Source organism: Gracilinanus agilis, chromosome 4, assembly GCF_016433145.1.
Source record: "Gracilinanus agilis isolate LMUSP501 chromosome 4, AgileGrace, whole genome shotgun sequence".
Lineage (NCBI taxonomy): Eukaryota > Metazoa > Chordata > Mammalia > Didelphimorphia > Didelphidae > Gracilinanus > Gracilinanus agilis.
In genome coordinates, this window is record NC_058133.1 from 447,425,657 (window position 1) to 447,544,628 (window position 118,972).

The following is a 118,972-nucleotide window of genomic DNA, read 5'->3' on the forward strand; positions in this document are numbered from 1 at the left end:
TTTTATTATGGACTAAAAGGAATCTTAACTATGGTTGGTAGATAGATTTCAGGGGTGTTTGGAAATTTTTAAAGATATATTTTATAACTATATTTGAATATAATTAATTTTCTTTGTAATCCTATATGTTTTATTTTATGCATTTCAAAAGTATGATCCTAGACTTGACTGCCAAAGAGATCTGAGACAGAAAAGGTTAGTACATTTAACACTAAGGAAAAAATAACATGGTAGGTAGAATAAGAATTATATATAATACTAGGGCTTTGAGGTTCATATCACATTTTACACATATTATCTAATTTGAGTCTCCAACAATTCTCTGTGAGGTAACTATACTACTGATATTGTTTCCATTTTACAGATGAGAAAAACAGTCTCAGAAAGTGTTTTGACCACTGATTACATTACTAGTAATAATCAATTAACCAGTGTTTATTAAGCATGTACTATGTTAGGTAAGGGCAACTGGGTGGCTAAGTGGTAAGACCAGAGTTCAAATCCAACCTTAGACACTTATTAGCTCTGTGACCCTGGTAAAGTCACTTAAACTTGTTTGCCTCACTTTCCTCATGTTAAATGAGCTGGAGGAGAAAATGACAAACCACCCCAGTATCTTTGCCAAGAAAATCCCATAGAGATCACAGGAAAGTTGGACACAACTGAAATAACTCAACAATGTCAGGCACTGTGCTCAGTAACCATTGAATCTGGTAGGCACACTGTATCCCACTGGGATGGGAGACAAAAAATGAGAAATCTTTACCTTCAGAAGAGCTTACATCAGCAGTGGCAACATTTATATAGGTTCTACTATGTGTCAAGAATGGTATTTTTAAAAAATAATTTTATAATATTTTATTTTATTACTTTTATTTATTTCATTCATAAATTTCATTTAATTTTATAATAATCTCATTTGATTTTCACAACTGGGGTAAACGAGGTTAAATCACTTGCCTAGGGCCACATAGTTAAGTGTTTCTCTGGTTAAATTGGAACTCAGATCTTCCTGACGCTAGGTCCACTTCTCTAACCAATATTCTACCTAGCTGCCCTTGGCATCAAAGTGACACAGGAGGGATTTTATTCCATCTTCCTAAAACCAAGTCCCACAGCTAGTGTCCAGACTGCAGATATTTTTAACTCCATGGCCAAGCCCCTGCCCAGCCTCTCACTCAATTACCCAGGACAAAAACTGGGTATGAGATGCCATCAAGGAGGTATTTTTCTACAAACCTCTTTTTATTAATCACACTTGAGCCTTTAAGTGTGTTGCAGTAGGAGCGGGGGAGCGGGGGGGGGGGGGAGTAAGAGGGGGGAGATACGAAGGTTCTACATACCACGGAGGTCAATAAGCCCACAACCTCAAGATTTTAACTACCCAAACACAATGAGAGGAGGGAATGAGAGGTAAAAAATTCTCTCCTCCCCTTAGGAGGTTCCCGGATTTCTTTCTCGCGGGGAGGGGCAGGAAAGTTCTTGGTCCTCTCCCTCTTTCCGTTCTACTATGGTGCGACCCGTCTCGGACTGGTCCAGTGCCTCAGCTAGCCAGAGACAGAGAAGATTGGGGGAGTGGAGGGAGAGAAGGTTCCCCACTCTCGCGAGACTGCGGCTCTAACGAATGGGTCCAGTCCCTCCCGGATATCGACCGTGAGACTAGCGGTGTTCGGGAAAGAGAGGGTGGCCGCAGCTACAGCGCCCGCCCCTATCCCCTTGGCCTCCCCAGCGACAGTTCCCGCCCCCTCCCCGGGTGCGTGTGTCAGCGCGCGACTCCGGGATTCTAGGAGCAAGCGGGTTTGGGCTGCCGGGGCGGGGAGAGAGAGGATCTGCCACTACCGCTACCACCACCGCCGCCGCCTCCCTCCTCTGCACCCTAGGGGGGCTGGGCCAGCTCTCCCCGTGCCCTTCGCCGCTTCCCTGAGCGTCCTTCAGAACTGTCCCCCGCCCCCCTGCTGCCCGCAGCCCCGCCTCCCCCTGCTTCCCTCCCGCGGTGTGCCGGCGGCTGCACGTACCCCTGGCTCCCTGTAAGTGCTGACCTCTCAGGGATATAATGCCTTTCTATCTATATCTCTCTCTGTACATTTTCTATCTATGGAAAGCATTCCGAGGGCTACAGCTGTTTCCCCTGCCCCCAAGCCCCTCCCCAGCTTCCCACCCCTCGGCGGCCTTCTGCCCGAATTTGGAGTCGGAGGGGCCATCTCCCACCTGGCATCCCTGGGCAGATTGATAGAGAGTCGCAGGCACAGGTGTCACTCAGAGGCGACCAGATTATTTGTCCCCCAACCCGGGTCTCTGAAGCGGATTCCTCTTCGTGCAAATTCTTAAGTCTGCATTAGTAAAACCTGCGGGCTTCTTATTGCTCTGCCCCATAGGCAATAATTTTTGCAAGGATCTTCGGGTCCTCTGTGCAGGAATTGTTGTCTTTAACGTCTGTGTGTCTACTAGGGTTTTTGAAAATATGTAAGTGCAGCCATCAACTCTGCTTAGATTAAGGTAGCCGTGATATTTCCCCATGCTTTAATATTTTTTTTATTTGTTTTGTAGGGACAACTTACTCGTTTTTGAAGTGATTCTCTCCAAATCATTTGGAAGCCAAAATGAGTCACAGTAAGCAGGTTCGAATATTACTTTTAAACGACATGGAAAAGCTAGAAAAGACTCTCTTCAGGCTGGAACAAGGTGGGTAAGAAGTTATTTGCTAAACTGTTTTCTTAATTCTCTATAATTATCAATGAAATGAATAGAATTCCAAAATATCAAATGAACTACACTACTGCATGATATTCTTTGTATTAAATGATTGCTGCTGAGTGTTATAAAGTTACTATTAAAATTATTACAATTTTTTAGTTTGCTTTAAAGAAGGCAAGATCTAGAAGAGCAGTGTAATGTCATTAAACCATTTCATCTGTCTGCATGCCCATACTCATTAACGTTTGTTAAGGGTTACTGAGCACCAAGTGTTCTATTGCTGACCTTAAAAAATGATACTGATGCAAACTAAATGATTCAACTCCTAGCCCATATTTGGGGCTATAAATGTTCATAATTTTATTCAAAGACATTTAATTTTCCCAATTACATAGAATAACAATTTTCAACATATGTTTTCCAAAATTGTAAGATCCAAATTGTCACCCTCCCTCCTCCTCCCTGGGAAATAGTAAACAATTTGATTGAAGCAAAACATATTTCCATATTGGTTATTGTTGTAAGAGAATATATAGTTTTTAAATATTTTTTTCTTTCAGTTCCCCTCTTTTTATCTCTAAAACTAATACGTAAAAGAACAAATCAAACTAATAACATCTTTGGAAGACTCAGAAAGCTAGTTATGGATAAAGTAAAATTTAGTTGCTCTCCTAGTTAAATGACATTCTTTCCCAAATAATATTGGAACTTATATTTGATGCATGATTTTTAAAAATCAAATATTTCTCTGTGAATAATTATATGATTTTATTATCTGGACTGAGGGCCATTTAAAAATATTTTTAGGATGGGTTTTTCCAAAATTTTACAAACTTTTGATACTCTTTGCCAGTTTAACTTCTAAAATTTAAATTTAGTTGAATGAAAAAAATCTGTATCTCTTTATAATTGAACCAATTAGCTGTCAGATATATCTTGAAATTTTGTGAAAGTACACTGAAAGAATTTCAGCTGTTAAATCAGTAGTATTGAATATGTGAATACCCACTGGCCAGATTTTAAGTTGATTTTTTTTCATTCCTTTGCTTAAAAGCTCTTTGGTGGCTCATAATTGCCTAGACCAACTGCCTTAGCCTGTTAGAGGAGTTTGAGAACCCTCTACATTTTGGTACTACTCACTTTCTAGGCTTATCACATGTTACTCCTTTCTGTAAACCTTATGCTATAGCCAAACCGATCTCTTTGCTGTTTCTTACACTTGTCTTCTGCAGTGCTCTGGGTCAATCTTGTAAATACTAATCTTCCCTCATCCTGCCCACACCCCTTGAAATCCTTCCTAGTCTTTAAGAGCCAACTCAAATGTTACCTTCTTCATTTTCCCAGATTTCCTCTAGTCATAAGTGATCCTTCTTCCTCAAATCACTCAGCACTTTGTACCTCTCATGCAGTTATATATCATTTTACATTTTAGTTATATGTATGTGTTCTGTGTTGTATCTATACCTTTAGATTATAAGATCCTTGAGAGTAAGGACCATGTCTTAATTAATCTTTATGTTACACTCAGTAAGTGCTTATTAATTAGCTCCTGATTTGAATTCAGCTTTTGATGGTGTTGAACAACTATCTCCTACTGTAAACCCCTCTCCCTTCAGCTTCTACGACAGCTAGTTTTTCTATTTTCTATCACATCTCTCTTTTTTATTCTTCTCTACCTTTGTCTGGTCTCTGTGATTTGTGCTCCAGTCCTTAAATTAGTCTGTTCAAAGCCATAATATTGCTCCTTTCTTCCAACTTTTCCTATTCCAATCTCACTTGGTTTGCTTTCTAGCTGCTGCCCTCAGTATTATCGTTTTTCAGTCTTCTGGACTAGAAATCTTAAGAGTTCTCTTTGACTTAGCACCTTCATGTAACTAAATCCAGGTAGTATTTCCTTTAGAACAGTGGTTCCCAAACTTTTTTGGCCTACCACCCCCTTTCCAGAAAAAATATTACTTAGTCCCCTGGAAATTATTATTATTTTTTAAATTTTAATAGCAATTAATAGGAAAGATAAATACACCTGTGGCCATCACTGCTTCCCTGGATCACTGCAGCACTCACCAGGGGGCGGTAACGCCCACTTTGGGAATCACTGCTTTAGAATGTCTCTGCTCACTCAAAACATCCTTGTGTGTTACTACAGAAACCTTTCAAGATAGTAAATAGTTCTTTTCCCTTGTCTTTCCAATCAGTCTTACATATACTGCCACAATGATGTTTCTGAAATACTGCTTTTAGTTTGTTCCTTGAATAAGAAATTACAGTGGCTCCTTACTGTTCACTATATAAGTCTAATTTCCTCTGCCTAGATCTTAAGACTCTCAATAATTTGACTTTACCTTCGATATCCAACATGATAATCCATTGTTCTTAAACACATACCCTCCACACCATTCATATTGGCCTGTTTATTGTCCTCTTTTTATTTATCCTCACTTTGCTCATACTGTATTTTCCCATATTTCTATCTATCTTGTTTCTCTGTCTGTCCAGATCCTGTGTATCCTTAAGTAGCTCAAGTTCTACCATTTTTTGTATACCTTTCTTTTTATTGTACTTATTATTACAATATATATTATACTTATTACTAGTTTGGCCTTTTCATTGTTCTATAGTTATTTCTTGTGAATTAACTCTTCTTTCTGGATTGTAACTTCTTTGTATTCCCACAGTAACTATGCTTATCACAATAATAGTCATTTAGTAAAAACTTACTTCTTGACACCAGAAATCAATTAAAATTATTTTTGATGTACTAATTGCTGTAGAATACAGTACTGGTCACAATAGGAGATATTTACTCTCACCTTGTTCTCTATTTGAACAGGGCGTTTTAAGGGAGAGGGAAGCAATTGAGTCACAGACTCATTTTAAGATTTCGTGTACACTCTGAAATAAGGGACTACTATAATGCAAGTTATACCATACTTTATGGAAACATCCCAAAATTGGGTCTAATTGATATTCTACCCTTTTGCCGAATCTGCTCCATACTTCCACTTTAGGGTTTAACTTGTGGTATTCACTTTACTTTCAATAAATTAAATTATAGAATTTCAGACTTTAAAGGTACCATTTAAATCTAACCTGTAATTCAAGAAATAACATAGAATCACAGAATTTGAGACTATCTGACAAATGGCTATCCAACTTGTTTGAAGACCTCCAAGAAGGGAGAATCTTCCATCTCTCATTAGCCTATTCCACCCTTAGTCAGCTTGAATTATTAGGAAGTTTTTCCAATCAATCTTAAATTACAACTTCTGTCTATTACTTCTGATTCTCCCTAATGGGGACAGTTAAGTTTACTCTCTCAATTATAGTACAACCCTTCACATCTTTTTTTAAAAAACCCTTACCTTCCATTTTAGAATCAATACTGTGTATTTTTACCAAGGCAGAAGAGTGGTAAGGGCTAGGCATTGGGGGTTAAGTGACTTGCACAGAATCACACAGTTAGCAAGTGTCTGGGATCAGACTTGAACCCAAGACCTCCAGTCTCTAGGCTTGACTCACAGTCCACTAAGCTGCTTCCTTAAAATCTTCAAGTCAGCTATCATGCTCTACACATTTTTTCTCCACACTAAATTTGCATAATATCTTCAGTGAAATCTCATATGATTTGGCTTCAAGCCCCTTCACCATCCTGTTTGTCTTTCTCTGGACACTTTCTAGATTATCACTGTCCTCCTTAAACCATAGTGCCCACAAATGAACATAGTATTACAGATGACATCTTATCATGAGCAGAGTTATAGTGTAACTACCCCCTCCATTCCTGTAAACTAAGCCTCTACTAATTTAGCAAAGATTAATAAGCTTTATTGGCTGCTGCATCACACTGATAATTCCTCACTAGTTTGTAGACCAGCAAAACCCCAAGATCTTCAAGATCAGCTGCTATGTAACCATCCCAGACCTTTTCCATTTCATACTTTTTTCATACCCAAGTATAAGATTTTAGAAGAACAATTTTTCCTAAGCACCCTCAGTGAGTTATCATCTAGATTCATCCAGGGATGAAGACCTTGCCAAAGGAATCCATTCTATTTTTGGATGATCTTGATTGTTAGGAACTTCATTCTTATATCAAGCTTTTTTCTTTTTACTATAAAACCGTGGCTTCTACTCGTGTATCATAGGATCAAGCAAAGCAGTCTAATCTTTCTTCTACCTTTCAGCCTTTTAATATTTGATGACAGCTATCGTGCCTCATCTAAGCATTATCTTAGCTAAATATCCCTACCTCCTTCAACTAATTCTTATATGGCATGGTTGCAGGGTTCTTGATCCTTTTTTTCTTCCACCTATGGCTTACTAGCTTATCAGTGTTATTCCTAAAATATAGTACCCAAATAAACCCAGTACTTCTGATATGGTATGACAAAGAACAGTACAATGGTACTACTATCACCTCTAGTCCTGGAAGCTTTCTTAGATAGCCTAATCAACTGGTGGTAGTAATTTTCCTTCCTATCAAATGTTTCTTCTAAATTTAATACAAAAATGTAAGTTTCTATAAAATATAAATGCATACTTCTATTTCTGATGAGTTGTTCCTGATGAGTTATTTCCTAATTGCTGTTATATATTTTCTCCTTTTATACCCTTTAAAAATGTTAATTCTTTTAGAGGGATCAAATATGAATATAGACAGAGCACCTTGTTAAACATAAAGCCCTATATAAATGTGAGCTATAATTAATAACTCCTGTCAATCTGGACAGCATAATTCATTAGAAAAAGCACTTACCTTGGAGTCACAATGGCCTGGGTTCAGGTAATGCCTACCTTTATCTGTTATTAGCTATGTGACTTCCAACCTTTCTTTGAGTCTATATTTTACTTTGTGGTAGAGTAGTCCATAGATTGTCACATGAATAATAGTGTTTAATATAACTGGTATAGTAGGAAATACTGACCGTGGAGTCAAGAAAAACCTGGGTTTCAATTTCTTCTTCAGTTTTTCTTAGCTATATGACCATAAGCAATTCACTAAGTTACTCTTTCCTCAGTTACCAAATGAAGGTAACAACCACTTCACAGAGTTTTTGTGAGGATCGAACAAGATAATGTCTATAAAGTGCTTTATGAGACTCAAAGCACAAAATAAATTTAAGTTCTTGTTATTAGCTTAAAATGTTAAAACTAAAAAAGATCCTTCAGGTCACCACTTTTTTATCTGTAAGAAAACTAACAGGGGACAACTGGGTAGCTCAGTGGAGAGCCAGGCCTAGAGAGGGGAGGTCCTAGGTTCAAATCTGGCCTCAGACACTTCCCAGCTGTGTGACCCTGGGCAAGTCACTTAACCCTCATTGCCTAGCCCTTACCACTCTTCTGCCTTGGAACCAGCATGCAGTATTGGTTCCAAGGCAGAAGGTAAGGGTTTAGAAAAAAAAGAAAAAAAAAAGAAAACTAACAACTAAGGTGTATCCCAAGTTACAAGTCAGTGACAAAGTTGAGACTAGAACCTAATTATCTTGACTCATCATTAAGCATTTTCATCAAGAGTAGATTTGTATCTCACATATTTATTAATAAAAAAGAAAAACTTTAATGAAGTAATATAATCAGAAGTTGAGCAGCAAGGTGTTACTATGTATTGAGTGCCATACCTGGAGTCATGAAGACTCATATATGGCAAACCTCTCTAGTATCTTTGCCAAGAAAACCCCAAATTGTTGAACATGACTGAAAAATAACTAAACAACACAATGAACAGTTACATTAATTTGCCCTTTCTTTACCAAATTCCTACTACAATGCTTTAGCAGTCAGCATTTGTTAAACACCATGTGCTAGACACAGTGCTAATCACTGAGAATGCAGAGACAAAAATGAAACTAGCCTTTCCCTCAACGAACTTATATTCTAAGGGGTATAGCAAACATTACTTTAGTTTCTCATAGCTTCTGCCAGCAAACACGCGATTTCATTTAGGTTCTGCTAAATTGTAAAGGCGTCAATTATGAGCTCAACAACAAATTGTTTCTTATTTTGAACTAGTCTTCTTCAGTGTGGAGAAGGCAAAGTTGTGGCTACCATGTGATTCATTTTTGGCCACAAAAATTCGTGAAAATGTAAGATTTAAAGAGTTTCAGATCTGCTTCACTGGAAAGAATACACACATTGATGAAGCAGTGAAAGTGATTACAGAGTCAGCATGACTTCATCATAAACAAGTTATGACAGACTTCATTTCCTTTTTTTTTAAATGAGAATTACTAAATTAGTGGGTAAGGGAAATGCATGCAAACAAATATGGTTTACCTAAATTTTAACTAAACTTTTTATAAAATATCTCATAGAGTCATGGATAATACAATTACATTAAATAATTCAAAACTGTTAATAGTTAATAATTCTAGTTTGTCTCCTGAACTCCAGTCCTATATCATTAATTTCATATTGGACATTTTGAACTTCATATTCCAGAGGCATTTCAAAGTAAAAATGTCCAATCAGAGCTAATTATCTTTTCTCCCAGATCTTCCCCTCTTCAAACTTCTCTATTAGTCTAAAGCAGGGGTCAGCAACCTTTTTGGCTATGAGAGCCATAAACACCACATTTTTTAAAATGTAATTTCGTGAGAGCCCTACAGTGCTCACAGTGTGCGCTCCTGTAACAGCGCCTGAAAAAAAATTGACTTTATGGCTCCTGCAGAAAAAGCCATATCTGGCCCTCAAAAGAGCCAGATATGGCTCAAGAGCCATACGTTGCCAACCCCTTGTCTAAAGGGTATCACTGGCCTCCCATATCACCTAGATTCATAACTTTGGTATCTTTCTGGATTCCTCTCTCATTTAACATTTTCAGTCAGTTGTCAGATTTTGTGATTTCTTTCTATAAAATGTCTCTCAAATATTTCTCTCCCTTCACACAGTCTCCACTCTAGTTCAGGCCTTTATCATCTTTCATCTTGAACACCTTCTAATTAGTCTCTGTACATCTCCCTGCCTCAAATTTCTGCCTACTCTAGTCATTTTTCCAAGTGTGCATGGGATTTTCCTAAAACACATGATCTGAGGATATCACACGCTACTCTAGTGGCTCATAATTTTATGATTTCATATTAATTCATCACTGTTATTTAAAATCACCTATAATGTGATTCCCCTCAACATTTCCAGTATTCTTACATATTGCTACTCTCCATAAACTCTAAAGTATAGCTAACAGAAGTCAACAAGCATTTATTAAGAACTTACTCTGTTCTTAGGACCACGCTTAGCACTGGGTATAGAAAGAAAAGAAAAAATAGTTGCTGCCCTTAAGGAGATAAAATGAAATAAAGGAGGCTAAATGCAAATAAATTACATACAGGATAAACTGGAGATTATCTTAGAGGAAAGACACCAGCTTTGAGAGACACTGGGAAAAACTTTGCAGAAATGGGATTTGAGCTGAGATTGGATTTTTAAAGAAGCCAGAAAAGTCAGAAGATGAGGGTGAAGATGGGCAGTTTTTCATGTATTAAGGACAGCCAGTGAAAATGCTCCATTAGGAATTGAAATTTTTTTTTTCAGGGAATAGCTAGGAGGCCAGTGTTACTGGATCAAAGATGATGTTGAGAAAGAATAAGATGTAAGAAGAATTTTTAAGTAGAAATTAACCCTTAACAGTTGGAGTTTTATCCTTATCTCAATATCCTGAGGGGTAAATGGTATTTGATATATTAACTAGCTTTTGGGGGATTAAAGGTTGGTAATTCTCTTATGAAGAGGAGGCTTGTATCTTCTTTTTTTGTGTGTTTTTGCTATAGCTGCCTTGGTGGAATAAGTAGAAATAGTAGGAGAGGCAGTTTGGGTAAAGTGATAGTTTCATTCTGTTGAAAAATAGTTTTGGCCATTTGAGAGATAACCATCTTCAAGGTATGCAACTCTAGTCTCCATTAAGCTATCTTTCAGGTGTTTCCTTTTCTTAGAGAGAATTAGACCAAATATTTGATAAAATTGATATCCTTGAAGTAATCCTGACAGAACGAAAAATCCCAGAAACAGTAATAATTGGAGACAATCTAAAATTGTGAGAAGTAACAACTCAGTAAAGTTCCTGGTAGTGGGAGTTGTTTGAGATAGATTGACACCTCCTCCTTCACTACTTGTACCAGGATATCTAGCACCATGGTTACACTTCTACCTTTTTGTCTATTTTTGAAAAGTAGGAATAGTAAGAAGTGAGGAACAGAAGATTAACAGATTGATCAAACTCCTACCTGGCTCGCCAGGCTGTTAAGGGTTAATTTTGTAGGAGTTTGACAAAAGTGAGGAGAACAGTTTGATAAAACAGTTTAATTTGAGAAGTACAGATAGAAAAATAGAAAGAAAGAAAGAAAGAGATTATTACTCTAATACCTTATAACTATATCTAAATTCCTAATCCTACCTAAAATTTCTAAAAAACCTTCTCTTACTATCTTTGAGGACAGGTTCTTTTGCCTGGGCAAACCAGGCCTAACTACCTACACTGCCTACCTAGAAATTTATTCACTATGTACCTACCTATCCTAATAACTAAACATTCATCACCTACTAACTCCTTAAATCCGTTTCTCTATGCTGTCAGTAATAAAAACTGCCAACAGTGGCTCTTGACTCAGAGAGACCTAGATTGACCTCCTTTTCTCTCCAGGTCCTGAGGAAAAATCCCCAACTGCCAACTGAATCCTCTCCTTATATATCTCATTTCTTAGGTAACTGGAATCTTCAGCTCTGGCTAACTCACAGAAGCCTGTCAGTTCTCTTCTACTTAGAAATTCTTCTACTCTCTTTCCTATCTCTTAAAGAGACAGAGGGAGAGATTAAGAAAATCCCTTTAACAGATCCTTTGGGGGAACCCATCTCCCCAAAGGATCTTTCAAACAAAACTATCTCATGATAGATGTTATACAAAGATATAAATAATTGGACAACTGATTAGACACACAGGCAGTGAACAAGAGAGGGGAGTAAAGGATTATACCACCAGCCTATGTAACTGGGAAAGTGTTGGTGCCCTTGACAGCACTCTCAGCCCTTTGAAATTTTGTGTCCAATTCAGGCTGGACATTGATAAGCTACAAAAGTTTAGAGGAGGGCAGTCATAATGAAGGGCCTTGAATCTATGCTGTCTGATGGAAAGTTGAAAGAATTGGGCATGTTTAATATGGAGAAAAGAAGATTCAGGAGGGATATCATAAATATCTTTATGTATTTGAAGAGTTGTCATGTGAAGGAGAGATTAGACTTGATTATTTGTTCCTAAAAAGTAGAATCAGGTTCAAAGAACAGAAATTATAAAGTAGTCAATTTAGGTTTGATATAAGAAACAGTTCCTTAAATTTGAGTTGTCCAAAAATGGGTGAGCTGCTTTGATTTCTCTTTCTTGGAGTTCTTTGGATAGAGGCCAAACAACAACTTGTAGGATGTGTTATAGTGGAAATCCCTTTTGTGTATAGTTGGACTAGATTGCTAATTAGATCCCTTCTAATCCAAACTCTGCAATTCTATGAAGTACTCATTAATGGTAATGAAAGGAGAAGAAAATTATCACACATCAAGCATGGTTAAAAATCAAATTTCATAGTACTTTGATATGGAACATTCCAGTTGAAAGAAAACTATAATATTAAACCTTTTTGATTACTAATACTCAAGAGTTCTTTTATCTTTCTTAAATACCTGTCTAGAACTAGAATGTTTATTATGAAATATTAAAGATTCTCTTTACCTGAGCCTACATAATTTTAGGAAGATAAAATTCAAATAAATTTAAGAGATGATAGCTTTGAAATATCTTATTTGTTGTTGACTGAGAGAAACTATAGCTAATTTGAGAGAAATATTCCTAATATAACTATGAGGAATAAGATGGCCTACTGTGGCCTCTGCTAATTTTAGCAGAGTGATTTGTTGACTATGGAGATTGGTGTAGGTAAATTAATTTACTATTTAATAGTTTTACCTACTATATATAAAGCACAGATAACTAGAGTGGTTCTCATAGGAAACTTCAGCTATTTGAATGGCTGTTAACCTTTGTATTCTAACTTCTTTGAACTCATGGATGATCGTAGAAGCATTATTTGTATAAACTGAGCAAGGGACAGGTTATTTAAATATGCTCAGGCAGCTGAACTCTGATACTTGTATTTGTTCAAAATGGTACCTTTTTCTCCAGTGAGAAAAGCATCCTTGTATTGATATAAAGGAAGTTTTACAATCCTCCTGATCACACAAATATTTTACTTGTTTGTTTAAAAATTTTTTTAATTTAATTATTCTAGTAAATTCACGTTTTCCCCTTTATCTTTCATAAATTTAACTCCTTTGGAGATTAACAGATGATAAATTTTGAGCTGAAAAAGGACCATAGAGGCCATTTTATCTCACTACTTTATTTTATATATAAGAATATATGCCTAGAGAGGTTAAATTTCTTTTTCCAAGTTCACCCACAATAAACAAGAAGCAGAGCTGGCCTTTAAACTCAGATCTTTCAAGGTGTTATACAGAGCAAGAGATGTGATATAGGCCCTATGTTTCCAACTAGCTGATCATTAACCATACATAGTTAGATTTTTCTTCTTTGGAAAATTGTGCATATTTCCATTAAATTGAGAGATATAGCTAGTCCATTGATTTTCTTCATATTAATTATTTCCTTTTATGTAAAATAAAATTAACTGTTTCATTGAGCAAATCTAAAAATGCCTAAATAACTTTTGAACTCTCCAAAATAAACTCTGAGGTTTTCTGTAAAGCTGGGTTTAGGGTAGGCATTTCCCTACTTAATATTAGACAAAAAAAATACTCTGTATTTGGACAAAAGCCCATGCCAGAAATAATTGTATTAGTTTAAATTATGTGTGTGTTCTTTAAATATCTGAATTTTATTATTGCTAAAATTTACAATGACTTACTTTAAAAACAACTGACTTTTTCAGGCTTTGAACTACAGTTCCGCTTAGGCCCAACTTTACAAGGGAAGACAGTTACTGTCTACACAAATTATCCACTTCCTGGAGAAGAATTTAGTCGACAAAAATTCCGACCCCTTTCTTGGGAAAATCCAACAGAAAGGGAAGATGATTCTGACAAATATTGTAAACTTAATCTTCAAAAAGCTGGATCATTTCAATATTATTTTAATCAGGAGTAAGTAAAGCCTTGGATATATTAAAAATATGGATTTAAGATTTTTATGCCCTCAAGTTGCCCCCCAAAATAAATAATGGCAATGAGATTTTTTTTTATGCTTTCTATGTCATCTTGTCATGTTGATGAAAGTCATATCATCTAATTTCTAATAAGCAGTAGAGTAGGGGGCAGCAGTGGATTGAGAGCCAGGCCTAGAGACAGGAGGTCCTGGGTTCAAATGTGGATTCATCTACTTCCTAGCTGTGTGACCCTAGGCAAGTCACTTAACCCCCATCTGCCTAGCCCTTACCATTCTTCTGCCTTAGAACTAATACATGGTATCGTATTAAGGCAGAAGGTAAGGGTTTTTTTAAAAAAGCAATAGAGTATTTTCTTCAAAGTATAAAGTGTTACATAGAAAATGTTTACTGAATGTTAGACAAGACATTTAAAATTTTTATATCTTACACTGTCACTTGATAGTGTAAATGATCAAGAAATTTTTTTTTGTGGAAATAGATATTTGGAGGATTATTTTAGTAGTATTTTTTTAGTATAGCTATAAAATGATTTTAATTTTTTCACTCAGCTATAAATTCTGGTTCAATTTGTGAACCTTTCATAGAACTTACCTCATTTAATAGAAAGAAAAAATATATGTGTGTGTAATCAAATTTAAACTTGTATTCTTATATTATGCTTTTTTTAAAAAGATATTATAAAGTACTCTTACTCATTGCTATTAAGCCAGTTATATACACAAAACTGTTATTCAAAATAAGGCCTGACACAGTACAAAATGAGATTAATAACTTTTTTTGGAATTAAAACTTGAATAAATAAAAAAGAAATATAAACTATAATAACTGGGCATAGATTAGGAAACAGAAAAAAGTTTATTTGATGATATGCTTACAATTATATAAGTGTAGGGTTTGATAAAAGAACATTTAAACCTGTTAACTAAAAAAAAGAATATTTAATATAAATTATGTTCTCATCTTTTTTTTTTTTTTTAGAAATGAAAAAAGTGGTGGAGGTTACATAGTTGTGGACCCTATTTTACACATTGGAACCAATAATCAAGAATTACACTTGGATTGTGTTACTCTCCAGACATATCTAGCCAAGTGTTTGGGACCTTTTGATGAATGGGAAAGCAGACTCAGAGTTGCAAAAGAATCAGGTAATAGTAAAAATTTCTTTAAATGTCAATAAAATAACACATATTATTGTTATCTCTTGAGAAAAATAAATGAATTTCAGTTTTGGATACTCAATTTCAGTTCAGATCTTAGTGTATGCTATAAATATTATTAGGTGACAAGTAATAAAAGTAAATCAGCCACTTCTCAGCTGTGTGACCCTGGGCAAGCCACTTGACCCCCCATTGCCCACCCTTACCACTCTTCCACCTATGAGACAATACACCGAAGTACAAGGGTTAAAAAAAAAAAAAGTAAATCATTGTCATTTCCTAAGAATTTACCTTAAAACATTTTTTAAAAGTACCAACCTGAAAGCTGCATCTTATTGATAAATATTTAGTTCTATTTTTAAAATAAATTTTTATATATAAAATATATTCTTATATGTGCTTTAATTATCTACAGGATACATTTAGATTTATATAAGTTTTTATTTTTATTACAAACTTGTTTAATTTCTTCTTAAATTCAAAAAATATTTTTCAGGTTACAACATGATTCATTTTACCCCACTTCAGACTTTGGGGCTATCTAGGTCATGTTATTCATTGGCTAATCAACTGGAACTAAATCCTGACTTTTCTACACCTAACAAGCAGTATACTTGGAGTGATGTTGGACAGCTAGTAGAAAAAATGAAAAAAGAGTGGAGCATTCTTTGCATTACTGATGTTGTCTACAACCATACTGGTATGAATGTCATTAAATTGATTTTAGTGATTTTTACAAATAATTCAAACATTCATTTTATTATTGTGAGAGAACATAGCTCTTGAGGGAGTTTTTTCAGAATTATTATCAGTTATTCAAAATATTGTCTGATTTTCAAAGACGACACTGCCAGTAGTGATTGCAAGCTATAGAGTATAAGAAAGTAATGAGTTTAATTTTTTGAGGGAATTTGAAGGAAGGGAAGAGTTAGTAAGGACGTATTGCTACATTATTTCAATCTGAAATATGATACTTTTCGGCATAGTCTATTGACATTTGTTTTGAACAGGAAATGTATTATGAACAAGCATTACTTAAAGCAGAATATCAATTTTTGTTTACAAGCATGGAGATGCAGTAATTTGAACTCATAGAATCTGTTTACTCATAGGTAAACTGGATGTTTTTGCTATTTTTTATTTCATTATTTTTAAGCATAATATAATTTCCCTCTTTATTTCTTTATGCCTATGTTCTAGAGGTCATAAATACTATACCAGCTTTATTGTTCACCCTAAGCATAGTAGATTTTGCTTTTGCTCCTTATATTAACTCTGTAAATCTTAGTTTCAAGTTTATTTTATTTAAACAACATATTGGATTCTGCCTTTAATTCATTCTGCTTTCTTCTTCCATTTTATGGATGAGTTAATTTCATTCCTTTTCATTGTTATGACTAATTGTATATTTTCCGCTCCCCTATCTCTTATTTTTTCCTCTCTTTGCCCCATATTCCCTTCTTTACAAAGAAGATGGCAAAAGTAGAGTATACTTGCTACTAATGATCTGTTACTGATGCAGGCTATTTCTGTTCCACTGCCCTTCATCTCTGACTTTTGGCTTGCCCCTTTCATGGGTGTTTATTCTTTCTGTCCATATATTTCCTGGTTGATTTTTTTTCTGGGTTCCCTTATAGACCTTGTGGCCAGTTATTTTTTTTCTCTGAATCTTATTTGCACTTGTGTTAATTTTTTTCTTCTGACTTTATCTCTTGGACTGATACATTTCTACATTCAGTCCATAATATTTTTTAAATTTTGTGTGGCATATTCTGTTTGTTTATATATATATAGCCTCACTTTTGGAATTGGTTTTTTGCGTTCAGGACATAATCTGCCTTCTCTCATACTCTTGGTTGATATGATCAGGACATACATGGCCCAGGACACAGTGACTAAGGCGTGGCTCATCATCCTTTAAGAATTCCTGGGTTTTGGTTTAGTTTCTTGGTGGTTCAATCCCCTTCTGTTTCTTTCCTCTTGCACAGACAGAAGCATGGAGTTGATTTGCTTTGACCAATGCACAGACAAAATGTTGTCATTTGTGTTGGTAACAGACTTCCTGCAAGATTCAGGGTGCTTTTATATTGGCTTGCGTGTGGGCTTCCTGAGCACCATGGTCTGGTTTTGTCTCCTGCTTTGAGTCTGGATTTTTTACATACAGTGCCTTCTATATACCTTGTATACCTTATCTTCACTCAGAACCTTCACAGGCTTCTGGAAGTTTTCTTGTATAGTCCTATACTGAATCCAGTGGGGTCAGGGTGGGTAACTAGATGGCAAAATATATAGTCCTGGGCCTGGAGTTAGGAAGACCTGAGTTCAGATGTGACCTCAGACACTTATTAGCTGTGTGACTCTGAGCAAGTCACTCAACCCTGTTGTCCTCAGTCTCCTAATCTGTAAAATGAGCTGGAGAAAAGAATGGCAAAAACTTCAGTATACCTTTGCCAAGAAATCCCCAAATGAGATCACCAACATTTGGATATGGCTGAAACAACTAACCAGCATACTGAATGGAGAAGTTTATAGCCATTTCTCCTTGATTTTCTTTATCATTATCCCTTCTCAAGCATGTTTAGAACTTACTGGGTGTTTATATGGTGGACCTAGATTTTAGGTATCTCATAGCAATTGATGTTGAAAACAGTTTGAAGAAAAAAAAAATTGAGATTCATTGGATAACCTGAAAGTCATGTCCAAAAAGAGAATCTAGACATCATGATTCAAGAAATCTTAAAAGAAAACTGCCCAATTTTCTTATGGCCAGAAAGCCAAGTGGAAATAGAAAGGATCCACTAGTGACTTCCTAAAAAAAAACCAAACCAAAATCAAAATTCCCAGGAACATAAGAGCTAAAATCCATAGCTTCCAGATCAAAGGTAGTGGGCAGAAACACTTTAAGCAGCCAGAAAAAATTCAAATTCTTAGAAGCCACAACCAGGATCACATATGACTTAGCAGTTACCCCTTTAAAGAAGCTTGGAATATGATATTCTAGGAGGCAGAGGATAAATAAGCTTATATCCAAGAATAACTTACCCAGCAAAAGAGAATATAGGAATTAAGAGAAAGGAACTGGGAGTGGAGGGAGGTTAAGGGTGAAGAAAGATGGAAAGGAAGGTTAGGGAAAATATTTCACATAAGAAGATATAAGTAGAAGACTATACAAACACACAGGTGGAGATCAATTAATAACTGAACCTCTCTCATCTGAATTGATCAAAGGAGGGAGGAATACATTTCACTTAACAGGAGAGAGGGAATTAAAGGGAGAAAATAGATTTAAAACAGTTCTAAGCAGAACAAATTCTAAATATATATAAAAATATAGCTCTTTTTGAGGTGGGAAAGAATGGAAATCTGAAAGTGTGTCCCTTACTTAGGGACATGCTGAACAAGTTATGATATATAAATAGAATACTATTGTGTGGTAAGAAATGTGAAGGGGATACTTTTAAGAGAAAGCTGGAAACCAAGAGAACAGCTTATATGACAATATCATTAAAGACAAACAACTTTGCAAGACTTAGAAACTCTGATGAATAATTCTAAGCATGATTGCAGAGTACTAATGATGAAAAATGATCCCTTCTCTTGATACAGAGTTAAATGACAAAGTACAGAATGAAACATAATACATATATGAATACATACATGCAGAATTGTATATTCTTTTGGAAATGGCCAAAGCAGATATTTGTTTTGTTTGACATGTAGCAGGTACTTTGCTTTTATCATTCTCAGTTGTAGAGAAGGTGAATCTTTGAAAAAACAATTTATAATATATTAAAAAAAAATAATTGGCAGATATTAAGCCATTTTCAGTTATCTTTGAAAGATTATTAAAAAAGGGAATATGTACCACAGAACTGGTAAAGGGTACATGTTCTGATTTTCCAGTGAACTTAATTTCAGTTTCTAGCAAAAAAAAAAAAAAAAAGAGGAGGGGGTGATTAATGAATAGAGACAAAAGAAGGGGCAATGACTTCATCAAAAACAAGTTATGTTAGACCAACCTAATTTTTGTTTGTTTTTAGAATGTAAACTAAAAGGAATAAATTATTTTTGTCTTTAAATCCTCAGTACTCAACACAATTCTTTAGCCATAAAAGATGCTTAATCTCGATTGAATGAAATGGAATTAAAATATTAGACTGCTAGATTAAGAATGATGAACATATAATTTACCTAGATTTTATCAAAGCATTTAAAATAATCTCTAATGATATTCTTGTGGACAGAACAAAGGGATGTGTGAGCTAGACAACAATATAGTTTGAAGGGATTCAGGACTGATCATAGACAGATGTAAAGAACCAATTATAGTTTAATATTTACTGGGAAGAACATTTCCATTGCAGTGCCCTAGGGATCTTTGCTTAGCCTTGTGCTAATTAATAGTTTTATCAGTGACTTTATTAAAGGTATATTTGGCAAGTTTATTACAACTGCCAAGAGTAGCTAATACATTGAATGATATAGTAAGGATCCTGAAAAATCTGACTAAACTATTAGGTTAAACCTAGTAAGTTGAATTTTAAAAAAAATTTATATATAATATATCTTTACCTTCTGTCTTAGAATCAATACTGTGTATTAGTTCCAAGGCTGAAGAGTGGTAAGGGTAGGCAATGGGGATCAAGTGACTTGCCTAGGGTCACATAGCTGGGAAGTATCTGAGGTCAAATTTGAATCTAGGACTTCCCATCTCTAGGACTGGCTCTCAATTCACTGAGCTACCCAGCTGGCCCCCAATTAGAGGTATTTCTAAATGGATTGAGCTTCATTATGAGCTAATGGGTTCCCTTTCACTTAGTATCTTCATACATAGGCTTCTTGAATACATGTATTCTTTAGGTGTGTTGCAAAGTAGGTTTGGCTAAACTTATGATTTTTTAATGGAAGAGGTCCTTGGTCAGTCTTGTGCTTTAAGAAGGTTATTTTGGGGTTACTTGAAGAGAGAAGAGATTAGAAGTAGAGAAAGCAAATTAAGATTAATTGTGGCAACCCCTTTATAACACTTGTTGAGAGTGCTGAGAGACTTGTTCTGAGAGTGACTTGTGCTGAGAGTGAATTGTACTCTGTTCTTAACCATATTTGGTTATGTTTCAGGATGCATAATTTGATTTTATATAAAAATTATTATAAAAAGTTATGTTGAAAATGTTTCTTTGCTCACTTCAAAGTTATTATTTTATAATGTCTGGTTCAGGAAATATCATTTTCATCCTTGTTTTTCTGATTTCTTTTAATTAGCCCTTTGCCAGTCTTATTGTTGTCCATCTTCCTTAAGTACTCTTTCAGTATTAGCTAGTAAAATCATGTGCTGTTGCACTAAATATACAAATGAATTTATTGTTACAAAAACATTTTTATCATGGGAGATCCTCTAGGCAGTCTTGTGAAAAATAGTTGATTTCATGGGCAATACTAAAATTCAACATATTTTTTTAAAGGGTAGTAGTAGTTTATCTAACTCTAAAGTTAATGGAGGAACAACAGAAAAAGCTAATTTTGTTATAAGCTTTCCCTTTTTTGTTTTCGTTTTCTATAAGCTACTAATAGTAAATGGATCCAGGAGCATCCAGAATGTGCATACAATCTAGTGAATTCTCCACATCTGAAACCAGCTTGGGTCCTGGACAGGGCACTTTGGCATTTAACATGTGATGTTTCAGAAGGAATATACAAAGAAAAAGGACTACCTGCTTTGATTGAAAATGACCAGCAAATGAATGTTAGTATATCTGATGACAAACCTAACTGAAAACAGTGACACAATTTATAATAGAATAAAGCAAATTATCTGTTTTAATGTAGTTTAAGAATCCATACTACAAAAATATATTTGCTTTCTTTTTTTTTAATGCCCCTTGAAAATATTTCTAAAATCTTTTTCTTTGTGCTTTTTTAGTGCATTCGAAAAATAGTTTGGGAGGATATATATCCAAAGATTCAGCTCTGGGAATTTTTTCAAGTGGATGTTAACAAATCAGTGCAACAATTCAGAGCCCTTCTTACACAAGGTAAACTATTCTCCAGTCACAAACTTAAAGAAATTGCACAAATAAACCTCTATAAGATTATCAATCAATATTATTTCAAGGAGATTTGAAACCCTGGATATGTGTTTTTGTAACTAAGAATTGTGAAATGAGAAAGAAATAATTCATGACTTATTTGTATAGTTATGGATTTTTACCTTTTACATATGTTATTTTCTTGTTCTTTCAGAAAACAGGAAAACGATAACAAAATCTGATCCAAAGCAGCTTCTTAAGATTATTCAGGACCCTGAATACAAACGACTTGGTTGTACTGTAGATATGAACATTGCTTTAGCTACTTTCATACCACATAAGTATGTAGCTCTATTTTTCCTGTGAAATAACTATTTTAGTCTATATTTTTGAATTTTCAGAAACCATCAAATTATTGTTGAGTAATAAAATTAATGGGACTTCATTGATTTCATACCTCCCAGGGGACTTGAGTCCTAGTTAGACTCATCTTGGACTCATAGAGCTATGCTCATCTGAACACCCTACCATGGTTGTTTTACACATCCTCATTTTACCTATAAGTTCTTGCTTCTACCTTGAATTCCTTGTAACTCTGGGCATCTCATTGCACTTTTCCTTTTAGACTTAAAATTTATAGTCAAGGATTTAGTTAAACTCTTTAGTAAGAATTTGATGATTACAAGGGAAATAAGTTTAAAACATGTACAAGAATTCAAAGTATTCTAAAAGTTAATTCACCAATAAAGTCAATTTTAACTAAATTAATTAATAAATTAATATCTAAAAAAATCTTAATTAAATAATCCCTATTCATTTAGATAAGCCATCATTTTGGCCAGGACAAGTTTGTCATATATGTGTTCCCCTCATAAACATGTTGCCAGTTTATCACTTTCTCAGGCTATATAAATTCTGCCTTAGAATCCTTGACCCCATCCCTCTTCTCAGGGAAGCCACCTCATCTATGTGTGAATCATCAAGGATCTGTTATACAAATCCAAAGGGATCACAGGTTATACTTATGTATTATTAATGTCAGAAATAGTTTGATCATGTGTTTATTTCAGAAATATATAGTTATCTCATAACCTAATAATTGTTCATTATTTTATTGTTTCATCTCATTTAGCAGTGGACCAGCTGCAATTGATGAGTGCTGCAACTGGTTCCGTAAGAGAATTGAGGAATTAAATGCAGAGAAGCTTCGTCAAATGAACTATCATCAAGAGCAGGTTTTATTCATCTTACTGTGGTTTTGTGTCTTTCTTTGAATTTTATTATTGTTTCTTTTCTTTGCTGAAGTAACATACAATTTAATGACTTTCAGGCTGTCAATTGTATTTTGGGAAATGTGTTTTATGAACGACTGGCTGGCCATGGTCCTAAACTAGGTCCTATTACTAGAAAACATCCTTTAGTTACCAGGTATTCATTGTTTTTTTTTTTTTTTTGTCTTCTTTGAATTATACTTAAGAAATTTATGGTCTTATTTATTTTTCAAATGTACTTAAAATATTTGAAATATAAATTTTAGTAATTGAACTGAAAATAGTTAAGAAAACATTTAATACTGGCTTCTGTGTGTTAAGTTTGGTAACTTACATTATATAATTCCTTAATTGAAACTAGATCATGAATACTATTTATATTGTAGTATCCAGGGGGCAGCTGAGTAACTCAATGGATTGAGAGGCCTAGAGACAGGAGGTTCTAGGTTCAAATCCAGCCTCAGACACTTCCCAGCTGTGTGACCTTGGGCAAGTCACTTGACCCCCATTGCCCACCCTTACCACTCTTCCACCTAGAAGCCAACACAGAAGTTAAGGCCTAAAAAATAAATAAATAAATAAATAAATCGTAGTATCCAAAAACTATAAAACTACTAAATAATTTTTAATAAATAGCAGTATTTAGCACAGATGTATATTATTAGTACTTACCTACTCACCAGTGGTGGGTAATACACGGATAGTTCCAAAACTTGTTGCTAGTGCTAAAAAATGACATTTTCCTGTTTTCTGGGTTTTATTACTTTGTGGTTTTGTGTGTTTTTATGGATTTGTATGTGTGTGCATGCACATGGAACTTCTACTAGACTCTTTAACAGTTAATGTGATGGTAAAAGTGGTACAAAATATTAGAAATCTGAGCTGAGTTTGTAGAAGTTGGTTAACAATCTTTCTTTTTTCTTCATTCTAAACTGAGCATAGTTAAGCTAAGTGAATCCATACAGTCAAATCTCTGTCAAAAGCTGTCTGGGGATTTGGTTGGTCATAGTCGAATTGCTCAGGATTCTTAAAAAGTCTTTCACAATTGTTTTTCTTTACCACATTGCTATAATTCTATAAAATCTTCTACATAATTACAAAATACATAAAATATTGGAGATCGATCTACCAAAGTACACAAAAGACACTTGTATAGATATAGTTACAAGTTTAAGAAATAAAGGACAACTTAAATAGCTGGAGGATATTCAGTGCCCATAGTTAGAGTGGGACATAACAAAAAATGACAATTCTATCAGTTAACCTACAGTTTAATCCTGTGCCAGTCAAACTATCAAAAGGATGCTATTTTATAGAACTCAATAAAATGATGATAATCATCTGGAGAAATAAAAGATCTAAGACATCAAAAGAAAGAATGAAGAAAGTTGGGAACAGAGGGAGAAGAGCAATTCCAGATTTCAAACTAAATTATAAAGAAGCAGTCATCAAAGCCATTTGGGATTAGTTGTTGAAAAATAGAGAAGTAGATTATTGGAACAAATTATACAAGGGAGACAGAAATGATAGAACTCAAATTACTCAGAAGATAAATTACTTAGGAAAGGATTTGTTGGCTTCAGCCAATTGTACTAGCTAATTTTTTTGGATCTCAATTCCATTATTACATTAATTATTCCTCCTTTTTTTCCATTGACAAATTTAACAATCATGCTATCAATACCTTCATCTAAGTTATAGATTAAAAATATTGAGCAAAATAATACTAAAATGGCTGTAGAAACAAATTAACTACAGTCGCCTCCAAGTAATTGATCTATCAGTGTGCTGTCCAAGCATGTAATCTAGGACTCTATCTTGTTCATATGAATATCACAGGAGATTTTGTCAAATGTCTTACTGAAATACAAATATATCATGTCCATTATCATTACCCTGATCTACTGGTCCAATATGCTCGTGTCATAAAAGCAACATATATCCCACACATGCTGGACCAGTTTTTTCCTTAAAAGGTAATGAAACTATCCCCAAAATAATTGGTGCAAGAGACTGAGGTTCAGATCATTAACATAGCTTCCTGGTTACCCAAATACAAATGTCAGTGTTAAGGGAAGTCTCATGGTTCTTTGAGATCAATACATATTTCTTTTTGTTTCCTAATCAGTCTAGTAAGCATTGATTAAAAAGCTACTGTATGCTTCCAGTCACCTTTATTTGTGGAGAACCTTCCTTCAACTCTTGACCTTTCTCATTCCACATATTCAGTTATTTGCCAATTCTTGACAGTTCTACTTCCACAGCTTCTCAAGTCTGTTTGTACTGCTGCCATCAAGTGACCTTTTGAAATAGTCTCCTAAATGATTTCCCTGTCTCAGGTCTCTGTCCTCACTCTAGTATAGCCTCCATATAATTGTCAGTCATATTCCTAAAGCATAATTCTAACCATGTCACTTATATCCATAATAAACTCCAACGGTGCTCTGTTATCTCGATAAGAGGAAATGTAAACTCTTTTTGGGCTTTTAAAACCAGTCCTTCACAAATTAGTTCTAATATATCTTTCATCCGCATACATTAATTCTCTTTGTTATACCTTACAGTCCAGCTCTATGAGTCATCTTATTGTTCCTCATATGTAACATCAATCACCTTCTTGTGTCCTTATCCAGATTCATGCCTGTAATGCATTCTCTCCTCATCACTGTCCCTTAGAATACCTTTGTTGTTGTTGTTGTTGTTGTTGTTGCTGTTGTTGTTGTTGTTGTTGTTGTTGTTGTTGTTAACCCTGTTAGGATTTTCTTGGCAAAGATATAGGAGTGATCTGCCATTTTCTTCTCCAGCTCATTTTACAGATGAGGAAACTGAGGCAAACAGGGTTAAGTGACTTGCTTGGGGTCACGTAGCTAGTAAGTGTTTGAAGCCAGATTTTAATTCATGAAAATGAATCTTTCTCATTCCATGCCTGGCACTCTACCAGGCCACCTAGCTGCCATAGAATCCCTAGTTATCTTCAAAGCTCATTTTAAAGAGCCACCTTCTCCATATGTTCTTTCCTGATTCCCCTTCAGCCACTAGAGCCTCTGCACAAAATTGTCTTATATTTATTTTGTATATGCTTATTTATGTGGATGTTATCTGGCACACACACACCCCCCCCCCCCCTTTCCCTCCTAACCATGAAATAATGAAAGCCCCTTGAGTGTAGAGGCTTTCACTTTTTTGCCTTGGAATCTTCAGTGCCTATCCCATGCCTGGTGCATGGCAGATGCTTCATAAGTGTTTATTAGTTTGCTTCATAAATATTTGGAAAAGTCCATTGAATTTAGCAATGAAGATATCATTAGTGATATTGGAGAGAGTACTTTGAGCTGGATGATATTTCAAAGGGTCAAGAAATGAATGGAAAGTGATAATTTGGTAAGCAGTTAGTGGATAGATTTTGGGGAAATTTTTGGCCAGGAAAGGAGAATAAGACAACTTGAGGAGGTGGTAGGGTCAAATGAAAGTTTCTAAGAATAAGACATGTTTTTCATCAGAAAAAGAGTTGGTAGGTAAGGAGAAATTCATAATTAGGAAAAGAGGAGATTGTCAAAGGAGCAAGCTCATAGAGGTGACAGAAGGATATTAAATGGTGCAAGTAGAGGATTTGGAATTGGTAGGGGGAAATACCTGCTTTATTAATACTCTGAAACTGGAGGAAAAAGAGAGGGTAATGTGGAAACTGAGAAGATGTGACTGAACAAGAAAGTAAGTTAGTGCTGGCCTCAATTTTTTTCAGTGAAGTATGAGTTGAGGACATCCTTTGAGAGAATAGGAAGAGGTGGTGTTACAGGTTATGTAATTAGAAAGTGAGTGGTTTGGGATATAGGAAAAATATATTTATTATTAAACACCTACTAGGTACCAGGCACGATAAGGGGGGCGAAAGCATGCAACCTTGTTTCACTCCGGTCTTCACTGTGAAGGGAGCCGTCTGTTTCCCATTATGGATGACCTGGCAGGTAAAGTCTTCGTATAACCGCTGGATGATGTTGATGAGTTTCAGGGGAATCCCGTAATGCTGCATCAATCTCCAGATGATGTTCCTGTCCACGCTGTCAAATGCCTTCTCGAAATCCACGAAAGTCATATAGAGGGGAGACTGCCACTCGATGGACTGTTCAATGGTGATTCTTAGGGTGACGATGTGGTCGGTGCACGATCTGTGCTGACGAAACCCTGCTTGTTCTATTCTCAGTTTCTTGTCCAAGGCCTCCTTCAGTCTTTCTAAGATTACTCTGGTCAGGATTTTGCTGGGAGCGGATAAAAGCATGATTCCTCGCCAGTTGCTGCTTTGGGATAGGTCACCTTTCTTGGGTAGCTTCACCAGGTAGCCTAGTTTCCAGTCTGTCGGGACTTGTTTCTGTTCCCAGATCTTCTGTAGGAGGGGCTGTAGCATCTCCGCTGACATTTCTGGGTCTGCCTTGAGTGCTTGATGGTCATAGATTGGATCATGAGGAGAATTACCAAGGACAACAATGTGGGCATTCAATGGACTCATACCAAGCAGCTTGAGGACCTTGACTTCGTGGATGACATCTGTCTCCTTTCTTACAAGCAGCAGGATGCGCAAGCCAAACTTGCATGTCTCTCTGAAGAGGCGGAGAAGACAGGTCTGAAGATCAACAAGAAGAAGACCAGGTGATCCCAGTCAACAGCAGACAGGACCTGCCAATCCAACTACAGGGAGGAAACATCAAGGAGACGGACCACTTCACCTATTTGGGTAGCATAGTCAGTAAGGACTGTGGAGCAGATGAGGACATCAGAAACCAAATCAACAAAGCCAGACAGGCATTTAACACCCTGCGGTCTGTCTGGACCTCCAAAGCACTGTCCCTTGTCACTAAGCTCTGAATCTTCAATACCAACGTAAAGGCCGTCCTCCTATATGGATCAGAAAGCTGGAGAGTGACGAAAGTCAACACCAACAAACTCCAAGTCTTTGTTAACAGATGCCTACGCTACATCTTGAACATCAGATGGCCTGAAAAGATCTCCAATGCTAGTCTCTGGGAAAGAACAATCCGGTATCCCATTAGTCAGGACATAAAGAAACGTAAGTGGAGATGGATAGGACATACGCCACGAAAACCAGAAGACAACGTAGCCAGACAAGCATTGAGCTGGAACCCTTCAGGGAGGAGGAAAGTCGGAAGACCAAAACAGACCTGGCGAAGATCTGCCAAAAATGAAACAAAAACAGTCGGAATGACATGGGCCCAGCTGGGGGAAGTTGCCTAGAACAGAGTCTGCTGGCGTGAGATGGTTGCGGCCCTATGCTCCTAAAGGAGTCAACAGGAATAATAAAAAAAATAAAAGGTACCAGGCACTATATAAGCACTTTCTAAATATTATCTCATTTGACAGTTGACACTATGGGGAGGTGATAGAATCAATCATATAAGAGTAAAAAGAAAAGGTCTAATGAGGACCTAAATAAGACTGGAGAGCATAAATTTGTAGTGGACCGAGTAAGCATGGTGTTATGACTTATTCTAGTGGCATTTAGTAAAATAGAAGCAAAAATGAAGATGCTAGGTGACAAAAGTAATCTGAAGAAATATTTAGTGAAAAAAACTTATTTCATTACTCATCTGTAATTAGATGGCTACTTTTTGAGCTACTTAAAACTTTCTCTGCATAATTTTTCAGTAGTTACATGATCATTAACTAAAAGTATTATGGAGAAAAATAGTGAAAGCATTGAATTTAGAGTCAGAGTTTAGAGTTCAAACAACAGTTGTGACCCTTAATAAGTATAGGAGCCTGGGAAAGCCATTGAACTCTGAACTTGAATTCATGTTCTCATCTGCAAAATGATGACAATACTCTTGCTACCTTCACAGAATTATCTCACAGTGAGGTAATTACTAACGTGTTTTGTTAGCCACAGGATGTTCTAGAAAAGTCAGCTTCTGTTAAAAAGAGATCCAGCCTTACAGTGAGGAAGTTTTTGCCTCAGAAATAACTTGTGACCATGGGTGAATCATGTCACTTCTTTGTGCTCCAAACTTCTCCAAGACTGTAAAGTTTCAGGTTTACCATCTTTTTTTTTTTTTTTTTTTTAAACCCTTGTACTTCGGTGTATTGTCTCATAGGTGGAAGAGTGGTAAGGGTGGGCAATGGGGGTCAAGTGACTTGCCCAGGGTCACACAGCTGGGAAGTGGCTGAGGCCAGGTTTGAACCTAGGACCTCCTGTCTCTAGGCCTGACTCTCACTCCACTGAGCTACCCAGCTGCCCCAGGTTTACCATCTTCATGTCATCCACAGCCTAAGAATTCCTTATGCTGATGAAAGTACAAATCAAAAAAAGAAAAGTTTTTCCTGGTCTTTTTTATTCTGAATTACAATACAAAATGCTAAAAGTCACATCAGTTACTGAACAGTTTATATTGAAATTTATTTCCTGTAAATAATATAAAAGCTAATTTTATTCTTTCTGCGGGCCGAAAAGTTTAATTTTCACAATGATCACTTAAAATTCTATCCTATGTTCTTTTTCACATTGCCTGAATATTGAATTATATGTTCACAGATATTTTACTTTCCCATTTGGAGAAATGACGCTTGCAGAAGAAGAAACATTGATTAATCGTCCAGATAAAAGTTGTTTCTTCATGGCACATAATGGCTGGGTAATGGGTGATGATCCTCTTCGAAATTTTGCTGAACCAGGTACATATTTGTTATAAATGCATGGTTGGAACCCAAAACAGTTTATTTCAGGCCAATGATATGTTTCATTTATTTTTCTTTGGATTATAGTACTGTTGCAAGGGTGGTTAGCATTAATATTTTTACTCTTTGACAAAAACACCATATATATGTGAATATAATTTTTCTCTAATAAGTTGATTTTACATCCAATTTAACTAGTTTCAGCTGAGACAGTATTTTCCTTTACATTTATGTGATATGTTGGACATTGAAAGTCTCTAGCACATACTAATTGCTAGCATTTACATCAGCTTTAAAATTTGCAAAGCACTTTATATGTTATCTCACAACAACTATGTGAGGTAGGTATTATTGTTATTCCCATTTTATAGATATAAGGAAACTGAATTTGATAGAAGTGACTAGACCCACAAATTTTCTATCTGAGTAAAGATTGAAACAAAAATCTTTCTGACTAAAGTCCGACACTGTGTCTGTTTCACCACCAAATTACTTAAGCTAGATATGCCAAATTTCCGCTAGTAGTTGATACATAATGGGCCCTAAACAAAATTTTGAAATAGAATTTGTCCTTGGTACACTCAATTTGGATATTCTCAATACCATGCTCTTGCATATTCAATTATCTCCAGTTTGAATTAGTGCCTTTTCCTTAACTGTATCTTTTTTGTTCTTTTTCTGTCTCTTATTAGTTGGGATTCTGATTCTCCACTAATATGCAATTATTAAACAATTAGATGTTCTTATCTTTCAAAGAAAAAGTGCTACACACATTCAGATGTATTTTTCATCATTTCATTCTCTGACCTTTTTTCTCCCAAAGGATACTCATGTAGCATAATAATATATTCAAAACTCACTGTGACGCCAGCTTATCTTTCAGCCTCATTGGACATTCCTCCTCTTTCTATACACTGTGATTCAGCCAAACTGACCTTCTCTAATTTTCTCATATTTCCCTTATCTTCGTCTCATAGGATCCCTCTCTTCCTTTAAGATGCAGCTTAAGCACCATTTTCTATATGAAACCTTTCTGTTTGAGATCCTCCTACCCCAAACTTATATAATTCTTCCTAAGAGACTTTTATTTAACTACTCTTTATGCATGTATTCATACATGTATTATTCATTGTCTCTCATTATAATGTGAGTTACTTGTGAGTAAAATGGTTTCATCCTTCGTACTTTTATCCTTAGCATGGTGCCTGGAACACAGTGGGCATTTAATGTTTATTGATTGATTCAGAATGTACAAGACTGTATTAAGTGCTTAGAAAGATAATTTCAGATAAGAAATAATCTCTACCTTCATAGAGGTTACATTTAAGTGGGGAATAAGACAAAATACACAGTATTATTTGTTAAACACATTAAAGAATGGCAAAACAAAATGTTTTGTGTTACATACAGTCAGTGAGGAAAAATTACCACTTATAGAAGGAGGTCTGAGAAGTTTCATGGAGGGGGAAGCCTTTGATTTGGGTGTTAAAGGATTGAGTGGAATTTAGCAGGCAAGAAGGAACTAGGTCAGGGTGGTTGGAGTATAGACTGTGAAAAGTAAAGCAATATGAGTTGAGATGGAACTAGAGAGGTACCTAGGTGACCTTGAATGACAGGGAAATGAAGTTTAACTTGCTCAGTAGACAATAAGAACCCCCTGAAGATTTTTAAATTAAGGAGTAACATAACATGCATAAGAATTAAATTGAGGCCTTATATTTTCTTTCTTAGAGGCAGGTTAGTAGTTTACTGGAGAGAGTGCTGGACTTAGAGTCAGAAAGATCTGAGTTCAAATCTAGCATCAGACACTTATCAGCTGGGTGACCATTAAATTTATAACTACCTTGATTTTTCCATCTGTAAAATGGGAATAATAATATTTCCCTCCCAGAGTTGTTTTGAGGAACAAATAAGATAATATTTGTAAAGTACTTAGCATAGAGCCTGATACATGGGTATTATTATTTCATTACTTATCATTATTATTATTATTTCTTTTCCCTCCCCTCTCTTTCCAAATCTTCCTGTCTTCTAAATTTTTTTTCATTACTGTCAAGGACAACACCATCCATTCAGTCACTCACGTTCTCAAATTTGGTGTCATCCTTAACCTCATTCACCTAACATATCCAATTTGTTATTAGACCTTATGATTTCTGTCATTTCAGTATCTTTCCTATTAGCTTCTTCACCATCTGGATAGCCACCACCCAAATTCTGCCCTATCACCTCTTACGTATACTATTGTAATAGTCTCCTATTTAGTCTTTTTTTTTTTTTTTAAACCTTAACTTCTGTGTATTGGCTCCTAGTTAGAAGAGTGGTAAGGGTAGGCAATGGGGGTCAAGTGACTTGCCCAGGGTCACACAGCTGGGAAGTGTTTGAGGCCAGATTTGAACCTAGGGCCTCCCATCTCTAGGCCTGGTTCTCAATCCACTGAGCCACCCATCTGACCCCTGTATGTTTCTTATTTATACCTTTTAAGTTCACATTATCTCCCTTATTAGAATATAAAGTCCTTCAGGATAAGAACCTGCTTTGCTTTTTTTTTTTTTTTTTTTTTTGTATCACCAACATTTAACATAGTGTCCAGCACATTGTAAATGCCATGTAAATTATTGTTAATTGATTCATCTTTTTGAACTATTGGAAAAAATTATCTTCTTTACAGGTTCAGAAGTTTATCTGAGGAGAGAGCTCGTTTGCTGGGGTGACAGCGTTAAGTTACGCTATGGAAATAAACCAGAAGACTGTCCATACCTTTGGGCTCACATGAAAAAATATACTGAAATAACTGCCACTTATTTTCAGGGTGTACGCCTTGATAACTGCCACTCAACACCTCTTCATGTAGCTGAGGTACAGGAAACTAAAACATACCCATTATAAAAATAAATTTAGAAAAGCCAGGGGAAAATACTTAAAGCAAAAACTTAATTATGTGTAACTTTTAGTGGTTGGATAATTTGTCTACATTGATCTATTAATTGATTTTGTGATAGTTTTGTTACTTTATGAAATATTAGTAAACTAGTATTTCCAATTTAAATTTTAAATAGTGGGGAAATCATCCTTAAGCAATGTAGTTTGTTGATAATTTGTGAAATACTAGCAATTTGTGCTTGATCTTTGGTTATTTCTAGGGAGCTTTTTTTGTTAATGCTATGAAGCTGTATAACATATTCTATATTGCAATATTTATTTTGGTACATTAGTCTTTCCCTCTTTCCCCACCTGATTTTCCCAAGTAGAAATTTCTGATTTAATATTCTTAAAAATTATTTTGTTCTTTATATAGTGATTGAAAAAATGTGAGTAGGTCACAATCTATATTGCTAGGAGTATCCATACTAACATATATGCATATTATATAATGTATAATACGTATATAGACAAAGAAGTATAATTTTATGTATGCATGTATTTACACACACATATGCAAACAACCAGTAAAAAACTTAAATAGAATGGATAGTCCTTTTTTGTCAGTATAACCACAACAAAAAGTATGAAGGCCATTGATCTTTACACCATTAATTTCCTAATATCATATACATATCTAGCCACAATTACATTTTTCGTATATGTCTACATTACTATAAGATGAAATGCCTAAGATACTAAATCCTATTTGAATTTTAATGTAGGACCTATTTAAAATGAAACTGTCATGGATCTATCTCTTGGTAATTGACCATTTGATAAAGAAGGACCAATAGTAATGGTAATACCAATGTATTTAGAAGCCAGTTATATTTTCATATAATTTAATTTTCTTATTAAAATGTAAATGTAATTCTAATGATTAATAGTTCTTTCATCTTGACTTCTACTTTAGTTCTTTAACATATCTTCTTGAGCCACAGCCTTAATACTTGGCAGTATTAAGGCAGTTGGATAATGAAGTGGGTAGAATAGTGAAGAAGACCTAAATTCAAATCCTCCCCCAAACAGTAATTGTCCAACCCTAAACAAGTCATTTAACCTGTCTGCCTCAGTTTCCTCACATGTAAAACAAAAATTATAATATGACCCTCCCTTGTAGGGTTGTTGTGAGGATAAAACTGAAATAATATTTGTAAAGTGCTTCACAAATCTTAAAGCACCATGTAAATGCTCGCTACTATTATCTAATGAAGTTCTGTAAATTTAATATGCACTTACTTATTCTTAGGAGCCTATCATTTTTCTCCAAGCTGATGCATATTTTGGCATCCCACCAATAACCATTACTTTAACTTCTTTAGTATTATTTAATTTATTTAAAGGTTTGTGCTTGTCTATAATCTTAACTTCTAATACCTTTTTTTCTTTAATAAAAAGAGTATAGCATAATCATTAGAAAATGGTCCTTGGATTCAGGAAGGCCTGGGTAGAAGTCCCACTTTTTAACCACATTCGACTGTGTGGCTCAGAGTATGTCACAATCTCTCAGTACCTTCAGACAACAAATAAGATTGCAATTGGCAGAAAAGGTGTCAACTGCATTAGAAGAGGGAATTCCTCACTTGGAGCTTCTGATACCAATGAAATCACATGATTAATTCCCCAAAAAATTTTTAATAGGAATTTTTATGATATATCCTCAAAGAAGAAAAGCATGTAAAGAAATCTCTTGATGATGGTGACAAAAACATGTATGCTTATATACGATAGATCAATTCAGATAATTATAACTTGAATTTTTTGCTTATAACTTGAAATTGTTACAGAAACCTACTATTAATCCCATAATTCATAATTAGAATGTGGGTTCTCCTCATTACTTGTTAATAGAATTCATATTCATTAACCTTTGTACATATATTTTGGTAAATGTTTTCCTGCACAAGTCTTATAACTGCTACCTGGTTCACACTAGCTTCAAGTGTGCCTCTACACAAGTGCAGGTTATATTCTTTAAGAGACTTTAAAAGTGTATTACAATCTGTAGGAGATGCTGGCTGCAGCCAGGTCAGTCAGACCTAATCTTTATGTGATAGCTGAACTCTTCACGGGCAGTGAGTACCTCGACAATGTCTTTGTCAATCGCCTGGGAATTACCAGTCTGATTAGAGGTATAAAAATCAATGGGAAGCCATGCAAAATGGCAATGTTATGATTTATATTTTTAATGTGACACTAACATTTTCTTTCTTTTTCTTTTTTTTCCCCTTGTATCCTTATGTCTCATGCAAATTCTAATTTTTTGCTTTTCGGCTTCTTATATTAATTAATTCTCATACTGGCTGTATGTATGTTTGGTTTCTTTGTCATTTTGGTGCATACATATACTTAAATTAATTTGGAATTTATTTTTGGCCTTCTGTTTTGTCTTACTGCATGGCAATTCCCCGTGTCTAATCCACGCCTAGTCTTGTATTCTTTTTATTTTTCTTATCCTATTCTCCTGCTTCTCATGCTTTTGTGGTCATGCTTTTTGTAGTATATGCTTGATGCTGCTAGGAAATTACAGCCCAATTTGTATGTAGTGGCTGAGCTGTTCACAGGAAGTGAGGAGCTGGACAATATCTTTGTGACTAGACTGGGCATTAGCTCCTTAATAAGAGGTAGGCTTGCTGTAGTATAATTTTTTTTTTCCTCTAAAAAGCATGCATAATATTTGTTTAGTTGATGAAAAGGCATTTGTTGGTCATGCACATTGCTTAGCATTTTGTAATGCAGTTAATTAAAACAAAAAGGTCTTGTAGTTATTCATTCACAATAATGATGGATAATTGAAGTTCACTTGCAATTTATTGTAAGAATGTCATCAGTAACATATTCCTGTTGTTGAATAAGGTGCCTCATTTTAAATTGAAAGTTCGATGGGAGCAATTGGTGAGACTGATTAATTGTGGATGTGTATGATTTAAAATAGAAGAGCCAAACCATTTTTAGTTGCTTAAAAAAAAAAAGCCTTTTTTTTAAATATCTGCCTTGAAATCTGGTGATATCATTAAGGATTTTTAATAGGCACCATGCAGCCAAACTCTTTGCAAATGCTGATTATTCACTTTATATGAAATTTTTATTTTCTGTAAAATTATATGATTATATCTGCTACCAATTAAATATTCTCATTTCCTTAAAAAAATTAAACCTAATATTTTTAAAGTAATTTTACTCTTTGTATAAATTGCATGGTATTCATTCCAACATTAAAGAATTATCAATACTTTCTTGAATTTTGCTCAAACAAGTTGCCAAAGTATGTTTTTATACTGCAGAGGCAATGAGTGCATATAATAGTCATGAAGAGGGACGACTAGTTTACCGATATGGAGGAGAACCTGTTGGATCCTTTGTTCAACCATGTTTGAGACCTTTAATGCCTGCTATTGCACATGCTCTATTCATGGATATTACACATGATAATGAGTGTCCTATTGTGGTAAGTACCTGATCTGTTCCTTCTGATTTGTCATTTTTTTTTAAACATTTATTAATAATCATTTTTAACATGGTTACATGATTCATGCTCCTACTTTCCCCTTCACTCCCTGCTCTCCCCCCACCCATGGCCGACACACATTTCCACTGGTTTTGTCATGTGTCCTTTGATTTGTCATTTTTGCTAAATGTCATGTGTAATTTACTGATTTTCCAATGAATAATTACTACAGATTTTAAAATTTGTAAGTGATCAGATCATTAAAATATTGCTACAGGTTTGTGACATTGGCACAGTGGTGGCTCTGTCTAATAAATGCTGCTTATTGATTGGTAAAGGATCTATGCGAAAACTTAACATCATGCAGTTATCTTTCTGTTCAATCTTTTTTTGTATGATGACCCTATATATAGCTCTGAAAAAATACCTTTATTTTTCTCCTAGCATCGGTCAGCATATGATGCTCTCCCAAGCTCCACAGTTGTTTCCATGGCTTGTTGTGCTAGTGGAAGTACTAGAGGCTATGATGAATTAGTACCTCATCAGGTTTGTATGTTTCATTTTAAAATACCATTTTTAAAATATTTTAGTGTAATAAGTTGACATCATTATTTTTTCTAGGATCCTTTTTTAAAAATAAATTTTATTGTTATCTTTTGTTTTTATATCCCTTACATTTCCCTGTGTATCCCTTCTTCCTCCCAGAGAGCTCTCCTATTTAACAAAGATTTTTTTTTAAGAAAAGGAAGAGGGGGAAAAAAATCATTAAACATAATAAATGTGTTGAAAAAGTATAACAATATATGCAGTGTTCCACGTTTGTTGTCATCTCCTCCACCTCTAAAAAGAATTAGGGAGAGGTGTGTTCTTATATCTCTTATTGAAGAGTCAAGCTTATTCTTCATAATTTTGCAACATTCATTTTCAATTGTTTTGTGGTTTTTGTTCTTTTCATTTACATTGTTTATTGTTATAGTCATTGGGTATATTTTTTCTTGCCTCTACTTATTTCATTTTACATTAATTCATGTAAGTCCATGTTTATTTGCATTCTATTTATTTATTACTTCTTATAGCTTTGTAACATCCCATTATTTTTATGGACCATAGTTTGTTTATTGATTCATATTCTTTCCAATTCTTTGCTACCACAAAAGATGCTACTATAAATATTTATATGTATATGTGGCCTTTTTTTTTTTTTACCAGTAACCTTCTTAAAGGTGTATGCTTAATAGTAGACTATCTGGGTTAAAAATTATGAACATTTTAATAATTTTATTTGTATAATTCCTATTTTGTTCATATTGATTCACAGCTTCACCATTAATGTATTGGTATTTCTTTATATAACCTCTCCAACATTGTCTCGTTCCATCTTTAATCATCTTTACTAATTTGCTGGATGAGAAGTGAAAACCTTAATATTTGCATTTCTCTTATTAGTGGATTAGAGCATTTTCAAAATATTATTAATAGTTTGCAATTCTTTCTTTGAGAATTCTTTTTTCATATATGTTCTTTTCTATTGAGAAGTGGTTTTTATTTTTAGCTTTATATATTTATTAGTGGGCTATATATTTTAGAGTTTGTTTGTTTTTAAACCCTTAACTTCTATGTATTGGCTCCTAGGTGGAAGAGTGGTAAGGGTGGGCAATGGGGGTCAAGTGACTTGCCCAGGGTCACACAGATGGGAAGTGTCTGAGGCCGGATTTGAACCTAGGACCTCCCATGTCTAGGCCTGGCTCTCAATCCACTGAGCTACCCAGCTGCCCCCAATGGGTTATATATTTTGAATAACAAACCTTTATTAGAGAAATTTGGTAAAAAGATGTTTTCCCATTCAACCACTTCTCTACTTATCCTAGGTACATTGTGTTTGTGCAAATGCTTTTCAGCTTTATGTAATCAAAATTATCTTTTGAAGTTATTTATATTCCTTATGAGGTTGAAAATGTATCTATTACTTATAGCAGTGAAAACTATATAGACTACTTCTAATTTTTAAGGATATGCCATTTAATATTTATGTTATGTATTTGCTTTGAACTTACTATACAATATCTTTGATTCTTACTGTTGAAGAGTCATTTATCTTAATGCAAATCACATATCCATATCTATCAATCTATCTCTATAAATTGTCTTTTTGCAGATTTCTGTAGTGTCTGAAGAACGGTTTTATACTAGGTGGAATCCTGGAGCATCTCCATCAAATGCAAGTGAAGTTAACCTACAAAGTGGAATTATTGCTGCAAGACGGGCCATAAACAAATTACACCAAGAACTTGGAGCTAAAGGTTTTATTCAGGTATAGAATTAAGTTGTTGCTTTAATATAAGATTTACACTAAGCTAAACTTCTGGGAAAAACATTTATTTTTTTATTTACCTTCCTTAGGTGTATGTTGACCAAGTTGATGAAGACATAGTAGCTGTAACAAGACATTCACCTAGTATCCATCAGTCTGTAGTAGCTGTGTCTCGAACTGCATTTAGGAATCCTAAGACATCATTTTACAGTAAAGAAGTTCCTCAAATGTGCATCCCAGGTAACCCAATTAAGATTATTTAAATAATTATAGCATGTGACTAAATTTTTCCATTAGATTACTTTATCCTTAGGTTTTTGCTTCAACCCAAGTTTGCCACCAGACTTTTATTTGGATTTATATAGCACTGAATTTTAGAGTTGAAAGGGGCTTAATCAGACCGTGTCATCTAAACATACATGGAAAAGAATCTTCAGTATAATATATGCAACTAGTCATCCAACCACTTTGTAAAGACATCTATTAAGGAAATACCCCCTCTCCTCCCAACACCAAAGGCAGCCTATTCCATTTTGGGACAGCTCTGAGTGTTAGCAAGTTTTTCTTGACATTCACCTAAGTATTTCTATAGAACTTTCACATGTTGTTTTTGGTTTTGTCCTTTGTAGCCACGTAAAGAAGTCTAATCTCTCTTCTGGACGACAGCTCTTGATACTTGAACACAGCTATCATTTCTGTCTTGAATCCTGTATTCTCTAGATTAAATTTCCCTAGATCTTTTCATCAATCCTTGTACCACATCCATTCAAAGTTATTTATTATCCTATCTTCCCTACTCTGGATCATTCATCTTTCCAAACTGTGGCCCCACAACTGAACACAGGACTCTATATCAAATCTGACCAGGTCAGAAGGACTTTGAAAATATAACCTTGTTCCTGGAAACTCTGAGCCTCTTACTTGAGCCCAAGATATTGGGAATTTTTCACTGCGGTAGCACTTTGTTAACTCATTGAGCTTGAAGTTTGAACTAAGATCTCTTCAGATCTTTTTCAGAACAACAGTTTTCTAATCATACCCTTGTATACTTTTGATTTTTAAAAGTCTCATATAAAACTATATGGCACAGTCCGATGGAGCCCTGCACTTGGATTGAGGAAGACTGTTTAGATTCTGCCACAAGATAAATACTCTGTATGCTTGGTGACTCTGGGCAAAAATCTCTTTCAGCTTCTGTTTCCTCCTTTGTAAAATGGAAATCTTAGGAGTACCTCTTTCATAAGATTAGATTAAGGATCAGATGAATATTAAATGTAAAGTGCTATCTACTACTTTAGTAATCCTGTCACAAAGGAAATAAGATTAATTTGAAATGGCCTATTCTTGATAAAGCCTTGCTGTTTCTTTCTGATCACTGCTTTCTTTCCTAGATGTGCCCTGTTTCTTAAATGATCTGTTAAAGAATTTCCTCATGAAAGTAAGAACACTGGCTCATAGTTTTAAAAATCTGTTCTCTTCCCTTTTTTGAAAATTAGCACAACCCTTTCTCTTTTTCTTTCCTACATTGGTCTTCTTATCTTTCAGATGTCATTGACAACCTTAGGCCTAGAAAACAAAAACAAAATAGGAATTCACCATCTCATCAGTAAACTTTGTGTTATCTACCCCCAACAGTGATCCTGTCTATTCCTTGAATTTCTTATTTCTCTTACTATATTTTTAAAAATTAAAAGGCCTTTTTGTTGTCCTTAACTTTCTTCACCACCTTCTGCTTATTCTGAGATTTAACACTACTGACATGTCTTACAGATTGTGCATTATCTTTGTATTTGTTTCCTGTTTTACCTTTAATACATATTTTTTGAAATCTTAAATTGATTGCTACATTCTTTGTGCTCATTAATCTCTTTAAACAATTCCAATAATTCTTTTCATCAGAATTGTTTCCTTTTTTGTGCTCAGTATTTCATTTTTTTTAAACCCTTAACTTCTGTGTATTGACTTATAGGTGGAAGAGTGGTAAGGGTAGGCAATGGGGGTCAAGTGACTTGCCCAGGGTCACAGCTGGGAAGTGTCTGAGGCCGAATTTGAACCCAGGACCTCCCGTCTCTAGGCCTGGCTCTCAATCCACTGAGCTACCCAGCTGCCCCCACAGTATTTCATTTTTGAGAATTTCACTTATGGACTCGCTTCCTCTAAAAAATTTAGTTTATGGGATCTTCCCTACTCATCTGAATTTCTTAAAATCTATTTCCCCAAAGTCTAGGGTATAAGTCAAACTCAATGGTTTTCCTCTCCTCTATCAAAAACTGCAATTAGGGAATAGTCATTTCCACACAAGAGTTCTATCATGTTCACCTAGAAAGTGATTATTCCTGATTTTTGAGAATGAGACCCAGAATCGGTTTCCCCCTCTTTGTTCTTTAAAGGAGGAAAATCTCATTAAGCAAATTAAAAAGTTAATTGCATTACCTTTGGTAGAAATATGTCCAGCAAATACCTGGATAATTGAAGATCCCCATTACTACTATAAAATGTGTCTATGCTATGCTAATGATCTATTTCCCGAAACTTTCTATTTCCTCTTTAGGTTTATAATTTGGTTAGAAAAGCATTTCTGGGGGCAGCTGGGTGGCTCAGTGGACTAAGATCCAGGCCTAGAGATGAGAGGTCCTAAGCTCAAATCTGACCTCAGACACTTCCTAGCTGTGTGACCCTGGGCAAGTCATTTAAACCCCATTGCCTAGCCCTTACCGCTCTTCTGTAGTATTGACTCCAAGACAGAAGGTAAGGATTTAAAGAAGAAAAAAAAGTATTTCTCTTCCTCACTGCATTGACTTTCACCTCAATTCTCTCCCCTATGATTTTCTTCTCCCTCTGGTTCCTGAATTTCCCTACAAAAGTATACCATCTTAATGCTATGTTGGCTTCCCTTACCTGCCTTTTCCCCATCCATACAGAATCATGCTGTAGTAATGAATTTCACCTCACCACATAGCAGTGAGGCTTTTGAGGTAAATTTCACTTCTTTACTTTTACAAATTTACTTCTTTTGGGTGACAGCTTCAGTTCTTTCATAAGAATGTCATTCTGCCATCTTTTTTTAAAAATGCTAATAAGGAAACAATCAGAGAGGCAGTGATTTTTAAAATATATAACAGGCTACAAAGTTAATATCCAAATTTTCAAACTATAACTATCTTTTAAATTAGTAGATATTTAATAAACATTTGGTACATATCCTGAATAGTGCTAATTTGGAGATCTAGGGGCACTGGAAAAGTGTTCTAATGTGAAAAGAAGTACTTTCCTCAAGGAATTTCCAATCCAGTTGGGGAAACAAAGGTGGCTAAGTAAAACCATTGAGGTATAACATAGACAATAAATAAAATGGTATATTTGTGACTTTTATAATAATAATAACTAGCATTTCTGTAGTATCTTAAGGGTTGCAAAGCATCATGTTTTATCCTCACAAACAATCCTTTGAGAGAGGCACTACAATTAAACTTTTCCCCAAATTGCAGATAAGGAAACTGAAACTAAGAGAGGTTAAATGACTTAACCTGGGCTACATAGCTAGAATGTGTCAGTAATAGCAGAACTTCAAAAATTGTAGGGGACCCCTATGTCCTTTGTCCTTTAATAAAAATGCCCTCTACACAAGTTTATGATGCCATTTCTTGGATCAAAAACTATCCTGGTCCCTATTATATATAGGATAAATTTCCAAACTCCTAAACCTTGTATTCAGAGCCCTATATTATCTGCCCCAACATGCATTTTTAGCCTATTTCCCCATGCAGTCTCTGCTTCAACAGAACTAGTATGCATATTCCCTCAAAATGCCATGCCTGGAGTGGAGGGTAGGAGAAAAATAGATTTTTGTTCATTGAAAAAAAATCAAAGTAAAAACCCTTTTTAACGTCATACCTTTCTATCTTTGCTCAAATCTTTCCTCTTTGAATGCCCTATCTCTGATCTGTCTATTTACGTACATAAATCCAGTTAAAATCCTGCTAATAATCTCTACCTCATCTGAACTAAAAAGCAGTTACAGTCTACTTTGGCAACTAAAAATACATGTATTTTTCCACATCACAGCCACTGATAATACTCATAAGATTTTTAAATATTTTCCTTAAAAATTTGTGACTTTTTCCAAAGTGTATTGTATGGGTTTGTCAGGGGAGGAATACTGTGGGGCAATTTTTACTTTTATTGCCTCTAAAAATGTGTCCTTTTAAAATATAATTAGCTGCCAGGTGGTAGTACATTTTTTGTATTATTAATTCCAGGAACAACAACTTAATGAGTTTAACATCAATTTCTAGCAGAATTCTGGCATGGATTTTTAAATAGTTTATGAGGGCTTAGAGAATTTAATTGCTAGAAATCAGCTTGGATTCACTAAAGTCAGATCTTCCTTGCTTTATAGTTACTAGACTGGTGAGTTAAGGAAAATTGTTTATCTGGATAACAAGAAGAAATTTAGTCATATCCATTGTGATGTCCTTTTGGACAGAGATAGAAAAATGAGGCGTGGGTGATAGTATAAATCAGTGGTTCCCAAACTTTTTTGGCCTACCACCCCCTTTCCAGAAAAAATATTACTTATCCCCCTGGAAATTAAATTTTTTAAAAATTTTAATAGCAATTAATAAATAGAAAAGATGAATACACCTGTGGCCATCACCGCCCCCCTGGATCACTGCAGCACCCATGGGGGGGGTAGCACCCACTTTGGGAATCACTGGTATAAATGAACAGATTCATTATTATTGGTTTAAGAATGTTAACACAATGATGTCAATATGGAGGGAAGTTTTTAGTAATAAATCTCCTGAGATTTGCCCTCAGCTTTGTCCTGTTTGCTGTCTGTACCAGTACTAATATTAGTACTAGTACTGTAACACTAAATCGTTGCTCAGCCATTTTTAGGTGTATCTGACTCTTTGTTATCCCCATTGGGGATTTCCTTGACAGAGATACTAGAGCAGTGATGGTGAACCTTTTAGAGATGGAGTACCTGGCCCTGCCCTCCCCCACCTCCGAGATCAAGTACCAGGTCCACTCCTCCCTCAGAGACCAATTGCTATGCCCCTCCCCCCAGCCCCACACAGGGGAGTGAGGAAGCACTCCCATTGGGCTGCTGGGTGGAAGGTAGATGAAGTGAGGAATGTCCTCAGTGAATAGAGCACTGCTGCCTATGAGCTGTATTCCTGAGACCCTCCCCCATCTTGAGTTTCTCCCTAGCAGTTGTCAGAAACCCCAATCCCCTCTCTCCTTCCAGACCACCCTGAAACATTAATAAACCCTTGGTTACCTAATTAGACCTTCTGGAGAATCTTTTTGTTGAAGAAGCTAGGCAAAGGTGAAGGAGAGGAATAATTCTCTTTTATTTCCTGAGAGAAACTGGAGGCATCCATTTTGGGAGGAAGTAGTTGCCCAACACTTCCTCCTGAATCCCTTCAGTTTCACTGACAGGGAGGAGCCTTGTGGTTCTTCCTTTGAGAACTTGAGAAACTGACAAGAAAGCCCTCAAGTCAGATTCAAACCACTTCGGTCTGGCCCTATTCCTTGTTTCTGTAAAAGTACCTTCCCTGCCTGGAAGGGTTCAGCTTATTTCCCCCCAGTGTCCTCTGTCTCTAGCCTGAGTCTAGTCTGTGTCAGCTGCCTCTCCTGAATACCTCACCTGTACCCTTATCATTCAAATACCGCCCTGTCCATTCCTCCCTAGACTTAGCCTTCCCTTCCATTCCTATCCTATTACCTCAATCACCTTTACCCCTCCCTCACTCAGCAAGGGAAGGAGATCACACCCCAAACTTTGGTGTACCCCCTTTTTATCCATTACACTACCCACCTTACCCACTGTGTGCTCCCATTGGGTTACTAGACAGAGGGCTGGGGATGTGAAAAAATATCATCAGGCATGGTGATGAGGGGGAGGGGAGCAGCTCTGCAGAAATCCCTCAGACTTTATAGTAATGAACTCTGTGGGAGAGGGGGAGTGGAGAGGAGGGCAGCCACATACCCACAGAGAATGCTTTGTGTGCCATCGGTTTGCCATCACTATACTACAGTGTTTGCCATTTCCTTCTCCAGTTCATTTTATAGATGAGGAAACTGTGTCAAACAGGGTTAATTGTGACTTGCTCAGTGTCACACAGCTAGCAAGTATCTGAGGCCAGATTTGAACTCAGAAAGCTGAGCCTTCCTGACTCCAGATGCAATACTCTTTATCTACTGCACCACCTGCCCATAACTCTGAATGACATTAATAAAAGCATGATTTCCAGATAAAGTGAAGTAATAGTGCTTCTTTGCTTTGTACTGGTAAGACTGGTTTTTTTTAAACCCTTACCTTCCATTGTAGAATCAATACTTTGTATTGGTTTCAAGGCAGAAGAGCAGTAAGGGCTAGGAAGTGGGGGTTAAGTGACTTGCCCAGGGTCACAAAGCTAGGAAGTGACTCAGGCTAGATTCGAACCCAGGATCTCCCATCCCTAGACCTGGTTCTCAATTTACCGAGCCACCCAACTGGCCCCTGATAAGCCTATTTTGAAGTATTTTAAGATAATAGGGCTATAGTGAGCCCAGAATTGTTGTATTTTAAGATGATAAATAGACTCAAAACTGTGTCTAGAAAAAATTAATAGAACTGGTAATGACTAGCCCAGAGACTCTGGATAGACATAATATATCTTCAGATATCTGAAGCAGCTATCCTGTGGGAGAAGTATTAGTTTGTATCCCCTTAAAAGAGGAACTATGTCCAATGAGTTAACAGTTCAGAAATTATAACAATTGGAGCTATCAAACAGTGACCTTCCTGTTGCTGGAAATATTCAGCCAAAGACTGCATGACCTCTTGAAAGGAAAGTTGTAGAGGAAATCCATTTATTGCATCAGGAATTTGACTTAATTACCTCTAATCGTCCTTTTGTTCCTACAATTCTGTGATTCTTACTGCATTTCATCTCTAAATAATTAATGTTTCCATTTAACCTGTAATGGAGCTAAAGTACTGTAAGCATATAATTCTGAAAACTAAAAGGCATTCTGGGTTATGCTATAGAAGAAAAGTAATGAAAATGTTTTATTTTTTCAGGCAAAATTGAAGAAGTAGTTCTTGAAGCTAGAACTGTTGAAAGAAATACAAACCCTTATAGGAAAGATGAGAATTCAATCAATGGAATACCAACTATCACAGTAGAGTTTAAAGAACATATTCAGGTACACATGACTTTCTTCTCTGTTATTACATGTGACATGTTAATGACATTAGGATGGATTTATTTGACAGTTTAAACAATTTCTTTTCAAGCTTAATGAAAGTAAAATTGTGAAGCAAGCTGGAGTTGCCAAAAAAGGTCCTAATGAATACGTTCAAGAAATAGAATTTGAGAACTTAACTCCAGGAAGTGTTATTATATTTAGGTATGTTTGTTGCCTTACAATATCGCGCGCGTGTGTGTGTACACTGATATACACATAGGATTGAAATATTTTTTATCAGTCAGTGCTTTTTAATGTTATTTCATTTGATCATTTCTTTACTAACGTTTTCAGAGTGAGTCTGGATCCACATGCACAGGTAGCTGTTGGCATTCTTCGAAATCATTTGACCCAGTTTAATCCTCATTTTAAAACTGGAAGCCTTCCTGTTGACAATGCAGATCCTATACTAAAAATTCCTTTTGTTTCGTAAGTATGTCTTATTTAATAAAGTATGGTCAATTTTTAAGGAGCTAATAATTGTTTACCTGATTAATGTAGTTTTGGTTCTCTATTGCTTGAAAATGTTATTATATATCTCAGTTTGCCCAGAATTAATTATCTAAGATTTAAGAAATAAAGGGCTAACTGATCCTAAAATCAAGTGCAATAATTAAGTAAATTGGGAAAAGAAATAATTGATAAATGAGACAAAGATCTTGGAATTTTAAAACGTTTTCTATAATTAATAGTTTTTGTTCATCATATGGCAGAATCAGTAGGATTAATTTTAAAAGTAAGAAATAAAAGAAGGCAAAGGATAATAGGGCATGAATTGGTATTACCAGTAGTATGAGTACTAAAAAGTATTGGATGAAGTAGGCCACTTATTTTTAGCTCTCATTGCTGTTAATATTCCAGCTTTCCAAAGCACTATAGTGAGAAAAGAAACTATTTCCAAAAAATTCATTCTACTTTTGGATAGTTCCAAGTGTTTGAAATTTTTGCTTAGATCAAGCTGAAATCATCCTCACTAAAACTTTCTCTTTCCCATCTTTTCTCTGAAGCAAAGCAGAACAAATCTGACCCTTCTTAATTTTATTTATAAGTGGAGCATTACATAAATGTGCTGTGATCTTCCATAATAAGTTTTGTTTGTGGTGCTGACTCACTGAAGGCTGTTACTAGTTAGTAGTTGAAGATTGTTATAATACTAATGCTTTACATTAAGACCCTTACCTCATTTTAAAATCTCTCCATGAAAGTTCATGTAATATCTTTTGTTTGGATCTTAAAACATTTTTTCCCCTAGAGATAATGTTTTTATGGTTTGTTTGTTTTTTTAAACCTGAGAAAAATCCACAAGTCTGTTAAATCCATACAGCTCGCATGCATTATGTTTGTTTTGGAAACTAGTAGAAATCAGATTCTGATGCAAGTTATAAAAAAGTAAGAAATCTTGTTTATTTTTAATGCTTGCACCAAAGGGACCTCTGTCCTAAATGCCAGGTCTTTATCACTTTTCACCTAGCTATTTCAATAGCCTCCTAATTGATGTCCTGCCTCAAGTCTCTCCCCTCCCCATTCTTTTATACAACAGTTAAACTGATACTACTAAAGCACAGATCTGACCATGTCAATCCCCTATTCAGTAAGCTCCGGTGGCTCCCTATTATCTCTAGCAGCAAATTATTTTTTTTATTATCTCTAGCAAACTTGTCTATTTTGCATCAAAAGAAACCTTCATAATGGTTCTGATATATGAAACATCCAAGCTAAGCTTGCTATTTTTCACATTAGCTATTGATCTCCTTTTTCTGTGCCTCTCTGCAATTTGTCTCCCATCCTTGGAATGGATTTCTTTGTCACTTAGTTTCCTTCAAAGTTCAGCTCAGTTGCCCCTTTTGTACAAAATCTTTTCTGATCTTACCTCTGCTCCAAAGAAATTAACTTGTATTTATTTTATATATACTTACATATATACATATTTTCTTTTCTGTTCAAATATAACTTCCCAGAGGGCAAAGATTTTAATTCCTGTCTTTGTGTCTCTAATACCTAACCAATACCCTTCACAGAGTAGCATGTGCTTAATAATCCTGCTTGACAATTGAGAGAGGATTTCAAATTTCAAAAGGAATTCTCTTTTGGGCTCTTTTAAGAATGTTTGGTTTGATGGCACTGATTCTTTTGTGATACTAAAAAAAGGGTTATATACAGAGATCAACCAATATGGAAGCGTAGAAGGAAGTAATACAACCCAATAACTCCAGCAAGGACCTAAGAAGACTATTAGTGATTAAGAAATCTAAGAAGAAACCAAGTAGGCATTGTTCCAGCCTGAGATCACAATATACCAAGGTTTTAGGATTACAGCCAAAGCAATACGTAGTAGAAATTTTCTATCTCTAAACAGTTTCATCAATTAAAAAAATAGATCAATGAGTTAGGCAAGAAACTTTTTAAAACATCTCAGAAAACCAACAAATTAAGAATTGCTATATAAATGATGACTACTATATGGTGGTGCCATTGCCCTGAGGCCTGGTTGGGAAGAAACTGTTTGAGGGGATCTTGAACCTTTTATTACCCCCTCCAAAAAAAGCCCAAGAGAACATTAACTAGCTGTGCTGAAAAGCTGATTATCCTATAAGTGAGAAAGATGGAAAAGCAGTGTGCAAATACCAGTTATTAATATAATAGGGTATGCCTTAATTAATTCTTCAATTAATAGCTTGAAGTAATTAGTAATAAAAATAGCTAACATTTTTCTAGATCCTTTACATTTTACAAATTGTTTTGCAAAGAATATATTTTCTCATTTTGATATTCAAAGTTCTATAATACAAGTAGACATGATTTAATCATCTCATTTTATTTATTTATTTTTTTAACCTTTACCATCTGTTTTAGAATCAAGGCAGAAAAGTGGTAAGGGCTAGGCAATGGAGGATAAGTGACTTGCCCAGGGTTACATAGCTAGGAAGTGTCTGAGGCCAGATTTGAACCTAGAACCTCCCATCTCTAGGCCTGGCTCTCCATTCCCTGAACAACCCCCCAACCCCCACCCCAGCTTCTCCCAATTATCTCATTTTAAAGAAAAAGCAGATTTAGAGCCAAGATCACTTGGCTTCCTTAGAATCACACAAGTTGCTAATGGCAATAATGGCTTATGATAGAGCTAGGACTCAAACTCGTCTTCCAGCTCTAAATCCATTGTCAGTTTCATTTTGACACTGTTAACAATGGCTAGATTCTCTACATAGAAAAAAGAATGTATATGTGGAAGAAGTCAAAAACTCTAAACAAAGACAAACTGGCGGGGATTTAAACAAATAAAGTAACAACCCACGGAATTTTCATAATAATTTTGCCAGTTAAATTTGGCACACTTCTTGGCAGAGTGAAAGAAAAGGAGGCCCAGGGTACTAATAATCATGTAATTTTTAGGCAATCCATAAGCTTTCGTTTTGCTCTTGATGCCATAAGTGTGAAATCCTTAAAACTGATGAGCTTATGTGTAATGGAGCCCATCACACTTATACTGTAATTCAAAAATTCTGCCTGAAGAAGTGGCAACAGTACTAAAGAAAACAAAAATGAAAAAAGCAGACCAGAAAAATGAGAAAAGCTGGACCAGAGCATTCATTTATGCTGAAGGCAGCACCATCTTGATGGCAATAAAGGATCAGTTCTCAGAGTATTTAAAAAAGAATGGACGATATTAGAAGTTTGGGAGGATGTTGGACCTTTAATTACTTCTTCCCTCCCCCCCCCAAAAAAAAGGCCAAGAGAACATTAACTACTGATCTTTTTGCCTACTTGACCTATTCTACATACCAAATTTAAGAAAATAAAACTACACATGCATACATATGTGCATCAAGGTCATCTTTGAGGAAAATATTTGAAAGGAACTGGCAGACTTTCACAAGTGATATTCCACATTAGGCCACATTTTTTTCTCTGTCATAAAATAAGATTCCCCATTTGCTATTGTTTGTCGACTACAAAAATAATTTCACCCAGCAGAACAAAATTCTAAATTTTTGTTAAATTTTATTTAATATTAATTAATTTATATTTATTAAATTTAATTAAAATTTTAAAGGTTCATCTACAACAAAACTCCCATGCGTGGGTCAAAAATCTTACAAGATTTCATTTAAGATGTAAAAACACTGTTCAACACTTTTATTATTCATATAAAATGAGACATGAAACAGGAAAACGAATATTCACCACAAGGTTTGTCATTGTCATGGAGACTATCCAGAACAAAGTCCAAGTTAAAAATAGAAAAAGATTCCTTTTTGTTGGTGAGACTTTAAGATGCTCTTTTTTGCAAATTACCCTATGTCAGTGATGACAAACTTATAGCACAGATGCCAAGGATGTCACACAGAGCACTCTCTATGGATACTCAGCTGCCCTCCCCACCCCCAATGTTCATTACTAGAAAGGCAGAGGAACTTGGGCAGAGCTGCTCTCCTCTCCCTCTCCATGAGCCTGACAACATTTTTTCACATCACCACCCCTTTGGAGTAAGGTGGGTGGCTCATAGGCAGCAGAGCTGGAGGGTGAGTGAAGAACTCAGGCTACTCCCCTACCCCTCTCTACTCACTGAGAACATTCCTCACTTCACCCACTCCTCCACCCAACAGCCCAATGGGAGCACTTTCTCCCTCCCCTTTGTAGGCTAAAGGGGGTGGGGGGCGCAGGGTACATCTGGCACTTGGTTAGGAGGAAGGAGCATGGCACACAGTCTCTGGCCATGGTGGGCACAGTACTTGGTCTGGAGGAGGGGAGGGGCTGGGCCCAGCATCCATCTCTAAAAGGTTTGCTATCACTGTCCTATGCTGATTGTATCAAGCACTGGAGCCTTGTAACACTGAAAAATGTAACAATAAAGAATGCATTGTGGCCAAAGATAAGCATTTGGATTATTAAGGCATAGAGTTCTTCTAACAGTACGTATATCTATAAGTGAACAGTGATGATCTAGCCTTGATTTGAACAAGAAAAAAGTGGATTCGATTGACTTTGGGAATTTTTGTGTGTGACCCTAAGCTTCTTCCTGAACCAAAGGCAATGATGAAAGGCTCTAGTCATAAAATAGTGGTTTCCATCAATTGAAACTAAATATTACCCAAAGGGTAGTGGAGCAGTATTTCGTGAGTTGTAAGAACGCTGTAGCACATTACAAATGAGGAGCTATAGAGAAGATACTATAAAAGAAAATGTATGACCAGAAGATATGAAACCAGTCAGGTGCCAAAAATGAAGAACAACCAGTGAATATCCTGTGTGGTTCTCTAGCATCCATCCAGTGCCAAGAGAATACAAACAAGACACTGAGCATTTTGGATAGGTATTCTGTGGGAAATTTTATGAAAAATTATTTTCATGAATAAGAATCACAAAGGCTGGGTAGGTAGTTTGAGAACCATTGGAGTCTTTATATTTGGATTTGTTTAGCTTCTGGACATATACATAACTAAAATGTGGTTTTAATGGTAGTATTTCAAACGTTTTCTTTATTTTTGTTGACAAGTAGTTAAGGCATTTTGAAGGTTGCCTGGTGGAACATTTAGTGTTACGGAGATTTACCTTTGGGGAGATGAATTATATATTTGTGTTAACAAGACCCTTACCAACAGAATCACAAATCATTTAAATATTGAAGCATACTATAATATATGAATTTGGTAGATAAAATAATCATTTTTCCTTACTTATTCTTAGAATAGCATCCAAATTAACTTTGACTGACTTAAATCAGTTACTATATCGCTGTGATTCAGAAGAACAAGAAGATGGTGGTGGATGCTATGATATACCAAACTGGTCACCTCTTAAATATGGAGGACTTCAAGGTAAGTAAGTTCAAGAACACTTAAGTCTCTGTTTAGCTAGAATGAAGAAGGGGTGATGCTGTGTCTTCTCTTTCTATTTTGTGTAACAGTATTTTGTATATATGTTCAGTCCTCTTGACAGTCTGCAAATTTTTAGGACCGTCAGAGCCATATGTTATGTATTTTGTTATCTCTCACAGCTTGCAGTGCTTTGCAATTATTAGACACTTAAATGGTTGTTGAATTGGTTTTTATATTCTCCCAGAATCCTTGCTGTGTTGTGCCTATCATTAAATATTTTGACTTTAATTTCTTTTATAATAAGAGTGAAGTCCATCAATAAGCATTTATTTAGTCCCTACTTTGTGTACTATGCATAATGGAATTTATTTTACATGTAATAAAATGAAATAGTATATATTCTGTCAACCTTAAAGTGCTGTTTTAAGTGTGTGAGGTATTATGAGCCAAGGGCTTTGCTAAGAGTTGGGGATACAAAGACAAAAGCAAAATAGTCCCACCCTTAAGTCCTCTAGGAGTTTGCCTTCTAAGAGAACCCATGAGCTGTGTTACATATATATGTATGTGTGACAGATCTGAATATAAGTAGTTTTTGGAGGGATTATATAAGTATCTTGGAGAATCAGGAAAGGTTTCATGTAAGAGGTGGCACTTGAACTGAGTCTTTGAAGAAAACCAAGAGTTCCAAGAGATTTAGGTGAGAAGGAAGAACATTCTAGGCATGGGAGACAGCCTGAAAGGTAGAAAAGTTTTGGTTAATTTCTGAATAAGTAACTATGTTCCACTACACGTCAGTTTATATAAACTAAGTCTAATAGTTTTAAAGTAAGCTTGTCTTATTGCCATTGCTTTTATAGGTCATGAAAGATAAGTTCCATACACGTAGGAGTACCAAACATATTTTGTTTATGACAAAGTTGTGTAGGCTTCTTGTCTCTAGACCTAAATGTCCATATCATTCAGAAACCAATTTCCTCATAATCCTATGCACACACAATTTACTATAGACATTACTTTTGATCACTGGAAAGATAACTTCATTACCTTCATGTTTATCCTCCTACCCACACCTACCTTCTTTTGTGAAATGAGATAGTTTAAGCCCTCTTTCATAGCTGTTAACTATAACCTAATTTATTTGGTAAAGTATAATACCTTGAAGAAAGTTGTGCACACATTAGTATTTCTGACCTAAGGCCCGAAGCCTCAATACCAGCCAGCCCTTTGTACAGAAGTATCTAAGTCATACAAAAGAGACCCAATCCTTTCTCTAGACTTTAAAGACAAATAAATTTCACTTGACATAAGCTTTGTATCACAAGTCCCAGTGATTCTCAATATTTTCAGTACACCTTACATTTTCATGGTCCATACACAGTATCTCTTACATATTCATTACCCAAATTTTAGTTTCAAATGCCAAGGAAGGACTTTTAGTAGCCATCCTCCTTTACATGCCTAAAATACCCTTTCACTGTACTTGAAGAGTAGTAGAGGCTAATGACAACATTGTCCATAATACTAAATGATCTCTGCCCATAGTTAGACCAAAGATCAAAGAATCATAGATTTAAAGTTGAAATAGAATGTAATTTTTCTCTCTGTTTTCAGGCTTAATGTCCGTATTAGCAGAAATAAGACCAAAGAATGACCTGGGTCATCCTTTTTGTGATAATTTAAGGTCTGGAGATTGGATGATTGATTATGTCAGTAATCGGCTAATTTCACGCTCGGGAATTGTTGCTGAAGTAAGTAGAACTGTTTTTAGGGAGGTCAGTGTAATCCCAAGATAGAATTATTTTTCTATGAAATTTACATGTTAATACAGTTTTGTAATATATGACTAGTTGTTTTTTCTCATTTTCCTTTATTATCAATGAATAAAACCTTTACTGTTCCAATGTAAAGTTATATGCTTGATCTCCTCTTCTAAAACTTAACTTGCCTAGAAATAAACTTCAATTAACTTTTCACTTATTTTAACAGGTTGGTAAATGGTTGCAAGCTATGTTCTTCTACTTAAAGCAAATTCCACGTTATCTTATCCCATGTTACTTTGATGCTATATTAATTGGTGTGTATACCACTCTTCTGGATGTTGCATGGAATCAGATGTCAAGGTATTATAGTCATCAAAATTAGAATAGATGTTCAAGTTTATATAGAAAATACATGTAAAGTCACTTTATTTCTCTTTTATAAAGATGTAGAAATTTTCAATACGTGAGTAAAATGAAAATAAGATAATAAATGAACATTTGTCTTAAAATCATAGTCTTAGAAAGGATGATTTTGAGTTGCTAATTATTAACAAGAGCCCTAAAGGCAGGAGTATATCTAAATAATCCCAAATATAAGACTTTGCTAAAAGACTCAGAAAAAAGCACCACTGGGAAAGACTTAATTGTAGTCTTTTTTGTTTGTCATTTTACATTGTCTTAGAATTTATCAAGAGTGTTCGTTTTTTAATGTCTTCACCTGTTATTGTAGTCCTATTTTTTAGCACTCCTCAAATTCTTTTTCTTACATAATGATGAATCTAACTTGTAAAGGTTTTGGCCTTAGAAGTAGATTATACATTAAAGTATTTTGGTTCCCCACCCCCAAAAACACATGCCCACAAAATTGGTAGGGAAATTCAGAAAAGAAAAGTCCAAGCCAAGAGTTCCTATTTCAGAGGCTTGTATGTAGTAATAAAGTGTCACTTTTCCATGTTAGAAATAAAGGCATTTTCCTAACAATTAAATCAGTGAAAAATTCTTCGTCAAGTAGCTCAGTGTATTGTGTTAAATTTGGAGTCAGGAAAATTTGACTTCAGATCCTTCCTCAAACACTAGCTATGTACCCCCCAATGAATCACTTAAACTCTCATAGCCTTAGTTTTGTCTTTTGTAAAATAGAAGTAATAATAATAGCACCTACCTCCCAGAGTTTTTTGTAAATTAGGGATAAAATGAGATACTATATAAAGCACTTTGAAAATCTTAAAGGTGCTATATGAATGTTAGTTATTTGTTCTCAATAGAAATTTGCCAGCACTTCACATAAATAAAAGTTTCTGTGAAAAGAAGACATTAGAACGGAGGATTACAAACTAAATAATTTTTTTTTTAATTACAGCTTTGTTCAAAATGGTTCAACATTTGTAAAACACCTTTCACTGGGTTCAGTTCAACTGTGTGGAGTAGGAAAGTTCCCCTCCCTTCCCCTTCTTTCTCCCTCACTGCCTGATATTCCATACAGACTAAATGAGGTTACCAGAGAGAAGGAGCAGTGCTGTGGTTCTTTAGCTGCTGGTAAGAAACATATAATGCTAAAATGTGTAACTGTGCCATAGTCTAAGAAAAACTGCAGATTTTTTTTTAAACCCTTACCTTCTGTCTTGGAGTCAATACTGTGTATTGGCTCCAAAGCAGAAGAGTGGTAAGGGTAGGCAACGGGGGTCAAGTGACTTGCCCAGGGTCACACAGCTGGGAAATGTCCGAGTTCAGATTTGAACCTAGGACCTCCTGTCTCTAGGCCTGGCTCTCAATCCACTGAGCTACCCAGCTGCCCCCCTGCAGATTTTTTTTTTTTAAAGAGGGTTTGTGATGGTTTATAATTTGTGGTAAGTTGTGATTTGGAATATAATTTCCATTTATTCTGAAGATTTCACTATTCAAACTAATTTAATTATTTCCATTTAATCCTCTTCTTGTACTTATTTCCTTTTCTCTTGGCCCTTGTACTTTTCTCAGATATTTGATTTTTAGACCCTCTTCTGTTGCCAGTGAATTTTTTAGGGAATCAAACTTTGACAACTGTTATGTTTCTCGCAAGTTCTTTGAAATATTTATAATAAATTAGCTGTCTTGCTAACTAGCAAATAAGAATAAAACTATAATGAATAATAAATATAAGTAGGAAAAAACATTTTACTCATGTGTTTAGCTTAGGTTCTTAGGTTTGTTTCCCAAAGAATTCCAAAAATATGGACAGGATAAATTTAATTAGAGCTAACAGTAAGAAATAGAAAAATACCAAAAGATTCTGAAAGGCTTTCTGACATCCAAGGACTTTTGAAAATATTTTTTAAACTTCACCTCTGACCTACTTAGAAAAGAAAAGAAAGGCTTGGCAGCTTCATACTGCCCTCACTCCTACAAGGAATTAAGCTTATTGGTAATTAAGTCATATTTTGGCTTCTTAATTGGATTCTTCCATCTCCTTCTCTGAACTTTTATACCATATGAGTCTATCAGAAGCTAGTTTAAAAGAATGGGTTTATATTTTTCTATAATGATTAAATAAATCTTTCCCCCCCCAATGTTTCTATGTTGAAGACTGCTATAACTAAAAGGTAGAAAGGATATGGCAGCCTATTTGAAGATATTTCTTTATTACATGTCATTGTACAGTAAACCTCTGTGGAACTTGATTTTTATGGAATTGATAAATCAGAAAACATATAGCACTATTTTAAGGTTCCCTTCACTCATTTATTCATTTTTTGTTATCAGCTCTACTTCATGTTGACCAGCTTGAAAAGACTTTTCTTACCTCCTTAAAAAAAGGTGGGGGAGGAGGTGCTTATAGTGTTTTAAAGCCTTGGGAAATCCTAAGCCAAAAGTTCCTATTTCATGAGCTTCTATGTAATAAATAATTAAGTTGCCTTTTCTCATTAGAAATAAAATAGCAATTAAGGAGTTAAGGAACTTGGATTGACAACCTATGAATAGCCCCTCTGTGAGAAATAGAAAAGAATCTTCATTTTTATAATAAATAACCATACAAAAAAAAGAACTGCTCTAGTTTTTATATTTGTTTTGTCAGAACCTATCCAGAAAGACAAATGTCATTGTTGAACTTGACCTGATATCTCCTACTTTTCATTTGTAAGGCATTGCTCTAGGAATATATTATAATTTTTTTTCAACTCGAGTACAAAAAGTAGATTTTACTATGTAGTATTTTCCTTTCAAAGAGATTTTCAGGAATGCTTCTTTTCCACGTGTGAAGAAATATTCAGCATCAGCTCTAATCTTCCATTAGTGAAATCATAGCAATTATCTACTTTAATTAGAAACAGTTCTGATTGATCTAATGAGTTTTGAAGCACTTTAAGAAATTCTCTCATCTTTTACTTCTCTGAGTATGTTTTAAACATAATATTCTATTTCTATAAATGTTTCCCACCCCACCAATTCTTTGATGTTCTGTTTTAAATCTATTATAATTCTTTTATTGAAATGATCTCTAGTTGAATTACTACTTTGTTTTTGTTTTGTTGCTTCATGCTGATTCTCTTTAGTCACCAAAGAAACAAATATCAGAAAATAGTTAGTACTCTTAGTATCTTCAAATGAAAAGAGAAACACTCAATTCATCCACGGTTTTTACTTCCCTTTTTGTTCTTTAATCATTCATGTATCATGCCATGTATATAGGTAGCTGGAATCTTCAGGTCACTTGACAAAGGAACCTCTGCCTTCTGTGTAGACTGGAATTTCATAGACAAAATGGCTACAAATGAAGTGGTTCTGCCAGATGAACTTTATTTTTAGTGACAGGAATTTAGAATGACCTATGTATATTTTTGTTAGTCTCTAAAATAAGCAACATAAGATATTCAAACATCACCTTCAGACCTTTAGACTATACATATACACATTTCTTAAGAACGTCAAGATAAAGAAAATCAGACCCTGAAATCTTAGGAGTTAGATGATTCTGAATTCTATTGTTTCTAGTAATCCATTATGGTGGATGGTAAAGGGGATAACTAGATTTCTTGTTTGTTTTTTGCTTTGAAGCATTCTGTTTATGTTTGAGTTTGTTTTTTCATTTGTTTATCTTGGTTTTTAGCACCTTTCTAGACATAGAGGAAAATTGAAAATAAAATTAATTAAATTAAGGCCAGTAGGCTAATTGATTTTTAGAGTTTAAAAGTAGAATACCAAGCCATGTTAAATATTAAATTGTTATGATTAGCAGAAACAATTTGTAGAAACATAATTTCAGACTTGGGTCCACCTGTTGGCCCTTAAACTTATAAATGATTCTCTGTTGAAATTATTTTTAATATTAGAATATATGTCTTTTCAAGTTTTCTGAATTTGGTCTCAAAAAATCATGATCTATTCAAAGATTATTTAAATGTATATTTATACATTTATACATTACATATATTTATATTCATTAAATGCATACATGTGTATTTAACTCAGATAAAAAATATTTATTAGTAACAACAATGCTTCAATTCTACTTTCTTCTCCCTCTATAACAGTGGTTCTCAAACTTTATAATCTCAAGATCTCTTAAAAAAACACACTTAAAAATTGAAGACTTCCTTCTCAAACAACTTTTGTTTATTGAGATATGGTTACTGATGTTTACCATATTAAAAATCTAAATGCCTGAGAAATTTTTTTTTAATTATTTTAATACTTTTTAAGACCCTTAACTTCTGTGTATTGGCTCATAGGTGGAAGAGTGGTAAGGGTGGGCAATGGGGGTCAAGTGAACTGCCCAGGGTCACACAGCTGGGAAGTGTCTGAGGCTAGATTTGAACCTAGGACCTCCTATCTAGGCCTGACTTTCAATCCACTGAGCTACCCAGCTGCCCCAAAATTATTTTAATATTGCAGACTGTCTCTAAGGGTCTTAGGTCCCCAGAACACACTTAGAGAAATGCCGCAGTATAGTGAAAGATAGCTAAATGGCAGTGGCTAGATCTGGAGTCAAGAAGACTCATCTTCCTAAGTTAAAATTCGGCCTCAGACACTACTGTGTGACCTTGGGCAAGTCAATTAACCTTGTTTGCTTCAGTTTCCTTCTTTGTAAAATGAGCTGGAGAAGGAAATGAGAAACAACTCAAGCATCCTTGCCTAGAAAACCCCAAATAAGGTCACAAAATATTGGACATGATTGAAAAGTGACTAGGGAAAAAAACCTCTAAATTCTATAGTGAAGATAGGCATTTAGATTGTACATTAAGAGAAATTAATATTTTGTTATGATTTTCTGTTAGGCTTACCTCATTTCTCATCTGGTATTTTCCGCTGCTGGGGAAGAGATACCTTCATCGCTCTTAGAGGTTTACTCCTGATTACTGGACGATTTTTAGATGCCAGGTAGGATGTCTATTAATCACAGTTGAAATATTTATACTAATATTTCTGCTTACATGTTCATTATGATTTATTTTGATCCATCTTCTCTTGCAAGTATTAGGAGGAGATTCTTTTCAAGCACTCACTGGAGTACCTTATTTAGATCCTATATCATGAAAGTTTTTTTGGCGTATTCACTAAAACAGATGATTACATGAAACATCACAGTCCAGAATATATTATTTCTATCCTATATTTAAGTATAAAAATAGACATACTGTGATATGCTGCTGATTGCTAGTTTGCTATGTGTTTTATACAAGGAGATAGTATTGGAGAAAGAATTCAGAAACTGCAAATTTCTAATCCCAGTTGTTTTTTATTTGACCTTAAATATGTTGTTGATTTTATGTTGCCTCTTTAGATTTACTAGTTTCAATATTGTGTGTAACTAATAAGCTTAGGTTTTTAAAAAACTGAGTTAAAAACATATGACTTTAAATAACATTTTAAATTTAGAAGATACTGTAATACTTAATTTGTTCAGTCTTCTGGGAATGAGATGTTTCTCAGTGGTTTTTTAAGTAACAAGTTATCCTTTCAAGTGTCAAAGTAATTTGAAAAAGAAGAAAGAATGTGTTACATATAATCCAGCCTTTTCTTGGTGATGTGAAATTATACCCAGAGACAGCTACTTTGTGCAGTGGAAAGAGCACTGAAACAGGAGCCAGGATGCCTCGAATTCACATTCTGCCTCAGACACATGCAAATTGCACAATTAAGTGTCTGAGTGCCTCATTTTCCTGATAGGCTACCTACCTCCCAGGATTGTTAAAATAAAATATTTATAAAGAGCTTTGCAAACCTTAAAGCAATACATAAATGCTATCTGTTTTTATTAAAGAGGCCAAGCTATGGTTGTTGAAGAGCATAAGGCTCTTTTTCATTATAGTCAAGGATTCCCAACTGATTTGCTGAAGAATTAGAGAACAGGACATCCTAAGTGATCTTGGCTAGCATCTTTCCTTTACATACAAGGAACAGTGGTCCTGTGGGTTACATGACTTTGCCTTATTTCTTCAAGATTATAAAGGAAAAAGCTACATGTGTAGGAAACAAGTTAGATTAAATGGTTTTGCTGCCTGATGGTTGTCTATCCTGGGGCAGGTCATTTAACGTCTTTGGGCCTCAGCTTCCTTATATTTAAAACAGAGTTGAACAAGGGGACTTTGGAAGCCCCATGTAGCTTTGAATGATCCTTTGATACATTCATTTTATCAGTGTGGGTATTTGCTCCAGCAAAAACTCAGATCCATTCTCTCCAGATTATAATGTATAGTTTTATGAGTTGTTGTGACCAAAAGAAAAAAGAAAATATAAATCCACTGGTAGCATGCTATTAAAGAGCCTCTTTGAATTTATTAGTCTAATCCTTGAACAATAAACAATCAACCTCTGTGCCCAAGTACTCAAAGCTGTTCAGCTTAATTGGACCCACTAGAGCTTTGTAATTTGACAGCTTGCTTTTTTAAGACCATATGGTCATCACCATATTAGCTAGTATTAGGTATCAGAGTAAGATTTAAGAGGCTAATTACAGAAAAATATTTTGAAAATTAAGTTGACTTTCACCAAAAATTTAAATCTATATAATTTTTCATGAGCAACTTGTTCTCATTTATAGAATCATATTCTTAAGCATTTATTTTATTGTTATGACTTTTTTCCTATTGCTTAGTTACTTAGGCACTAACTAACTTGCAGAGGGCAAATTAAAAGAAAAGAAGATAAAATTGAGTAATATAATGGACCTTTTTAGTCTTTAATCTTTAAAACTTATTTTTGTTAAGTTATGTACTTAAATCTCTGGTTTCAGGAATATAATTTTAGCATTTGCTGGTACCCTGAGACATGGACTCATTCCTAATCTTCTTGGTGAAGGAACTTTTGCCAGGTTTAATTGCCGAGATGCAGTATGGTGGTGGCTACAGTGTATTCAGGATTACTGCAAAATTGTACCAAATGGCACTGACATTCTTAAGTGCCCAGTTTCCAGAATGTATCCTACAGATGACTCTTCCCCCTTGCCTGCAGGCACATTGGTAAATATAATTTCTAATAAACTATTCGTGACTCTTAAAAATTAAAATTAAATGCTATAAATCCCAAGTATGCAATAGGTTTCATTTATCTAAAAACTGAGTATCCACTAGATTCAAAGACACTGTGGTAAGTTGAGGGGCAACTGAAACAACCTTCTTGCCATCTCAGAGCTTACAGTCTGTAAAGAGAAAAACATTTGCACACAATATGTATGTCATTTTGGAGGCCAGAAAGGAGAAACTTTTTCTATTAACATGCCTTAAATATTAAAAAATGGGGGTGGGGGGAGAGTTTGATGATACAGTGGATAGTGCCCATCATTGGGAGGACTTGAATTCAAATCTGGCCTCCAACACCAGCTACGTAACCCCGGGCAAGTCACTTAACCCTCTTTGCCTCAGTTTCCTTATCTGTAAAATGCACTGTAGAAAGAAACTACTCCAGGATCTTTACCAAGAAAACCCCACTTAGGGTCATGAAGAGTCAGACACAATAGAAGTGACTAAAGAGTAGTAACAAAAAATTCAAAAAGAGGGAGAAAGTTTCAAGGATGAAGTATAAATGGGAAATCTGATTTATATTAATTTTTAAAAAATAACTGTTTTGGGAAGTAATATAATTTCAAAATTAACATCATTGTACTGTCAAACCTACAGTTTCTCCTTGAAAGACAATGTCATGATATTTTTTAGGGTAAAATAGAGGACAAAATAGTTGTCTAGTATATCAAGATTCTAATTTTACCTTGATTTTGCACACATGTAACTTCTTATATAATTTAAAGATGTAATTCTAATGATGTGGATACTGATAAAACATGAATCCTATTTGACTGGTGTAATCCACTGGCCTATTGCCTATTACATTTTTATTATTGTTTAACATCACAATTGTTTGCCTTTAGATCATTCTAATTAAAAATTACTTTAAATTTATGACAATTTTATATAAATATCTTCATCTCTTTCTAAAATAGCAGATATTTGGATGAATACAAGTAAAAAGTCTTTAAAAAATGTATCCATTAAAAGGAAATTGTCAGATAAACTGTTTACTGTAGCAGTTTTTTAATCTTAGACATCCTTAGTTCCTTGTCTTATTAATTGGTGATAAATGAGGACTGGGGAATCTGCAGATTCTAGGAATTCTCCCTAGCCTCACTGATTATCATGTATTTGAAGGTATTGCTTTGTTTTACATGGGTTTTTTTAATCATGTGAAAAGTAGGACCATTTAAATTTGGATTCTTAGTGAGAAGAAACTAATAAAGAAATTTACTATATAAGCTCCAATAAGGCAGTACATGGTACTTAACAAATGGTTTTTTAAATTGTCAGGGCATAAATGGATATCTCTGTTGTTGAAAGATTTAAACATTTTAATTATAAAATAAATTGCAAGCCATTGTTTTCAGGAGTTTATTAATACTGTGCTCAGCTAGTTATTGACTTCACAACCATATTGTTTGACTTTTCATAGTTGATTAAGAAGAATTTTTACACTAATATAGAAAAATTTCAATTTGCATAGTTAATTAATTTTAATTGTTTACATAATTTCACAAATAATTTTTGGGTGATAGATTTTTTCTTACTATATTTATAACAGCATTACAATATATAAAAGCACTAAAAACCAATTCTGTTTGTTTCTTTACCTTATTTCAAATTGCATTTGATAGTGCCACATTCTTTTGTTTTATTTTGTGGATGAAATAAATAATATTTGGAAGAGATGATCTAATTTCCTCTCAGTTAATTTTTCTGTAATAAAGGAAAAATGTAATTTCTCCAAGTCTTATTGTATATTGTCTCAATCAGGATCAACCATTATATGAAGTAATACAAGAAGCTATGCAACGTCACCTGCAGGGTATACAATTCCGAGAAAGGAATGCTGGCCCACAGATAGATAGAAACATGAAGGATGAAGGTATAATGGAAATGTCATAGTTTGTTATTTGGAAGTTACAACTTAGACTTTTTTGATTAGCTGCTTTGGAAATTCATTTTACAGTTACCTTTAATTTTTTTTCATTTCTGAGAGATAAATTATTTCTTTGACTACCTAATTATAAGCATTAAGTCCCACAGTAGATCCAGTTGCATAGCCTAACAACATAATGCTAGATTTTCTGATACCAAGAACATAGTCCTTTGTATTTTTGATTTCATCTAGCAAAATCATAAAATGTTTTATAGGTACCTGAGTGTTAGCATTCTTATTTTTATAATTAGGGAAAGAGGAACTTAAGGTAGAAGTGATTTGGCTAGAGTTACAAATTATTAGCAAAATTTTGCTGTTATTTAAGAATTTCTTGTTTGCTCTTAAATGTTCCATAAAGGTTAGTGAATACTCAAATAATCAAATAGAATCTCCATAGTTATAAATTGCACATGCCAGTTGAATTGCATATTTTTGTAATCTTGACTAGGTCGGGAATTTCTTAAATTTATAGAAATTATTATTTAAAGAAAAACTTCTGATAATTCTTGGAGAATTCTAAAAGGTATTATTTTCTTTTGTAGGATTTAATATAACTGCAGGAGTAGATGATCAAACAGGTTTTGTGTTTGGAGGAAATCGCTTTAATTGTGGCACATGGATGGATAAAATGGGGGAAAGTGACAAAGCTCGAAACAGAGGAATTCCAGCCACTCCAAGGTATAGTTTGTCTTATAATGCTTATGTAATTGACTTTTGAAAAAGTAAATATTTTAACAATGAGTAGTTTTTGCCTCCAAGGAGAACATGTATTAGAGTATAATTCACCACCAACTTTCTTTCATAAATAATTGCCTACAAAAGACTTTTTAGGACTTGAAAATGTTAATAAATTTGATTATTCATGGAAAATATGTCTGCCAAGTTATTGTCAGGTGCTACTCATAAAAAGTTCTTCTCTTATTAAAGAAAATTGTTGACCTCAAAAAACCTACCATACTTTTCCATGTATGTAAGTTTTAGAATTATAGAACTTAAAAGAACCCCTAAAAGGTTGCATTATTATATCAGCTCAGAAAAGTTACCTATTTTCTTAAAAAATTCTGGTTATGGAATCACTGCACTCTCTCAAGAAATATCATTCCAGTTTTATACTTAATCATCACATTCTCCCTTGTGTTCATTTGAAATCTCTTCTGTCTTAACTGTTAGCCCATTTGGAGGTAGCTAGATGGTACTGTGGACAAAGTACTATGTCTGGGAGTATGAAAGCCATTCAAATCCAGCTTCGGACACTAGCTATGTTACCCATAGTAAAACACTTAACATCCCTACCTCACTTTCTTCATCTGTAAAATGGGAATGATAATAGCCCCTACCTCCCAGAGAAGAGAATCAGGTATTTGAAAATGTTTTGAAAAAAGTCATTTGAATGCCAAGTTCCTGGAATATCATAGAAACATAATAAATACTGGTTTCTTTCCTTCCTTTCTTTCTTCCCTTTTCATCCCTTTCACGAAATCTCTTATTTCCTTGGGAAAATGATAGTTTTAAATCTGACCAGTTAACAGGACTCTTAAATGTTCTGTCTTATATTAATTTTTAACATAAATATTTGCCAAACTAGAACTAGTTCTATTTTGAATAATCTAGAATTTTTATGTCCATCTCAAACCAATAAACCATCATCTTGTTCCAAATGTTACATTTTAATTTTTTAAAAATCCCTTCAAAGAAAGCATGTCATTAAATATAACAAAATTATTTACAAACTTTGAGCACTCTGCTTTTTTGTACATATCAAATGTACCTACACGGTATTTTTAAATATTACTTCATTCTCCCTCTATAACTTATCTTTCCCATATGCCATATTTGGTTTTTGAATACCCTTCTTGTGTGCATGTGTGTATATAAACATGTATACAGGTCCGTGTATGTATAAGTGTATATAAAGTGTAAGAATTAAAAATTTAGGTTTTATGCTAAATATGAGAATTATAAAGTAATGTTGTGGTCACCAATTTAGAAATATTACAGCTTAAGTCAAAATGACTTTTAGCAGCTTTATTTACAAAGAGGTGGAAAGAGTGAAAGTGGAAAAAGGTAGATTAAGAGATGAATTCTAATAAGCCTGCCAGCCCTTCTCCTGAGAAGCCAGGTTCAGCCCCAACAGGACTTCCCCAAAACTCTGTTTCCACAGTGTCTTCAGCCAGGGTTCTACCAGTGCAGCCTCCTCCAGAGCCAAGGCAGGAATCTCTGGAACCAATCTCTCCAAAAGCCAAGAAAGGAAGGTCAGCTATTCACCCAGAAAGCTGATGCAGGATCTAGGGAAAAGTCTCCTCCTTCAGTCTGGCTCATCAATGTAGTGTGTCCAAAGATGAACTCCCAGAGGCAGCTGGGTAGCTCAGTGGATTGAAAGCCAGGCCTGGAGATAGGAGGTCCCAGGTTCAAATCTTGCCTCAGGCACTTCCCAGTTGTGTGACCCTGGGCAAGTCACTTAACCCCGATTGCCTAGCCCTTACCAAAAATGACCTCCAGAGTAGAAGTTCAAAGGAGAAGTCCCTTGGACAGGAAGTTCATTACTTTTTATAGTCCTTTTTCCACATCACTTCCTCACTTTACGGGAACCAATCACAGTCTTTCAGTTTGCCTAACACTGCCCAGGAATGGGGCAGTGGCCTCTGGAGTTGTCACCCATTCAAGCAAATGACTTGTGAACTTTCATACATAGTAACTGGTAAAGTTCTAAGTAGGGGTACTTAAGTTTTTGACTGATTAACTTAAAAGTTGCTGATTGATAGACAAAGAGAGTTTGAGTTGCTCTTCACAACAGATATACATCCATTTTCTCTTTTGTAGTCTTTTGCCTAACCCCTATCTTTTGCCATTATCCAGTTCCCAGGTCTACTTCATGCAATGTTTCTTTTTTTCAAGAGGTTGGAGAGAGGCAAAAGAATAATAATTGAAAAGGGTTTTCTCATGTGATAGTAATCCATGTGGATAAAAATGAAGAATTGATGTTCATTAAAGATCCTCATCATTGTTATTATTATCTCTACTACTCTAACTGTGTAACTTTCAGCAAGTCACTTGAGAAAAAAGGTCTTTTTTCCTTCATTTGTACAATGAGGATTATAGTATTGCTGCCTGCCTTACAGTGTTTTGTAAAGATCAAAAGAGATAATACATGTAAAATATTTTATAAATATAAAGTAACATATACCAGTTATATCTTGAGTAATCAAACCATTATTCTGTTAGTTACCCATTCATATCTTGGATTTTGCTTTCATTTTTTTTATTAATATAGTACAAATTTGCATTTAATTTTAGAGATGGTTCTGCAGTGGAAATTGTTGGCCTAAGCAAATCAGCTGTTCGTTGGTTGCTGGAGTTATCAAAAAGGAATTTGTTCCCTTATCATGCAATTACAATAAAAAGAAATGGTAAGCCATTTGTATCAAATCAGTATATAAAGACACAAAGGATTATATTAGTAATTTCTTATTAACAAGGGAAGTTTTTAAAGTATTCTTTAGAATTATAATTACATAAACCCCCATTGGTACTAGGATCAGACTTCTTTAATATAAGGAAGGCGCTTTTCACATATATACAATATAAATGAAAGACTAAGATATTGGAGTAACTGGAAGAAGTACAGTCAAACTCCCCAACAACCACTCCACAGAATCTTGGAAATGAACAAAACTAATTGAAATTGTCTTAACATCAGAATTCATAAATCGAGGACTCTACAGACAAGGAGGTAGAGGACTGGGGGAGTGGGTGGCACTTGAAACTTCATTTTCATCTGAACTAGTCAAAGAAACATTTCACTCTGTAGGGAAAATGGGGAAAAAAGAAGAAGAAATAAGAACAATGGTATATAATAGGAAGACTTCATCTTAAGTAAAACAAGCTCTTAATCATAGAGAGTGAATCATGAATTGTGATTTAGAAAGAATGAGAACCTGTAACTGGGATCTGAGTTAGGGAAAGAGACAAGAAAAAAGAGGAGAAGAAAAAATTTGCATCAACTCTAGAAAACTGCTACAGAACATACTCCTTATCTTTCAGTATCCTCTTATTTCTAAAAAGAGTGTATGAAACAAAGAGAAGAAAATATATGAAAACAATGGAGGGAAATAAAGAATTATTTTTACATGGTATTTTTTTTTTAATTTTTACATAGTATTCACATTACTATGAATAGAATAAACTCACCCACAGAATGGAAAATGATAGCCAACTGAATTAGAAAATACCAACAATACGTTATTTTAAGAATTGCTTGAAACAGAAAGGATTCACAGAGTTAAAATAAGGTGCTATATCAAAATCTGTTATGCTTCACTTGAAGTGAAAAAAAGGCATGGCTAATAGTATATCTCAAAACAAAGTTGGCAGTTGGGTGGCTCAGTGGAATGAAAGCTAGGCTTAGAGATGGGAGGTCCTGGGTTCAAATCTGGCCTCAGACACTTCCTAGCTAGGTGACCCTGGGTGAGTCACTTAACCCCCATTGCCTAGACCTTACAACTTTTTTTCCTTGGAATCAATACAAAGTATTGATTCCAAGACGGAAGGTAAAGGTTAAAACAAAACAAAACAAAAAAAAAGACAAAGCAACAACGGAAATGGATATAATTAAAAGAAACAATTTTGGGCTGAAAGATATCATAGACTATAAATTAATATCAAGAATAAACATATACACTGAATAGCATGGTATCTAAATAAAAAAAGAAAAAGTAAATACACGAAGAAATAGATAACAAAGCTATAATAATATAGGGGTTCAGCACCAGTTATAGGCATTAATTAATTTAAAAAAGAGAGGGGGAAGAGAGAGACCAGCCTAACTAGAACTGATTCTTCCTTTGGCTGGCTAAAGCCCTCAAATAATAATACCCACTGTTTCAAGGGATGAGGATATTTTACTTCACACACCACCACCCTCTTTAAGATCTAGGCAAATCTAACCAAAAAAATTAGAATATTATTGAATGAAAATTAAAACTTTTCCAGGAACAATTTTTGTCATTTTTAGACCTACATAGCACTATAAAATTGTTCCTGGAAAAAACCTCACAAATGCAGAAAAATGAATATCAAACTTATCTTTATAGACCATATTACAATAAAAGTATATTTAGTAACTAAAAAGTTACTAAAAAAAAATTATTGATCCCAAAGAATGATTAGGTAAAAGAACAAATCATAGAAGCAGATATTTCATTAAAGATAATGGCAACAATGAAACAACTTGCCAAATTTTTTGGGATGTAGCCAAAGCCAAAGATGCATACACACTCTCTCTCTCTCTCTCTCTCTCTCTCTCTCTCTCTCTCTCTCTCTCTCTCTTTCTCTCTCTCTCTCTGATGTCCCCACTCACACTCATCAGATTGGCAAAGCTAGCAAAAAAGGGAAAATGACAAATGTTGGAGGTGCTGTGGGAAAACAAGTATATTAATATATTGTTGGTGAAGCTATTCTGGAAAGCAATTCAGAACTGCCCAAAAAGCTATTAAGCTGTGCATACCCTTTGACCCATTGATACACTACCAGGTCAAAGAGAAGGAAAAGACCCATAAGTACAAAATTATTTTCATTTTGTGGTGGCAAAGAATTGGAACTGAAGTGATGTCCATCATTTGAGGAATGGCTGAACAAGTTATGGCATATGAATGTGATAGAAGACCATTGCATAATAAGGAAAGATGATAAGGATTATTTCAAAGAAACCAGGGAAAACTGATATGAACTTATGCAGAGCGAAGTGAGCAGAACCTATTAGAACAATTTATGGAATTAATAACAATATTGTAAAGACTTTTGAAAAACTTAAGAACTCCGATGTAATATCCAAATATGATTCCAAAGGACTCATGATGAAACATGCTATCCACCTCCAGATCAAGAAGTGATGAATTTAAGAGTACAAATTGAGACTTTTTGGACATGGGGGAAAAAAAGAATATATGAATGCGGGCTAATATTATTTTCCCACCATTTGGGTAGTAACAGATTGATCATTGTTAATAGTGCTTTGAAATTATACAGTGTCTTTGAACTGAGACATGCAAAAAACATTATTACCATCTCATAAAAGGTCAGTATTGTCCAATAAATTTTTTCTTGCACTTGTAAGCCAGTTAACAGGCTAGTGATGAAGTATACTTTTTACTCAGGACTCATGCCTTGTTCATTAGATTTTAGCAGTATATAAATTTGTATATGGGATGCTTTCAGTGTTCTACAATATATTTTTCCATATTGCAGGAAAAGATGTAAAAATATCATATGAGGAATGGAACCAAAAAATACAAGACCACTTTGAAAAGTTGTTCCACGTTTCAGAAGACCCATCAGATCCTAATGAAAAGCACCCTGATCTAGTTCACAAACGTGGAATATACAAAGACAGTTTTGGAGCTTCAAGTCCTTGGTGTGACTACCAACTTAGGCCAAATTTCACTATAGCAATGGTCGTAGTAAGTATTTTCTAATTTAGTAAGTAATTTGAAAACCAACATTTAAAAAAAATTATTCCTAAAATACTATATTCAAGTTCATGTATAAAATATTTACTCTTGGTTTCTTAACCAAGGACCTCCCTCTCAGACTCAATCATTCTCCATCCATTGGAGGAAGAGCCCTAGGCTGTTCTCTAATAAATCAAGAGAGTGGTGCCATCTGGCAGCTTCCTAATGTTGTTGTGTCCCTTTGTTTCTTAGAAGTGGCAATATCTTTAAAGAGTGTTTTAATTGTTAAATCAAATACAGTCACCTGATCATCTTCACCACTATGACAGAACTAAAAATGTATAGTTCTGAAAGTATCAGTGTGAGTTGTCATTGTTTCCCCAACTTCCGAAGCCTAAGATAGTACTTCTAGACTTTTGTTTATACATTAAACTCTGGCCCTTGCTTTATTTTTAAGAGCCCAAATCAATGAGAAGCAAATTGTCTTCACTATTTTTAATGTAGATTTGAGAAGCCCATGCTGGAATTAAGAAGACATAGGTTCAAATCCCTTCTTTGACATTTGTTTATGCCTTTTTTTCGTATTCTCAGTGCTCAGCATTATGTGCACAACACATTGTAAATGGTAATAAATACTAACTGACTTGCTACTTCAAGATGTAATACTGTAGGATAGTAGAAAGCACAGTGGTTCTAGAATCAGGGGACTAGATTCAAATCCCCATTTCTCTGATACTTAGAACCTGTCTTAGGGCACACCAATTAATATCCACCATCTCATCCATAAAATGGAAGGTTGGGCTAACCCCGGAAAGCCCTTTAACTCTAAATGTGTATTTCTCTAAGCTTCTCTGAGACTCAATTTCCACATTTTTAAATTGGGGATAATACCTCCCTTACTAGGATTATTGTAAGAGAGTACATGTAAAGGACTTTTTAAACCTTGTGGTTATTATTATTGTTACTTTGGAAAACTTAATTATCAGGATGAGAATTAAAGTATTTAAACTGTAGTCTTAAGAACTAACAATTCTTATTTTTAAATATATTATCAGGCCCCTGAGCTCTTTACTCCAAAGAAAGCATGGAAAGCTTTGGAAATAGCAGAGAAAAAGTTACTTGGCACCTTAGGAATGAAAACTTTGGACCCTGAGTAAGTTGAAAGATAACTTTGACAATGCTAGATTTTTTGTGTTGGGGGGCGGGGCAGGAAGGGTGTCATCTAAAAACTATAATTCCTCATATTTGATGGTGGGAAAAGCACTTGACTTGGCAATCAAGTGACTCAGATCAAGTACTCTTCCAAGTTACCCATGTCCTACCGACCAATCTCCTTAATGAACACAGATGCAAAAATTTTAAATAAAACACTATCAAAGAGACTACAGCAAGTCATCACAAGGATTAATCACTATGACCAGGTAGGATTTAAACCAGGAATGCAAGACTGGTTTAACATTAGGAAAACCATTCACATAATTGACCATATCAATAACCAAACTAACAGAAATCACATGATTATCTCAATAGATGCAGAAAAAGCCTTTGACAAAATACAATACTCATTCCTATTAAAACACTAGAAAATACAAGAATAAAAAGACCTTTCCTCAAAATAATAAACAGTTTTTTTATTTTAAACTATCGAGTATCATCTGCAGTGAGGATGTTAGAGGCCTTCCCAATAAGATCAGGAGTGAAGCAAAGATGCCCGTTATCACCTCTATTATTTAATATTGTACTAGAAATGCTAGTGGTAGCAATTAGAGAAGAAAAAGAAATTGAAGGGATCAAAGTAGATAGTGAGGAAGCTAAACTATCACTTTGCAGATGATATGATGATATACTTAGAGAATCCTAGAAAATCAACTAGTAGGAAAAAAACTAGTAGAATAACTAATAATTTTAGCAAAGTTGCAGGATACAAAATAAACCCATATAAATCATCAGCATTTCTATATATTTCCAAGTTACTCGTGTTACCCTAGGAGTCCTGGAAGCTGAGATGTTCAAAGCCCTTCATAACCCAGCCCCCTTTGCAGACTTCTTGCACCTTACATTCCCCAAGTACTGTAGGATCCAGCAACACTGGCTGTCCCCCACGCCTAGAATAGTCTCCTTCATCTACAACTCCTTGCATCCTTAGCTTCCTTCAAATCAAATCCTGTTTTCTACAGGGAGCCTTTCTCAATTCGTCTTCATTCTAATGTCTTCCCTCTATTGATTATTTCCTATTTGTCATATATGTGTACATATTATATGTATACATACTTAGCTTTTTTTCTCCCCAATTAGATGGTGAGCTCCTTGAAAGTTGGTTCTATATTTTCCCTTTCTTTATGTTCCCATTATTTAGCACAGTATCTGGCATGGACTAAGTGCTTAATAAATGTAAATTAACTGACTAATCTCTGAGCTACTGAGTTTTCTCCCCTCTAAAGTGGGGGTAAAAATTCTTACATTATTTACTGCATGGTGTTATGAAGATAGTGATACATGTTATGATTTTCTACCTAAGCCCATTACTATCATAAGTGAATAGGGAATTTTGAATCACTATAAACAAAAATGTTAAACATTTTTGCTTACAATAAGCAAATGTGTGTTTTTCCATCATGGTATGGTAATATTTTATCTTGGAAAAGTTTTCAATATCCTGCCAACAAGTTATATATAAGTAGAATATATATTACATATCAGGACTTCTTCAACCCTCTACCCCACTGTCTGACTAAAGCATGGATCTAAACCAAGTTCAGAACTAGCCTTTGAAGAGTACATGCATATGGATGTATGTTCATTTGTATAAATGGCTGTTCTCTAAATTCATTCCAAATCCAAGTAAAAGTGTGTGGTTGGTTTTGTTTGGTTTTGTTCATGCATTATTGCTATTGTTTTTGTTCTCTTCCCTAACATTAAGAGTTGAGCATTTGCTTGTTTTTAAATAAACTTTTCCCTTTTATTAGTCATTCTTAACTCTCACATCTTTCACCAACTTTCTTACTTGCTCTTTTAAATTAGTAGCAGTCGGGCAGCTAAGTGACTCAGTGGACAAAGTGTCAGGCCTGGAGATGGGGGTCCTGGGTTCAAATCTGGACTCATATACTTTCTAGCTCTTTGACCCCGGGGAAGTCACTTAGCCTCAACTGCCTAGCCCTCACTGCTTTTCTGCCTTAGAACCAATACCTAATATTAATTATAAAACAGAAGGTAAGGGTTTACAATTAATAGCAATCTAGTAGGGATGTCTCTTGGGATCACAAGATATTCTACTTTGAGCCAAAAAAGCTGTTTCTTCACCTCCCAAAGACCTGATTTAACCACTGAGGAAGAGCTTTTACACAAAAATATTTTGTCTCCATCAAAAAAGGTGATGCTACATTTTTTTAGCATAAATAGAATTTTATAGGGCATAAGATGCTTTTTTCCCCTAAATAATATCATCTGTCAGGCTAGAGCTTCTTCACAATATACTTTCCTGAATATCAATTTTAAAGGTATTCATTTTTAGGAGCTGATTTGTGTTGGCATTGGAGAACAGTTTATTAATATATGTGTGTACTTAAAAGGATAAGCTCATGTGCAGAGGGAAACCAGTGGCATTTCAGGATTGTAGAGAAGCCATTGACAAGGAAGTGACTGAAGTGAGGAGGAGAATTGAAGGAGGTCCTACAGAATAGGATGGAGACCATAAGTCAGCATTGGCAAAGTACATGTGCTGGCTCCGGCACAGGGCAGCTGCTCAGTTCCTCCTCTTTGCAGCACCCAAGAATATTTTATGCATCCCACACCTCTGTCCAGCTGCCCAAAGTGAGCACTTCCTCCCTCCACTCTCTGGGGTAATGTGGGGAAGTGGGAGTGGGGTGTCACAGGCAGCTCGATGGTGCAGTTTGGGCACTTGAGCCTGTAAACCTTTGCCAATGCTACCATAAGTAATATCATTAGATACTAAGTTCAACCAAGACCAAGTATATACTCCATATATAGGTCTGTTGGCTTTGCCTTATCCCTCATCACCTTGGGAACAAGCTATAGAGCCAGCACCATGAGTTCAGTTTAGCTCCTCTGAAGCCAGGCTTCAGGTGTGTCCTGACCCAGAGCCTTCGCCCAAACTTCCCTCCACCCCCAGGACTGAGAGAGTGCCTTCTATCACACGGCCTGGAATGGTCCCTAATCAATAGGTATTTCCCCAGGCCTCTGGCTAATAAATCTTCACCTCAGAACCTCATGATGTCTCTGGTACGGCTGCTTTAATCCTCTTCCCCTGCTGTTTCTCTCCATAGTCTTAACACCATTCAACTCAGCTCTGCCATTCTCAGTTCATCTATTCCTCTCCCCTCCTTTCTATAATGCTCTCTGGACTCTGTGCATTTGTTAACTAACTCCATCCTAGTTCTCGTTTCCCTTTTTTCAATGAAAATCAGGTTCTCTGTGGAAGCTACTGTTTGTTGTCTCTAGGGGGTCACCCATTCCAGTGCTGATTGTTGCTTTCCCATTGAAACTCCTTCTGCCATCTCTTTTCCCCTCTCTCATAAGGAAGTTGCCTCATTTTCTGCTTGACTAAGACAGTTAGGGTTATTGGCCTGGGCTTCCTCATCTCTTCTATTCTGTATTGCCCAGAGGGCAAATTCAAGCTGTCTGTGAGCCCCATGCCTGGGAGAGAGCTGAGGGAAGAAGTGCTTGCTTTGGTTGGCTGGACAGAGGGACAGAGCATGCAAAAAATGTCCTTGGCCACTGGGAAGGGGGGGAACTGAGTCAACTCACTGGTGCCAGTGTGCTGGCACTTCATCAACACTGGTCTATATTTTCACTCATACTCTCTTCCATTTAATTCCATCTCTGAGGAAGAGGGGATCCTTTTCTTTGCCTAGGTCAACTCCTAATATCTACCAGTGATATTTTTTTCCTTCTCATTGTCAGTCTATCTCTATTTATTTGCCCTTTCCCTGATGTTTACAAATATACACAAATATACTCCACTCTTTATTTAAAAAAGGGGGGGGGGCATTTTAGTAACCCTGTGGCCTAACTTCCATTACTACTACTCTAATTAAATTGTTCTTTCAATAGTTACCAAGCATCTATCTTCAGTTTAATTACTTTATTCAGGCCTCATCCTCCTTGGTTTCTCTATAGCTTTTTTTTTTTTTTTTTTTTTTTTAATTTTAAACCCTTAACTTTTTTGTGTATTGACTTATAGGTGGAAGATTGGTAAGGGTAGGCAATGGGGGTCAAGTGACTTGCCCAGGGTCACACAGCTGGGAAGTGTCTGAGGCCAGACTTGAACCTAGGACCTCCTGTCTCTAGGCCTAGCTCTCAATCCACTGAGCTACCCGAATGCCCCCTCTCTATAGCTTTTTAAAAATTCTTAACTCCTACTTCCTCCAGGTGTTTTCTCCTCCCTTGCTTCCTTGACACTGCTCTCTTGAGCAGGTTTTCTTGCCTGACCACTACTTCTCAGTTGGTTTTGCTGTCTAGATCAGCATCTATGTCCTGTCCTCTTAGCATGTATTTTATCATATCACTTCTACCTTCATAGCATCCCTTTTGCCTGTCCCCTCTCTATTCACACAGCCAACCTTCCCAGTTTGGACTCTCCTTATTTCTTTCCTGGACTTTAATATTAGTCTCTCTGCCTTAGTCTCTCCCATTTTTCTTGAGTTCATCTTTCACATTGCTGCCAAAATGATTTTCCTAAAGTGAAGATCTTTGACTTCATTTATTTTGTAAATACATATTTGTGTACATGTTGTTTCCCTTGGTAGAATATAAATTCCTTATTCCTTTTGATTTTCATTTTTATATCCTGGCCCTTGGTACAGTACCTGGCATATAGTATATTCTTAAATAATTGCTTATTGATGGAGTAAGAAGCTCTAGGGGTTTCCACTTGTTTCTATGATAAAATTCATCCTGTTTGACATTTAAAACCCATCACAATTTGGCTACTAATTTTTCTAAGTTTATTGCATATTTGTCTCCACATAGTCTGCATTTTAATCAATTGATATATGTGTTATTCCTTACATATATAACATTCCATGCTTTTTCACAGGCTGGTCTGGAATTTTCCTTCTCTTCATCTCCCTAGAATCTCTAGCTTCTCTAAAGTTTCAGTTCAAGTAGCACCTACAGAGTCCCCTTCACTATAAATGTTCTCCACCTCACTTGCCCTCCCCTCTGCAATTACTTTATGTTTCTATTATATTTATTTTATATTTACTTAGCTGTGTACAAGTTTCTCTCTCTCATCCCCATTTACGTGTTAACCTCTTAGAGCAAAAATAATTTTCATTGTTGTTTCTGAATTCCAAGTTTGCCTGGCACATAGGCACTTACTTAAATGCTTATTGGAAGAATGACCATTCGTGCTTATAATATAGTGTATTAGAAAAATCTTCTCTGGTTCAGAATCACTAAGTTAAATACTTAAAGTTTTATTTGAACTCTTGGCAGTAAATCTTTTCTCATGTGCTATATGTGATTTGTGATATTTTATTTTCTAAACTAAATGTGTTTTGTCATTTTGCAGTGACATGGTTTACTGTGGAGTATATGATAATTCCTTAGATAATGAAAACTACAATCTTGCTAGAGGTTTTAATTATCATCAAGGACCAGTAAGAAAATCATTTTTCTTTTCTGAGTTTTCTATTAAATTAAAATTTTATTTCTCACAAATTATACTAATTGTTGTTAACACTTTTTTTAATATTTAGGAATGGCTATGGCCAATCGGATACTTTCTTCGTGCAAAATTATATTTTTCTAAATTAATGGGCCAAGAAACTTATTCACAGACAGTGTTTTTGGTTAAAAATGTTCTTTCTCATCATTATGTTCATCTTGAGAGGTAGGTTGTGATGTTTAAACTTTTTGGCAGGTGTTTAATTAAACATTTTAGATATCAGTAAAATGCATTCTAAAAGTAATTCTTTTTATGCTGGAATTTTCTAGGAAGGAATTGGGCACATAGCATTAGTGCTGCAAAACAATTTTCATTTTATTTTAACTGATGTTATATAAATTTCTCTTTTAACACAACCATATTAGATTAGTCAATAATTGAATATAAAAATAGCTGAGGCTTGCATATGCAGAGTAGAATAGTTATTATAATATTCAAAAAATTAGTCTGATTTTCATAGAATTGTGATATTTTGAATACTTCATTACCAAAGTGGATATATTAAGCTACTTTTTACTGTATGTTCATTTATATTCCTTTTATCTTCCATATAAGGCTCTAAAATATTTATTTTCTTTATATATGCATATGCATATGTGTATTTTTTTGTGAATAAGTCTCCCATAGCTTGTGCTTCCTGCCTACCCCCCACTCCCCCATCTTATCTGTAGGGGGAACACAATATGGACACCAAACTTCATGTGAACACCCAATTGGCTTAGTCCACTGCAGTTCAAAACACTAGAGTTCAAGCAGTCCACCAGCCTTGGCCTCTCTCGGTACCAAAGATTATAGGCATGCACCAGTATACCTATATTTTGTTTCTTTATGCAACAAATCCTTACAAGCTATTTTATTTTTCCTCAAATTTAAAGGAGAGAGAAAAGTGAGTTTCACTGCAAACTAGTATCCTGACAGAATTGTTAATCAAAATGTGGGATTCTTTAGCATTCCTTAATGTTCTTAAGTAAACACTAGGTGCCTAACAGAGACACACATCAATTTAATTGAATAGACATTAGATCTATAAGGAGATACAGATATAAACATATATGTGTACATGTCACAGACCATATTCTTCACTGACAATATAATGGGGAAGCATCTCACACACAAATAACTATGGCATAGGATGAGTGTAGTAAATACAAAGAAGAATGCTGTGAGAAATGTGAAGACAAAATTCCTTCCAGGTCACAAATATGAGAAAGTAGTCAAAGGAGGCTTCATGAAGGAGGTACCACCTGATTTAAGCCCTAAAAGACTTATCAGACAGAAATGAAGAGGAATGAATCCTAAGCATGAACAGCAGCGTTAGCAAAGCACTGTTTGGAGTTAGATGAGGCTGGAAAGGTAGTTCCAGCCAGATTGTGGAGGGGTTTGAACATCAAGATTTGGAATTTGTATATCTATATTTTTTCAGTAGAATATGGGGAGCCACTGAAAGCTTTTAAGTAGGAATATGACATGATTACAAAAATGCATTAAAAAGATAGATAGCCAAATGAAAAATGGACTAGAGAAAAAATAGACTGACATTTCAAAGACCATTTAGAATGCTGTTAAATAGTCCAGGCAAGAGGAAGAAGTGATCAAAGTCTAAACTAGAGCATTTGCAATAGAAATACAAATGAAAGGACAGGTTAAAGATAAATTGTGAAAGTAGACTCTGGATTGGACTTAGTAACTGATAGTAAATGAGAGTTATAAAAAAAGAGCTCCGAATGTCTAGCAGAGGTTAACTGGTCAAAGTTTACTAATAATAGCTCTGTGTCTAGTTTAGATGTACCACTGACAGCAGAATGGAGAAATTGGGAGCCGATCAGATTTTGAGGGAAACTCATTTAAATATTTTTTTCTTTCTTTCAGATCCCCTTGGAAGGGCCTCCCTGAACTGACAAATGAGAATGGACAGTACTGTCCTTTCAGCTGTGAAACACAAGCTTGGTCAATTGCTGCTATTCTTGAGGTTCTTTTTGACTTATAGTTGATTTTCGGCAGTTTCATAAAGTATATACTCAGTTATGTAACTACCCTTAGTTTGCACACTCTCAGTTCATAAAAGCAAATCCCACTAGTATCGTAGTGCCTATTTAAGTAAAGTTTGGAATTCAGTTCAATTTAACCAATACTTACTAAACACATGATGCACCTATCATGTGCAAAGCACTGTGCTAATGTTCAATGAAAGCATTAGTTTTGTAAATGTAAATGAGTTGATTTATATTAGAAGGGAGAAATCATTATTACATAAAAAGTATTTATTTTTATTTTAAATTTAGAAAATACTCTTCAACTTATGGAAATATTAGATGTATAGAAAAATAATCATGGTCTCATTTCATTTGTGCACGTACTATACTTTTAAAAAATAGGCAATTGTACTTAAAAGAAATAGAAAAGGCATCTTTTTTACAGGGGTATGTTCTTATTTAGTAACGCATTCCATAGGCTGTGGACTTATTATTGCCCTCTCCATCTGCATTTTATTTTCAATTAATAGAGCAAATAATTCCATTTCAAACATTTAAGTTAAGCCTTCTGTCTAGAAGGCACTATGCTAGGCATTGAGCTTTTTTCACTGAAAAAAAAAACCGTATTATGTATTTGATGCAGCTCTATTAAAAACCTTTTTTCCCTTTTTTAATGATCTGTGCAGTATCTGCAATAAAATTTGCAGCCTATTAAATTTCCTAAGATAATCTTTTAAATTTTCCTTCATCTGCAGACAAGATAAATTCCTTTATATTGCATTTTAAGTGATATTGCTTGGTCCAATAAAGGAAAATAAAAGTCAAAAAATGAAGAAAATGAAGGACTTTTAATTGGCCATCTCCTAAGGTAAATGGTTGAGTACCAGTTAAATATAAAAGTAGTGGCCAAATAAAAAATATTTTTAAATGGTCTCTTATAGAACATGATACTTTTTCTTGGCATCTAAACTCAGGATATAGAAATAATCAGTGGTTTTAGTTTAGGGTCCTAATTTTGAGGAAATTTTAATTCTAAAAATTTTAGCCTCCTGTTAAAATAAGAAATACATTTTGAGAGTATAAGCTTTTGCATAAAATAGATTCCTAAATTCATGAAATTTATCAGTTTACATATTATGTGAAACATTCTGTTGGTCAATTTTACTGGGTATTTTTTTCCCCATTAAATATATTTCAATATTGACTAGTTTTAGCCTTGTGAACAGTTTTAAAAGGAAAAAAGTTCATAGTCTTGAATAAAAGTATTTGTAAACAAGTTTTGCACATAATTTATTTTAATGTTTTAATCCATAAAATTATGTAGGAAGTATGGAAGAAAATTGTTTTACTTTACCAATTTTATACTCTTTTCCACTAAAAGTATATGGCAAACTTTTCTTAGATTAATTTTTAATTTTAAACATTAATATGAAAGAATAATCTTAAAGAAAACTCCTGTTTTTGTTAGGTATACAAATAAAGAATATCAAAAATTAATTATTTCCACAAATAATGTGCATAATTCTTTAATGTTATAAGTGATGAAAAACGAGTTAGTTAGAATTATGCTTTTAGTGGCATTGGCTTCAGAGACAAATAATTGTCACATGCATGCACATTTATAAGATGAAGTAGAACCTATACATTGTAATGGCTAGGAGGATTGTTAGTTTGAGAAATAGTATCAGGAAAAATGTTGCAGTTATACTTTGTGAAAAACTTCACCACAAAATAATTTTCTGCAATCAAATTGCTAAATGATTTATGACCTAATCGTCATTTGTAATGTTTGCCTGGTCTGAATCATAGTTTGGTTAACATACTGTCCCTATTAACCAAAGGGTAACCATTGTCATATTAGGGCTAATGAAATATTAGTAAAGAGACATTTCACTTATACAGGATTACTTAGGAACCTCAACTGTCCAAAACAATGAGAAAAAAATAAAGGGAGGAAAAAAGTCAGTAACCACAAAGGCTCTTGTATAGCATTCATAGAAAAGCCCTTAAGCTACTCAGACACAGAGAACTTAGTTTTTACACATGACTCTAAAAAGCTTATTTATCTGCTTTCTCAGTTTGGCAGAGTTTAAAATTTAATGTGGTTCAGCAAATATTGAATATTGAAGCCCTCTGCCAGATATAAAGAGCATTGTACAAATTGGGATAAAGCAGTCCCTGCCTTCATAAAGCTTACAGCTTAGTTAAAGGTAAATTAGAAATGTCCAAGGAGAGTAACAGTGACTCAAAAAAACGGGAAAAAAAGTTGGGATAACTCAAAAAAACAAGGTAGTTTAAAGCAAGCAGCTCTACAATAATACCATTATATTAAACAAGAAAAAGTTAATATATTTAGAAGAAATGTTGATTTAAGGGTGGTTAAGATGAAAACTTTATCACTTTTAAAAGTAAAAGCTTTGGTTTTCTGGAAAATTCACAATACCTTATTCCCCAATGACAACTGTATGAAGTGTTACTTAGACTATTTTAAGAAGTTATAGGGGGCAGCTGGGTAGCTCAGTGGATTGAGAGCCAGGCCTAGAGACAGGAGGTCCTAGGTTCAAACCCGGCCTCAGCCACTTCCCAGCTGTGTGACCCTGGGCAAGTCACTTGACCCCCATTGCCTATCCTTACCACTCTTCCCTCTATAAGCCAATACACAGAAGTTAAGGGTTTAAAATACAAAATAAAAATAAAAATAAAAAAAAAGAAGTTATAATAATTCTGTGCCTTTGTCATGTATCATCCCAATGATGCTACTCTTTAAATTAATATAAGGGACTTTGTCATGTTACAATATTATAAACATTTTAATATGCACTTATCTTTTTAATAGCATCAGAAATTGTTGAATAAACAAATAAAAATCATTAACTCTGTATGTCATAATATAAAAGTGATTATAAGAAGTATGCTGTATGTTTTCACTAATTATTATACTGTATTTGGAAAAGCTGTCTTTTCAGTTGTCTGTGTGTGGAATAAATAAAACCCTCCCCAACAAATTACATTGTTTTCATGTTATAGATATAGAACTGAAGAAGACCCTTTATTTCATCCGGTCTAGCCATCTTGATTTACAAATGAAGAAGTTAAGATTTCAAGAACTTCAGTAATTTGTCCAGGATGCCTAGTGTTAGAGGTGGGAGCTTCCCTGCCTCTGGAATCTGCCTTGCTTACTCTAAGGCTAGAATTCTAGCCTCTATACCTAGTAGCCCCCCCAAAAAGCCAACAGCAAGTTAACTGGACCAACTACCATTTAATGGGTCATTCTTTATTAGCCAAGTATTCAAGAACAAAGAAGGGCACTTACTGCCTACTTTTATTAGCTACATCAAGTTAAATATTCTGAGAAACTTTAAATTTCTAAGAAGAAACATGTTTAATTCTGATAGTCATCACTTTTAGAAATGACTGATAGGGGGCAGCTGGGTAGCTCAGTGGATTGAGAGCCAGGCCTAGAGACGGGAAGTCCTAGGTTCAAATCCGGCCTCAGACACTTCCCAGCTGTGTGACCCTGGGCAAGTCACTTGACCCCCATTGCCTACCCTTACCACTCTTCCACCTATAAGTCAATACACAGAAGTTAAGGGTTTAAAATAAAAAAAAAAGAAATGACTGATAAATTGGAACATATTTAGAAGAAGGCAATGATGATAGGATTAGAGGATAAGAAGTATAGATAGAAAAGAGATGGCTTAGGAGAGAAACAAGTATTTGTAGGACTCCTGTATAGAAAAGAAATTAGATTAATTCTGCTTGGCACCTGAGCCTAGATTTGGGAACAATCTAGGAACAAACAATATGCATAAAAGTTGCATAGAGGAAGATTTAGGCTTCATGTAAGAAAAGTTTTCCAAAAAATTGTAGCTGTCCATGGGGGCAGCTGGGTAGCTCAGTGGATTGAGAGTCAGGCCTAGAGACGGGAGGTCCTGGGTTCAAATCTGGCCTCAGACACTTCCCAGCTGTATGACCCTGGGCCTAGCCCTTACTGCTCTTCTGCCTTGGAGCCAATACACAGTATTGACTCCAAGGCGGAAGGTAAGGGTTTAAAAAAAGGAAAAAACAATTGTAGCTGTCCAAAAGTGAAATGAGTATCTCAGAAGACGTCCCTTCCCCACAGGTGGATGATCACTTGTCAGGGATCTTGCAGAGGAGTCACCTACTTAGGTACAATTTGGAATTGATGATCTCTGAGGTCCCAGCTCTGAGAAGCTGTGAAGTCGTCATGCCAAGCTTCCCTTCCTTCCAGATTGCATTAAAGGATGAGGGGATTTTTCTTTTCTCCTTTCCCACCCACCACATTGACAATGGCAACTTGTAGCCAAAGCAGATACCTGTAAGGGAATACTTCACCCATCAGAAAGGAAGCCCAGAGAACTGAACTGGGAAAGGAGCAAATCCAGAGAGACTAGTGCAGCATTGGTGAACCTTTTAGAGATCGCATGCCCAAACTGCACCTTCAAGCTGCCTTTGAGCCCCCCACATTACCCTAGACAGGGGAGGGAGAAAGTGCTCAAATTGAGCTGCTGGACAGAGGGACAGGGCATGTGAAAAATGCCCTTGGGTGCAGTGGAGAGGGGGGAAGGGGAGCAGCCCCCTCCGGCACACAGAGGCATGCATGTCAAGCGTTTGCCAACACGAGACTAGTGGAACAACTTTTCCTGCAGAAATGACAGCCCTAAAGGAAGAAGCATGAGGCCAAGAAAGAGAAAATATCAAGTATTGCCAGAGGAATTAGTTCCCTCAACCCGTGTTTCTTACATACATCTTTCTTCTACTAATGTACTCTATGTATGTATCCACCTCACTCCTAGAGGCTACCTGTATCATATGTGAGTGCATCCCAAGTTCATAGGAAAATATTTTGTTTGCTTGTTCATGTTAAGCCATTTCAGTAAATGCCTTTGCTCTGAACTGACTTTGCCAGTTGGCTGAATATTAAAGCCTCCCCAGAAGTAAAGGTTTCTTAGCTATAGCTTCAGGAGGGTATATTCCATAGTCTCTGAGTAGGAAGTAAGCATCCCCTAGATCTGTGTTGGTGAACCTGTAGCATGTGTGCCAGAGCATGCTGAAGGGGGCTGCTCCCCTCCCCCTCTCCATAAGTTCCTGAGGACATTTCTCACATCACCCACCTCTCTGCCCAGCCACCGAATGGAGCACTTCCTTCCTCCCCTGTCTGGGGTAAGGTAGGGGCTCCTGTGCAGCGTGAAGGTTGAAGTTTGGCACTCAGTCTCTAAGGTCTCTAAAAGGTTCACCTTCAGTGCCCTAGATGACCCAGTCTGCCAGTGGGAATTGAGATGCAAGATCAGAAATCCATTAAGGATCATTCTTTTTTTCTTTAAACCTTCACCTTCCACCTTAGAATCAATATTGTGTATTGGTTCAAAGGCAGAGGAGCAGTACTAGGCAACTGAGGCAATATGCCTGGGGTCATATAGGTAGGAAGTGTATAGAAGCCAGAACCTCCTATCTATAGGCCTGCCTCTCAATCTACTGAGCCATCTAGCTTCCCCAGGATCATTGTTCCTGATAGAAAAGATGCCAAAAATTGGACGTGGGTGGTCCTTTGTCATCTTTTGTGTCATCCATTTCAAGCCGTTCTTTCCTAATGTTGTCTTTAATCCTTGTGATTGACCTTACCATAACTTTAAAACTTTTTGGCATCCTAGGGACTTAGAAAGTATTTAGATGGACTCATTCCAGCTGTTAGCCTTATTGGCATTGTTTTAATAAGGTCCTACTATTCCTTTGTATTAGTACAAAGTCACGTATCCATTGCCACTTATAATCACTCATTGCCTTGCATAGACAATAAGGAATCTACAGAAGAAATATGAAGTGGTTAAATAAATATAGTTTTAAGGGAAGGGCACTAGCACTTAGAAGACAGAAAAAGTTTCACTATAGAAGAAAGTTCTTGAGCTTCATCTTGTTGGAACCAAGAGAATTCTATGAGGTGGAGTTAAGGAAAGAATGCATTCCAGGTATGGGGGCCAAATAATGTACCAGCATGAAGAGAAGAAATGGAGTGTCACCTAAGAGGGAAGAAAGCTTTTTTGGTTAGATCACAGAGTACAGGAGATACAGTAATTATCAATGAATCAGGAAGGATTGGGTGAAGGTTTTTAAATATCAAACAGAGGAATTTCAATCTTATCCAAGGGGCAATAAGGTTCCATTGGAATTTATTGTGTAGGGAAGTAACATGGTAAGATCTCCTGAGTAGGAGACTTTAGGCAGAGATCAATTAGGAAGCTGTTCCTGTCATTTAGGCAAAAGGTAAGGAGGATCTGAAGATGTGTGAGTAGAGAGAAGTGGTCTGAATGAGAGATGTTCTGTAGAGAGCCATAAATAGTTTAACCTGTAAATCCTATCTGATCCAACTATAGCTGATGATTATAACTAATTGATGACTCCTTTCATTATTAAAAGTTTTCCTGTGTAATAAATCATTTTAATTTAAAGAAAAGGGGGAAATATGTGGGAAGCCAATAAGAGAATAGAATAAAAATCTGAGACTCCTCTTTTGACCCCTTTTGTGAGCCTTATGATTTCTTATTGAAAAGTATTGTGGCCTTATTGTAAAGCTTTAAGTTCCTAGCTAATCAGCAGTTAAAAGTTTCTCTTCCCCTTTGGCCAGGAATGCAGCTGCCTGGTACAGCCAAGGCCAAAACCTTAGCAGGGGCATTTCAACCCTGAGAAAATATTCCCTGACTTGGCTTTCTGATTAGAACCCAGTCAAAATTCAGCCTTGGCCTTGTTCTATTCTGAAGCCAATGAGACCTTTTGTGTTTTGATATGACATAATTTGTAACCTGCACATCTGCAAAGTTTCGGGGGGAGGGGTTCTTTTGTGTAAAATGAGTCTTGAAATATATATAATAAACTCCATGCTCCTAGAGATAGAGCTGGAAGCATGAGCTGGAAGCATGAGCTAAAAGATCTTCAGTGACCTTACTTCTTATCAACTAAGGTGTCCTTATCAGATTATCAGAGATCATAAAATGATCTCAAGAATTTCTAGGTGGTATCAAGTAGATTAGGCAACTGATTCAGTATGGGGAGTGTGGGGTAAAGGGAAGAGAGGAGTTGAGGGCCACACCAAGGTTACAAACCTGGAAGACTAGGAGAATAGTAAGCCTTTGACAGAAATAGGGAACTTTGGAAAAGGGATTGGTTTGAGGAAAAGATGAGTACTGTTTTGGACATGATTGAGTTTGAGATGTCCAACAGACACCTGGTGATGTGGTATTGAAATTCAGGTATTGAGGGGCTGTATTCAGATCTGGGGATCTTTGACATAATTATGACAAACCAACCTATGGGAACTGATGAAATCACCAAGGGAATGAAAAGAGAGGATAAGGGACCCATGAGAGATCCTAGGGAAACACACATTGAGGGAGCATGACCTGGAATAATAAACCAAAGGAGACCAGAGTGGTTAGACAGGTAGGAGAACCTAGAGCAGTGATGGCAAACCTGTGGCACCAGTGCCAAAGACGGCACACAGTGCTCTCTGTAGACACATGGCTACCCTCTCCCTGCCATCCCCAGAGTTGGTTACTAGAAAAGTAGAGAGACTTGGGCAGAGCTTCTCCCTTCCCCCTCTCCACTCTGCCTGGTGATATTGTTTCACATTCCCCATCCCTCTGCCCAACAGCTCAATGGGGATGAGGTGGGTGGTTTACAAGCTGCAGAGCTGGAGGGGAGGGGAGCACTTTGGCCACTCCCCTCTCCCTCTCTACACTCACAGAGAACATTTCTTATTTCACTTGCCTCTCCACCAAGCAGCCCAATGGGAGTGCTTCCTCCCTCCTGTGTTGGGGTGAGGGGGGTGGGGAGGGCTGTCACTGACCTAAAGGCTTATGAAAAGCCAGAGAGAAAAGAGTACCCAGGAAGAGAGGTTCCTCATCAATAGGAAATACAGCAGATTAGTTGAGAAGGATAAGGAATTGGGGGTTGGGGATGGGGACCATCAGATGGCAATTGAGAGATCATTGGTAACTTTGGAAAGAGCAGTTTCAGTTGAGCAGTGAGGTAAGAAGTTGGATTATAAAGGGTTGAGTGAGAGAAGGCTGGAAGACCCATTTTTCTAGGAGTCTGTTTAGTGCCTAGCATTTAGTAAATCCTTGTTGCCTGCATTTGACTGAGAAAAGAGATATAAGTAGACCTCCGGTGGATCAGGAAAATAAGTGCCTTTCTTAACCATCAGTAGATGTCAGGACTGGAACCCTGGCCATAGGAGTATAGATTCACAGTTTAAGCCAAACTTAACCCAGAAGTGAAATGATTAGCAATACAATTAAAATTGAACCCAACTCTTCTAACTCCAAACCCAGAATTCTTTCCACTGCATTAGGCTGCCTCTGGACCTTAGCAACATTTTACACACACACACACACACACACACACACACACACACACACACACACATGCCCATGCCCATGGCACTTAAGAAAACTCACAATGTGCCCAACTCGCTATACAAACTATATAAACTTATAGATACGATGTTGGGACCAAAGGTCCCCAGGAGAAAAGAAAGACAAGGGGAAAGGTATGGAATATTGCATACACTTTTAGATAAGGCCACCCTATTGTTAGTTTTACACATTACAGGAAATATCTCCCAAAGTGATAGTAATCTGTAAATGTTTAGTGTTTTTAAAAAAAGCACACATATAAAACTTTTTTTTTTAAACCCGCTTAGATACAATACGGATAACCTAAGCACAGTGAAATGACAAGTTTCATTGAATGGTACACGGCCAGGAGTACTTTAAAAGGTCGGCGGTCTCAGGGCCACCCCTTCCATTAGTGACTGCAGTTCTGAAAAACTCTCAGGGCGTCACCCATTCGCCCGCCGAAGCGTCCTCTACTTCGGGGTACATAGCAAGGGAACTTGCTTTGGGGTGCAACAGTAAGATCCCTCTTGGCCGAGCTCCCGTCCATCAGCCAATCTAAAGCTCCAGGTGGCACTCTTAGATGCAGGGAGTTACGCAGGCGAAAGTTGACCCCAAATGACTTGCGGACGTCCCATCTCTCACTCCCCGCCCCAGTATCTCCCGCCCACTTAGCCGGCGGAAGCTTCTTAAACTCCTGCTCCCCTTCTCCATCCATCTTCAGCCGCTCGCTTCCCGGGGCTACGAGAGGCAAACAGCTCGGCCCTCGAGCCTGCTTGCAGCCGCTGTTTGTTTCTTATCTTCAGGCTTCTCCCCATGCCACCCCACCCGCAGGTGAGCGCAAGGAGTCTCCCTTAGAAGGGGCCGAGGACTAGAGTGGCCCTACAGCCTCATCTCTCTCTCTCTCCCCCTTCTCCCGGGCTCCCACTTCACTCTTCTTCCAGTGGGCTGGAATTCTCTCTTCCCCGCTCCGAAGGTGTCCTCTCCCCAGGATGCCTGACCACCTCTGGACTCGTAAGTGCATGTCTAGAACGCACCTGGCAAACCCCACTCTTCCGCGCTTCACAGTTTCTTTCCCCTTGGCTCTTCACTTAGGGATTCCAAACTGCGCCTGCGGCTGTACGGTCTCCCTGAGGAAAGAAGGAAGCATTGATTTGGTGCCTTAATTTAAAACTATTCCTTTTTGAGTTCTGTCTTCTGGGCTTTATTAGGCTGACCGTGCCTGTTCTGGAAAACTTCTCAGTGCCGCATCCCACTCCTTCCGTGGGACATATTTCTGTTCTGGTGACCGCTGTCTGCATTTCTCAGGAATCCAGGCGCTTCTTGTCCTCCAGCGACTTTTGCAGCCCTGGTGCCCCTATAGATACCCTCTAGTAGCCGGAAGTGTTGCATTTCGCTGTTACCACAACGTCTGAGATAATGATCATGGCAATTTTTCCAGAGTTTAAAAGCTATAGTTGTGCCGTGGGGAATTCTCGTTGGGGTAACTACAGTTTTGAAGTCATGATCTATATGAATTCCCAGCAAAGAGGTCAATAGTTTAATCTTCCCTGTTCCAAGGCAAGTGATCAGATAGCTGTGGCTTTCTAAGTCGATAATGCAAAACTCCAAATTAGTTATTGGCAACTAAAGAAGTCAGGGGTCTTTCCTACTCGACCTTGTAGAACAAAGATCTGGTTCCCAGGTGTGTGCTCTTTATATTGTTTATGAAGAGGCACTGAAGAATGACTAATGCTTTCAGAAATGAGGCTCAGAGCAAAGATTCCCTGGCATTTATTCTTTTTTATTTATTTTTTTTTAAAGAAACATTTTCCATGGTTACATGATTCAGGTTATTACTTTCCCCTTCAGCCCCCTAAACCCCCTCCCCCCATAGCCGGCGGGCATTTCCACTGGTTTTAACATGTGTCATCTATCAGGACCTATTTCCATATTATTGATAGTTGCATTGGTGTGGTCCTTTCCAGTCTACATCTCCAGTCATGTCCGAATCAACATGTATTCAAGCAGTTGTATTTCTTCTGTGTTTCTTCTCCTGTATTTCTTCTTCTGAATGTGGGTAGTGTTCTTTTCCATAAATCCTTCAGAATGGTCCTGGGTCATTGCATTGCTGCTAGTACAGAAGTCCATTACATTGGATTTTACCACAGTATATCAGTCTCTGTGTACAATGTTCTGGCTCTGCTCCTTTCACCCTGCATCAATTCCTGGAGGTCATTCCAGTTCCCTTGGAATTCCTCCAGTTTATTATTCTTTTGAGCACAATAGTATTCTCTCACCAGCAGATACCACAATTTGTTCAGCCACTCCCCAATTGAAGGGCATACCCTCCTTTTCCAGTTTTTTGCTACCACAAAAAGTGCTGCTATAAATATTTTTGTACAAGCCTTTTTATTTATGATCTCTTTGGGGTACAAACCCAGAAATGGTATGGCTGAATCAAAGGACAGGCAGTCTTTTAGAGCTCTTTGGGCATAGTTCCAAATTGACATCCAGAATGGTTGGTTCAGTTCACAACTCCACCAGCAATGCATTAATGTCCCAATTTTGCCACATCCCCTCCAGCATTCATTACTCTCCCCTGCTATCATTTTAGCCAATCTGCTAGGTATGAGGTCATATCTCAGAGTTGTTTTGATTTGCATTTCTCTAATTATTAGAGCATGTGCTTATTGATAGTTTTGATTTCTTTATCTGAAAATTGCCTATTCATGTCCCTTACCTACTTATCAATTGGAGAATGGCTTGATTTTTTATACAATTGATTTAGCTCCTTGTATATTTGAGTAATTAGACCTCTGTCAGAGTTTTTTGTTATAAAGAATTTTTTACCAGTTTGTTGTTTCCCTTCTGATTTTGGTTGCATTGTTTTTGTTTGTACATAAACTTTTTAATTTAATATTCTGATGAAGTCAGGATTCTGCTTCTGACATGTGGCACATGCCTTTATATAACCATGAAGAAATCACTTAATCTTAGAGAACTCTCTGGGACTATTACATTGCAGAGGATTGCTGATTTGCAATGGTGGAGAGAGTCTCTATCCTGAAACTATATCACACAAGAAAAATCACAGACCTGCATGAAAAAAATTCATTAGTGTCCTGATTTTGCCACAACCACTCCAAAATTTTATTTTCCTTTACTGTCATACTGGACAATCTGCTAGGTGTGATGTGGTACCTCAGCACTGTTTTCGTTTCTCTAATTATGAGCACAAAAGATTTTTTAAACTTTATTACTATTTACTTTTATAACACAGCCTCTACATTTTAAATCTGTCTTGTTACAAAAAAAAACAACAACATAGCTGAGCACAGCCAGCCAACACAGCTATCATATCTGATCTAAAGAAAGTAGGTTTCCTTACAGTACTCTAGAACTAAAATTATTAGCTTCTGTTCTTTTGTCATTCAGTTGTGAACAACTTCTTATGACCCCATTTGTCATTTTTGTGGCAAAGATACTAGAGTGTTTTGCCATTTCCTTCTCTAGCTCACTTTATAAATGAGGAAACTGAGGCAAACAGGTTTAAGTGTCTTGCACAAGGTCACACAGCTAGTAAGTGTCTGAAGCCCAATTTGAACCCATGTGTTCCTGACTCCAGACCTGGCCCTCTATCCAATAGCTACCCATAATTAGAGTTCACTACAGATTCAGGATTGTTCCCATTTGTATGATTATAGTCATTATGTATAGAGTTCTCTCAGTTTGAACTTCACTTGAGATAAATCTTCCCATACTTCTCTGAATTCCCTTCATTCACAATTTCTTATAGCCTGATATTTTATTATCTTCATATACTGTAATTTGTCAATTCAATAACCAATAGCTACTCATTTTTTGTTTCTTGTTTGACAAAATACTTCCCAAGTTCCCAAATGGTATAGGACTTTAATATTAACTGAACAGCCAACCTTTTTCACTAGTTATATATTTCTTTTTTTTTATTAATTAATTATTTAGAATATTTTTCCAAGGTTACATGATTCATGTTCTTTCCCTCCCCTTTTTCTTCCCCCCTCCCTGAGCTGACAAGCAATTCCACTGGGTTATACATGTATAGTTATATATTTCTTAAGTACTGCCTTTCTATATCAAAGTACACCTTTATGATATCAAGTAATGAGATAAGGGAAGAATTGTACAAGGTTCTTCCCAAATATCACAAGTTTATGTTTTCTGTAGGTCTTTAATTAAGTTAATGTAACACTAAAAATCAAGAGATAAATGAGGACACAGACATATTTTATTTTCCTATCTATAAGTTTTTTTCCCCTATGCCTTTTCTCCCTCCAACCTCCAGGATCAGGTTTCAGGTTCACTTAGCTTTCTCAGATTTTATTTCCACTGTCTTTCTTGGACTTTCCCCGATTCGTATATGTTTTCACATGCCTTGGAATGCACCATATTTCAAACCATCTTAATAGATGCTTGCATTTTATCTTGTTTTATGTACATACCTTATCACCTGCCAATATATTTCATCAACATAAATAAGAACTATAATGTCTTTTGTCTGCTTATAGCACCTAATGCAATGCAGTTTTATAATGGGTGGGTGTACAATAAATGACTCATGAATGGTGTAGATGTTTATCACTATCATTCAATAATAGCACAATATATAAAGAACTTTAAGATGTACAAAAACTTTGACATATATTAGCTCATTTGATCCTCATAACAATGATGGAAGGTAGATACTATTATCCTTACTTTACAAATAAGGAAACCAAGTCATGGAATGGTTAGGTGACGTGCCTAGGGCCATATAGCTAATAAGTGTTGAAGGATTCAAACCCAAGGCTTCCTACTTCCAAATCCACCATGCAACCTAGCTACTTAGCAAGAACATTTTAACATTTCAGAAATACGAAAAGTTGTCTTCCCTTTTAAGCCTAACCATAGAAAAGCTTTCCTTCAGTTCTTTTAGGTCTTCTCTAAGTTGGACTCACTTGCATTTAATTCTTTTTTTTCATTATTTATTTGATTCATTTTTAAAATTTTTATCTTTATTTTATTCCAATAACAAATTTACACACTAGTTTTCCAAAGTTACATGATCATGTTCTCTCCCTCCCCTCTTACCTGCCCTGTCCCCGAGCTGACAAGCAATTCCACTGGGTTATAATACATCTATTATCACTTGATACCTATTTCCATATTATTCATTTTTGTAAGAGAATAATCTTTTAAAACCAAAACCACAAATCATATACCCAAATAAACAAGTGATAAATCATATATTTTCATCTGCATTTCTACTCCAGCAGTTCTTTCTCTGGAGGTGGATAGCATTCTTTCTCATAAGTCCTCTAGGATTGTCCTGGATTGTTGTATTACTGTTAATAGCAAAGTCTATCCCATTTAATCTTCCCACAATTTTTCAGCAAGTGATTTATTTTTATGATATTGATTCTTCACTAAATGAGGTGATGAATATTCATCATTGAAAGAACATATTCTATCTGTGTTACTGAGCCACTTCCCCCATTTTCCTAAACTCCTAGTATGGAAGGATTCATGAATGAAACTACAAATCTTATGTGACTTTCATGAGAACTTTGAAAAATAGCAGCAAGGAGCCAGCAGCAGTGAACAGGTTAAAGTCAACTAGAAGGGGTTTGTTTTAGGGTTTTTTGGTAACAGAAGAAAAAAAAAAAACAAAAGAAAGCAGTGAGAGATTTTATATTATTTCAGTGCTTACTAGCATTTTCAAGTAATGAAACCTCTTTTATTAAAATAAAAGAAATATTTTCCAGATCTCTACATGGTAGCATAACATCCATTGGTTATAAGCTACATAGTGACATTCACTATAAATCTAGTATGCTTTTAAAATTTGTATTTTAGTCATCACAATTGGCTACATACTTTTGAGTCATATGAATAAGTATGCATATCATTGTCCTGTCTAGAGATGGAATGCTCACTTATCTGTAGATCGGTAGATCCCTTGCAAACACTCTGACCCATAAATTAATAATTCCTAACCTTTGAGGTCTCTGTATTTACTGACTGTGGATAGCAGATGTCATTTCCAAGTAAGCTGAAGTGAAAAGTCCCATCATGGTGATTCTGAGAGAGAGAGAGAGAGAAAGATGAATATAGAGGTCCTTGAAGATAGAGATAATTTTTTTGTTTTGGCATTTCTAATGTTTAGCAGAATGACTTATACTTAAATTTTTGTTGAATTGGATTAAAAGCTATAACAGCAGAATAACTTTTTTTTTTAATTTAAAAAACCCTTACCTTCTGTCTTAGAACAGATATTATGGATCAGGTTCTTCCATTAAGACTAGACAATTGGAGTTAAGTAACTTGCCCAGTCAAACAGCCAGGAAGGGTCTGAGAACCCAGGACCTCCCATCTCTAAGTCTGGTTCTCTATCCATTTAGCCACCTACATACCCCCAGAATGACAACACTTAAGTTTCTTTTTTTTGTTTTTTGTTTTTTTGTTTTCTTTAAAAATATTTTATTTTCCCACTTACATGTAATAACAATTTTAATTATGTTTCCTAAAATTATAAAATCTAAATTGTCTCCCTTCCTGTTTTCTTCCCCCCCCCCCCAGAGATGGAAAGCAATTTGGCATATATTATCATGCAAAATATACTTCCATTTTGGTAATTGTTGTAAGAGAATATTCATATAAAACTAAAACCCCAAAATGAAAACATAAATAAACTAAAGTGAAAAATAGTATGCTTTGATCTGCATTCTGATTCCAATAGAGGTGGATAGCAGTCTTTGTCATGAGTACTTCAGAATTATCCTGAATCATTGTATCACTGAGAATAGTTAAATCTTTCACAGTTGATCATCGTACTGTGTACATTGTCCTCCTGGTTCTGCTTATTTCACTCTGCATCGGTTCATATAGGTCTTTCAAGCATTTTCTAAAATCAGCCTGCCTCTTAACAGTTTCTAAATGTATTCTTCATCTATAAAATGTTTTCTCCTCATTTGTAAAATGGGACTAATAATCACTCCTACCTCCTAGGATTATTGTGAGGATCAAATAAGATAATAACAGCAAAGCCTTAGCACAATGCCTGGCATATTGTAATTATTATATAAATGTTAATTATTATTATTAATACTATTATTATCCCATAAACAGACCATATCTGCTGAACATTAGCCTAAATCTCAAGAGATTTATCATTACTAAGTTGCCTATTAGACGTAGATACTTTCTCCCCCTCCCCCTTATGATAGAAAGTACTCTTTGAAATATTAGTCACAAAGATCTGAACTGAAATCCAGTTTCAGACACTTACTAGTTGTGGGACCCTGGGCAAGACATTTAACCTATATTTTCCTGAGTTTTCTAATCTGTAAAATGGGGATAATAATAGTATCTACTTCCTAGGGTTTTTGTGGGGATCAAGCAAGATAATAATTGTAAAGTTTAATAAATTATATGTTTAATACCATACCTGGCACATTTGTTGTTGTTTAGTCATTTTCAGTTATGTCTACTTATTCATGACCCCGCTTTGAGGCTTTCTTGGCAAAGATACTGGAGTGATTTGCCATTTCTTCATTTAATAGCTGAGGATACTGAGGCAAACAGGGTTAAGGCAAGCGCCTGAGGTCAGACAGCTAATAAATGTCTAAGATTGGTGTTGAACTTAGTCTTCCTAACTCCAAACCTAGCACTCTGTGAGGATGAAATTTGATCCTATATCATTTTCTTATTGATCCTAAATACTTGGTTTTTATACTTTTTGCTTTTGTCCTATGCCTACTTAAGTTATGGTTCTTTGTTTCTGGACTTAGTTCAGAGTTCAGCTGGTCTATAATGGGTTAAGTTTAGAAATCCAGATTACCTGGTAATCACTGATCTATTCTCACCTTAAAGAACTTTTGCTGGCCTCAGAGACTAATGTAAAAAAGAAAGGGAGTTGAGTTTAATATCTTTAGCTACTAACCTATCCCTTAGGATGTCTAGTTTGTTCTTTGAAAGCCTGAGCTATTCCTCTAAGGAGGTGGGGGGGATTGGTTTCTGGAAGTATGGATCACTGTTCTAGGTGGAGAAGCAGTAATTTCATCTAGAAATGAAGGGATTGTTCTAGATCAGTGATGGTTAACCTTTTAGAGACAGAGTCCTAGGCCCCAGCCCCACCCCAGCCCCCAGACTGTGTGCTGTGCCTGTCCCCACCCACCCCAGCTGACCATGTGCTGTGTCCTTCCCCCCAACTAAGTGCCAGATATGCCCCCCACCTTTACCCCACAGGGGAGTGAGAAAGTGCTCCCATTGGCTGTTGGGCAGAAGGGCAGGTGAAGTGAGGAATGTCCTCAGGTACATAGAAAGGGGGAGGGGAGTGGTCCCAGTGCTCTGCTGCCTGTGAACCATCCACATTACCCACTATGGGTTCCCATTGGGCTGCTGGGCAGAAGGACGGGGGATGTGAAAAAATGTCATCAAACACAGTGGAGAAGGGGCGGGGAGCAGCTCCACAGAGTCCCTCTGCCTTTCTAGTAATGAACTGGTGGGGAGGAAGGTGGCTGCGTGCTCACAGAGAGTTCTCTGCATGCCATCTTTGGCACCCATGCCATAAGTTTGCCATCACTGTTCTAGATAATCTCTGTAAGGCTCCTTTCAACTCAAAATCTGTGATTCTTTGATCTACACAAAACAGCAAAAACAGAGAGACTAAATAAGAAAGCAGCTCCTTTCCAATTCTAATATTCTGTGATTCTCTGTTAAAGGAAGCAGCAACAAGTTGGCTTGAAGTATTTTCTCATCTTTAACCACTTCATCAAAGGCACAATAACACTATATATTTGTAGGGTTTGTTAAGGTAAACAAAACTCTTCATTCTCCTGATCAGGAAACTGATGAGAAAGCTAAAGTGGTGACTTTCCCATAATCACATAATGTAAGATATATATATATATATATATATATATAAATATGTATATACATATATATGTATATAATGTAAGGATATAAAAGCCAAAACTTGAACTCCTAAACATATACATTGAGTACTCATTCCACCACACATCCTGCCTCACCTCCTTATCATCTCCTCACCAACCTGGATTCCTACAATCATTCATCCTCTTTCTTATAATACCTTGGACCTTGTTCCTAGGATGGCAATCTGATTGGTGTACTTTGGCCTCCTCTTGCCTAGAAATGAACTTCCAATCTACTTCTCAGTCATCTCCATAGTATTCAGCTTCTCTACACTCTTTCAAGCTTTCTGTGGTGGTCTCTCCTCTTATTAGGATATAATAAACTCCTTGCTGTAAGGACTATCTTATTTCTTTTTATTTGTATTCATAGTCTTTAGCAATGCTTGGCACATACTAAGTGTTTAATCTTTCTTTTTCTCTGCTTCTTTCCTTTCCCCATTTCTCTTTCTTTCTTTTTTCAAAACTCTTACTTTTTGTCTTTGTATCAATTCTAAGACAGAAAAGTGGTAAGGGCTAGGCAATTACAGTTAAGTGACTAGCCTAGAGTCACATAGCTTTAAGTGTCGGAGGTCAAATTTGAACCCAGGTCTTCCTGACTACAAGCTTGCTACTCTGTCTACTGTGTTACCCTCCTGCCTACCTTCCTACCTTCCTTCCTTCCTACCTTCCTTTCTTTCTTCCACCCAGATTCCAACAATGAGCCATTCTTAGTCTCAAGGGAGAAGAGGAAGCCGATCCTAGCTCCAGTTCCCAAACTTCTAACCAATGAAGTTGTTTCCTGCACATCAACTCTATAACCAATCATTTTGTATTCGATTCTAAGATTTCATCTGCCCTGTTTGGTTCTTTGTCCTGTACTCCTGAAAACCCTATAAAAAAAAGAAACTTTCAATCTGCCTGGGGTCTTTGGCATGAATGGAGACAAACCACTGACCCATTTATTCACAATAGAATGTCCCTACTAATAATGTGGTGTTGTGCAACGATCTGCCTCAGTTTAGCTTTTTCTACTATAACAACTTCTTCCACTGCACCATTTAGCTACTCACTTGGCACATAGTAAGTGCTATATAAATGTTAGCTCATATTATTATTACTATTGTTATTTAAATGTTTAATAGGAACCATGAGCCGAGCCCAGACATGAATGGAAGGAAGACCAAACTGGACAGCATGTGGAAAACTAAGTGTACTTTTAAAAGGTCCCAGATTGATCCTTGACACATATACCCATCTTTTAAACATGGATTTTCTTACATCCATAAGTATTCATTGAAACAAGAAAAATATTCCTTCTGTGGACAAGCAGAACAAGTGCAATCCTTCTTTCACATAACAGTGCTTCAAATCCTTATGACTACTATCACACACCATCATACCCTCAGAATCTTCTCTTCCCCAACCTAAATATCCTCAATTCCTTCAACCATTCCTTGTATGATATAGTCTAGAGCAATGGTCGGCAACCTTTTTGGCTGTGAGAGCCATAAACGCCTGCAGAAGGAGGAGGATGGAGGCAGAAGGTGCTGGAATATGGGGTGGGGGCTGAAGGGCCCCCTGGGGCACATCCTGGGGCTCTGCCCAGACTGGCCGGTTGGGAGGTGGAGCCAGATATGGTTCAAGAGCCATACGTTGCCAACCCCTGGTCTAGAAGCCCTTCAATATCCTACATGTCCAGCTCTGAAGAATTTCCAGTCTGCTCTAAAATGTGGGATATAGAACTTAATAGTCTAGATCAGTGATGGACAAACTTTTTAAAGAGGGGGCCAAAGGAAAGGAAATGCTCATCAGTCAGTCTGTTTCTAAGGCAACTCTTTGAAGTTTCATTATATTGTATCCTACTCATTGTATTTGTCAGATTAGGAATAATGTCACGCAGCCAGATAGAACATTTCAGGGAGCCACATCTGGACCACAGGCTATAGTTTGCCCATCACTAGTCTAGATGTTTAATATTTCTCTTTCTTGGCACCGTGGTGCTTATTGCAGGCTGAGATCATTTTAAGTCTTTCTTTCCTATTTTGTACTATTCGATATTATATTTTCAAGCTACTAAAATTCCCCAGATCATTTCTGATAAATTTCTATCTATATACAGTTCACCATGTTGTATTTGTAAAGATTATTTTTAGCACAAGAAGGGAGTTTTGTTTAAACATATAACTCTTAAATTATTCAAACAGTTCCATAGCCTGTCATAATAATTTTTGGATCCTGACTGTATCCAGTGTATTAGCTATCTCTCTTAGCTTTGTATTATCTATAAATTTGGCAAACATTCTATCTATGTATTGATTTTTTAAAAGAGAGAAAAACATAGTTCCCACAAATATAGCATCAATTTTTCTCAGCAAAATTCTAGAATGAATGGTTAAACAGATGGTTTATAATCCCTAGAGATCAATATGGGTTCTATAACTCATATTGCATGACAAACTAACACAACAGCATAACAAACTAGCTTAACTTCTTTTTGTAGTGATGTTATTATGCTGGTGATAATTCAGGGGGATCTAATAGACATGGTATTTCCCAATTTCAAGAAAGCACATGAAAGACAAATCGGTATTCTTGTTGAAACAATAAAGAAATTTGGGTTATTTGTAGAATATCAGTGGGTTTAAAGATTTTACCAAAAAAATGTCAACTAATGGATTGATGTCAACCCAAAAGGGGCTCTTATAGGGGCATCCCCCAGAACACTGACTTTGGTCTTGTTTTGGTTCAATATCTTTATCAAAAACAATGTTTTATCTAAACATATGCAGCAAAATTGAAAAGAGTAGTTTGCTTAACATACAAAAACTCAAAAGTCCTAGAATTTCTCTGATCTCGAGTTTACTGATGAGGATTTCATAGTATACACTTAATTGTATGGCAAATGCCTTTGTAAACTGTAAAATTATGCATTTTAAATGATTCCACAATAAATGTCTTATTGTTTTTTAATCTTTATTTTATTCCAATAACCAATCTACTCATAAGTTTTCCAAAGTTAAATAATTCATGTTGTCTCACTCCTCTATTCCCTCCCCCTTCCCACCTCCCAGAGTTGACAAGCAATTCCACTGGATTATACATGCATTATTACTTAAAACCTACTTCCATATCATTCATTTTTTTTGTTTTTTTTTTAATTTTAAAAATATTTATTTTTTAGAAAAGTTAACGTTTACATAATTCGTGTTCTTACTTTTCCTTTCACCCCCTGACCTCCCCCCCCCATGGCGATGTGCATTTCCACTGGTTTTAACATGTGTCATTGCCATATCATTCATTTTTGTAAGAGAATAATCTTATAACACCAAAACCCCAAATAAACAAGTGATAAATCATATGTTTTCATCTGCATTTCTATTCCAACAATTATTTCTCTAGAGCTGGATAGCATTGTTTTTCATATGTCCCTTGGAATTGTCCTGGAGTTTTGTATTGCTGTTAGTAGCAAAGTCTGCCACTTTGATCATCCCACAATATTTCTATTACTCTGTATAACATTCTTGTGGTTCTGCTTATTTCATTCTGCATCAGTTTGAAAAAATCTTTCCAATTCTTTCTGAAATCAAACTGTTCATCATTCCTTCACCATCATATACCACAGTTTGTTCAGCTCTTCCCCAAATGAGGGACAACCCTTTTGTTTCCACTTCTTTGCCACCACAAAAAATGCAGGTATAAATATTTTTGTACAAACAGGTCCTTTCCCATTTTTTTTTTATCTTTTTGGGATATAGACCTAGTAGTGGAATTGCTAGATCAGAAGGTATGTATTCTTTTAAAGCCCTTTGGGTATAATTCCAAATTGTCTTCTAGAATAGGTGGATCAATTCACAATTCTACCAGCAATGCATTAGTATCCCAAATTTGCCACATCCCCTCCAACATTGATTATTTTTCCTTTACTGTCATATTGTCCAATCTGCTAGGTTTAAAGTGGTACCTGAGAGCTGTTTTAATTTGCATTTCTCTAATCAAGAGGGATTTAGAACATTTTTTCATATGATTCTTGATAGCTTTGATTTCTTTGTCGGAAAACTTCCTATTTATATCCTTTAACCATTTATCAATTGGGGATTGACTTGGTTTCTTATAAATTTGACTTAGTTATTTCTATATTTGAGAAATTAGTCTTTATCAGAGAAATTTGTTATAAAGATACTTTTCCTAGTTTGTTGCTTCCCTTCTAATCTTGGTTGCATTGGTTTTGTTTATACAAAACTTTTTTTATTTAATATAATCAAAATTATTCATTTTATATCTTGCAATGTTCTCTATCTCATTTGTCCTTAAATTCTTCTATTCTCCATAGGTATGACAGGTAAGCCATTCTCCAATTCACAGTCCTCTCATTTACTTATAATATCACTCTTTACATTTAAATCAAATACCCATTTTGATCTTATCTTGGTATAAGGTGTAAGATATTGATCTAAACCTAATTTTTGCCATTTTCCCAATTCCAATTCCAAATTTTTCCAATTTTCCTAGCAGTTTTTGTTGAATAATGAGTTCTTATCCCAAAATCTAGGATCTTTGGGTTTATCAAACACTATGTTACTGAGGTCACTTACCCCTAGTCTATTCCATTGATCCACCCTTCTATTTCTTAATAAATATCTTTTTAAAAATTAGGTAAATATCTAGATAAGTTAAGAATAGTATAGTATAGTATTAATACAGAAAGCATTATAATGCAAAATCCTTCACATTTGGCACTCCATTACAACGCATTTATTCATTACATTAATATGGATATAGGGGAGTGTCAAATTATCCCCCCAGAAATAAAAAACATTATGAGTAAGAAATTAACATCCCTTTCCCCAATATTATAAAAGATTTTCTACAGTAGTGTTGGTAGAATTTACTTTGCTTGAGGATTTGTAACCAATTACATATCCTCCAAGGTACCACCCAGATCTGGGAGGAGGCACTGTGGCACATTAGTTCTTTTTTTCAGAAGACCTACTTATGATATTATCTATGTGACTTTGGACATGTCACCTGACCTCTCTTGGCTTCAGTTTTGTTACCTGTGAAATGATGGGGTTGGATTAGATGATTTCTGAGGTCCTTCTCAAGTTCTAAATCTAGTATCTTTTGAATAAATTGGAAATGAGTTTTCTACTCTATATATTTGTTTCTCTCATAGAAGGAAAAATCAGAAAATTTAGGGAAAAAAAGCCATCAGTCTGAATTAGAGTTCATCTTATCTGCTGATTTAATCTTTAGACATCTCAGCAATTTCTCTACACTGACATGCCCATATGAAAGGTTTAGGTGAAAAATGTAATTAGCTTCATAGACTGGAATCTATTTTCAGAGAGAGGCACCTGCAGCCAGAGAATAGGTCTAAAGACCTAGATCTGAATCTCAACAAACATTTTATCCTACGTTTTCCTCTTCCTTTTAAAAACATTTTGTTTATATATTTGTTCTTGATCTGGATTTATTCTATCATCAGGAATTTCCTGTGAGGAAACATCATATAAATCTAAACAGTTCAAATTTTAGTAGATAAACAATAGATTGGAGTAAATGGAGGAAAGGTATTGGACACAGCCACATGCTAGCTGTGAAATCACGGACAAGTTATGAGGCCTCTAAGTGCCCCCTAAAACAATGAGTTACAGAGATTACTCATCTGCATTGGTGGAAGAGTTTACAGACTGAGAGTTCCAAACCAAAAGGAAATTAATTCAATATTTCAACTGATGTGTCGTCTCATTGATAAAGGCAACCCTAAATGATTATTACACAAAGGATCTATGAGAACTAAATTCATCAAAGAAGATTATAATCCCTATATAATTAAATTAAATAAATTATATAATTAAATTAAATAAATACTCCTAGGGAATTACCTGTAGCATAAAGCACTTACTTTGCTTGATCAGTTAGACAACTTGAGTCTTAGAAGAAGTATTTGGACTTAGGTCTTCTTGACCTCAAGTCCCAACATTCTGTCTGTGCTACCATACTCCTTCTTCAGTTTTTATGATTAAACCTTTATGGATAACAGGGCTCTTGGAAAAATCATTGAAATGTTGACTAGAATCAGGATCCAAACAGATCTATAAGTTCTTGATGGTGAGAACTGCCTTAGAATTGATTAAATTAAATTGTAAGGGTAGTACTGCCCAATCCTCTACCTTAGCATCAGGATATTGAGTAGGATACAGGACTGAAGGAACTGTGTTCTAGATAGCAGTTGTTATGAAAGAGTCTTTAGGGTCTAAGTGACTACAATGTGCACAATGCATCTAAAATGTATCATGGATGCCAAATGAATGAGCTCTTTAACAATGTTTTCCTCAGTATTCACTGAAATCCATCAAAATCCCTAGAACAATCTGAATCACAATGGCTGAAACCATCAGAGGTATCTGAAGTACCTCAGCAGCCAAACTACCTGGTAATGAGCCTATCTGAACTTGGTTGGATGAATTTTATTTAACAGATTCCTTTCTAGCATGATAGGAGCCTTCCAGAGCTCCATTAGCATAGCCTTCAAGAACCTACTCACCTAGGTATGAGGGTTATAGTACATAAGGATTTAGTAGAGAATCTTAGGTTAGTAAAGGATCTTTTTTATCATGTAAAACACCCCCAGATTAAGGTGTATGATGGTCCCACCATATTCTGCATGGGTCAGAACACATATGGAATATTGTGCCTGCCACAGTTCAGGAGAGGCATTCATAGGATCATAGAGCTAGAAATGGAAAAGCCATCTAATCAGATTTTACAGATAAGAAAATGAAACCTAAAAAGCTTAGTGACTTGCCCAAAGTCACAAGTAAAAAGATTCAAAAGTGAGCAATGATTACAACAATGTAAAATCAAAGAACAATCACTACAGTTAAAAGTGAGTGTTATGAAATTACAAAGGACAAGCTTAGCCCCAAAGAAGAGATGAGAAGGCATTCCCCACCCCTACTGCTTTGCAGAGTTGGGAGGTACTTGGGTGTGACACTTTACGTGTATTCAGACTTTTGCAATGTATTTTTATCAGTTTAATTGATAATATTTCTCATTAAACTTATTTCTTTTATATGAGATGCCTTCTGGGGGAGGGAGAGGCATATTTAAAGAAATTATAGTGGTTAAATATTCTGGATGTTAAAAAACAACTATCCAACAAAACTGCTTTTTAAAAAGTATCAGAAGTGGGGTTTGACCCTAGGTCTTCTGACTCCAGGGACATTTCTCTTTCTACTATATGTATAATTATGCCTCCTTAATTTACCATGTGATCAACATGGTTAAGGTTATCAAAACCATATTAATTAAAGAACAAGGGATATTTAACCTAAAGAAAATTTGGGTTTTACAAATGGACAGAGTAAAAATAATAATTGCTTTAAAATATGTATGTTGTGTTAGAGGTTAAAATTAAAAACAATGGTTGGAAGCTCCAGGTAGGCAACTTTAGGTGCAATTAGAGGAAGAACTTGTAGTCTAAAAATTGAATTAGAGGAAGGGAAAAGGGAAAAGGGGCAGTAATATATCTGAATGGGGAGCTTTACTTAGAGGATTTTTAGCTTAGATTGTCTATTAGGTTGTTTAAAACCCTGAGATACTTGAGGCTTATTTTCCTTAACTATAGCCCTGAATATATGAATTAGAGAAAAATTTCCTATGTTATAACTTGAATTCAGATAAAAGTATATATGTGAATGTATACGTGTATATGGTAGCACAGTGATAGAGTGCCAGGCCTGGAGCCAGAAGACTCATCTTCCTGAGCTCAATTCTGGCCTCGGAAACTTACTATCTATGTGATCCTGAGCAAAACACGTCACCCTGTTAGCCTCAGTTTCCTTTCTTGTAAAATGAGCTGGAGAAAGAAATGGTAAACCCATCTTTGCCAAGAAAACCCCAAATAAGGTCATGAAGAGTTAGACACAACTGAAACATGTGAACTACATCATACATTCATGAACTTACCTAAGTAAAATTGTCAAATCTAAACTTGTACAGGAACCTTGAAGATATCTATGTTCTGGTCTTCATCTTGATTAAAGAAGCAAAACTCAGGAAGGGAAAATTTAAAAGGGGTTCATTAACAACAAGGCAGAAAAGTGTTTGTGGACCAGCTGACTGGAGGAATAAGAGTCTTCCAAAAAGTATTTTAATTGGATCACACAAAGCATGAAAAGGTAGGATTGGTGCTGCCTCAGCTCCTCCCTAAGTATCTTAATTGACCCACATTTCAAATGAGGAGGTAAGTTATTAGACTTGTGTGGCAGTTGCTGCCATGAACTCATTATGAGGAGATGGGATTAGCAGCTAAAGAGATACCATTAGAACTCATGTGGAATCCTTCCTTGCAAGACTGCCCTCCAAGAACCCCTCCCCTGAAGTCAGGCTAAAATAGCAAAAGTCAAGCAAAGTTAAAACATGAAGTTATTTCAGAATACCTACATCAATAACTGATTTAAACACACTACCTTTTGTTTTGTTCTGTGACACAACCACTGTTCCATGTATCCACCTCTCACCCTTCCCCTAAAAAAAAAAATCTTTTGTGTCATCCTATTAGATATACTTGCTTTTAGGACAAGATCTGGTAACTAATCACACTGAAAAATCAAATGTTAAGATACCTCTCCCAAAGCCTTTACATTTTAATAAGTCTTAAAACTTTAAATGAAAAGAATCAATCTCTAATTTATGGAATTCAAGCATCTCTATTAGTAGAATTTTTTTTCTTAAAAAATTTTTATTATATACTTAGTAACCATAAATAACCACAAAATTTAAATAAACAAATGCATAAAAGCAATTATGTACTAAACCATTAACTCCACATTATTTAAGGCTTTTAAAAAATATGTAATTTATATATGTATGCTAATATAAACATCCTCTGCTTTTGAGTTCCCTTTGGATTTATTTTATTCTGATTTTTTTCCTCTTGATTTTGTGGCCTTTTTAAAAATGTAATCATAGTATGTATTATTCTGCTCTCTTTTCATCTCTTCATATATTTCCCTTATTTTCTTTATATTCCTAATATTGGTTATTCTTAATAATATAATCCATTACATTAAAAAAATCACAGTCTATTCAGCCATTTCTCCCAAACATTGAACTTGTTATTTCCAGTTATTTCATTACAAACAAATCTTTCATAAATATTTTCATAGGTTCACAACTTTTTACCCTCTCAATAGTGGTCTTAGGACCGAATCATAGTAATGGGATCCCTAGGTCAATGAGCATGAACAGCTTTATAGCTCTTTTTTTATTTTTTTTTTTAAACCCTTGTACTTCGGTGTATTGTCTCATAGGTGGAAGATTGGTAAGGGTGGGCAATGGGGGTCAAGTGACTTGCCCAGAGTCACACAGCTGAGAAGTGGCTGAGGCCGGGTTTGAACCTAGGACCTCCTGTCTCTAGGCCTGACTCTCACTCCACTGAGCTACCCAGCTGCCCCCTTTATAGCTCTTAATGTATATTTCCAGCTTGTTTTCTAAAAAGAATTCTTTAACAATGTAATATTAGGCTTGTTTCTCCATGTTCCTATCAGCATTTAATTTGATCATTTTAATCTATCTGGTTCTCAGTAAACATATATTACCATAGCTACATTTAGCTAGATTGGTCCTTAGGCAGCAGACACAATCTTTTGGTAGGACCATACTCTTTCCAAAACCAAGTCTTTCCAGTATGATCATACCCAGTGGAACTTTTGTTCCAATTACACAACCATTCAGGAATGCAGGATTACTTCCATAGTATGATGAGTGTTAAAGTAAGAGTCTAGCAGAATATTTGTGCTCTCTAAACCATTGTTGTTCTACCAGATACCATGTTTGGATTATGTATATTCTCAGGCCAAAATTTATTACTAGCCTCATGCTTCATGCAGGGATTTGAAGGTTCTGTCTCTTATATTTAACTTATCTAATGTTTTATTCATCTCCTTAACTTCTTTCTTATTTTTTGTTAGATTTATCTAATTCTGTGAGGGGAAAATTAATGTTCCTCTTCTATTGTTCAGTATTTTCTTTTGTATCTCATATAGTTTTTCCTTTAAAAGTCTGGATGCTACATGTAAAGGTGAAAATTAATGGTTGGACATTAATTTTATGAAATTATGTGGTTCCCAATATTTATTATATCTCGAGTCAGAAATTTATTTACAAAATAGAGAGGAAACAATAAAGTAGAGAAATATGAAGGGGATAGAAAAGTTATCTATCCTATTTTAACCCAGGCAGAGATTAATTAGCTCTCAACCAGGAAGGCCAACAGTGAGTAATCACTCGGCCTCCTCCAAGATGGAAGCTAGTCTTTCCAGAAACTAGTAAAGGAGTCAGCCTTTCATTCACTCCACAAAGTAATCTAGGAGTCAGAGTCCAAGTTGAAGTCAAGCTCCAAGCCCACAATCCAGTTAGGAGACTATCTCCACAAGACCTACTTAAGCTGCAGGATTCATGGAATTTTATGGTGATTTATTGTCCCTGCCCTCTTCACAGGGGCCAATCACAGTTTCCAAATTGTCTAGCACTGCCCAGGGGCAATATTTGGGGGAACCAGTTCTTACCTTCTGGAGAGGTGAATACTCATAAAAAGGGTTTACAGATTCCATTACACACCCCTTCAGAGTAATCAGGCAATAATGCCATTCCCAGAGTACTCAGGCAAAAATGCCACTCTGATCATAGGATTCACAAGTTTGGGACTGAGTTAAAAGGGTGGAGCTCTCTGAGTAAGTGACTTGTGAGTTCTCTAAGTACCTTGCTAGCTTCTCACCTAGTACTAAGTAGGGTGTTGAATCTTTTGTTGATTCAATTCAAAAGTAGACAAAGGAGAGTTAATCCTATCTTCACAATCTAAGTAGGGGTACTTAAGTTAGTGTTAACTCAAAATAGACAAAGGGAATTAAAGGATTCCCTTCTACAAGTGTAAACTCAGAGAGAACAAAGAATTCCCTTTTACATATAACACTTGGTACATACAAGTACAATATTGAGAATATTTCATTATCCTTAGTATCATCCCCCAACATAATATAGTTACCCAATTAATCTCTTCCAATTATATTCATTTCAACCCCAGCCTTGTCAGAAATCATGACTACTATCCCTGCCTTCTCTAGATCAGCTAAGGCATAATATATTCCTCTCTAACCACTCCCTTTCATTATATGTGTGTTTCAGTGTGTTTCTTATAAACAACACATTGTCAGGTCCTGTTTTTATTTTTGTTTTTTTAATCATTTCTGCTATCCATTTTCTTCCCATGGATGAATTCCTCCCACTTACATTTAATGTGATAGTTACTAGCTGTTCATTTCCATCTATTCTGTACTTTCTCATTATTTATCCCCCTCTTCTTTTCTTTCTGCTATATACCTCCTAAGATGTCCAGTTTCCTTTGATCAATACCTCTCCAATTCACATTCCTTCCCATAAATCCTCCCTTATCCTCTCCCCTTGCTTCCTATTTCAAATTTGGCCTAATATTTCAAAGGTCCCTCTGTTGTCCCTTCCTCCCTTATCTTTTTTTTTAAACATTTATTAATATTCATTTTTAACATGGTTACATGATTCATGCTCCTCCTTTCCCCTTCAATCCCCCCCACGCCCCCCCCCACCCATGGCCGATGCGCATTTCCACTAGTTTTGTCATGTGTCCTTGATCAAGACCAATTTCCAAATTGTTGGTAGTTGCATTGGTGTGGTAGTTTCGAGTCCACACCCTCCCTTATCTTTTAATTCTTATTCCATCCACCTTCCCAAAAATCTCTTCCTCATCTCCCCAAATGTGCCCTCCTATTATTCTCTGTCTCCAAAGTAGACACCTAGTTTCTCCCTTATCCCATCCCACTTCACTCTTGTTAAGAAAAATTTTACCCTTATAATAGTGTGTTTTGTTTTCTCTTTATCCCAGGTCTGAGGAGAGTAAGGTTCAAATACTACTAGCCCTCCATCTGTTCTTCCCCTGTCCCTGGCAGTTCCTCTACTCATTCCTCCTCCATATGAGATAGCCATTCAACCCTACCTTCTCTTGGTCTATTCTACTGCTATTCTAGCTTCTTCCATTCTATTCATCTCAATCTTGAGTCTTCTATTCATACACACCCCTTCAGAGTACTCAGGCAATAATACCATTCCCAGGGGCTATAGATGACATTTTCCCATACAGGAATCAAACAATTTGACCTTTTAGGTTACTTATAATTAATCTTTCATTACCTTTGTATGTTTCTTATAGATCATATTTTCTGCTGAGTTCTGGGTTTTTCCCCAGGAATAGTTGAAACTCCTTTGGTTCATTAAATATCCCTTTTTTACATTTTATAATTATGCTCATCTTTGTTTGATGTGTTGTTCTTTGTTTGAAAGCCTAGTTCTTTTGTTCTATGAAATGCTATGTTTCATATCCTGCATTCTTTTAATGTTGCAGCTGCTAAGTCTTATGTTATTCTGACTGTAGCTCCACAGTATTTAAATTGTTTTTATTTTCTTGTTCCTTGTAATATTTTCCCCTAAACCTGGGAGTTACAGAACTTAGCAGTGATGTTCCTTGCATTTTCATCTTTGAGTTTCTTTGAGATGGTGATTGGTGGATTCTTTGAATTTCTATTTTACCCTCTGATTCTAGAATTTCTGGGAAGTTTTCCTTGATCATTTCTTGAGGTGTGGTATCTAAACTCCTTTTTTTTTTTTTTAATCATTACTTTCCAAGAGTACAGCTATTCTTAAATTGTCTCTCCTTGATCTATTTTCCGGGTCAATTGTTTTTCTGATAAGATGGCTCATAGTCTCTTCTATTATTTCATTCTTTTGACTTTACTATTATTTCTTGTTGTCTTAGGAAATCATTTACTTCTCCTTATCCAAGTCTAGTTCCTAATAGATAATTTTCTGTGAGTTTCTGGATCTCTCTTTCCATTTGGGTGACCTTTCTTTCATAATTTGCTTGATTTTCTTGCCCTGCTCTTTTTCTTTTCCTAATTTTTCCTCATTCTCTCTCATTTGGTTTTTAAGATCTTTTTAAAGTTCTTCCAAAAGCTCTTTTTTGAGCTTGTGGCCATTTAGTATATTTCTTTACTGTTTTTGAAGTAGGTGTTTTTACTTCTTTATCCTCTGAGTTTGAACTAAGATCTTCTCTATCCCTATAATAGCCATGAGTTGGTGGATTATTTTTCTTTTGCATGCTCATTTTTATTTTTTAATTTTTAAATTTTAACAGCCAAACAAATAGACTTAATTATTGGCTTTTTGCTAGAGTCCTTTGGTTTGTATTGGGTTTATGTATGTTACCTCAGGTTTCAGGATTTTTCGCTTGTGTTTATTTTTTCCTGAGGCTTCTTGAGTTATTCCAGTTTTTATAGTCCAGGGTCAGATATACTCCCAGTCCCACCCTCAAACCCTAGTCCATGATTGACCTCATGTGCTCCAACTAGAGACCATGAGCAATTCTGCCATTGCAACCTCAAGTAGAAAGTCCTCCTCTCCCTAAGGCAGCAATCAGGGACTCTACTATCCTGGGCATGACAACGCCTGATAGGGCCCCAGTCTCTCAGCAACCACATTCACTGGCGTGCACACTTTATTCAGGCCTCCTATCCTACTGCTACAACCCAGGTTAAAGTACATTTCTAGTCTATGTTTATTGGGCCTCCAAAATTCCTCCTTTATTAGCAAGGAGGCTTGAGTTCCTGCCCTTAGGACCCATTGCCTGTAGGATCTGATATCCATTTCTTTAGTCCCCAGCCATGAGTCAGTAAGGTCTACAAAGCCAAAGTAGCAGCAGACACAATGCCTTCTGCGGATTCAGTGATATCCTCAGGGATGTAAAGTTCTAGGTCAGCAAACAAGGTACTGTTGCTAATCCTGCTCTCCAGAGCTGCCTTGTAGATTCTACTCTGTTCTATTCTTGCTCCATTGCCTTGTGGCTGGAGGACTGAGGTCAGGGAAGTCAGAAACATTCCTCCTAAATTATCATTGTCCATTCAGCTTCACACCAGACTCCTGCCTGTTTTTGCTACTTTTGGTGTTTATTTTGTGGATTGTTGTATTTTTAGTTGTTTGTGGAGAATATTAAGGTGGGTGAGGAAATTTCACACCCTACTCTGTCATCTTCCCACAGTACCTTCTGATCTAGAATTTCTTGCAGTCAACTCCTGTTCTTAGAGCACAGGAGGGACCATTCCAACCATACCATGTTGACATTTGACTCCTCATTAATTCCAAATTTATGAGATAATCTTCTATAAGTTGAGTGATCTGATTGTCTTTTGTCCCCACACCTCCAACTCCAGGAATTCTGCCAATGCCTTTTATTGAAATTCTGTGTTGTTTTTTTTTTCATTAATGTCTCACCATAGTATTTCAGGCTGCCATTTTGATTTATATCTAAAATTACTTTTTTTTTTTTGGACAATATATGTGATTCTCTTTTTCAGTTTCTAATGGATATAGAATAGTCTTGGATTATTGGAATTTCCTTAATCTTGTTTTTCAATTTGTCTTTGGAATTATACAATTTAGTTAACATGTCTTAGAGTTTGAAGCAAAATGCTTTTTTTCCCCCTTGAGGTAGTCCATGAATTCTTTTCAATGGTACTTTCTTTTCTAGGTTTAGAAATTCTGGGCAATTCTCTCTTATTTCTAACTTCACAGAATTTTTTTTACTTCTATCCTCTGGAGGCTGATGCAATGAAAATTTATTAGTAGAGTTGCCAAAAAGTAAAACAATGTCTCCAAGCCAAAAAGAAATAGATTTATTGAGAGAGGGCTGGTCTCTCATTAAAACCAGACTCAGGTAAAGATCAAAGACTTTGAGCCTTATGAGTGGCCTCCATTTATACCAAAATGATACAAAGATTGACAGGTTCTTAAATGAAAAGAATGAAAAAGTTATACAAAATATCAAACCAGAATGTAAAAACTGAAGCATCTCCCAAACAAATAATAATCTTATAAAATCTGGACCAAAATAGTAACTAATCAGAAGAAAAAGGAGTGTGTCACAGCTGACTAAACAAGATATAATTCTGTACTAGGGTGCAAATTTAAAGAAGGTCACCAAAAGTCATCAAGGGTGGTAACTAATATCTATTATAGGGACAATTTTAGAGATAAGGATTCTTAGAAAATCCCTACTCTCAACTTTTGCTATCATGGCTTAACTTTCTGAGAATTACATCTTGAGTGCATCAATGACACCTGCTAGGATTCTAGAAAAATAAGTTTAAAGTTCAAGGCCACACTGTTGAAAATCTTGTGCTTATACAATGGTGATTAAATGAAAACATATTAATATGCTACAAAAATAATCATCAAGAAAGGGGGTAGGGGATTTCTCACTCACACTGAGGATTCTTAAAGTACCTCTATGCATTCCATTTTTGAGATAAATGTGCTTTGATTTTATACAGTGTCTAGTTAATCAGAGAGTCTTCTGGAACAGAGCTACACACATAAAAACACTATACTGAATTTGTCTACTGCCATGTTAGTGAATATAAAAACACAAATTTCCCTTTTCTATAGAGATAGGATTGACTCAGATGCCTTATCAAGGACTCTATTGCCTGGATCACTTTAGTCATAAAATGCAGTAGGATTTCATTATAAAACATTTATCTGGCTATGTCATATATTTAAAAATATGTCCCACAATATGCAATTTTGTATTTTCTTATCATTTGTTATCCTATAAAGCATCTGAACCTCTAAATTACTTCATTTCTTTTCTGTAAAATCTTTGTTATACATAATTACTTTTTACCTAACTAGCAGATGGGTGGCATATTAGACAGTGCTGGACTTGGAAACCTCAAATAATCTAAGTTCAAATTTTTCTTTTTATCTATGTTACCATTGATGAGTCACTTGACATCTCTCTGCCTTAATTTCCTTATACGTCCAATAGCACCTATCTTATTGGACTAATTGGAAGATCAAATGAAAGAATATATGTAAAAACACTTTGCAAACATTAAAGCACCGTAAAAATACTGGCTAATAATTAAAATTTATATCTTTATAGATGCAAAAGTGGACCCTCTTGGTGTATATGGTCATCGCACTGCTGTTTTGGACAACCTGGGGTTACCCAAATGGAACTAACATCTTGGACAGCAACTCTATGAAATCTATTGATGAATCTTTTATCCCTCTACACTCTGGGATCCCTTATAACATCTCTGTTTCACAAAGTACTTTTAATCCACATGATGAAATCACAGGTAAAGAACCAGGAGATTTTTTTTTATTTCTATTATACCTGATATGGTGGGAAAAGGAGTTTGGAATCACAGAATTTGAGTTAAAATCCTACTTCTGCTTGCTTCTTAACACCCCTGTAACATTGGGCAAGTAATTTGTCACCTGATCCTCAACTTCCTTGTCAAAAAATGAGAGAACACAATTAGATGACCTGTAAAGTTCTATTCAGCTCCACTTCTGAGACTATGAATCTCTTCTTTGAATGAAACCCTTTACTATAACTACTGTTCACACTTGGTATGTGGCTGTTGTTCAGTTGTATCAACTCTTCATGACCTCATTTGGAGTCTTCTTGACAAAGATACTAAAGTGATTTTCCATTTCCTTTTCCAGCTCATTTTACAGATTAGGAAACTGAGGCAACAAGGTAAGCAGGGTCACATAGCTAGTAAGGCTATCTGAGGCCAACTTTGAACTCAAGTCTTGCTGACCCTAGACCCAGTGCTCTATCACACTTTAGCACCTCACCTGCCCCTAGTTATATACTTGTTATATAGAGGTCTTAGAAATGCTTCTTAAGAAATAAGAGGTCATTTCACATATGTTATAGAGGTAGAATATTTGTCATGTTCTCTAGTCAAAATTAGGTCCTCACAATTTACTGATTTTTAAAAAGCAGCAGATATTCTAAAACAGATGCATCAAACAAGAAGGGCATGGGCTGCATGGATTAACATGCAATTGGGAAATATCTACCAAAATGAATATGAATACAATAAAGCGTAGGTCGTGTTACATTTCAAGTCTAAGTCCATATGTGGCCTGCAGGGATCTTTATGTTTAGTTTAGTGACCCCTTTTTCTAACTGAGTTTGATACCACTGCACTAACATTGCAGCAATATGTCTTGAGTTCCCCTACCTCTTCCACAATGGGAACAAGCATTTTTAATTTTGAAGAACATCCCCCTTCATAAATTTATTTTTATAAGAGGAATTTCCAAAATTTATTGGCTGTTAATGGCTGTTATTTTTTTGGCTGTTATATTTTAATTATTACTGAAGTAAAGTCAAGATAACAAACATTTATTAAGCAAGTCCTTGTTCTAAAACGTCTCTAGGGCAGTGATGGGCAAACTTTTTAAAGAGGGGGCCAAAGGAAAGGAAATGCTCATCTGTCCATCTGTTTCTAAGGCAACTCTTTTTAAGTTTCATTGTAGTGGATCCTACTCATTGTATTCGTCAGATTAGGAATAATGTCTCACAGTCTGATAGAATATAGATTGCCCATCACAGTCCTAGATATGCATAGTGTTGAAGTCTAGAAAGTCACAAGCAAAGCAGGAGAGAAATAAGATCTGGCCAATTTGGACCTTTCACAAAATGGAAGCTCCCAGGAACTTGCCAATGAGGGAAAGGAGCAAAGCAGAAGAATGTTCCAGAGTGAGACTGTAGATACAAGCTGCCATGACTTCACAGTTGGAAAGGAAAATGGATGGGTTTTTCTCTTATAGAACTGTGCAATTTTGCAGGGTGAGATGGGTGGTGGTGGTGGAATACGTCGATTTAATAGTGTCACTTTTTCTTCAGTAATGCTACAAGTTACCAACAACACTGAATTCAAAGGATTCCTGCTTCAAGCCCAGGGCCCTGATGGAACCATTCCTTATGGTACTTTCCGAATCACAGATAGAAAGACACGAGGCCTCTCAAATGGAAATACTGAGGTACATAATATTTATTTCTATAAAAATCTCTTCATTCCTTAAATTATTCTTCTGTCTATGCCAAAAGAAGAAATCATTTTGTTTAAGTCATTTGAAATTTTTTCTTTCATTGAGAGGCTGAATTGGATGTTTGAGAACATTTTAAGTCTTTTTTTTAAATCACTTTTTTAAAACCTCACATTTTTAAAGCTTTATTTATATCAACAAATCTTCAAAGTAATTTCTAATGCTTAATTTTCACTAGTTTTCCCAATTTTATGACTAGCTGGAATTTTTTTAGTACATAGACAACTTATTAAATGCTTATTACATGCTAGAACCTAATAAAATATAATGGGGGTGGGGAGCAGCTAGGTGGCTCAGTGGCTTGAGAACCAGACTCAAAGATGGGAGGTCCTGGGTTCAAATCTGACTAATATACTTCTCAGCTATGTGACCCTGGACAAGTCACTTAACCCTCATTGCCTAGTCCTTACTACTCTTCTGCCTGAGAATCAATAGATAGTATTGATTCTAAGATGGAAAGTAAGGAAAAATTAATTTAGAAAAAAATATATAGATAGATAGATAGATAGATAGATAGATATAGATATAGTATGGTGCAGTAGATAAATAGCCCAGTTTCTGAGTTAGAAGACTTGAGTTTAAGTCCCAGCTCCAATGCATATTTTTTTTTAAAACCCTTAATTTCGGTGAATTGTCTCATAGGTGGAAGAGTGGTAAGGGTGGGCAATGGGGGTCAAGTGACTTGCCCAGGGTCACACAGCTGGGAAGTGGCTGAGGCCGTCCAATGCATATTTAAGCATATTCCCCTGGGCATTAGCTGATCTACATCAGCTCCCACAAGTTCAGTTATCTCTATACCAAATGATTTCTATGTTTATCTATATCTATATCTATAACTATATCTAACCTTAGTCTCACTGCTGAGTTACAGAAATGTCAATACTCTCAAGGTTATTTCATGTACAACACATTAAAAACAGAATTCCTCATCTTTCTCTCCTAAAACCTTCCCTTTTTTAAAATTTCCCTATTAATGCTAAGGATATCACTGTCCTTTGTCACACATGTTCACAACCTTGGCAGCATTCTTGACTTCTTATGCATCCTCATATCTTGTCATTTCTATCTTCATATCTTTCACACCTTCCCCTCTCTCCACTAACCTAGAGTCTACCTTAGCTCAAGCCCCCATCACTTCTTACCTGGGCCATTACTACAGCCTTAGAATTGATCTCTCTTCCTCTAGTCCCATGTTGGCAAACCTATGGCACGTGTGCCAGAGGGGGCTGCTCCCTTTCCCTCTCCACGTGCATGTGATGACATTTCTCCAATGATCCACCCCTCTGCCCAGCAGCCCAATGGGAATGCTTCCTCCCTCTCCAGATTGGGGTAAGGTGGGGGGTTTACATGTGGTTGAAGGTTGCAGTTTGGGTACTCACTGCTCTAGTCCCTCTGCCTCTTTCTACTCCAAACCATCCACCATTCAGCTACTGAGATGATTATTTTAAAGTAAGGACCCAACTGATAAATAGGAACAAGCTAGGCATAGTTTTATATATATATATTGCTTAAATGGTGCCTTCTCTAATGCAGGAAGAGGAGGGAGGGTGGGAGATACCTGGGAATTTTAATGTAAAAAACAATTAATTAATTAATTTTAAATGGCATGCTCAGACACATGTTATGTCAAAAATACTTGATTTCCCATGTCTCATTTTTTAAGTTCTAATTTTTTAAAATAAAAGCATAGTTGTTAATTTTTAAATGTTATTTATGCTTTCATTGTTAGATGAATAAAAATATCATATCAAAGAATAGCCAATATAAATTGCCCAGATTAACAGAAAAGGAAATAGAATACTTAAAATATTCTAACTTAGAAAAAGATATTGAACAAGCCACTAATGAACTCCCTAAGGAAAAATCCTGAGGACCAGATGAATTCACAATTCTACCAAATACTTAAAGAACAATTCATTCCAAAACTATATAAATTATTTGGAAAAATGGATGGAAAAGGAATTCTACCAAGTTCCTTTTATGACACAAATATGGTACTAATACCTAAACCAGGGAGACCAAAACTAGAGAAAGAAAACTATAGCCCAACCTTCCTAATGAATATCGATGTGAAAAATGTAAGTAAAGTATAAGCAAGAAAATCATAGGAAAATATCACAAGGATCATATACTATGATCAGATGGATTTTATACCAGGCATGCAAAGATGGCTCAATATTTTTTTTAAGTTGTCAACATAATTAACTACATCAATAGCAAAACCAACAAAAACCATGTGGTTATCTCAATTATAGATGCAAAAAATCTTTTGACAAAATACAATACCCATTCCTATGAAAAACATTAGAGAACATTGGAATAAATGGAGCATTTCTTAAAATTATAAATAGCATCTACCTAAACCAAGTTTAGAAGAGAAACAAAAAACTGAGAAAAATGTAGCAAGTGTCTCTGACAAAGGACTCATTTCTCAAATATATAGAGAACTGAATCTAATTTATTAGAACATAAATCGTTCCCCAATTGATAAATGATCAAAGAATTTGAACAGGCAGTTCTGAGCTGAAGAAATTAAAACTGTAAATATATGAAAAAATGTTCAAAATCACTATTGATTAGAGAAATGCAAGTTAAAATAACTCCGAGATACCACCCCACACCTTTCAGATTGGCTAATATGACAGAAAATGAAAAGAGCAAATGTTGGTGGCTTTGTGAACTGGTTCAACCATTCTGGAGAATAATTTGGATCTATGTTCAAAGAACTATAGATTCAGCAATACCACTACTATGTCTGTATCCCAAAATGATTTTTTAAAAGAGGGAAAGACTCTGTGGTGACAAAGAATTGGAAATTGAAAGTATATCCATCAAATGGAGGATTGCTGAAGAGATTGTAGTATATGATTGTAATAGAATAATATTGATCTATAAGAAATGACAAGCAGGATGATTTCAGGAAAACCTATAAGACTTGCATGAACTGATGCAGAGTGAAGTGAATAGAACCAGGACGATGTATGTATATAGTGACAGCAACACTATATGATGAACAATTGTGAATAACTTAGCTAGTCTTAGCAATACATTAATCTAAGACAATCCCCAAGGACTCAAGATGAAAAATGCTAACTACAAACAACAGATGGAGGCTATATGTAGATCAAGCATGCTATTTTATTTTTCTTTATAGGTTTTTTTCTGTGTCATCTTCTAAAACATCACCATTATGAAAGTATATTTTGCATGATATCACATGTATAATTCATATCAAATTGCTTACCATCTCAGGGATGGATAGGGGAGTGAGGGAGAATATTTAGAATTCAAAATTTTAGGAAAATAATGGCAAAAATTATGGGTCAGAGTGGACATGATTGAGGGTGTGGACTCGAAACTACCACACCAATGCAACTACCAACAATTTGGAAATTAGTCTTGATCAAGGATACATGACAAAACTAGTGGAAATGTGCAACGGCCATGGGTGGGGGGAGTGCGGGGGGTGAAGGGGAAAGTAGGAGCATGAATCATGTAACCATGTTAAAAATGAATATTAATAAATGTTTGAAAAAAATAATGGCAAAAATTGTCTTTACATGTTTGGGAAAAAGAAAAGCATGCAATCATAGATGTATATGGAACATGAAATAAAAAGAATACATATGTCTTTGCATAAAAAGATAAGTATTGGAGATCTTAAGTATTTAAGATATGTCTTTAGGTGCCCAGAGGTAATAAGACCTAAGAAGGAAGGAAGGAAGGAAGGAAGGAAGGAAGGAAGGAAACATGTTCAAAATGCTATAAATGGTCTACAACCCAAAGCGATCTATAACCCAAAGGGATAAAAAAAAAAGAAGGAACTTTGTCAAATTTCTGGGAATAAGAGCCATTGCCCAATTGATAAATAGGCAAAAGATATAAACAGATGGTTTTGGGGGTGAAAAAAACAGAGCCATATTTAGAAATATGGAAAAAATACTCTAAGTCACTACTTATTAGGGAAATTCATCCAAAACAATTTTGAGGCAGCATCTCATACCCATAAGATTGGCTAAAATGACAAAGAGCAAAATGACAAATGTTGGAGGGGATGTGGAAAAGTGGGGATATTAATACTAATACACTGTTGGTAGAACTGTGAACTGATCCAATTATTTTGGAGAGCAATTTGGAATTACACCCAGAAAACTATAAAGCTACGTATACCCTTAGAACCAGCAATATTATTGTTGGGCCTATTTCCTAAGGATATTAGGGGAAAAGAAAAAGAACCTATATGCTCCAAAATATTTATAGCAGCTCTCTGTGGCGTCAAAGAACTGGAAATCAAGATGTTCGTCAATTGGGAAGTGGCTAAACAAATTGTAGTATGTGATTGTGATGGTATACTGCTGTGCCATAAGAAGTGATGATCTGATATGCAATTGTGGGAAGATGGCAGGGTAGAGTGTAAAGCTTCCTCACCCTCCTATTGCACCCCAAAAACAACCAAAAATAACATTTGTGAGTGAGAAAAACCCCTAACCCCTTATATTAAGGATTAGATTTTGGTGTTAGCAATAGTTTTAAAATTAATCATAATTGTAATCTTAAGATAAGGTAATTAATGTTATCAATAAGTAGGTTTGTGATTATTTTAGTATAAGTTTTAAGGTTTACTTTAAAGTAAGTAAATAACTGCTTTTAGCATAGGCCTTAGTGTCTGCCTCACCCTCCAAAGTTGCTCAATTATAGTCTTGAACTTGTGATCCACTATACGTCACTATGCCTGGCCATTGGTTTAGGACCAGGCAAGGTTCAACCCAGCCCACTCTTATCTTATACTTCAGGCTCAGAACTGGGCACTGCCAACACCACATATATTACCTATCACCACTCCTTCTTATCTTATGCATCATCACCCCAGGAACATCCTCTCCCCCATATCTATCAAATGACTCTTAAGTCATGGTCAAATGATTTCTTTTACCAATAAGGGGTGCTTCTTGTTGACCTAACCAATGAACAATGCTTATGGGTGTCTATTCTTAGAGGGGTATAGCTATTGCTTGTACTATTTTTGTATTGGTATAAAAGCTTGTGTGATCCTTTGGAGATAAAAAGAGGTCTTCTCACTATGATCAAGTCTTATGGTCTAAACTTGGAGTCTGGCTTTATCGATTGACTGGCCCTCTTCCAATAAAACCTAAATTTCTTAAAGCCTGGAGGTTTATGACTCAGTTTATCTAAATTGCGTACCTGTGTTTGGAAAAATTACGTAGCACTCCCCACACAATGCTAAAAGTGGCAAAAACAGAGAGAAGTCAGAGTCAAGAATGAAGCTGAATAGCCATGGACAACTTGGGAGGAAGGTTCCTGTCTCCCCTGGCCTCAGTTCCTGGGGCAAGAACAGAGCAGAGTAGAATCAACAAGGCATCCCCTTGGGGCAGGAGGCAATGTCACCTTGTTTGCAGATCTTGCATCCCCCAAAATACCACTGGAATCCACAGACATAGGTCTCTGGGAGCAGCTCTGTCTATTGCTTCAGCTTTGGAGACCCCAACTGGCCCACAGCTAGTGATTGAAGGAGAAGATACATGGAGTATGTGGGCACCAGGTCCTAAGGAAAGGAACTCACTCCTTACTGTTACCAAATGAGAGACCTGAGGAACACACACACTATACGTCTGCTTTATCCAGGGCTATGGCAATAGGAGAAGAGGAACACACTAGTGAATGTGACTGCTGAGGAACTAGGGCCCCATCAACTGTGCTTTACTCCCAGGAGAGTGGAGTCTCTGGCTGCCACCACGGGTGGGGGAGACAGATTGGCTTCTTGAAGTGGCAGAGCTGCCCATGGCCTCTGGTTGGAGCACCTGAAGTCAGTCATAGACTAGAGCTTGACCTGGGGACCAAGAGTACACATCAAACCCTGGACTATAAGAACTGGAATAACTAAATAGGACAGAGAAAAACAAACACACAAAAATCCTGAAACCTGAGGTAACACATCCCAGCACCTTAGGAACCATGAGGCTTCAGCAAAAAAAAAAAAAAAAAAAAATCAATAATTTAGAGCACTGTTCTGGTCACTAAAATTAAAAAATTAAAAAATAATAATAACAATAAATTTCAAAATAATAATATTATAATATATACTATAATCCTATAATATAATAAAAATAATATTGTAACATTATAATAAAGAACTTTTAAAATAATAAATAAATTAAATAAAAAATAAAAATAAATGAGCAACCAAAGGAGAAAGAACCTGACTATTCATAGCTATTATGGGGACCTCAAAAGAGAAGACCTCAGTTCAAACTCAGAGGACAAGGAAGTAAACACAACTACTTTAAAAAGAGCAAAAAATTACAATAAATGGCCAAAAGGTCAAAAATAATTTTTGAAAAATCTTTAAAAAGATCTCAAAAACTAAATGAGAGAGATTGAGGAAAATTTAGGAAAAGAGTAAAGCAAGAAAATCAAGAAAATTATGAAAGACCACCCAAATGGAAAAAGAAGTAAAGATTCCCATAGAAGACAACAATTTATTAAGAACTAGAAAGGCATGGGAAAACTAACAATTTCCTCAGACAATAAGAAATAATAAAGCAAAATTAAAAGAAATTTTAATTTAACAGAAGAAAATGTGAAACATCTTATCAAAAAAAAAC

General features: G+C 35.7%; 1 protein-coding gene across 1 annotated transcript; it reads left to right on the forward strand.

Moving 5' to 3' along the window:
- Positions 1-2,600: 2,600 nt before the first annotated feature.
- On the forward strand, positions 2,601-77,281 carry AGL (amylo-alpha-1, 6-glucosidase, 4-alpha-glucanotransferase). Its single transcript, XM_044672128.1, has 33 exons — positions 2,601-2,682; positions 13,623-13,833; positions 14,835-15,001; positions 15,510-15,713; positions 20,572-20,753; positions 20,931-21,042; positions 21,251-21,377; positions 22,169-22,271; positions 22,367-22,464; positions 28,849-28,988; positions 31,663-31,850; positions 34,417-34,540; positions 35,201-35,364; positions 35,809-35,910; positions 37,520-37,675; positions 37,765-37,915; positions 44,751-44,875; positions 44,967-45,079; positions 45,212-45,346; positions 50,603-50,733; positions 52,345-52,481; positions 52,720-52,853; positions 53,854-54,029; positions 57,746-57,848; positions 59,704-59,929; positions 61,751-61,862; positions 62,459-62,594; positions 65,211-65,323; positions 68,160-68,371; positions 69,418-69,515; positions 74,895-74,982; positions 75,082-75,215; positions 76,920-77,281. Exons 1-33 carry the CDS (start codon positions 2,601-2,603, stop codon positions 77,035-77,037), a joined length of 4,602 nt encoding a protein of 1,533 aa, XP_044528063.1. The 3' UTR covers positions 77,038-77,281.
- The last annotated feature ends 41,691 nt before the right edge of the window (positions 77,282-118,972 follow it).

Coding starts and splice junctions, on each gene's coding strand:
- AGL (XM_044672128.1), top strand. CDS start 2,601: ATGAGTCACAGTAAGCAGGTTCGAATATTACTTTTAAACGACATGGAA. Junction 69,516..74,894: donor ATGAAAACTTTGGACCCTGA/GTAAGTTGAAAG, acceptor GTCATTTTGCAG/TGACATGGTTTACTGTGGAG. Junction 74,983..75,081: donor TTAATTATCATCAAGGACCA/GTAAGAAAATCA, acceptor TTTAATATTTAG/GAATGGCTATGGCCAATCGG.